At 31.1% G+C, this 144179-nt stretch overlaps 8 protein-coding genes and 1 pseudogene across 8 annotated transcripts; 7 read left to right on the top strand and 2 right to left on the bottom strand.

The window, feature by feature from the left end:
• Window positions 1–2519: 2519 nt before the first annotated feature.
• Window positions 2520–2888, bottom strand: LOC129286335 (uncharacterized). Its single transcript, XM_054922320.1, has one exon. It carries the CDS (start codon window positions 2886–2888, stop codon window positions 2520–2522), a length of 369 nt encoding a protein of 122 aa, XP_054778295.1.
• Window positions 2889–52496: 49608 nt separating this feature from the next.
• Window positions 52497–53612, top strand: LOC129286888 (germin-like protein subfamily 1 member 7). The gene is made up of 2 exons (XM_054922976.1): window positions 52497–52664; window positions 52825–53612. The coding sequence occupies exons 1-2, from the start codon at window positions 52541–52543 to the stop codon at window positions 53370–53372; spliced, it is 672 nt and encodes a 223-aa protein (XP_054778951.1). The 5' UTR covers window positions 52497–52540; the 3' UTR covers window positions 53373–53612.
• A 4435-nt stretch (window positions 53613–58047) lies between these two features.
• Window positions 58048–59227, top strand: LOC129286778 (germin-like protein subfamily 1 member 7). The gene is made up of 2 exons (XM_054922811.1): window positions 58048–58213; window positions 58510–59227. The coding sequence occupies exons 1-2, from the start codon at window positions 58090–58092 to the stop codon at window positions 59055–59057; spliced, it is 672 nt and encodes a 223-aa protein (XP_054778786.1). The 5' UTR covers window positions 58048–58089; the 3' UTR covers window positions 59058–59227.
• Window positions 59228–66360: 7133 nt separating this feature from the next.
• LOC129286831 (germin-like protein subfamily 1 member 18) lies at window positions 66361–67477 on the top strand. Its single transcript, XM_054922899.1, has 2 exons — window positions 66361–66526; window positions 66689–67477. The coding sequence occupies exons 1-2, from the start codon at window positions 66403–66405 to the stop codon at window positions 67234–67236; spliced, it is 672 nt and encodes a 223-aa protein (XP_054778874.1). The 5' UTR covers window positions 66361–66402; the 3' UTR covers window positions 67237–67477.
• Window positions 67478–71283: 3806 nt separating this feature from the next.
• Window positions 71284–72449, top strand: LOC129286768 (germin-like protein subfamily 1 member 7). Its single transcript, XM_054922790.1, has 2 exons — window positions 71284–71445; window positions 71732–72449. The coding sequence occupies exons 1-2, from the start codon at window positions 71322–71324 to the stop codon at window positions 72277–72279; spliced, it is 672 nt and encodes a 223-aa protein (XP_054778765.1). The 5' UTR covers window positions 71284–71321; the 3' UTR covers window positions 72280–72449.
• A 16871-nt stretch (window positions 72450–89320) lies between these two features.
• LOC129287092 (germin-like protein subfamily 1 member 16) lies at window positions 89321–90346 on the top strand (annotated as a pseudogene).
• A 903-nt stretch (window positions 90347–91249) lies between these two features.
• Window positions 91250–98232, bottom strand: LOC129286334 (L-type lectin-domain containing receptor kinase IX.1-like). Its single transcript, XM_054922319.1, has 4 exons — window positions 98002–98232; window positions 92906–93296; window positions 92458–92557; window positions 91250–92397 (listed from the first exon to the last, which is right to left on the bottom strand). The coding sequence occupies exons 1-4, from the start codon at window positions 98230–98232 to the stop codon at window positions 91419–91421; spliced, it is 1701 nt and encodes a 566-aa protein (XP_054778294.1). The 3' UTR covers window positions 91250–91418.
• A 5519-nt stretch (window positions 98233–103751) lies between these two features.
• LOC129286814 (germin-like protein subfamily 1 member 13) lies at window positions 103752–105528 on the top strand. Its single transcript, XM_054922874.1, has 2 exons — window positions 103752–103919; window positions 104885–105528. Exons 1-2 carry the CDS (start codon window positions 103796–103798, stop codon window positions 105430–105432), a joined length of 672 nt encoding a protein of 223 aa, XP_054778849.1. The 5' UTR covers window positions 103752–103795; the 3' UTR covers window positions 105433–105528.
• Window positions 105529–138493: 32965 nt separating this feature from the next.
• Window positions 138494–139992, top strand: LOC129286706 (germin-like protein subfamily 1 member 13). The gene is made up of 2 exons (XM_054922706.1): window positions 138494–138667; window positions 139294–139992. Exons 1-2 carry the CDS (start codon window positions 138544–138546, stop codon window positions 139839–139841), a joined length of 672 nt encoding a protein of 223 aa, XP_054778681.1. The 5' UTR covers window positions 138494–138543; the 3' UTR covers window positions 139842–139992.
• The last annotated feature ends 4187 nt before the right edge of the window (window positions 139993–144179 follow it).

Raw genomic sequence — 144179 nt, 5'->3', positions numbered from 1 at the left:
TTCCTCCATATAGAATGGCACCATCTAAGCTAAAAGAATTAAAGAGTCAGCTACAAAAGTTATTAGATAAGGGATTTATTTTCCCTAATACTTCCCTTTGGGCAGCATCAATTTTATTTGTTAAAAAGAAGGATAGGTCATTAAGAATTTGCATTAATTTTTGGCAGCATAACAAGGTAACTATAAAGAATAAATAACCATCGCCTCTCATTGACGATCTCTTTGACCAGTTGGTAGGGGCTCAATGTTTCTCAAAAATTGACTTACATTCAGGTTATTATCAATTCAAAATTTAGAAAGAAGACATTCAAAAAACAACATTTACAACTCAGTATGGTCAATATGAATTTTTGATAATGTTATTCAGATTGACAAATACATCGATTGCATTATGGACTTGATGAAATGAGTATTTAGATTATTCCTGGACAAGTTTGTAATTATTTTCATTGATGATATATTGGTGTATTCAAAGAGTCTAGAGGAACATGAAGAATACTTGCGACTAGTTTTACAAAAGTTGAGAAAGCAACAACTTTATGTCAAGTTCTTCAAATGTGAATTGTGGCTTGATCAAGTTATCTTCTTGGGTCATGTTATGTCCAAAGATGATATATAGGTTGAAGCAATTCAGAATTGGCCACGACCTACTGTAGTTACAGATTCAAAGGCTTGGCTAGTTATTATCATCATTTCATTTAGTATTTTTCAAGGGTAGTTGCACCATTGACAAGATTGACTCAGAAAAATGTGATGTTTGTTTAGAGTGATAAGTGTGAGGAAAGCTTCCAGAAGTTGAAGACTGTTTAATGTCTGCGTCAGTTTTAAGCCTGCTATTAGGGACTGGGGGACATGCAATTTATTGTGATATTGCTTAGGTTGGTCTTGGTCATGTCCTAATGCAAAATGGGAGAATTATGCTTATGATTCCAAGAAACTTAAGAAACATGAGCAAAATTACCAGACTCACGACATGGAAATGGAAGCAACCATTTTTGCTTTGAAGATCTAGCGACATTATTTGTATGGTGAGACTTGTGGAATTTCCATTGATCACAAGATTCTTAGATCATCTTCAAGCAGAAAGATCTTAATCTTAAGAAAATAATTGATGGATCAATTTAAAGCTACTCAGAATTTAGATCCAAAACTTTGCACACTATTGGAGTTGTTCGAGAAGGGGGACGACATTGAGTTCACCATTGATCAAGAGGGTATTTTAAGACTGGATAATAGGATTTGTGTACCATGAGTCAAAGACTTGAGAAGGTGTATTTTAGATGAAGCTCACCATTCCACATATACCACCTAGGGTCTACAAAGGTATATCAAACTTGAGGCAACTATATGGCAGGAGGTATGAAGAGGGATGTAGCGGACTTTGTTTCATGGTGTTTAGTATGCCAACAAGTTAACACCAGAAGCCAGTAGGGCCACTTCAATGACTAGAAATCCGTGAATGAAAATGGAAAAATATCACAATGGACTTCATTACAGGTTAGCCTCAAATCACTAAGAAGTATGATTTTATTTTGTTGAGAGATTGACCAAGTCCACACATTTCATTCTAGTCAAGATGACATATAATGCCATGTGAGCATTTTTTTCCCATTAACTGCCATGTATTCTTTTATTAAATTAAATAATCATTATTTATTTAATTAGTCAAATTTGGTTTTGCTAGCCCATCAAAGTGCAGGGCAAAAAAAAAAAAGGCTAGTTATAAGAAATCTAAATTTCAATATTGCGGCCAAGTGATGAAAATTGAATGGCATCGGTTGGTGGAATGGAAAACCAACAAACCGGCCTAAAAATGAATGCTCATTTTGATCCTTATTTAAGGTTATTAATTGTTTTTCCAATTTTACCCCTTATTTATTTATTATGGTTTAAATTCCTAGATGGCAATCTAATATGATAATTTACTGTAAAATGGGAAAAATTAGAAAGTTACATATTTTTTAACAATTTGAAGTACATAACTACTATTTTTAATAAGTGTGAAGCTGTTAAGGTTGCCTTATAGTAAGGACTAGATACAGTATGTCAAAAACCTGTCCAAATATAAAAGGAAAAGATAAAGGAAAAAAAGTTGACAAGGTTGCCTTATATTAATTTGAAGTTGTTAAGGTTGCCTTATAAGAATGGAGAAGAAAAGCAACAAAGACAGAAAAAATTAACAAACATAAAAGAAGAGGGGAAAAGAAAGTGATATGACTTATTTATTGCTTGCCTGCTCACCGTTTTATTTTAAACTTCTATGGCCTCCTGCAGATTGAGTTCCAAAGCTAGTCGAGAGTGAAACAATTATACTTCGATGGCCTTCTGCGAGAAGAGAGGACGAAGGAGGAAAGAAATACCAGAAGTTAAGAATTGAATTCAACAAACAAAACGAAAGGTAATTGTGAAACCTGCAAATAATAAGTGCTTCTCAAGGGATCGGGGGTCTCTCCTAGCTTAATCCAAAATGAACCATCATCTGGAACAGAACCCTCAGGGGGGCCAACCATCAAAGGATATCATCCATGCTCACGAATTTTAACACTGACATTGGGAGATGTAGCGCATATAGGAGGATTAGCGAATGAAATAGTCACGGCATTATCTGTGGTTATATTTTCACCAGTCTCTTCTGAACCAGCAACTGCAAAATACACAAACTTGGGATCAATGCCCAACACCAAGGAAACTGGGCAGCAGTAATTCGCGTCAATTTGATCGAGTTCAACTCCGGACGATGTGTTGGCGGCGGACAGGATGTGATATAACTTCACAGAGACCACAGGATTGCCCGTGATGTCAAGCACGTCTTCAGCTAGGTTCAGGGTTTGGTGTTGTGTGGAGAAGACAAAGAGAAGGAAAAACAGAGCAGGCAAGGCAATCTTCATTGCAATAAGTCGAGTAGTGAGAGGACTGAAATGTGATAGAAAGAGAGAGGGTTCGGTGTGGAAATGATAGCTTGCATGGGTTCTATTTATAGATACAATTGGTGAGTGTAGATGACCAAGTTTACACGATGCAAGCATCGCGCGTGATAAGATGAGTGGAGAGGTATTGATAAAATGTAACCTAAGGACCTTCGTGTGGTTTCCATTCAATTGACCACTACAATTTTCTAGAATACTAATTATGTTATGTTTGAATTAATGGTAATTGGATTTGAATTTGATTTAAATTCTCAACTTAAATACATACAATTTTATGTATTTGGATCTTGGATTCGATCCAAATCAAAATTCATTTATTATTATAATTTTAAATTCTTACTTTAATCTAATTATTTGAAATTTTAATTACTCCAACCCTCTTTTTTTTTTTCAAGTCGGTGCCTCTATTACTCTCACTTTTCTTTCATTTCTTTGTTCTTGCTTTTGCCATCAGAAGAATGGATTAGATAAGTTTGTCATTGTCAGTTTTCAGTTTATGCTTCAAATCGTAGCTCTCCTCTTCACTGAAAATCTTTTACACTATCTAAACAAAGGAGAGTAACCACGTCGTAGCAACTATGTTGGTTGCCTACTCAGAAGTCTAGAGTTTGAATCACACTGAACAAAATATTAGTTTTATTTTGTTTCAATTATGGGAAAATTACCAAAAATACTATTTCTTGTAATTTTTGCTTTGTTGTATTAGGATTAATGGGGATTTGAATTTGATCTGAATTCCCAATATGTACACTTAAAAAATTATGGATTTAGATCTTGGATTTAATCCATATCCAATTCCATTTATTATTTTATTTTCCTTACAATTTTAAATTCACCCCGTTGCTCTTTTTACCTTGCTAATAATTAAGGTGATGCATACTGGCTTAAGGTTTGACTTCCACTGCAGGATTTTATTTATTTATTTTTCCCCTGAATCTCCTATAGGCATATTCTTAGCTAACATCCCACTTGATAGCACAATCCCTAAGCTATAGCTTTGACAGGAAAATGGGTATATTGGTCTCTTGAACAAAACCATTGACCCATTGTAAGGTTCAAGTAGTCACACAACTCAAGTCGAGGCTCAGTCTGCTATCACTTTTCTAACTTACATCAAATATTAATCAACTAGAAACATGAAGCTAGCAGTTGAATTAACTTGTATAGTTAACATGAATCACATGAGAAGAAATTGAACAAGCTGTACTTTATACAAAAGTCCATAATAATCCTATGTACAAAATATCGTTAATTACTTATTACACAATATACTCTTACCCATTGATTTAAACCTTCAAAGGAAAAAGCTTTTTCAATGTTGCTACTTCCAGTCAAAAAATTGGGATACTAACGTATGGAAGAACATCTAAGCTTAAGGTTACATTTTGAATGAGAGGAGAATGAAGACGGTAAAACTTGTGTTTTCAACATAAATTTAAAGGGAGAGATCATCCAAAGAAAACTAGCATGCTGTATAAGAGAGCTCCTAGCACTTGTAAACCATACTTATGAGGCTTCCTATATATGACTCATAACAATGCCACCCCATTCAAGAGCGGCTCCACTTCACAACAATTTACATGGCCTTTTGCTAGTTCGAAGCCTTCATAAGTAGCCATTTACGTGACTTTAGTTTCCAAATGAAAAGCTGAATGGGACGAGCTCAAGTTTAAAGGGAGAGCACATTGCCAAATACTAGCCTATGGGGTATGAGAACTCCTCACTTATAAATCTCCTTCACTCGTGAGACTCCCCGACATGGGTCTCATAATAGTTTTCCCCTAAGTTTGAATCTAAAGTAAATTCTTTCCCTTCCCTTCTACATTCTCAGTCCAAGCATAACAAAGAGATGTTCTTGTGGAGGGATAATGGAGCGCAAAGGAGGAGAAAAGAGGGATATATTCATACATTTTATTTTGCTTGTGAAGAGTGAAGGATAATTGATAAAAGTTTTTAATTGACATAATTCCAAAATCATTCAAATCTCCATCCCTGTATTCTTAAGCTCATTTAATTTGGTGGAGTGAAACTATCATTTAATTACCCTTTTTGATTTTTCATAAAATCCCAATGCATGCAAGCAATGAAAAAAATAAGAGGGACATGTATTAATAAATTGAAGGAGCACTCCTTCTCGGTTAACCATTTATTGAAAGGGTTAAAATTAAAACAAACGAACAATAAATTCTCAATGCCCCCCCCCTCGAAAAACAAAACAAAAAGAAACACTATTGTTATGCTGGGGACCGTTCTCTTTGTGACCAATCAATCAAAACAAAATCAAATATTTGTTACAGTTTTAACAAGTCGCTTGATATTATTGCAGAATAATTTATTGAAGCTATAAAATATGCATTGTTCCATTATTGAGTTAACAAGAAACATTATTCAAATAAAAAGTCAAGTTATAGTTTTAACAAATGCGCTTCATGTTGTAACAAGTCAATAAAAGATTTAATATGCAACATGTGTTGTTAACAATTACTTTGGTTTAGCTTGGAGGAGGATATACCTATACTCTACTGCCTCTCCTCCGCCCACCATTTAACGTCTTTGCATGATATAATAGTTTGTTTCTTTTATAATGTATCGATCACCAAACACGAGTATATATTTCGCTAGAGATTTAAATTCGGGTGTTTCTTCCATAGAAAATAAAAAATTTGAAACTAATAATAACTCATAAATAATGAAACGGAAATGACGCAAGCCCTAGCTTGGATTAGCCTCCACGTTGCGTTCCGCATTTCATTTGGGAATCATTGGGCGAGATTATCTAAAATCTCATTTGGCGGGCATACCTAAGAATGACAGAAGGCGTGATGTAAATAGAAGCGGCTGCATGCAATTCAGATTCAGGCATGTGTACCAACTAATCGGGGCACGTTTTTCTCAGGGAACATTGGCAACGGACATGTGCTAAAGGTGCCGGTTTAATTATCTCTTGATGAGTTACTACTAACCCAACTTAACAAGATAAGCATGGCAAAGTCATAGTATAAAAGAAACGATTCACCGAACCTGAACACATCGTTTTGGGAACCTGAATATTTATTTTAATAAAAACAGAGTTTTATTAATAATAATTTGCCCAATTATTGAGTTCGTGGGGCCGTCTTGCGCATCTCTCGACTCTGTTTTTAACGTTAGGGAAATTATTAATAATATTCTATATTATATTCAAATTTATTTTTATTAAAATAAATATTATAATATTATATTATAATTTAGTTTTGCAAGACGGCCCCACGAACTCAATAATTTCCCTAACGTTAAAAACAGAGTGGAGAGATGCGCAAGACGGCCCCACGAACTCAATAATTGGGCAAATTATTAACGTTAGGGAAATTATTAATAATAAAAGGTACGATTCACCGAACCTGAATTTATTAAAATAAATTATCTTAATTATATGTCTGCAATAATATCAAGCGACTTGTTAAAACTGTAACAAATATTTGATTTTGTTTTGATTGATTGGTCACAAAGAGAACGGTCCCCAGCATAACAATAGTGTTTCTTTTTGTTTTGTTTTTCGAGGGGGGGGGCATTGAGAATTTATTGTTCGTTTGTTTTAATTTTAACCCTTTCAATAAATGGTTAACCGAGAAGGAGTGCTCCTTCAATTTATTAATACATGTCCCTCTTATTTTTTTCATTGCTTGCATGCATTGGGATTTTATGAAAAATCAAGAAGGGTAATTAAATGATAGTTTCACTCCACCAAATTAAATGAACTTAAGAATACAGGGATGGAGATTTGAATGATTTTGAAATTATGTCAATTAAAAACTTTTATCAATTATCCTTCACTCTTCACAAGCAAAATAAAATGTATGAATATATCCCTCTTTTCTCCTCCTTTGCGCTCCATTATCCCTCCACAAGAACATCTCTTTGTTATGCTTGGACTGAGAATGTAGAAGGGAAGGGAAAGAATTTACTTTAGATTCAAACTTAGGGGAAAACTATTATGAGACCCATGTTGGGGAGTCTCACCAGTGAAGGAGATTTATAAGTGAGGAGTTCTCATACGCCATAGGCAAGTATTTGGCGATATACTCTCCCTTTAAACTTGAGCTCGTCCCATTCAGCTTTTCATTTGGAAACTGAAGTCACGTAAATGGCTACTTATGAAGGCTTCGAACTAGCAAAAGGCCATGTAAATTGTTGTGAAGTGGAGCCGCTCTTGAATGGGGTGGCATTATTATGAGTCATATATGGGAAGCCTCATAAGTATGGTTTACAAGTGCTATGAGCTCTCTTATCCAGCATGCTAGTTTTCTTTGGATGATCTCTCGCTTTAAATTTATGTTGAAAGCACAAGTTTTACCGTCTTCATTCTCCTCTCATTCAAAATGTAACCTTAAGCTTAGATGTTCTTCCATACGTTAGTATCCCAATTTTTAGGCTGGAAATAGCAACATTGAAAAAGCTTTTTCCTTTGAAGGTTTAAATCAATGGGTAAGAGTATATTGTGTAATAAGTAATTAACTATATTTTGTACATAGGATTATTATGGACTTTTGTATAAAGTACAGCTTGTTCAATTTCTTCTCATGTGATTCATGTTAACTATACAAGTTAATTCAACTGCTAGCTTCATGTTTCTAGTTGATTAATATTTGATGTAAGTTAGAAAAGTGATAGCGGACTGAGCCTCGACTTGAGTTGTGTGACTACTTGAACCTTACAATGGGTCAATGGTTTTGTTCAAGAGACCAATACACCCATTTTCCTGTCAAAGCTATAGCTTAGGGATTGTGCTATCAAGTGGGATGTTAGCTAAGAATATGCCTATAGGAGATTCAGGTGAAAAATAAATAAATAAAATCCTGCAGTGGAAGTCAAACCTTAAGCCAGTATGCATCACCTTAATTATTAGCAAGGTAAAAAGAGCAACGGGGTGAATTTAAAATTGTAAAGAAAATAAAATAATAAATGGAATTGGATATGGATTAAATCCAAGATCCAAATCCATAATTTTTTAAGTGTACATATTGGGAATTCAGATCAAATTCAAATCCCCATTAATCCTAATACAACAAAGCAAAAATTACAAGAAATAGTATTTTTGGTAATTTTCCCATAATTGAAACAAAATAAAACTAATATTTTGTTCAGTGTGATTCAAACTCTAGACTTCTGAGTAGGCAACCAACATAGTTGCTACGACATACTTGCAATGGGCATCTCCCTTTCCCTTACTCTCCATTCCTTTCATTTTTCTTTCATCATCATTGAATCAAAACTTTTAAAAGTTCTTAATTAATATTTAATAAAATTATTATTATTTTAAATAAAAATATATAAATAAATTTGAATTATTAAAATTTGATCTAAACAATTTAAAACTATAATGTTTTATTTATATATTTTTCTGTAAATGATAAAAAATGTATCAAAATTTAAATCATTTAACTATTGAAATCCTTTGTTCTAACAGTGATACAAAAAATAAAAGAAAAGGAGAGACCCCCTATCCCTTGAGAAGCACTTATTATTTGCAGGTTTCACAATCACGTTGCTTTTTGTTTGTTGAATTCAATTCTTAACTTCCGGTATTTCTTTCTTCCTTCGTCCTCTCTTCTCGCAGGAGGCCATAGAAGTATAATTGTTTCACTCTCAGCTAGCTTTGGAACTCAAAGTGCAGGAGGCCATATAAGTTTAAAATAAAACAGTGAGCAGGCAAGCAATAAATAAGTCATATAACTTTTTTCCCCCCTCTTCTTCTATGTTTGTTAATTTTTTCTATCTTTCTTGCTTTTCTTCTCCATTCAAACCATCTTCATTCTTATAAGGCAACCTTAACGACTTCAAATTAATATAAGGCAACCTTGTCAACTTTTTTTTATTTTTTCTTTTCCTTTTATGTTTGGACAGGTTTTTGACATACTCCATCCAGTCCTTAATATGACGTAACCTTAACAACTTCACACTTATTAAAATAGTAGTTATATACTTCAAATTGTTAAGAAATATGTAACTTTCTAATTTTGCCCTTTTTACAATTAATAATCATCTTAGATTGCCTTCTAGGAATTTAAACCATTACAAGTAAATAAGGGGTAAAATAGGAAAAAAACAATTAATAACCTTAAATTTGTCTTATATTAAGTATTAAATTTTTTTTAAAATTTACCTTAAATTAAGGATCAAAATGAGTATTCATTTTTAGGCCGGTTTATTGGTTTTCCGTTCCACCAACCGATGCCATTCAATTTTCATCATTTGGCCACGATATTGAAATTTAGATTTCTTATAACTAGCCTTTTTCCCCCTATACTTTAATGGGCTAGCAAAATCAAATTTGACTAATCAAATAAATAATGATTATTCAATTTAATAAAAGAATACATGTAAGTTAATAAGCAAAAAACAAATGCTCATTAAATAGTAATCTTGCATAAATGTTCTTTTCTTTTTTGCTTAAATAATATTGCTATTTCATTGGCTATATGGAAATTAACCTCTAACTTTGAAATCATTAAGCCCAAGGCCCCAGACTCAACCATCAGCAAAAATACCTACGTAGATAATTACACACATAAAATAAACACCATGAACCATCCGTCCAAATATATATGCCATTTTTAATGTCCCAATTTATAACTAATGATTTTTTTGAAAAATACCCTTAACATATCAATCAATCAATCCTTCACCTTTAAATGAGACTCAAATGAAAAAAGACAAATCTTGTTATCCGATCTAAAAATTCCTGAGTTATTACAGGTATGGTGTAATTTTTATTAGACAAAGCATCGATATTATAATGCACTAGGTACATGTAAGAATCTATCTACAAGGGGAGGTTGGAGTAGAGCAAGTATGCAGTTTAACTTCATTAGCACTTTCAATTCAATGGAGATATAGATGTTGATAAAATCAAGGACCACTGCTTGCGGTTTCCATTGAATTGGGCCATTGATATTTGCTAAAGGTACGATTATGAATAAATGATTTTTGGATGCTCCCCAAAATAAATAAACAGTATTTGAATTGTTTGGTTGAAGGAGTCCATTGAACTGGACCAGTGAAATTTGGCCATCATTTGTAAAATTAACAAAATAAGTATGTGTATATATAGATGAAATTTAAGAATAAAAATGCAATGACCCTAAATTTAAAATTAAATAAATTTATCTCCCAATTAATATTTTATTTAATTGTTTTAATTCTATAGTAAGTAAAGAGCAGTAATTTATTGAAACTTACACTGGTAATGTTTTAATTTTTAATTTTAATTCTTTTTTTAAAGGTTCATAGTTTGAATTCTAATGAACAAAAGTTTAGTTTTTATTTAATTTCAAATTATAGGAAAATTTTGTGCTCCTTTATGTAATTTTTCCTATTCCCCTTCTTATAATTTGGCCCAATTATTCTTATATTGATATTTTATTCTCTGCTTCGTGCGAAAAACAGAACAATTGGATTTCTCTTTGTTTTTTTTTTCACCGACATATCTCTTCTCCTCCACTGTCGCATGCTCCAGAAGTAGTGAGAAAGAGAACACTTTGATCAATCCTCCTCTTCTCTTCGTGTCCGTGTTGAAGCGGCAGATCCTTCTTCCTCTTCGTATGTCTTGTTTCGCGTCACTAGTTCTCTCTTCTCCCCTGTTTTGTGTTGCAGACCCTCCTCCTTTCTATTCCGTGGCTGTACTTATGATGGAGGCAGCTTAGAACCCATCTCTTCGTTCCTCTTTGCTTCATTGTTGGTCGCCGGCTTGGGTGTCCAGTTCGTCGGAAGTTTGCTGCCACAAGGAAGACGTTTAAAGTTGGTCCACTCACTCCTTGTTCATGCTTCACCGTCGATCCCTTCTTCTCTCTTCCTCATTGGTGTCGTCTAGCTGTTGGCAAGTGGAACTCGTCCTTCTTCTTCCTTCTCCTTCGTGCAACAGCATCTTCTCCTTCCTCTATCACTGCGTTATTGCCGGCCACTGTGCTTCCTTTTCTGTTCGTATTCACTGCAAGGTGCTGCCGTCGATCTCCTTTTTCATTGTCTTCCCCTGATGCAAGTGCTGAAGTTGCTCTCCCAACTTTGTCCTTGCTAGGGTACGGAGTGTATTAGACCTCCTTCTTCTTCCTTCAAGTTCGTGCAATTGTCACTCTCTCTTTCTTTTGCTTCTGCCATCGTTAACTCAGGGTGTTTGGAGGGAGGGAAGCTCGATTGGAGATGTTAGAAGTGAATTTGGAACCTTAAAATATTACTGATAAGTGAATAGTATTCCAATTAATTTATTAATTAATTTTTTTTAAAATTTTATATTTTTATATAAATATTTTAATAATAATTATATTAATAAGTAGACACTTTGTTAATTAAATTTTTTCATTTTTTAAGTTATAAGACGGTGGTAAAAAACATTTACTTCATGGCATATGAATGTTTTGCCTCTTATGAGATATATTTTCAAGATTGATAAAAATCATTTTTCACTAGCGTTGGCAATTTTTTATTATTCAATAATGCAAGCATGAGTATTGAATATAAAATTTTATTCTAACAAGTTTTGATGCCTAAAACCTATTCATGCAAGTTTGATTTCAAGAATATAAATTATATTTTAATAATGATGGTTTTCTCACATGTTTGAAAATGGATTTGAAGGGAATTTTATACAGAACACTGATTGTTAATCGTAGTCTTATTAGCTCTTAGCATGCCATGATTAATGACTAGCTAGTTTAATTTTTGTGAACTCTTTTATGATGTTTATTATTCATGGGTCTCATACTCGTGTTTGTTTTCATGGCTTCAAGTCACGTTTGGTTAGTATTACCCTCATGGGCTGTGTGCCACATTTGTTTCATAGCTTAGGCTGTGTTTGGTTATTTACTCTTGTGGACTGTGTGTCCACATTTATCTTTATGGCACAAGCCATGTTTAGTTATTCACTCTCGTAGACTATATGTTCACGTTCGTGAATTGTTCTAATAAATACCAGAAATATGAATTTTTAATTAATTGATGATTTCATATTTGATGGTTTTAAATTAGTAAATATTGTTATTCTTATTTATTATTTAATCATTTTGAATTGTCAAGATCAAATGATAAAGCTGCTTTGTCTTTATAGATTTTAATGTTCTTGTTATTGAAGTTATATGGAACTTTTATCCAAGATTACAAATTTGTTTACATTGAATTGCTTCCTCATTTAATTTATATAATTAATATATTTTATTCATTTTGATTTTACAAAAATATTATGGTTGGGATGTTATTCACAAAAAAATTATTTTGGTACTAGATAGTGTAGCTAACATTGTACGTCTTGCTTACCATCGATGAATTTTTGCTAAGCTAAGTGGAGATTTGTTCCATAAATATTTTCTTATTGATGTAAATATAAAATTTATGTATTATGTTATAAAAAAATATGATTAAGTACTCCACATAGACTATTATTAGAGTTCTTATTTTGTTATAAAATTTGTTTGTTGACTAGAAGGAGTAGAGCTTCTAGTGATTTTCTATTTGAGAATTTTATTGTAGAGTTTTGCAAGTCTTATTTATTGGAGAGGTTCTACCAAATTTCAACAAAATATTACAACTTTTGTTTCAAGGAAGAAAAAACATTAAGAATGTCCTAAACCTAATACAGATATAATTATGATTTATCAAAAAGAAAATTTTATTGACTTAAGGCTTACGGGATGTGTGTTTATACACATATTCTGTGCTGGTCACTCTCATATTTTGGAACATGACAAAAAATTAGTAGGATGTAGTTAAGGAATTAATAATCCTAGACATTATCAATAAATATCATATATAGTCAACTCTAAAAAGATCAGATATTTGGATAAGAATAATTAATTCTAACCCCAAAAATATTATATCTAGAGTCATTTAAAACAACTTTTATTTTCTTAATTCTTATTAATATTCAATTCCATATATATTTTGGAGTGCAGATATTTTTATTTTATTATTTTATTAGTTGGTTATAAAAAATATTAATAGTGAATTCTTTCAAATTAATTTTGTCATTTGGTAAAAAAAATCTTTAAATGTTATAAAAATGCTGAAGAAATATATGAATAATATAATAGAAGCAATAAGTTCAATCAGTTTTGATTAGGGGATAAATTAATGAATATCGAATAGGAGTTTAAAAAATGAGAAAGGTTAAATTTAGAGCAAGAGGGATATGAAGAGGCAAAAAATTTTTTAGCATTCTATAAATCTTCAGCATAAATATCTTTGAACACCAATATAATACTTATTGAGTTCACTTTGAGTGTAAAGCTCACTGAATTAGAATTAAGCAATTTCTACTTCCTTCTAAATTATTTTACATCATAATATCCCTGAAACATGTGTCGAAGCTATTGATAGTCCAAAATTAAAAACTAAAAAATAGAATTATGTTTTTAGTTTGAATTACACATGTATTTAGAGATAGAAATCAGTCCATCTCTAACATATCTATTTCTGTTCTTATTGCTCATAGAAAAGCTCCTATTAGAGAAAAATCGTATTCGAGGCACGATCAAACACAAAATATGATCATCTGGCCAATATAGCCAGGATTCAACATATATATTTCAACCGTCTCTAATTCTAGCTATCTCTGATTTAATAAAATAAAATTTTTATAGCTTTTTTATAAAAACAGCAGAGAGGAAATTAGGGAGGTCTATATTTATGTCTCTAAATTTATAAGAAAAATGTCTCAAATTTAGTCTCAGAATAAGAAAAAGTTTGAAATTGGTATTCAACACGGATTTTGAGATGGTTATTTTAGAGATAGAATTTATTCATCTCCAAACGTGTCTAGCTAGGTTTAACTTTTTTATTTTTTTAATTCAACTTTCAATATATATAGTGACAAAATTCGAGATGGATATGGAGACAGTTTTCTAAAGGAAGAATTACAATTAGATCCCATATAAAAAAATTAATTACTACAAAGTCTATTGACAACTGAACTAAACTGCATTGACAACCAGTTGTGTTATCAATGAAGTTTAGTTCAGTTGTTAATAGACCTTACAATAATTAATTTTTTTATGTGGGACCTCAGTGTAATTCTTCCTCTCCTGAATCATCTCGAAATCCGTATCTATGGTTTAAAATATTTTTCTAAATAAAATCAATTTCTAAATTTATAATTAGTCCGTCTCTAATTGTGATCTTAATTTTATTTTTTATTTTTTTGCAGTTACTCTCATGAAATGTATTTCTTATGATTATTATATATCTTCCTTGGGCAAAAAATATTTTGTACTCCAAAAATATATAACTCTTTTATTTTATAAAAGAAACAAATTAGATAGTTAGAGAGCCATGGCTCCCCCATCAGTGATTCCCCTATCTCCCCCACTTATGAATAATCTAAATTTAGTTTTATTATCCAATTTTGATAAAAATATTTAAATGGGTAAATAAATAAATTACCTTCTAAACTTTAAGTCTAACAGCACCATAAACCTTGAATTTGTTTATTATTCAAATTATTCTTTTAACTTTTAAAAATAATGTAATCTGAACTTGCCATTAATAAAAGCTAATTTTGACTATTAGTTGACCATAAAATGACAAAAAATAAGCAAAAAATATTTTTTTGTAATTTTTGGGGTCCTTGTCTATAATTTTTGGGTACACTATTATAATTTTTTGGTCCTTTTCTGTAATTTTTGAAGTCTTTTTTTTTTATCATTTCATGGTCAACTAAGAATCAAAGATAACTTTTGTTAATAGCAGGAGCCAAATTGTACCAGTTTCAAAAGTTGAAAGAACAATTTGCATAATAAATAAGTTTAGGGGTTATAGTGCTATTGGATCAAAAGTTTAAGAGTAATTTGCTCATTTATCCAATTTTAATTTAACTTCATTCATGTGTATTAATTACCATAATTTCATAATTGAAGTTAAAATTCGAGTTACATTATGGACTTCTTTCATTAATTGGACTACATCATACTCCGTCTTATCAATCATCATAACATAATGGGAAGTATTAGAATTATAACGACAATGGTAAAACTTGATTTCACTCTCACGAAGCCACAAGGGAAGAAAGCTCGGAAACAATAGTTAGAAGTGGTTCTTTAAAGTCTACTTTCACCGTCAAAATAATTTGCTTCCCAACGTAATTAACACTTCTTAAATATTGATAGATTTTAGTATTTTAGCTTTTAAATTATAGCACTCACACAATGTAAACCCTAAAATATCACTCGCGTAATATGCATGACAATATGAACATCTATGCATTTAACAACGTAACCTCCACGTACGCATTGTCCTTAACATACACAACATTCCTTTGGGGCACGTAAACGTTTGAATTTATATGTGAAGCTCTTTTCACTATTGAAAAAAAAGGTTTATGAGAGCATCCATTTTGGAGTAAACACTCCGAAAATCTATTAAATTTAATATTTTTTGGAAGCACTGTTCAAGCTTATCTAGTTTTAAAAGTAATTTCTTATTATTGATATATTTATTATTTAATTCACAAAATGTTCTTTATTTTTTGATATAATATAATTAGTAATTATATAATTAAAAATAACATATCAAATTTAAAATTACTAATCAGCTTTGATAATCTAATGTATTCTCTCTCCAATTTTAAAGAATATTATGGTTATATTTTCAAAACATAAATTATATTAAAATTAATAAAAAAATAAATTATATTAATTGATTTATATCCTGTTATATTAAATTACAACCTCTTGTTTTTTTTTGCCAATAAATTTCCTAATTTATCAAATTTTTATCCATATGCGTCTTAAATATTATTTTTGTCAACTAATATATTTAAAATTTAAAAAGTTACTATATAAATAAGTGTACATAAATGACTTTTATACTTATATATACTATATAAATAAGTTTATTTATATTTAATAGTATTTTTGTCAACTTATATATCATAATTATTATTTAAAAACTTAAATCACTGTTGAACAATATTAGTGCAAAATGTATGATTTAACGATTAATTAATTGTTGGATGAATGGAAATTGAATCTTTAAAAACGAGGGGAGTTATGTGTTGTGTAAATTTTTATTAAAAGGGAGGTTTATATAGGTTTTAAAAATAAAAGGGAAGTTTCTATAATTAAGGTAAAATAGAGGGGAAGTTGGCATATTTTAATCTTAATTTAATGACATGGCCTTGAATATTTTGAAATTCAAATTAAATATTTACTCTAAAACTAGTAAGTATGAATTAATGTATGGAAGTAATTTTTTAGTATAAGTTATAAATAAATAATTATTATTAACTTGTGAAATGATAAAATACATTTTATTTAATATATTTTAAGAATTAGTTAAAAGGCCTCAATCTTAGATCATAAACGCGTGGAAAGTGAAGTTATGTAGCTTAACCCCTTCTTAGAATCGTGTAACTACCATCCAAATTAATTTTTAATTTTCAAAAATAAGAAGACGACGATTGGAAGTTAAGAAAATAAGAGAGTGGGAGGGATAATAGATGAGGAACGGGGAATTGGAGGAATTAAGACTAAAAAAAAAAAGATGTAAGTTCTATATAATATCAAAGAAAAGATAACTTATTGGAGACCATAGAATGAAATTAAAATATAAAAAAAATATTTTATCAATCATGACCACACATACATAAAGGATCATATATTATAAAAAATTTAACATTTTGCTTTGTCAAATAATACAGTTGTTCCAACTAAGAACTAAGAATTGTTTTCAACCGAAGTGTCCATGCTACAAAAACTTTGAAAAAAAAAAAAGACAAAGGAGTGATAACCACAGTAATCCAAAAGCAAGTTGAATTAGCACACCAAAATTTTGTAAAGAAAATTTGCAAATAAATTTGTTTGCCAACAAATGTGATAATGATCACAAATTAAAACAAGACAATTCATATATCATGCATATGATATATAAATCAATGTATAAATTGGAGAAAAAGAATAAGCGAAGGGTATGACTAAGAGATGTTGAAAATTGATGGAATGATTTTTAATATAATGCGCATGTCTTCGTAAAAGAATTGCATTATTGATCAAGAAGTGGAATTTATGGGCATCTAGACCTCTTTCTACCATAAGAGCACATCTTCCTTTAATATATAGATAAGAAGGCAAATAAATTCTTAATGCTCAAAAAGCAAAGATTTATAACTAGAATGGATAATATTAAAACCTTATGTGTGCAAATTGGGAATTTAGATCAAATTCAATTCCAAATACCCATTAATTCGAACACAACATAATTACAGCCTCTCATCCAATAGTTAATTACAAGGCAAATCAAAGACATAAATATTCGAAGTGAGTTCAACCATAATACCTTAAACAAGTCTGACATCAAAGCCTAATCCACCTCGTGCGAATTATATTAAAAGATTTTGTTTTGATTGATTGGTCCCAAAGAGAATGGTCCCCCAACATAGTTACGTGTGATTCCAACCTTCCATTTGTTATGAATACGAGTATACAACCATTATGTGCGTGCATGTGGAAAAGACAAGCGCTTATCGTTCATTGCGTTAATTTTTAACCGTTTCAGCAAATTCCAGATGCCTTTAGAAAATTTAAAAAACATGGAGAAGTGGTTCTTCAATTTCTCAGTATCCCTTTTATTTTATCATTGCATGCATAGGGTGATTATCAAATGGAGAATTTCCGACAAATGTGAGTATTTTCAGATCAGGTTGAAAACAATATGAAATTTTAATACAGGATGTTGGGTTTGAATTGAAATAATTTTCTTAAAAAAAATGACCAAAATATCTTTCTTTCATGATGTAACATGACAACTAACATAAGGAAATTTATAAGTAAAGTAAAGCTTTAAAAAAGTAATGTAATTTATTAACCATAGAAGTCCATGTGAGTTAACTCCATTACCTCTTAAGCTGTTATTATAACTTGTAAAATCGACTACTTTACTAGTTAAAAATTTTACTTTACTTGCTAATTTTGTTGTGCTACTTGTTACATCAAATAACCTATTTACAAATTTTTAAGAAGACTTGTCAATTCTTTAACTTTATTTGTTTTTCTTTTCCTTACACTACTTGCTAACTTCATAGCTTCACTTGTGACGTCCATGTAGCGAGTTAAATCATTTATTTGCTGAGCTGTTATCAAAACTTGTAAAATCAACTACACTACTTGTTAAAATCCTTATTTTCTTGTTAATTTCCATGTGTTACTTGTTACATTGAAACATGCTAAAAGAATGATATTTTGGTCATTTTATTTCAATTTAAGCCCAGCATCTTGCAACGAAATTTCAAATTGTGTTGGGTCTAATTCAAAATTATGTCATAGTTGTAGTTTTGACAATTACTTTAGTTTAACTTGGAGGAGGATATACCTATACTCCAGTGCCTCTCATCCGCCCACCGTTAACGTCTTTCCACGATATAATAGTTTGTTTCTTTTATTATGTATCGAGTACCAAACACGAGTATATATTCCGGTAGAGATTTAAATTTGGGTGTCTCTTCCATAAAAAATAACAAATTTAAAACTAACAATAACTCATAAATAATGAAACCGAGATGACGCAAGCCCTAGCTAGGATTGGCCTCCGATCCACGTTGCGTTCCGCATTTCATTTGGGAATTATTGGGCGAGATTATCTAAAATTTCATTTGGTGGGCATGCCTAGGGATGATAGAAGGCGTGATGTAAATAGAAGTGGCTGCATGCAATTCAGATTCAGGCATGTGTATCAACACTGAATAGTTGGTTCTAATCGGGGCACGTTTTTCTCAGGGAATATTGGTAAAGGACATGTTCTAAAGGTGCTGGTTTAATTATCTCTTGATGATTTACTACTAAGCCAACTTAAGAAGATAAGCATGGGAGGCTCATGACTAACTCCAACCTCAATAATTTCCCTGACGTTAAAAATATTTTTAACGTTAGGGAAATTATTGAGGTTGGAGTTAGTCATTATCTTACGGCGCCGCCGGGTTGAGGTTGTTCAGGTTCGGTGAATCGTATCTTTTATACTTTGACTCTCACATGCTTATCTTGTTAAGTTGGCTTAGTAGTAAATCATCAAGAGATAATTAAACCGGCACCTTTAGAACATGTCCTTTACCAATATTCCCTGAGAAAAACGTGCCCCGATTAGAACCAACTATTCAGTGTTGATACACATGCCTGAATCTGAATTGCATGCAGCCACTTCTATTTACATCACGCCTTCTGTCATCCCTAGGTATGCCCACCAAATGAGATTTTAGATAATCTCGCCCAATGATTCCCAAATGAAATGCGGAACGCAACCTGGAGGCTAATCCTAGCTAGGGCTTGCGTCATTTCCGTTTCATTATTTATGACTTATTGTTAGTTTCAAATTTTTTATTTTTTATGGAAGAAACACCCAAATTTAAATCTCTAACGGAATATACACACTTGTGTTCGGTACTCGATACATAATAAAAGAAACAAACTATTACATCGTGGAAAGACGTTAATGTTGGGCGGAGGAGAGGCAATAGAGTATAGGTATATCCTCGTCCAAGCTAAACGAAAGTAATTGTTAACAACACATGTTGCATATTAAATCTTATCGACTTGTTACAACATGAAGCGCATTTGTTAAAACTATAACTTGACTTGTTATTTGAATAATGTTTCTCGTCAACTCAATAAAGGAACGATACATGATTTACAGGTTCAATAATTATTCTGCAATAATATCAAATGACTTGTTAAAACTGTAACAAAAATATGATTTTGTTTTGATTGATTGGTCCCAAAGAGAACGTTCCCCAGCATAACAATAGTGTTTCTTTTTGTTTTGTTTTTTGAGGGTGGGACATTGAGAATTTATTGTTCGTTTGTTTTAATTTTAATTCTTTCAATAAATGGTTAACCAAGGAGGGGTGGTCTTTCAATTTATTAATACATATCCCTCTTATTTTTTTTCATTGCTTGCATGCATTGGGATTTTATGAAAAATCAAAAAGGGTAATTAAATGATAGTTTCACTCCTTCAAAAATCCCTCCAAATTAAAGAACATAAGAATTTAAGGATGGAGATTTGAATGATTTTGGAATTAGGTCAATCAAAAATTTTTATTAATTATCCTTCACTTCACAAACAAAATAAAATTTATCAATATATCCCTCTTTTCTCCTCCTTGGCCCTCCATTATCCCTCCATAAGAACATCTCTTTGTTATGCTTGGCTGAGATGTAGAAGGGAACGGAAAGAATTTAATTTAGATTCAAACTTAGGGGAAAACAATTATGAGACTCAGGTTGGGGATAATAGAGGCACCGACTTTAAAAAAAAACACGAGGGTTGGAGTAATTAAAATTTCAAATAATTAGATTAAATTAAGAATTTAAAATTATAATAATAAATGAAATTTGATTTGGATCAAATGCAAGATCCAAATCCATAAAATTGTATGTATGTAAGTTGAGAATTTAAATCAAATTCAAATCCAATTACCATTAATTCAAACATAACATAATTAGTATTCTAGAAAATTTTACTGGTCAATTGAATGGAAACAACACGAAGGTCCTTAGGTTACATTTTATCAATGCCTCTCCACTCATCTTATCGCGCGCGATGCTTGCATCGTGTGAACTTGGTCATCAACACTCACCAATTGTATCTATAAATAGAACCCATGCAAGCTATCATTTCCACACCAAACCCTCTCTCTTTCTATCACATTTCAGTCCTCTCGCTACTCGACTTAGCGCAATGAAGATTGCCTTGCCTGCTCTGTTTTTCCTTCTCTTTGTCTTCTCCACACAACACCAAACCCTGACCCTAGCTGAAGACGTGCTTGACATCACGGGCAATCCTGTGGTCTCTGGGAAGTTATATCACATCCTGTCCGCCGCCAACACATCGTCCGGAGTTGAACTCGATCAAATTGACGTGAATTACTGCTGCCCAGTTTCCTTGGTGTTGGGCATTGATCCCAAGTTTGTGTATTTTGCAGTTGCTGGTTCAGAAGAGACTGGTGAAAATATAACCACAGATAATGCCGTGACTATTTCATTCGCTAATCCTCCTATATGCGCTACATCTCCTAATGTCAGTGTTATAATTCATGAGCATGGATACTATCCTTTGATGGTTGGCCCCCCTAAGGATTCTGTTCCAGATGATGGTTCATTTTGGATTAAGCTAGCTTCTGGTGAAACCAATGTGTACAATCTTGCCTTCAGAATCAAAAACATAGACGAGCATCTCGTGTCGGCTGAAACTTGGTTGGGTTACGAGGACGTTTTGCTTGTGGAGCTGACCTCTAATGAAGGACTCAACATCGTGTTCAGTCCGGCTGAGACGTCTGATTCAACACAAATCGACTCTACCAAAGCCAGATCTAGGCGATCCTCTACATATGTGCCTCTGATCCGAAAGATGATCGGCTGAGAGGAACGACGACCTGTGCACTTTATTAATGCTGATATAATAATTTATCGAGCTCCCTTATATTGCTCTAAATAAGTCAGCATATCCAATGTTTCGTTTTGATTATGTGTTATGGTTGAATAAATGTTGTTTGCTTTTGTTACTTGCATTCTTAAATAGCATACATCTTGCACCACCGGTGATTCAACCGATCGTGAGCTATCGGTTTATGGCTGAATGCATAATTGACTAGTTCAAAATTGAAATTATATGTTTATAATATTAGACTAATTATTTTAAATAATCAAAATTAGAAATAGTAACAATTTATAAAAATGAAATATAAATTTAAAAATAGAAATTTTGATATAAATAAATGTCTTGCTAGCATAAAATAATAATAGGGAGTATAGTATCTATACATATAAATTTATATTTTATAATATATATATATATATATATATACATATATTAAATATAATAATAAAATCCTTGCGTCTGTGCTTACAATACAACAATAGATAGAAAATCTTAAAAGTAAAGGCATGACATACTTGCGATGGGCATCTCCCTTTCCCTTACTCTCCATTCCTTTCATTTTTCTTTCATCATCATTGAATCAAAACTTTTAAAAGTTCTTAATTAGTATTTAATAAAATTATTATTATTTTAAATAAAAATATATAAATAAATTTGAATTATTAAAATTTGATCTAAACAATTTAAAACTATAATATTTTATTTATATATTTTTCCGTAAATAATAAAAAATGTATCAAAATTTAAATCATTTAACTATTGAAAACCTTTGTTCTAACAATGATAAAAAGAAAAGGAGAGACCCCCGATCGAAGCACTTATTATTTGCAGGTTTCACAATCACGTATCTTTTTGTTTGTTGAATTCAATTCTTAACTTTTGGTATTTATTTCTTCCTTCGTCCTCTGTTCTCGCAGGAGGCCATAGAAGTATAATTGTTTCAATCTCAGCTAGCTTTGGAACTCAAAGTGCAGGAGGCCATATAAGTTTAAACTAAAATAGCGAGCAGGCAAGCAATAAATACGTCATATAACGTTTTTTCCCCCCCTCTTCTTCTATGTTTGTTAATTTTTTCTATCTTTCTTGCTTTTCTTCTCCATTCAAACCTTCTTCATTCTTATAAGGCAGCCTTAACGACTTCAAATTAATATAAGGCAACCTTGTCAACTTTTTTTCGTTTTTCTTTTCCTTTTATGTTTGGACAGGTTTTTGACATACTCCATCCAGTCCTTAATATGAGGCAACCTTAACAACTTCACACTTATTAAAATAGTAGTTATATACTTCAAATTGTTAAGAAATATGTAACTTTCTAATTTTGCCCTTTTTACAATTAATAATCATATTAGATTGCCGTCTAGGAATTTAAACCATTACAAGTAAATAAGGGGTAAAATAGGAAAAAAACAATTAATAACCTTAAATTTGTCTTATATTAAGTATTAAATTTTTTTTAAAATTTACCTTAAATTAAGGATCAAAATGAGTATTCATTTTTAGGCCGGTTTATTGGTTTTCCGTTCCACCAACCGATGCCATTCAATTTTCATCATTTGGCCACAATATTGAAATTTAGATTTCTTATTACTAGCCTTTTTTCCCCTATACTTTAATGGGCTAGCAAAATCAAATTTGACTAATCAAATAAATAGTGATTATTCAGTTTAATAAAAGAATACATGTTAGTTAATAGGCAAAAAAAAATGCTCATTAAATAGTAATCATGCATAAATGTTCTTTTCTTTGTTGCTTAAATAATACTGCTATTTCATTGGCTATATGCAAATTAACCTCTAACTTTGAAATCATTAAGCCCAAGGCCCCAGACTCAACCATCAGCAAAAAGACCTACGTAGATAATTACACACATAAAATAACACCATGAACCATCCGTCCAAATATATATGGCATTTTACTGTCCCAATTTATAACTAATGATTTTTTTGAAAAATACCCTTAACATATCAATCAATCAATCCTTCACCTTTAAATGAGACACTCAACTAAAAAAAGACAAACATGTAAAGATGATATATGTTCATAGATAATTAACTAACTTATTGAGAATTTGATTCGGTTAAAAATGTTTCATATTTTTTAACAGAGGGAGTAAAGAAAAATTGCACTTAATTACATCTAAAAAGATTAAATTAATGATAATTGAATCATAAAAATTTTATTAAAAGATATTCTCTTGTTTTTTTTACTATAGAAGAAACTACCATATGCTTCTTTAGATTGTTTTTTATAAGAAAAACTACAAATTTCAAAAAGCATTTATTACATTTTTTTATATCATTAAATCAAAATTTATTTTTACTAATCAATCTTATTTCAGATATAATTATGATACTTAATTAACAGTCTTTCTTAAATTATGTGAGTTGGCTAAAATTTACTTACATTAATTAAAAACGGAGAGAGTGGGTTACAAAAATGCCTATTTAAGTGACTTGCAAATAAGCCATTTTTAGTTTTATATGCCACTTCTAATGGTTAGTACTTAGTTACTATGTGAATTGATATTTATAACTCATCTTTTAATAAAACTTAATTATTTGAAACCTAGCTAACAGCTATTAAATTGAACTTTTAAGACCCAAATGTCATTTCCCAAAACAAATACACTTATGCACCACTAAATAAATTATTAAAATTTCTTTCCATCATTTGTTTCAATGCTTGTTTTAAACCACAGTATAATTTGATGATTTCACAAATTTTATTTTTCTTGCAGATATTATAGCCTGCATTTAAATTTTCATCTATATCGCCTTTTCTAAAAAATAATTTGACATTTATAAAATTCTGGGAAAAAATTAGATTATATCTTTAAAGGAAAATATTGGGAAAAATAAGGCTTACGACAATTATACATATAGTAAGTTGTTAATTGTTAAAATTTTTTAAATATGGAAACACATACGATTAGCCTTTAAATAGTCAGGGGGAAAAGTAATTGAAAAGTTCTCTCAACTCATGACTTCGTTTCACTATTAGGAATTTTGCATTAGTTTAAATTTAAAAATTATTGATCCAATTAGGTATAACATGATTTTTTTTTTCAATCCATAAAATTCAAATCCTTGACATGGTTTAAGTGTACTTACTATCTTGAATTTTTGAAAAAGAAAAAAACTATAAGCGAACACTACAGTCAAAATTAGAAGAAACTATGTTACACGCAATAACATAAAATATGGCTAAAGAACCCTAAAATGGGACTGCACTAGTGTTGACAAAACTGGACCAAACTGGCTAGTCTGGTCTGTCTAATCAAGAACCTACCTATGGCTTGATTCGAAAAACCCCATTATCGATGAAAAATGAATTGATCAAATCAGCCAGAATTGTTAAAACTAATGGAAAACTAGTTAGAATCAGTCAAAAACCATTTTCAATTGCTCCATTGAAAAATCTCAATAATAAAAAATTATGTTATTTTGTATTTTTATTTGTCTTGTGGTTAGTTTTTCTTTAATGTTACACACACACACACATGATTTATTAATGATTTTAGTTAACAATAATTAGACAATTGTCATGGCATACTTGATAATTCTGATTATTTGTAATTGATCATAAATAGTTTTATTATAATGTAGGTGCAATTAACTATAAATTTGGTATTTATGATAAGTAGTGCTAAGGTCCAGTTGAGTTCATAAAGCTTCCTGAAATGATTTCCAAATCCATTATGTGAATTGTGGTCCTCTATCAAAAATTATAGATGCCAGAACCCCATGCAATCACACATTTTGATTAGTATATAAATCCAAGCATAATTACTGGCATTATATGTCATCTTGACTGGAATGAAATATGCAAACTTGGTCAATCTCTCAACAAAATAAAATCATACTTCTTAGTGATTTAAGGCTAACCTGTAATGAAGTTCATTGTGATGTTTTCCTATTTCTACTCTTAGATTTATAGTCATTGAACTAGTCCTACTAGCTTCTAGTGTTCTGCTTTAACTTGTTGACATACTAAACACCATGACCAAAGTCTGCTACATCCCTCTTCATAACTCCCACCAATATAGTTTCCTCAAGTTTTGATACACTTTTGTAGACCCTAAGTGGATTGTATATGTGGAATGGCAAGCTTCCTCTAAAATACACCTTCTCAAGTCTTTGACTTATGGTATGCAAATCTTGTTATCCGATCTAAAAATACCCTGTTGATCAATGGTGAACTCGATCTTGTCCCCCTTCTTAGCCCACTCCAATAGTGTGAAAAGTTTTAGATCTAAATTCTAAATAGCTTTAAATTGATCAATCAATTCTTTTCTTAAGATTAAGATCTTTCTGCTCGAAGATGTATCTAAGAATCTTGTGATCAGTGAAAATTTCACAATCTCACCATACAAATAATGTCGCTAGATCTTTAAAGCAAAAATGACTGTTGCCATTTTCAAGGCATGAGTTAGGTAATTTTGCTCATGTTTCTTAAGTTTCTTGGAATCATAAGCAATCATTCTCTCATTTTGCATTAGGACACAACAAAGACCGACCTAAGCAGCATCACAATAAATTGCATATCCCCTAGTCCTTGATAGTAGGCTTAAAACTAACGCAGACATTAAATAGTCTCCCAACTTTTGGAAGCTTTCCTCACACTTATCACTCTAGACAAACTTCACATTTTTCTGACTCAATTTAGTCAATGGTGTGGCTATCCTTGAAAAATCTTTAACGAAACGATGATAATAACTAGCTAGGCCTTTGAATCTCTGTAACTATAGTAGGTCGTGGCCAATTCTAAATTGATTCAACCTATATATCTTCTTTGGACATAACATGACCTAAGAAGATAACTTGATGACGTCAAAATCCACATTTGAAGAACTTGACATAAAGTCGTTGCTCTGTTAACTTCTATAAAACTAGTCACAAGTATTCTTCATGTTCCTCTAGACTCTTTGAATACACCAAAATATCATTAATGAAATAATTACAAACTTGTCCAGGAACAATCTAAATACTCAGTTTATCAGGTCCATGAATGCAACTAGAGTAATTGTCAATCTGAAGGACATTACCAAAAATTCATATTGACCATACCAAGTTGTAAATGTTGTTTTTAGAATGTCTTCTTTCTTAATTTTTAATTGATGATAACTATCACACCCCAAAAATTCAAGGCGTGATCGGTACGGAATATGTGTGTAAAACCCATATCCCTTAAGCCTTGAACAAATATACTTTCATCCATGTAAAACTATAGGCATATTTTTTTTCATTATAAAATTTTTAATGGAACTTTCACTTAAATAAGACTTCCTAAAATGAATGACAAAGAATGATAATAATCAAATAAAAAGATCTTGCTCCCTACTAACATATATACAATCTTTAAAGAAAGACGAGAATCCTACCTACATTATACATGGAGTAGTTAGGACTAGTCCATGAAAGTAATACAGGGTTCAAATTTTCATCAAGCAAAACTTGTTTGAAATAATTCTTCCACTCCACTTTAGCAATAGAATGCCTCAAGTAACACCTTGATATACAAATTCAACTTATACTACCTGAGGCCAAAAATATATTTTCCAGTGAATAACATCCCAACAATAAATAATAGAACATAAATAAAATGAAAAATTCAAAATAGATATGTAAGTTAAAGAAACAAAAATTTTCGTAAAAATTCAATAAACTTCATAATAAACTGTCTCTATAAAAATTCAAAGAAAATCTCAAATCATTGAACTATCATAGCAAATGATAATATCACTTGATTTCAAGAAAGCACATAAATGAAATAAATATTTATAAACAAATCACTGAATAAAATTAATGGAATACAAAATTATCAAATAATTGAATTCATAATTATAGGGACTTATCATAACAATTAACAAACATGGACACGCAGTTCACTTAGGTAAATAACCAAACACGGCCGAAGCCACAAAACAAACGTGGACACACAATCTATGAGAGTAAGTAATCAAACGCAGTTGAAGCCACAAAACAAACGTGAATACACAGTCCACGAGGGTAATGCTAATCAAACGTGGCTTGAAGCCACAAAGAAAACGTGAGTACGATACTCACGAATAGCCATCCCTTCGTTCCACGTGCATTGGCCATCGCACGGGACTAGCACCTCCTACAAATACCCTGCTAGCTAGATGTACCATGGTGCGCCAAAGGCTAATGCAACTGCCTTTAGCAACCAGTGTTCTGTATAAAGTCCCTTGAAATTTATTTTCAAACATGCAAGAAAATCAATACTTTCAAAATAAACTTTTCTCTTCTCAATATCAAACTCGCATGAACTATTTAAAATATCAATCCTTTAAAATATAAAAATTCACAACTAACGTTCTATAAATTTCTTCACCCATTTCCATGATTGTCTTTATTGAATAAAAGAGTTCAAGAATTTATAAAAGTGTTTATCCTAATCTTATAAGTATAAATCATAATAACTTCAAGAGCTAAAGAAACTTAATCAACAACATTAATCAATGCTAAAGTGACATATATTAATGACTGTAAATTATTGAAAATAATAGTTGATAAAAGGAAATTTTTAAATATATAACTTGATTGGAATATTATCCACTTACCTGTGATATTCTCAAAAGTTAAAAGTCACCCTTTATAGCTTTAAACGAATATTCTTTTCCACTTCAACAATAATTTCCCTTCTCCAAATCTCCTATTTAACATATAATAGGGTCTTAATGGACTCTCAACAAACCTAATAAAATTTTCTTTCATATTAACAAAAGAAAAATATAACTATAATAAATTTGAAACTCTTAAATCAAGATCTATATATAGTGATTTCTCCCTAGTCATTAAATTCTTAAATCAATCCAATTTATACTTTAAATCCTTCGATAGTTATAGTACTTTATGTGTATATATATATATACACACTTTCCCATCCGAGACTTTGTTTACATTATAATTATCCATCTAATTCACCTCAGGCACAAACAGCTAAATTTTAATCAAGGCATATGCATGTATGCACACCCAAATTTTTATCATCCTAATATTTTGAAAATACTACAATTCTCCATTTAATCGAACCTCTTATGGCATCCCAAAATGAGTCATAAAAGTAACATCATGATTTATAAATCATCAACAATACAACTCCATGAATTTCATTTGTCCCACAATAATTTCATAATAAATCTTTACTTGCAAATTTTCAAGTTAAATTCAACCACACAGCAACCCAAAACAATCATACTTCTCATTATTCAACCACACAGCACCTGGCAGCACCTACAGTGACCCACCGACAGAGAAGGAATAAGAAAGAAGTTTTTCTTTTTTTCCCCATCACCCACAGCCTCAGGCTACTCAATTCCTCACACATACTAACGGCAAAGAGACGACGTAGGAGACAGAGCAATGACGAAGAGGATGATGGTGATGCGTGGGAATGGAAGAACCTGACACGCTACCCTATAACAGCACATACAAGAAGGGAGATAAGTTTTCAGCCGCACAAATCAAAGAAAAAGGGAACACGCAGCAGTATGGACCAACAGACCATGTCAGCAAGGAATAACAAAGAAGGTGATAATTTCTTTTCTGGCGCATCTACATCACTAGCGATGATAGTAAGCGGCAGAAGAAATAGAGGAAAGTCGAGACGGGAAGGTCTAAGCTCGCTCTTACTCTCTCTCTCTCTTTCTCTCTGTCTCTCACGGCTGGTCTGAAAATTTCCAAAAACAGAGGTGAAGAGGAAGCCTGATTTATATCTGCCATTTTCATTTTTTTCTCTTTTTTTTAGGGGCAAAATGGTAATTTCAAGCAACAAAGGAAAAATAAAAATAGAAATAAAAATAAAAATCTCAAGTGCAAAACTTTAATGATAAGAACCAACAAAAATTCCACTAAACCACCAATGCATGTTGTTATTATTATTATTATTTTTCTAACAATTTTTAAAAATACAGTAAAATCATCTTATTATTTGATCTAGTTTTATTATTATAATATGGGTTATTACAATAACCTGAATGTAAGTCAATCTTTGAGAAACATTGATCCCCTACTAACTGGTCAAAGAGATCGTCAATGCGAGGTGATGGTTATTTATTCTTTATAGTTACTTTGTTAAGCTATCGAAAATTAATACAAATTCTTAACGACTCAATCCTTCTTTTTTAAAAAATAGAACTGATGCTACCTAAAGGGAAGTATTGGGAAAATAAATTCCTTATCTAATAACCCTTGCAACTAACTCTTTAATTCTTTCAGTTCAAATGGTGCCATTCTATATGGAGGAATTGAAATTGGCTAAGTACCTAAAATCACATCAATAAGAAACTCGATCTCCATATCTAGGAGTAACCTAGGAAATTCATCTAGAAAAACATCAAAAAATTCTCTAACTATAGGAATTTGTTCCAATCTAGAAACTAATTCCTCAATGTCCTTCACTGAAGCCAAGTACGCTTAGAAACCCTTCATCAAAAGTTGTTGGGCTTTTAGGGCTAAGATTAAACCTATTGGTCTTTCCATTTAGCTTCCTTGCAAAACAAAACGAGTTTTTCTAAGAGACTAACCAATCCATACCTAGAATTACATCAAATGAAATCAATCATATCTAATATCATCAAATCAACTAGGGTTTTTCTACTCTCAAGAGACACTTTACAAGATTTGTATCCTTACATAACAAAGAAAGGTTCTCTTATTGGAGTAACAACCATAAAAGGATCATCAAGTTTGATTGGTTCCTTACCCAATCTCTTAGAAAAGTACATAGAAACATGAGAATGTGTTGAACTAAGATCAAAAAATGCATATGCACTTTTAAAACATACAATAATGATACTTGTGACCACATCATTTGAAACTCGAGCATCCTGTTGGGTCATAGCATGAACAGGTGCTTTTACGTGCCCTAAAGATTGTCCTCTCTTTCTAATTACTTTCTCAGGCATACCATTACCAATAGAAATAGGAGGTGCTCTTATAGAAGAAGTCAACCGAGGAGGAGGTTTAACAGATTATTGGCTAAACATAGATTGAACAAGAAGACAATTTCTTCTCAAATGACTAACCAAGCCACACTCATAACAAGCACCAGATGCCTTATGACAATGTTTAGAATGAAAATCCCCTCAAGTGGCATAAGGAGCCCTAACATAACTTGGCTGATTCAAAGTTGGCTGAGACTACAATCTAGAATTCCCAAACCAAGTCCAAGAACTAGGACACTAATAGAAGGAGAGACATAAAATTTGGACATCTATTGCTTTCTATGGGAGTAAAATTACCCATGGAACTTATCATTTCTAGAAGAAGAACCTTGGAATCTCACTTCAACTTCCCTCTTACACTTCGTAGAAACCGCCTTATTTTCTTGATGCCTCAACTCAATTCTTAGAGCCATGTCCACAGCCTGTGAATAGTTAGTAAAGAGCTCCATCATAACAAATTCTAGATCATGTATGTAATGACTTAAAAATTTAGGAATTTTAAAATAGACAATAAACATTTAATTGATAAAGTAATTCAATAATTGTGATGGAAATGGGCCAACAATAAAATAAATAAATAAAATAGTAATGTAATAACCCATAAAAATTTTAAGAAAATTAATATTTATGATAAAATATTTTGAATGTATTTTTATAAATTGAGGTTGAACTGTCAAGATGTACTAGTGGGTCAGTGAACTTACCTTCTGTCTCCATTTTGAATCTTTATAGTGCGGTAGGAGGGATTTTATTTTTTTTATTATTATAATTATTTTTGCATAAGCTTTTGGAAAATTACTAAACCCTCTTTAAAAAAACCATAAAACCATCCTATTTTCTATTGTTTCCATTCATTCCCTTCACCATCATCTATCATCCAAGAGAGAGAAGCGTGAACCTAAAAAAATCTCTCCATCATTCATTCTCTTCTCCCTTGTTAGTGAATTTAAAAATCTCTCCACTATTCATTCTCCTCTCCATTGTTGGTGTGAGTAGTGAGTAGGGAGTTTTTTAGATGCTCTTAGAAATTTGAAATCACTTTTGGAAATTTGGCGGTGCTGCTCAGTGCTTCAAATCTTTTTTTTCTTTGCCTGATTTGAGTTGAGTCCCTCTTCTCCTTCTTGACTTCTATTGATGTCTTTGTGTGGGTGTTTGTGTGGGTGAGCAAAGCTTCTGTTCTTCATGCTTCACATCGCAATCTGGCCACTGCTACTTGTTGCTATTCAGTTTGCAAGTTCTTCTCCCCTACTTTGGTGCTGTTGTTTTGGTGACGGGAGCTTTGACTCCTCCTTATCATTCCTCTTTGCTTCATTGATGAGGCAAGTTCTATCCTTTCTCCCCCCATCATCAAATCTATGTGTGTATTGTGATTGGGTTTGAAGTTTAGTCCATGATTAAATCTTTTCTACCTTCTATGTGTTTGTATACAATGAACTAGAATTGCTTTGCTTTATTACTACCGGACATTGAATAAAAGAAAAATTGGGGTTTTCTTTTCACTAGTTTTGATGAATATATAAGAATTTTGCTGATGCGGTTTGAATGTTAATGCACTTAAGTTGTTCGTGAAAATGTGTAGAAGAGTTGCAAAGGAGTAATTAAGTATATTCAATATTTAAAGACTAATATTGTGAATTTAGGTTTTGTTTTATGAATTTAATTTATTCTTGATAAAGAAGTGTGTTTAGGAAGCATAGAGAATTTGTTTATATGTTTGAATTTTTAGGTAAGAGATTTAAAAAGTAAGATTCTTATTGCATGTTTAATTATTGAATGCACAAAAGGTGTTTGACACAATGTGTGATAGATGGTTGTTGGTGTATGGTTGTGAATAAGTGTGATAAGTGGGTTATTGTTGATCAAATTATCACTAAAGGTAATTACTTTTCTATAATGGAGAGATGAAAATGAAATTTAGAGAATTTTGGAAAAGGTACTTGTTGATACTTCAAAGACCAAGTTTGTTGGTTCCTATATATGTTAACTTTTGTGTGCTTGTGAAGTGTCGATGAAATGTTTGATGAAGCAAATTTATGAAAATTAGATATACATGAGATAGATGATGTTGATTAAATCACATTAGTGGTTTATTTTCTATTTGTGAATTTGTTTGGATTCAAGATTTTGGATTTATAAAGTATATAAAAGAAATAACAATATGTCCCTATGGGCATTAAGGGATTAAGGTGTAGACAATCTTACAAAAATGGCTAATTAGAAGTAAGTTATATGTTTGGGAATGTCTCAGGTATGTGAATAGTGTCTCAGTGATTTATTAGCAAATTCATTTTTTTATAGTGATTGAACCTATTTATAGGCTACCTTATCTATTTATATAAAGCTTATAAATCCCTCAAGACAAATGATAGAGTATTTTTATCAATTCTTCCTTAATGATTTATGATTTTCATTTTTATCACTGGCTATTGTACTTAGAAAAGTCGTCATTATAATATATTTTATAGAAAAAGTTGGACCTATAATTTTTCAAATGAATATTTGAAAGAAGTTGCTATATTTGATAATGTTTGATTTATATACAAGGGATGATTAACTATTATGATTTATGCATGAGATTTATATACAGATGCATTCATTTATGTTACATCCCAAAAATCATGTGTGATCGGCACAGGATATGGGCACAAAACTCATATCCCTTAAGCCTTGATCAGACAAACTCTAAAATTAATATATTAAACATACTAATAGAATAATTAAAAATTGTTACAATATTAAATCAGATATTCAATTTTAAAAGAAATGTAAGGATTGTACCTGTAGTATATGTGGAGCACCTAAGGCCAGACACCAATGTAGTTATAAAGTTCAAATTTTTCATCAAATTAGGATTTGACTAAAATAATTCTTCTGTTTCAATTCAGCAATAAAACTCCTCAGCGAATATCTCGAGTCACGAGTTCAATTATACCATCTAAGACCAAAATATCTTTTCCAGTGAATAACGTCCCAACAATGAATAATAGAACATAAATAAAATGAAAAGTTTGAAATAATTATGTAAGTTAGATGGACAAAATTTTTGTAAAAAATTTATAAACTTCATAATAAAATGGCTCTATAAATTTTCAGTAAAATCTCAAATCATTGAACTATCATAGAAAATGATAATATTACTTGATTTCAAGAAAGCACATAAATGAGATAAATATTTATAAACAAATTACTAAATAAAAACTAATAGAATATGAAATCTTCAAATGATTGGATTCATAAATATAGGGACTTATCAGAACAATTAATAAACGTAGATACACAATCCACGAGGGTAACTAACCAAACATGGCTTATGCCACGAAAACAAACATGGACACACAGTCCACAAGGGTCATGCTAACCAAACGCGGCTTGAAGCCACGAAACAAACATGAGTATGATGCTCACGAATAATCATCCCTCCATTCCATGTGCGTTGGCCATCGCAGGGGGCTAGCACCTCCTATAAACACCCTGCTAGCTAGGTGTACCACGGTGCGCCAAGGTCTAACGGAACTGCCGTTAGCAACCAGTGTTCTATATAAAGTCCCTTTTTAAAACCATTTTCAAACATGCGAGAAAATCATCACTTTTCAAATACAGTTCTTATTCTCAAAATCAAACTCACATGAATACTTTTAGGAATTAAAACTTGTCAGAATCAAATTTCATATCATATGCTCACGCTTGCATTTAAAAAAAAAATTCAACGTCAAACTCACATGAATCATTCTCTGTATCAATTCAATATTTGATAAAATTAAAATCTCATAATCAAAGTTCAAATTTGACTTAATTGATCAAATAACATTTCAAATTTGGTAAAGCTAATTTCTCAATCATAAAAAAATATTAATCAACAAATATCCAATAATCACATTAATGCTATTAAAATGATTTTCAAAAAAAACGTAATATTTTAGTATTTTGAAAAAAAAAATCAGTTAGGATGCTATCCACTTACCTACAATGTTCTCAAATTTCAAAGGTTTTCTCCTTTCAACTCCTATCAAGATTCCCCCTTTTTTTCGCACATCCTATAACAATATTAATAATTGAAACTTTAATTAATTCCCTATAATCTATAAAAACTTCTTTTCACTTCAAACACAATCCCAATCAACTTCAACCGTTTCAAAATTCCAAATACCAAAATTCATCTCTTAAAATATATCCAATTATCGTCATTTACATCTATAATTTCTTCAATATTGCTCAAGCCAAACCAATCTATTTACTTAAAATATGATTATCTCTTAGGCTTGCCTCAATAACCTTAGGTGCATTACTATCAATTATTCAATTAAAAACTTCTAATCTTAAATCTCTTGTTCAGTAATTTATTAACAACTATACCATTCCCAAGAATTCAACTTACATATTAACTTCGTAATCAAATTTCTTTGCAAGGTTCAAGTTCATGGATCAATAACATTCAAACTAGACATACTTCTCTTAAGAGTCAATAAAATTTTAGAAAATACATATTCAAGCAATCTTCTCCTAACAAGCATTTTATCGAACACTTATAATGTATTAGTTCTCAAACTCATACCAAGCCTCTTCCCTTATCCTCTCATCTCCCACAAATTACAATATTGAAATTAATCAACCAACCCAATTCCAATCCTTTAACTGAAAAAAATCAGTTACTCTTTAAAAAAATTAAATCTAATTCCTCCTTCTTCCAATTCTAGCATGAATGGATTTATCAACTAAAAAAATCAGATTCATAAACTCAAGCTGTTGATCGATCAAAGTTTCCCCCTCATAACTCGCACAGCAGCAATAAAATAAATAAGAAATCACAATCAAACCAAGTAGCACAGAAAGAACAACGAAGAAGTGAAGGATTAGAATCTCCCCACCTCATATTAACCACGGCAGAACAAAGAAGGAAGAAGGACGAATCTATCACGCTGCACAGGGGAAGAGGAAAGGAACCTTGTACACTGAACCACAGCAGCTCAGATAGGAGAGGAGAACTATTTTTGACAGCACAAAGCAAGGAAGAAGAAGAATGAATAGTGACGCACACAGACAGAAAACAACGACAACCAGAGGAAGAAAAACTCACGGTGAAATTTTCCAGCGGCGGTGCACAGAGCGGTCGCACCTGTTGACATCGACAAGCTGCCTGGCAGAGGAGGAAGAATAACTGACAGCAACTAACTCAAACACAAGTGCAGGGGACGAACTGAATGATGACAGAACAGGGAAGAGGAGAAACTTATGGCAGCAATGATGAACGGCGCTCTCTAATAAACCCACGCCGGTGCCTTTGAAGATTGAAGAGGAAGGATGGAGAACATTGTAGACAAGCTGAGATCGAAGAAGAGCAGAGGCGGTGGTTCTGGATTCTTCGAAAATGTGAAGGAGGAGAAGGAAAGAAAATGACGCGTTTTTCTCTGCATTTGATCGGGTGAGGAAGATATAAATATAAACTTTAGAAAATTGCTAAAATTACAAGAGAAAGCCCAATATTCCTTCTAATAACATAAAAAAACATGGACACTTTGGTAATTTTTCTACGATCTTAAACTAAATGAAATTAATCTTTTTTTTAAAAAAAATTAAATGTTAGACCTTCAAGTAAGCTATTAGCATAAGTTTCACTAACTCACCCATCTCCATTTGCTATAATATTAATTTAAATAAAATATAAATTAGGAGGATTTTTTTTAAGGTCATTACAATTTATATTGAGTTTGATGAGTAATTTTGAAAAGGGATAATATAATGATTTTAGACCCATAAATGCTTGATTTGATATGTGGGACTAAATCAAAATGCTAGTTGCTAATAATAGACCAATTAGCCTTTGGCGTGCCATAGTACACCTAGCTAGCAGGGTGTTTATAAGAGGTGCTAGCCCCATGTGAGGGCTAACGCATGTAGAATGGAGAGATAATAATTTGTGAGCATTGTACTCATGCTTGTTTTCATAGGCTTATCACCTGAGCTTGTTTTGTGGCTTTTAACCATACTTGATTATTTACTCTCGTGGACTGTATGTCTATGCTTGTTAGTTATTTGCCCTCATAGATTGTGTGTCTATATTTGTTAATCATTCTGATCAAGTCCTACTAAAGAGTGAAATTTGAAACTTAAGTTTTCCTAAAATTTGATCTTTTAAAGAAAACTATTATTTTTACCATATTTGGATTTTATATTAAGATGAATAATTTCCAAAGTGTTTAAACATATGTTGATGTGTAAAATGGAACTTGAATTTCTAATAAATTGCAATTAAATTCATGCAATCATGCGTTTTCCATTTACATAAATGTCCATATATATATATATATGAGGTATGTGCTTTTATTATTTTCATGTGATTATTTCATTAATTTTATGAAAGACTTATTGATGTACTTTTCATTATGTTCATTAACTATAATTGGGATGTTATTCACAAAAAAATTATTTTGGCCTCAGATATTGTAATTGAAGCTGAACCTCCTACTAATGATTGATGGGATTTTTTTGATGGAAAGTGGAGAAGCTATGGATTAAGCTTTCTTTCAATGTAAAATTTCAATTTATGAAATTATATTTTGTAAATTTAATTCTAGGTGCTCTATGTAGACTATTGTTAGGATTCTCATTTTGCTATATACTTTATTTGCTGGTTGAAAGGAGTTGATCTCCTAATTATAATGATATTTTGCCTAAAAACTTTGTGTTGTAAAATTTTTGGGAGGTCCTAGTTATAAGGGAGATCTTGTCAAAATTTTTACAAAAATATTAAAACTTTTGTTTGGATTAAAATTATTAAGAATGTCATAATTCTAATATAAATATAAATGAAAAAATTTCTCCATTTAAGGCTTTAGAGATGTAAGTTTTGATGTATATCCCATGCTAGTCAAACCTGATTTTTAGGATGTGATAATGTATCTATAATGGAAATGTGATAACCCAAGAATTTAAAAAAAAATTAAATTTTATATACATATATATAAGTTTGTGTTTTGATGGTAATTATATAAGTTCTTGTAATAAATATGATGAGGAAGAAAGCTAGTGCAATGGTAGCAGAATATGTATTTTCTCATTAGGTCGCGTGTTCGAATCTGATGACGACCAGGAAAATATTTCTCTGCTCTCTGTTTATAAAATTATGAAATTACCTTTTTCCAAATATGATAAAAGCTTCCTTCTCTTCGGCCATTGTTAAAAAACAGAGAGAGAGAGAGAGAGCATGAGAATCTGACCGACTCAATATTTTCTCTGCACCTCTGACCCTTTTCTCGTTCCAGTGATCGCCGACTCATCTCCCCTTCATGTTCGGGTCGTGGCTGGTGAGGTTGAAGCTGTAGTTGTTCTGGTTCGTTTCCTCTGTGTTTCCTGTCTCTGTTCTTTCTCTTTGTTTTCTGCTCCATCTCTGTCTGTCTTCATCGAGTCGGGTTGCTGCTAGTTCGTTTCTTTTCATTTTTCCCGAGTCGTGTTCAGTGGATCCCCCTTGTTCAACTGTACGTTTCGTTTCCTCCTTCTTGGTGTGTGCGCTGTCGGCTTTTCTGAGGTGAGGAGTTTGAACTCTTTCATTTGTTGGTTATGTTGTGCATGTGAATGGATGGAATAAGGGAGTTGAATGTTGAAAGAAAATTTGTTCTTTTCTATGCTGCTGTCGCTACTCTGTGTATAGTTACAGATCTCTCTTTTTTTTTTTTTTTTCTGCTGCTGTGTGTGCGCATGAGACTGCAGAGGGTCAGCGTGTTTTGTTGTGGCTGTGCGTGAGGAAGCTTCATGTTTAGGTTTTTCTTGCTATGTATATATGTGAACTGGTGATTAATGTGGCAAAACTTGGCTCCCCTGTCGCTGTCCATGACTGTATGTGGGTGATTGGAGTTAAGAAATATTTAAATTTTTGCATGCTTTCTATTGCTGTTGTGCCGTGCTATTGTAGGAGGGAGAGGACTCAAATTTAAGTTGGAAGTCCATTCTAAAGTTTGATAATATATATATGTGTGTGTGTGTGGGTCATAATTTTTAGAGCTAAATAAATTTAATTTGGATTGAATATAGTTAAAGAAACTATTAAAGAAAGATGGGAAGAGAGTAGCTTGGATATATAACTTAAATAATTAGAATTTATGCACCTAAAGTAATTGGTGCCAAACCTATAAAAAAATTTTTACCTCAAGAATGGAGAAGGTTATAAGTATAAAAGATAATGTTTGGTAGGAGAAGTATGTTAGTATATATTTAATATTATTAAATAAAGGGTATTTTTAAAAGTTTATATTTTTATTTTAAAAATATAAAATTAGTAAGTATATTTAATAAAGTTTATTAATAATAAAATTTTATTTAAAAATATCTTATAATTTAAAATGAAAAAAATATAATAAAGCATGAGCGTCGTCAATGAAAGCAGAAAAGTTAAAATAACAAAATTTTATAAACTATGCATTGAATGGTAGTAGAAAGAAAGGGTCATGGGGTCATGCGTGCGTTTGAGAGATAAAGGAGAGAGACAGAGACAGTGACGTGAAGAAACCAGTTGAGATGATAATAATGGCAGCAGGTGAAGAAGAAGACTGTGACTTTACCAAATCTTAACTTGTTTCCTCCAAGGAATAAATCAATTACTACTCCGGTCAAATTGCTGAGACATTTTTTTAGCTAGACTTGGTCTTTATAGGGCATTTAGTACATGTTTGACACATGCAAAAAAAATGTTTTTTTAGAATAGAAATAGAAAATATATTTAAAAAGAAAATAAAATAGGTGCATCGATCGTTTCTTTTTTTTAAAAAAAAAAACTTTTCCACCTACCAAACAATCACTAAACACTTTTTCTCACTAGTCTTCATAATAAGAGGATTAATTAAGAGTAAGAAAAGTAAGACATGTTATGATGGACCCCATGGCACGGGTGACATAGTATTAATGGCAGCGAAGCTTGAGGATGGTAATCATAAGCATGGTGACATAGAAGGAGTCCAATACTTCCAATCCAACGTACCTAAAGACCCATTACAACATATTGGAGGTCCAATGACAAGAGCCCAAACCAAAGCCATGAGGCAAGCCTTGTTCAGTCTTGTGCAAGAAGTTCAAGAGCTTGGAGAGCATTGGGGCACTGCTCTCAAGCCCAAAGGAGAGCATCTATACGTGTATAATGTATTTAAGATCCAAACTCATGAAGAGTCAAGCCCAAGAGATGCAGACCTTAGCCCAATGCAAGGAAGACTACAAGTTGAGCCTCTTGCAAGTAAGGAGGCATGAAACCCTAGTAAAGCAATCAAGGGTGGCGTGATTTTAAATCCTTTATGATCCCTTGATTGTCTCCTAAATTATTTCATATTTTAATGGTCCTTTGATTTGATTTTCTATTTTGAGTCTAGTCAAAGGTTAGAATTAATTATAATATTAAATTTTGTAATCCCATAATTTTAGGATCACATCTCCTAAATTATGTGGCTGAATATTTTATCATTATTTTATATTATTTCTCCTTTTAGTATTAGGAAATTATGGTTTTAATTTTAGGAAATATTTTTCTATGAGCCTATATAAATTAGGCATGCTCCCTATTGTAAAGAACACAGAAGTTGAATGAAATTATTCATTTTAGAGTTTATAACTCTTGTGAGCCTTAGTGCTTTGTGGTGGTATCCCGTGTGAGAAACAGACGTGATCAAGAGCGTGATCAACTTTTGTGGTGTCTTCGAAGGTTGAGGTTCCTAGAGGCAGGTGCTCTAGAGGATCTTTTCCTTGATCATTATCCTATTGTTTATTTCATACCTTTCTTTATTTCCGTCATAAATTTCGTCCCTTTCTTTTTGTTCTTGTGTTTTTATTGTTTCAGGGTTCTGTCTCTAAACTAGCACGATTCTTCTTCCGCATCCCTATCAGATTGGCATCAGAGCTTTAGTTGCTAGTTTTGGTTTAAATTCTTGTCCTTCCTTCTTCTTTTTCATCTTGAGTTATTTCTTTTTGTGATCATCTCTTATCTACCCCATCTACTTCTATCTTTTGGTTTTTCTCTTCTTTATCTTTGTGACTTTTTATCTTATGTGAGTTTTCATTTTATTAGCCTTCTCAAAAAAAAAGAAAAAAAAGACCTAGAAATTCGTGCAAAAAAAGGCAAAAAAAAAGTGTTAGTGTGTTGAGAAAAAAAAAGAGAAAAAAAATCCGAAAATTCAAAAAAAATTACAAAAAAATATATTGCTGTGAGTTATAACTGTAGAAAAAGGCTATTCTTAAACTCCAAGTCACCAAGAGGTTGCCTAAAGAGAAAAGTCAACTTGGATATAAGAAAGTCTTATACGTTGATCACTTTCTTATTTTTAATTTTTGGTAGCACTTTTCAAATTCTCTACTCTCTTATTTGCTATTTGTGCTACTCTCTTATTTTATTTAGTTTTTTATTTTTTTCTTTGAGTATTTGACTCTTTGACTTTTATTTCTTTCTTTCTTATTTTGTTGTCACGTGTGGTTTTTCCTTTAACAAGCTTAATTTTATTTAAAAATTTTGCTTTCCTATTTGTTTCAAAATTGCAAAAAAAAAAAAAAATCCTCTTTTCACCTTGTGCTTGTTTTCTAGTTTCCTTAAATTAGAAGATATTCACTTGATTGTTCCTTAGTTTCTTGATTTGTGTTGGTTTCACCATTGGATTCTATCCACAAGCTTAGTGAGTGGTAAAAGGCAAGTGTGTTTTTCATCATTAAAAAAAAAGCCATTACTTTTTTTTTGTGAAACACGAGTGACTTTATCTTGAGAGTAAACACATGAGTTTGTATGTGTGAGGACCTATTTTTATCTTATATGGTTTCTAGTGCTTCTGTGAACATGAATAACAAGGATGAATCCCCTAGTATTGATATGAACTCTGTTTTAGAACTTATCAAAACACAGTTGCAGTAGTTTCGCTTGGAACTTGATCATAGGTTCCATAAAGAGGATAAAGATGAGCCGGAGACTTCCTCTTCTAAAGGAAAGAAGCATAAGATCCCCAGCGATGATGAGGAGTATGAAGAACCCCCTTCTCCTAAGGGAAAGAAATCCTCAAAGCGTGGTGTTGACTTACCGGACCAAAAAGTAAAGTATCCTTCATTCAAGGGTAGCAACAATCCAGAAAAATACCTTGATTGGGAAATGAAGATGGACCAAAACTTCATGACTCTTGATTTGTCTGAGTCAAGGAAGGTAAAAACTGCTTCTTTGAATTTCATTGACTATGCTGTTTATTGGTGGCAAGATTTACAGTACAAAAGAAGCCAACTTAGGAAAAAGCCCATTAAAACGTGGGAGAAGCTTAAAAGGTACTTGAGAAAGGCTTATGTCCCCAGCTACTACTATACAGAGCTGAATAGAAAATTGAAAATGTTTTCTCAAGGATCTATGACAGTGGAGGAGTATGTGCACGAGTTGAATATCTTGAAGTTTCGTGCAAACATTCAAGAAAATGAACGTGAAGCAATGTCAAGAATTATGGATGGCTTGAGGCTAGAGTTGAGAGATAAGCCTGACTTGTACACTTTTGTGGACAAGGAAGAGCTCATACACAAGGCTATAAAGTTGGAGCAAAGAAATAAGAACAAACGTTCCAAGTCCTCTTGGAAAGACTCTAAGACAACTTCCAAATGGAAGGATTCCAAAGCCAAAGATACATCTCAGGCCAAGGAAGAAATAAAGACCAAGTATGAGGGTAAAACTTCTAACCCTAAACCTTCTTCTTATTCATCTAACACTTCTCCTATTAAGTGTTTCAAATGTCATGGTGTGGGCCACATGGCGAGAGATTGTAGCAATAAAAGGGTTATGATCTTGCGAGATGATGGTGGCTATGATAGTGTGCATGAAAGTGATAAAGATGATGCTGATAATGTTGATGATGATTCTACCTCTCATGAATCAAATGATGAGCTTGAATGCAATGGTGTAGTTGACTCTATCTTGGTGGCAAGAAGAGCTCTCAATATTCAACCAAAGGAGGATGATGAACATGAGCAACGCGAGCATATTTTTCACACTAGATGCTTCATCAAAGAGAAAGTGTGTAGCATGGTAATTGATGGTGGTAGTTGCACTAACGTCGCTAGCACTTTACTTGTAGATAAATTATCTTTACCTTTAATTCCATACCCTAAGCCCTACAAATTGCAATGGTTGAATGATTCTGCTGAAATTAGAGTTTCTAAGCAAGTGTTGATTACTTTCTCTGTTGGAGTTTATACTTGTGATGTATTATGTGATGTAGCCCCTATGTTTGCTGGACACTTGTTATTAGGTAAGCCTTAGTAGTTTGATAGTAAGGCTACTCATGATGGTTTTAGAAATTGTTACAAGGTGCCTTTTAAAGGTAAGATTGTTGTATTAAATCCTCTTAGGCCCATCCAAGCCTATGAAGATCAACTAAAGATTACTCAAGATTACAAGCAAAGGAGAGATCTCCTTGATTGTGGCATGAGTGAGAGAGAAAAGAAAGAGAGTATTACTTTACTTGAAAATCAATCAAAAGAGAGGAAAAAGAGTGGTGAGAAGGTGAGAAAAGAAAAAAATAGAATGGTAGGAGTGAAGGAAAATAGTGAAAAAAAATATTATTGTGTGGGAAAAGTAAGATTCAAGAGGCTTTGATGAGTGAGCAAGCTCTTATTGTAATTCCCAAGAATATTTATTTTTCTACTAATACTTTTGACCCCACTTTGCCTTCTAGTGTTGTCTCTTTGTTGCAGGATTATAGAGATCTATTCCCTGATGAAATTCCCGATGGACTTCCTCCCTTAAGAGGAATTGAGCATAGGATAGATTTCTTGCCTGGAGCTGCTATTCCAAACAAGCCTGCTTATAGGGCTAACCCTGAAGAGACTAAGGAGATCCAGCGCCAAGTAGAGGAATTGATGATGAAAGGCTTTGTACGTGAGAGCCTTAGCCCTTGTGCTGTCCCTATTATCTTGGTGCCAAAAAAAGACGGATCTTGGAGGATGTGTGTTGATTGTAGAGCAATTAACAAAATCACTGTAAAGTATCATTACCCTATCCCTAGACTTGATGATATGCTTGATGAATTGCATGGTGCTTCTATCTTTTCTAAAATTGATCTTAGAAGTGGTTATCATCAAATTCGTATGAAAGAGGGTGATGAATGAAAAACTGCCTTTAAAACTAAATTTGGATTATACGAATGGTTAGTTATGCCTTTTGGTGTGACTAATGCTCCTAGCACTTTTATGGCATTAATGAATCATGTTTTTAGAAAGTTTATAGGCAAGTTTGTTGTGGTTTACTTTGATGATATTTTGATTTATAGTAAATCTTTGACTGATCATATGAATCATCTTAAAAATGTGTTTGACATCTTGAGGGAATATAAGTTATATGCTAATTTTCAAAAGTGTTTCTTTTGCATGGACTCTGTTATCTTTTTGGGATTTATTGTTGGATCACAGGGAATTCGTGTAGATGAGGAGAAAGTTAAGGCTATTCGTGAATGGCCAACCCCTAAGAATGCAAGTGAAGTGAGAAGCTTCCATGGCTTAGCAAGCTTCTATAGGAGATTTGTTAGGGATTTCTCTAGCATTGCTGCCCCTCTTAATGAACTTGTTAAGAAGAATGCGACCTTTAAATGGGGTAAAACACAAGAAAGGGCCTTCCAAACCCTAAAGGATAAATTGACTAATGCCCATTTACTTGTTTTGCCTAATTTCTCTAAAGCATTTGAAATTCAATGTGATGCTTCTGGTATTGGTATAGGTGCTGTTTTAATGCAGGATTCTAAGCCCATAGCTTACTTCAGTGAAAAGCTTCACGGCGCAGCTTTGAATTATTCCACCTATGACAAAGAGCTTTATGCTCTAAAGAGGGCTTAGAAACATGGCAACATTATTTGTGGCCCAAGGAATTCATCATTCATTCTGATCATGAAAGTTTAAAGTTTCTCAAGTCTCAAGGTAAGTTAAACAAGAGACATGCTCGCTGGATGGAATTTATTCAAACCTTTCCTTATGTGATTAAGCATAAGCAAGGTAAAGAAAATATCGTTGCTGATGCCTTATCTCGAAGGTATACATTACTTTCCTATTTGCATGCTCAATTACTTGGTTTTGAGATTCTAAAAGATCTTTATAAAACTGATCCTGATTTTGAAAATATTTGAAAATCTTGTGAAAATCATGGATCTGGTGATTTCTTTAAATTTGATGGATTTCTTTTTAAGAAAAATAAATTATGCATTCCTATTTGTTCTATGCGTGAGTTGCTTACTAAGGAAGCACATAGTGGTGGTTTGATGGGACACTTTGGAGTAGATAAAACTTTGGCTATTTTGTCTGATCATTTCTTTTGGCTTCACATGTGGAAAGATGTCATATCTGTTTGTGATAAATGCATTAAATGTAGACAGGCAAAATCTAAGATCCAACCTCATGGACTTTACTCTCCTTTACCCATCCCCTCTCACCCTTAGGAACATATCTCTATGGATTTTGTAATTGGATTGCCTAAATCTTCTGTAGGCAAAGATTCCATATTTGTTGTTATTGATAGGTTCTCTAAGATGGCACACTTTATTGCTTGTGCTAAGACTAATGATGCTGTTAACATTGCTGACTTATTCTTTAAAGAGATTGTTCGTTTGCATGGTTTACCTAAGACTATTGTGAGTGACAGAGATGTGAAGTTTCTTAGTCATTTCTGGCGTATCCTATAGCATAAATTAGGGACTAAGTTACTTTTTTCCACTACTGCCCATCCACAAACTGATGGTCAAACTGAGGTAGTTAACAGAACTATGACTATACTATTACGAGCAATAATTTAGAAGAATTTGAAGAATTGGGTGAATTGTTTACCTCATATTGAATTTGCTTACAACAGGGCTGTTCATTCTTCTACTTCTTATTCTCCATTTGAAATTGTTTATGGTTTCAATCCATTATCTCCTATTGATATTTTACCTTTGCTTTTCTCTGAGCATGCTAACGCTGATGGCAAGAAAAAAGCTAAGTTTGTGCAGGACTTACATGCTAAGGTTAAAGCAAACATAGAGCGAAAGAATGAGCAATATGCCAAGCAAGCTAATAAAGGCAGGAGACGTGTGATCTTTGAGCCTGGAGATTGGGTTTGGTTACATTTAAGGAAAGAGAGATTTCCTAATCAAAGGAAGTTCAAACTTCAAGCTCGAGGAGATGGACCTTTCCAAGTTTTGGAAAGAATTAATGATAATGCTTACAAGATTGATTTGCCTAGCTCTTATGGCAATGCTAGTGCCACATTTAATGTTTTTGATTTATCTTTATATGATTCTGCAGATTCGAGGACGAATCCTTTCCAACTGGGAGGGAATGATGGACCCCATGGCACGGGTGACATAGCATTAATGGCAACGAAGCTTGAGGATGGTAATCATGAGCATGGTGATATAGAAGGAGTCCAATACTTCCAATCCAACGTACCTAAAGACCCATTACAACATATTGGAGGTCCAATGACAAGAGCCCGAACCAAAGCCATGAGGCAAGCCTTGTTCAGTCTTGTGCAAGAAGTTCAAGAGCTTGGAGAGCATTGGGGCACTGCTCTCAAGCCCAAAGGAGAGCATCTATACGTGTATAATGTATTTAAGATCCAAACTCATGAAGAGTCAAGCCCAAGAGATGCAGACCTTAACCCAATGCAAGGAAGACTACAAGTTGAGCCTCTTGCAAGTAAGGAGGCATGAAACCCTAGTAAAGCAGTCAAGGGTGGCGTGATTTTAAATCCTTTATGATCCCTTGATTGTCTCCTAAATTATTTTATATTTTAATGGTCCTTTGATTTGATTTTCTATTTTGAGTCTAGTCAAAGGTTAGAATTAATTATAATATTAAATTTTGTAATCCTATAATTTTAGGATCACATCTCCTAAATTATGTGGCTGAATATTTTATCATTATTTTATATTATTTCTCCTTTTAGTATTAGGAAATTATGGTTTTAATTTTAGGAAATATTTTTCTATGAGCCTATATAAATTAGGCATGCTCCCTATTGTAAAGAACACAGAAGTTGAATGAAATTATTCATTTTAGAGTTTATAACTCTTGTGAGCCTTAGTGCTTTGTGGTGGTATCCCGTGTGAGAAACAAACGTGATCAAGAGCGTGATCAACTTTTGTGGTGTCTTCGAAGGTTGAGGTTCCTAGAGGCAGGTGCTTCAGAGGATCTTCTCCTTGATCATTATCCTATTGTTTACTTCATACCTTTCTTTATTTTCATCATAAATTTCGTCCCTTTCTTTTTGTTCTTGTGTTTTTGTTGTTTCAGGGTTCTGTCCCTAAACTAGCACGATTCTGCTTCCGCGTCCCTATCATGTTATTTTTTCATGGAAGTAATGAAACAGCCACTTTTATAAGTATGTGAAATATAATTTATTTGTATCCGAGAAAGTATATAATAAGCACACACCACACAATCCTTTCTAACTTTATTTTATTAGTAGTAAATAATAATAAGAGGATTTGGACGCCGCCTGCTCCAGTTCATAGCAGAAAAAAAATAATGGCGGTGAGAGACTATCATGCACAGATACGAAATATGGATCAGATGCGATGCATATTTGATATATCAATATTTTTATTTTAAAAAAAATATAGAGTATGATAAATCTAGGACACTTGTATATATCTATAGAAAAAACATAAAGCACACTAAAAATATATTTTTGAATATAATCCTTTTGTTTTAAATATTACTGCTCCCATATCATAGAAGATATTTAGATAAAAAAGTTAAATTTACAAACTAATTTATAACCTAAAATTATGGAAATACTTAAAATTAAATACTAAATATATTAGCAAATAGATGAAAAGTTTAGTTTTGGGACTATAAGAGACCTATTTTCCAAGAAATGTTAATATTTGATTTTAAAAAATTTTTAAGAAGATATTATAAACAAAAATATATAATAATATTTAACAAAATTTAATTTCTTAAAAAAATGCATTGAAGTATCAACTTTGATGTTTTGACTCGCAGTTTCAAAGCATTGATATGTATCAAAAGTTAAAAATATTTTTTAATTAACAATAATATTTTGATACATTAAAGATATATGTTGAAGAAGTATCATTACGTACCAGTATCGGGTACAATATTGACATGAATATGTGAAGCAATTTGAGGTGTCCATACTTCATAACTAATAAATAATCAATTTATTTTGTGCTGGATAAAAATTTAGAAAAATTATAAACAGGTTTTAGATAAAAAAATTAATTATTTCCTTAGTCTCATTTACATATGAATCTTTTGTATTTAGAAAGTGAAAAACATTTGGGTGTATATTTAGAAGTGAAAAACATTTGGGTAATTAATCTTTTCATTTCGGACTTACTCCTTCTCTGTTTTCGGACTTAGTATTTTCGTTCCTTCCTCTGTTTTTTCTTCTCTTTGTCGTTGCACTAGCTTCACCCTTGCCATTGGTATGTGTGTCTCCTTCTCGCTGGAAACTCGTTCAATCCCTCCCCCTCTGCTGTTCGTCTGTTTATGTTATGTGCCGCAGCTGAGCCTCTCCTCTGTTTCTTCACTGTTGAGTGCTGACAGAAGTGTGCAGGTGTTCATGTCTTTTCTTTTCTTTTCTTTTTCTCCATCTCAGTTGCTGGACGTCCATGTGTGTGCTCTTAGTAAGCTCAAATCCATCCTCTTTTTGGTTTGTAATTTCAGCTTTATCTCCTTCTCGTGGGTCAGACAAGCTAAAGCTCTTCTCCTCTTCTCTATGTAGTCCGTGAGGTATGGTGTTGCAGCTATTACTGTGCTTTGGTTGAGGTAAGGTGTTGATTCTTTCTTCTTACGTGAGTATGATTTTAATAGCAGTGTGAATCATGCTTCTTCTTCCTTGAACCGAGTGCATCCCTGTTTCTCTAGTTGCTGTCACGATTTTTTTGAAATTAAGTGGTAATTTCGGTTGATGCTGTGCCTGATTTTAGTTGGTGCTAAGCTGAATGTTGATGATAAAGTTTATGTGGGAAGTTGATTAAATGGCTACATAATTGTTGTCACCTGAAATTGGATGCTTTCAAGGTGTTTATAGAAATGCTTGAAAGAAGAGTTTGTAGAAAATAGTATTATTAAATTGGCACAATTTAGCTTGGCTAAATAAATATTTCTACACGCGAGTTATAATGTTAAGGTACTGGTCATACTCGTGTAACACCTAAAGGGAAATAATTTGATTAAATGATAATCAAGATTTTGCTAAGTTTAAAATAAGAAATGTGTTAATAGCTAGGGTTGAATATTGTTTGGTATTGTTGAATACTTGATAGAGGTTGTTCAAGGACTTATTGAGAATTTAAGAGGTAATGAGAAATTTAAAGAATATTTGAAGAATTTAAATATTAATTTCACTTATATTAAGAAGGAAAAGTAATAATGATATAAGAGCTGCTAGTTTAAATGCTAGATTAATTTGGTGTATCACTGGAGTAAGCGTGAAATTGAGGAAATTTAATTATAAGATTATTGAAAACTCTCAAGTGAATGGGTGACGTTTCGAATCAATTTCTAATAGAATGTTTATAAAATACCTTTATTTAAATTTGACTATTATTTCTTTATAAATTATAAAAATATTCTTGTTAATTTTTTTTTCTAATAATTATTTTATTTATGAACACATGTTAATTTTACTAAAGATTTATATTGTTGGTAAACAATGATTAAAACAGATATATGACAAATGGTATAATTTCTTAGAAGTAGTTTAATTATTTAATTATACGTGACAAAATTTTTATTGCAATGATTCATGTATGGAAGAAATAATAATTAATTTGGATAATTAAAAATGATAGTTGGATAGCATTTGCAAGTGAAAATTTTGAAACTATTTTTCTTACTCCATACACACTTGATTTTAATGAGGGGATTAAGTCCAGAAAGCTTTATGCTAATAGCAGTTCTGTTAGCCCTTAGCGTGCCATGATACACCTAGCTAGCAGGATGCTTGCAGGAGATACTAGCCTCATGTGAAAGCCAATGCATATGGATCGGAGGGATGGTAATTCGTGAGTATTATATTCACGCTTGTTTTCGTGGTCCTCATGCCTGTGTTTGATTCATGTCTTTTAGCTGTGCTTGATTGGTTATTTGCTCTTGTGAACTGTGTGTTCATGCTTGATTGATTATTTGCTTTCTTGAACTATGTGTCCTTGTTTGTTATTCATTCTGATAAAGCCCTCCTAAAATTTAAATTTAAATTTATCATTTATCTATTAATCTTCTAAAAGTATTTTATTGAACTGCACTATTATTAAAAATGTTTATACTTTATGAGTTGTATCTAATTTTAAACACTTACATGATTCTAATAGCAGTTGGTTAATGTCATTGTTATGTTATTGAGAAAAGTCATTATTTATTGCTAGCTCATGTATATGTTTCATTAGTTTATTAAGTCATTTTGAATTAAGTTTATTAGTCACCATCTTCATAATTTCTTTAAAATTTATATTTTTGACTAGAATGCTTCTCATCAAAAATTTTTTTGATCTCAAATATCATACTTGATTCTATACTTCCTATGGATCATTGAGAGACCCTATTACTTTTTGAAAAAAGGAAGCACATGGTGATTATTCTTTTTGGTGAAACTTTGTACTATATTTGTAAATTGTAAGTTAGTGCTTCATGTACAGTATAGTTGGGTATTAGTCTTATTTTATTATTTTGTAAATTGCTGGAATGGAGCTAGTCTTCTTGCTAGTTAGGATGACATGTTTTGTTGTCATGGAAATTTTGGGAGGTTCAAATTATAGAGGAGACTCTGTTAAAATTTTTACAAAATATTTAAAACTTTACAAATTTTATTATTATATATAACTTACATGTATCAATGTTTTAGCTTGATTTCTAATTAATAAAGGCCTATAAAATATAAGTTCACCTCATATTTCATGCTGATTATACCTTTAGTATCGGGGTGTAACAAATATATCAAGAACTTTGAAGATTGAGGCTTCATAACTTAGAGAGAATAAACTTATTTTGTGGGAAATAAAAATTTGGAAAAATTATAACTAAATAGGTCATAGATAAAAAAAAAATAAATATTTCCTTAGAGATCTCAATTACTTATCAAACTTTTGTATTCAAAAGTGGATAACCTTTGGGTAATCGATCTTTTTATTTGGGACCTATATGTAACTATCCCTTAAAATTTCCATCCACGTCCATCCAACTATATATAAATAGGATCAAGACTACCTGTGTCCTTGGCCAGTTTAGGATCAGGCAAGAGATTTCCATGGGAGTCTAATTATTACAAATGGAAGTAGAATTGGAAATACATGTGCACAAAAGTGAGTTTTAAAAATATATTTGGTATAACTGTAAAAAACTAGATACAATTTCATATTTTGTTGCACCAAAGTTTTTTAAATTAATTATGTTATTTTATTATTTTGAGTCGTAAAGTTGTGAAGAAGTCCGATGAAAAAAATCAACTCAAATGTCAAACTTAAAATCCTGAATATATTCGATTGATCTCCCTTAATTCCTCTAGTTGGTTACCAATTAATTATAAATTATACATTCAAGCAAACAAGGAATGAGAAACAAAAGCCAAAAAAAAAAAACTGAGAACAAAAATAGTAAGTGACTAAGCGATACTTTTATTATGTGTAACAAAGGTCAAAGAGACGTCCATCGACGAAAGCAGAAAAGTTAAAGAAGTCATATATTCAAAACTCTGCATTGAATGCTAGAAAGAAAGGTTCATGGGCCATAAAAAAAAAAAAAAGGTCATGGGAGCATGCGTGTGTTTGAGAGGCTGAGGAGAGAGCCGAGAGATTGACAGAGACGTGAAGAAATTAAACCAATTGAGATGATAATTTTGGCCGCAGGTGAAGACTGGATGACTTTACCAAGTCTTAACTTATTAATCCATTCTTACTTAAATTATTTGTATTAATTGTAAATAATAATATGAGAGAGAGAGAGAGTTGAAAAGACCAAGTAGGTTTATCCATCCAATGATGAAAGATGGACTTGGAACCTTTCCATTTCTTTATCATGTAACTTTTATCCCTAGAGTTGTCAAAAAGAACACCAATGAAAAGGTTCAATTATATTGACAATGAACGGGTCCACCCATTGAATGAAAATAATATTGATAAATTATTCAATTAATCCATTAATTCCTTTTATTGCAATCCAATTCATTATTAATTATATATGCACATAAAAAAAGAGCAAGTATAGGAAGTTGGAGCATGTGTTTCGTGAAAAGTCTACTGCGACATTGATAAAAATTTAAAATTTTATAACTTTTGGGGAGATGTAGAGGATTGGGATTCCACCTGCTCTGGTGATATCTAAAACGAGATAATAGTAAGAAACAATCAACTTATTCCATGGTCAATAAAAATTTGAAAAAATTATAAATAATCTCAAATGAAAAATTAATTATTTTCTTAGTCTCATTTACATATCAAACTTTTGTATTTACAAGTGGACAACCTATGGACAATTAATCTTCTTATTTCTCAACCAACAATGTTATGGGTGTAACTTTAGGCTTAGAGTTGTGAAGAAGACTGATGAAAAGGTCAACTCTAATCAACTCCTTGTTTTTATTATAAGTCACATATACTAACTCATAGAAATCAAGAAAAAATAGTTACCCGAATGAAATGGTCTAAAAATTGCATTGATTTCTATTTTTACACCTAATAATTATTTTAAAAAACAAACATTGTTTATCTACTTATTGAAAATTGAGAATAATGACATATTTGAAATAAAGGAATTAATGCTACACAAATTCTTGCAAAGTGATTTATACTTAGTATCACAAAATTAGTCTAGAAATCAATTATATATATAAGACCGGAGGAAGTATATTAATGAATGGCTCAGTTCATAGGCTAGAAATAATTTTAATTAATTCAACTAATCCATTAATTCCTTTTCTTGAAATCTCATTAATTTTTTGTTATATATGAACAAAAAAAAAAGAGGAAGGATGGAAGTTGGACCATGTGTCCAATGAAAAGTCAACTGCGAGGTTGGTAATCAAAATAAATAATTAATGAACCTGGGGAGGTGTAGTTGTTAGCAAAGAACGGCTCAGACTAAACTTATTAAGGGGGATCAATGCCAATTCAAAAAGGAATTGATATATTTGTTTTGATTAAGTCGAAACTAATTAAAAGTGAATACCAATTCAATGGTGGCAGCTCCTCCCTCCAACTATAAAAAGATCACAACAACAAATGCATTTTGCCACAACAAACACACAATTCAAAGAAACTAAGGGTTTGAGAATCCAAAGATGAAAGGTTCATTAGTGATCTCTCTCTTTGCCCTCTTGGCTTTGGCTTCCTCATTTGCTTCTGCCTATGACCCCAGCCCTCTCCAAGACTTCTGTGTCGCTCTCAATGATACCAAACTCGGAGGTAAACACACACACAAAATCTAATACCGTGCATATTGTATCTCTGGGATCTCCAAAAGTGACATATTGCTAAGAATGGAGCGTACTATTTTCTCTCTATATATCTCTCTTCACTTCAAAGATTGCTAATTGATTGTTCATGTGTTTGTGCTTTTGTGCAGTAATTGTGAATGGGGAATTCTGCAAAGATCCCAAGCTTGCCAAAGCAGAAGACTTCTTCTACCACGTAATGCCAGGGAACACATCCAACCCATTGGGCTCCAAAGTGACTCCAGTGACTGTGAAAGAAATTCCAGGGCTCAACACTCTTGGTATCTCCCTTGCTCGTGTCGATTTTGCACCGTACGGTTTGAATCCTCCCCACACTCACCCTCGTGGCACTGAGTTGTTGATCGTCATCGAAGGAACTCTCTTGGTAGGATTTGTGGCTTCCAATCAAAATGATAACCGCCTCTTCACCAAAGTCCTCAGCAAAGGAGATGTGTTTGTGTTCCCCATTGGTCAGATTCACTTTCAACTCAATGTTGGGCACGACAATGCTGTAGCCATTGCTGGTCTAAGCAGCCAAAATCCAGGAGTGATTACCATTGCTAATGCTCTATTTAAATCCAATCCTCTCATCTCTCCAGTGGTTCTCACTAAATCCTTCCAAGTTGACAAGAGCATAATTGCTTATCTTCAGAAGCAATCTTGGTACGACAATAACTAAACAGACCATCCAGTTCCCATCCGTAATTCTACTTCATCTTGATTTTTGCTTCATGCAACTCCAATTATAACTTTTTTTAGTGTCCAACTCCAATAAGATCTTTTAATAAATATAATTAATACACCCGCAGGCTTACGTTGTACCTTGTTCTCTGTAATTTCATTCATTTGGTTTCCTGCACGTGCATGTCCCTTCCGTGCGTGTACCCACTTCAATAAAACTTCAGTTTTGTGAAACAAATTTGTACGTTTCATGTGTGCTTAGTATTATTTTCTTTTCCCTTCCTCTAGGCAAACAAATACATCCCACTCGTACTTGGGGAAAAAAAAAAGAATCTTGTATTAATTCTCTGTTTTTTTTTTCCTGCCAGAATGCCAGCAAGATATATATATATATATATATATATAATATTATTGTTGATGATAAGTATTAATGTTCAATCATCATTAATTAACCAGTACGAGTGGAATATTGAAAAGGATTTGAACTAAGTAATATATACCAAAAAGTAATGTCAGCCAGAAAAAAATTGAGGGATCAGAACTTTTGCTATGGTCAATAACGTGTCTGAATTTATTCCATTTTTTTATCACCTTTTTATTTGTTCATTTGATGAAAATATTACACACACACACGCATGAAACTTTCTTCAAGTAAATAAAAATAAAGTTAGTTGTTGCTTGATGGTAAATAAATAAATAAATTCTGTAACTTTAGGTGGAGTGCGCGCGTGCACATACATGTGTGAACAAAATAAAAATTGAAGTGTTAAAACTTCAACATAAAATTACGTACAAATGGGATTTAAAATGAGAATCCGTAGCATTAAGATTGTAAATTATTTAAATTTTCAAAGAAGGGAAGAAGACTTTTTTAAAAGAGGAGAAATTATACGAAAATAATGAACACACACATAGCAAGCAAATGAGCATTATTTTATTTCATTTTATTTGTTTCATGAAAGGAATAAAAGCTGTCAGTATCGTCAATGAAAGAAGAAAAGTTGAAATAATCATATACTCAAAATTAAATAGAATAATGTGTGTGGTAAAACTTAAGGTCACGTTTGATTACTAAAAAGGAATTGAAGGGAATTGACTGAAAAAATTAACACAAAAATGAACTAAATTATCCTTCTTCCTCATAGTAAGCATGATAAAATTCATTAATATATACTACAAATATGAAAATCATCATATCTCCAAAAATTTTATGAATCATAATTCTTAACCCTATGAATTAAATTACTCCCTTCCTTTGTGAATGTGGTTCACCATTCCTCTTAATCATATCAATTTTACCTTTATTTTTTTAATTCATTTCATTCCATTTCTTTTTAATAACCAAACGTAACCCAAGAAATCTTGTCCCACATAACATTCTACTGGGCACTTATTTGATAAAAGATGACACATGTGGCCTGCAAGTTTCAAGTGGCAATTGGAAGTAAACAAAAAGGAGGTCCAATAATGACTAAATTAAAGGAGGACGCGAAGAATTAAGTGCTTAAGGACAATGTCTCATGATTAGTTAGTTTTTTATTGCTCTATTTTTGTATTTTATTTGTTTAATTAGGATTTTCAGGTTTGGAATATTTTAGATTATCTATTAAGAGTCATTATCTTGTAAAATTTATTGGTTTTATTATTTTAAATATATAGAATGCCAAATACTAATATCTTTTTTATTACATTTACATACGTACGTAAATACATACATATATCATTAAACTAACTTTTGTATATTACATCTTATCTCATTATCTTAGAATATATATATTTTTCTTCAGAGTCATTTAGGAAACTTTGTCTATTTAAAGATCAAGATGTATTTAGTTAATTTCCATATATGAAAAATATTGAATTTATTGCAAATTTTGCACTTTGTGATTTTGTATGTTTGAATGAATACTCATAGATTACGAGAGTTTGATCAATTCTTATTGTACCTTTTCATAGCTAGGGATCTAGAAACGAGTTTATCTTGGCCCTAGGGCTTTACATAACCAGGGCTGTTGTTTTCTACTTTACAAAAAAACTTTCTGTTTTTAAAAAAACATAAAAAAATTCATTTGGTTAAGTATTTAGAATTTAAATATTTTGAAAAATTTTTCCATTTTTTGTTTTTAAAAAAATTAAAAGAAAACAACTTAATTAGAGTTATTTTTTTCTTTTTTATTTTTAAAGTACATTATATTTAATAGTTGTATCATCATTGACCATTGTTAACACCATTATTGGTCTTTTTTTAACTCTAAAATTATTTTCAAATTAATATAATCAAATGAATTTTCATTTTAATTTTTAAAAAATTAAAAATTGGTTTTATAAAACATGTTTTTTAAAAAATAGAACAAAACTAAACAAGCTCTCATATTTTTGTGTTTTTAAGTCTTCTACGCTCTAAGTTCTAACATAATGTTTTTGTATTCCCTCGGTTCTCTGAAAAAAAAGTTATGACGGATCCATTCCTTATCACTTCATCCGGGTCTTACCTTGATCATTAAAAAGAAGCGTTGACAAAGTCAAAGAGTTGATCATTTCCATAAACATATGTATGAATGTGATTTATTCATATATTTAAATCCAACTTTCTACTTTGGTCAACTGTTACAGCTTGATAAATTAAAAACATGATGGTAGCAACCAACATTTAATTTCTTTTAATGATGTCTAATCAACAATGAAATATGTATTCAAGCAATTTGTTTGGCTCGACCTTTTCTTCTTTAGGTATGCAAAAAGTTTAGGTAATGTTGAGCTCGAGAAGTCCCATAGCATTCTTTTGGACTCAGAGAGTTCTTACAGATATATTTATGGATCACCTACTAGCAAGATTATCATAATTGTAGTGAGATTTGATGAATTCAGCCATGATTTTATAATTATATAAATCAAGTCCTCACCAGCTATACTAATATTTACTAACTTGAATTTTTCTACATCAGGAAAACAGGAAGAAGTAGGACCCTCTTCATATTAAAATCTAAATTCTTACAAAAAAAAATCTTAATTTGATTCTAACAATAAATTAAACGATTGAAATAGCGAAACTGATGCTGGTAAAACTTGTTACTTAAGCGACAAGTTAGTTCTAGAATGTCGAGCCATGCTCAAGCAATAATATTAACACCATGAAACCAAAATCTTGTCCATTTATATATTCAGTATTCAAAATAAAAATAAATAAAATAATTTTGAGATTAAAAATTACTTTCACACTTATCTTTTATCATAAAAAAAGATACACACACATTAAAAACATAAGGGGGATGATATTTTTTTGAACAAACAAAAGCTGATATTTTTTTTGGACAAACAAAAGTTTGAGACAAAATGATGACTTTTCAATACAATTGTGAAACCAATTGATTCTAAAATTCTAAAAAAGGACTAAAGGTTAAGTAGAGTGGCACTGAGAACACCGTCTATTGCCTAAGACATACTCCCTCACATCCCTATTATACCGTATCTTCTAAAAGAATTATTTGGCCCTTCATATAAGTCACAAATAGAAGGTTAATAATTAACATTAATTTCCAATTTTATCCTAAGTAAATTACTTAAAAGGAGAATTCAATTTTAATTTAATGCTTATATTCGGCTCTAATTTGAATGTTGTGTTTCTCTCTTTCTCTTTAATGGAAGAAAATTTGAAATAGTTTTTTTTAATTTTAAGACATTTAATATTTTAAACACCATTTATTGATTCTGATAAGATTGTTGAAAGTGACTTATAATTGGGATAGGAAGGAGTACCTCTCATAAGTTTGTTGATTAATTTCTACAATTTCATAAACATCTCGCCCAGATTACTTCAAGTGGAATTTATTTCTCATATATTTTCTTCCACTTAATCATCTCGAACCTATTTTCCTTATTCTTTATATCAGGATATTCAAGTATGAGTAAACTTGAGTAAATGTGGCAAAACCGACATAAGATAAATTTAAGCTAATCAATGAGTAATATATATATATATATATATTAAAAAACCTATGAATTTAAGTTTTGAAATTTTGAATTAAGAGAATGGAATCCCATTTCAACTTAGGTACAAACCAATTGTGTCGGTTGTGCCATATATCACAAACCAATGCAACTGTATCGAATCTTATGATGGCTTGGATCCTCCGAATCTACATATATGCTTGCTTCAACCATGCAAATTATAAAGACCACATGCATGATACGCATTATCAAGAACAGATATAAAGTCCAGATGAGAACTTGAATTAAATTGTTTATATATAAATCAAAATAATGCTACGGCTGTAAATTGGCCCAGGCCTAGCGTTGTGAAGAAGGCCGATGGCATGAACTAAATCTCAAACCTCTTGTGGGAACACAGCTAATTAAACAAAAGAGAAAGTGGGAATACGTGTTTGGCGAAATATCTACAGCGACGGTGATAATTAAAAAAATGAATCCGGCCGGAGAGATTAGGTAGCTGTTAAAGAACGCACGGCTTAGACTAAACTAAGAATGATCAATACCAATTCCAAAAATAATTGATTTGCTTTGACTAAGTCGAAACTGAAAGCGAACACCGATTCTTTGGTTCCGTCTTAACAAAAAAACAAAAAAAAAAAAACAAAAAGTGGATACCAATTCAAAAATGGTAGCTCCTCCCTCCAGCTATAAATACATCACAACAACAAATGCGTTTTGCCACAACAAACACAAATCAAAGAAATTAAGAATTTGAGAATTCAAAGATGAAAGGTTCATTAGTGACTTCTCTCGTTGCCCTCTTGGCTTTGGCTTCCTCCGTTGCTTCAGCCTATGACCCCAGCCCTCTCCAAGATTTTTGTGTCGCTCTCAAAGATAACAAACTTGGAGGTACACACACAACACACAAACACACACGCGCGCGCGCGCGCGCGCGATAACATGCATATTTTATCTCTGGGATCTCCAAAAGTGACAATTTACATGATATGTTGAGAGATATATCTAAAGAGGTCAATCGTTATGAGAGACAGAGATTGTTAAAAGTAGGCTCGGCCTGCTATTTTGTCGCTCTATATCCCTCTTCACTCACATAAAGTCATTTTTTGGGATCCAATAAGTTAGCATGCATACGAGGCTATTGACTATACTTATTAATCGGGCGTTTTCATGTGAATTTTGTGCAGTATTCGTGAATGGGGAATTTTGCAAAGACCCCAAGCTTGTCAAAGCAGAAGACTTCTTCTACCACGTAACGCCGGGGAACACATCCAACCCATTGGGCTCCCAAGTGACTCCAGTGGCTGTGACAGAAATTCCAGGACTCAACACTCTTGGCATCTCCCTTGCTCGTGTCGATTTTGCGCCATACGGTTTGAATCCTCCTCACATTCACCCTCGAGGCACTGAGTTATTGATCGTCATCGAAGGAACTCTCTTGGTTGGATTTGTGGCTTCCAATCAAAATAATAACACCCTCTTCACCAAAGTCCTCAACAAAGGAGATGTGTTTGTTTTCCCCATTGGTCAGATTCACTTTCAACTCAATGTTGGGCATGACAATGCTGTAGCCATTGCCGGTCTTAGCAGTCAGAATCCAGGAGTGATTACCATTGCGAATGCTCTATTTAAATCCAATCCTCTCATCTCTCCTGATGTTCTCGCTAAGGCATTCCAGGTTGACAAGAAAATAATTGACTCTCTTCAAAAGCAATCTTGGTACGACAATAACTAAACAGACCATCCACTACCGATTCGTAATTATATTCTACTTTAAATAACTATGCATGACGCATGCAGGTTGATGTTGTAACCTCGATTATATAATGCATGCAAAAGCAATTATATTTCCTCATGAAACTTCCATTATATATTGCTTAAATAAATACGATGAATTCTGGTTTACATTGTACCTTTTTCTTTGTTTGAATTTGATTTGGTTTAATTTCTTGCAGAATTCGTAGTGTTTACCTCATAAAAATTACATACAGTTGTGTGAACTCAAGGTTAGAGACGTGTTACTATTACATACGAGCCCGATATTATTCTCTGCTTTCCAAAACTATTAACCCTGGGCCTATTTATGAGAAACGAATGACAGCTAATAAACAAATGATTGTTGAACTTCATTTGTTTTCCTGCATAAGTCTTAGTGTTCGCCTCAATAAAACTACTTACAATTCCGTGTACCCAGCTGGTAAAAAAAAAAAAAAAAAAGCAATTATGTGTACCCAAGGTTGGGGGTGTTACTGTTATGTTACCTATTATTTACTTTCTGTTTTCTCCAAACAAATTAAATTTATAAGAAATAAATGATTGTTAAATTTTTACTATCATTCGTTTCCTGTAAGTTTAATTATTTTTTGTTTCATATAAATAGGCAATGGCTTAGTACATTCACTAGTAAAAAAAAAATAAAATTTCATCATCAGATCAATATTGTTTTCTCTGTTCTTTTCCGTGCCCCAATGCAAATAAATCCGCGCATCATCCGACGACGAGTAAGTCAAGGAGAAAACTAATCAATGACTATGCATATTGTGATTAACATTTAAAAGTTAATCATGTTTAATGATTTTTTTTTTCCTCTTCTCTTTAATTTCTTCTGTGTCCTACGGTGCTAATTGGGGTCTTTAACTTCAAATTTCACCATAACTAGATAGACTCGTTTTGGAAATGATGATAGTGTTTAATCCTAATTAACCACTAAAAATAATTCATATTCTATAATAATGAAAATGATGAAATCCTTATACGCACTTCTTATTACTTGAGTGAAAACATTTTAATGATCGATGTCATAAATAACAAACGAAAACATTTTAACAATCCTGTAATAAGTTCAACAAAACTTTCCATGTCTCAGATAATTCACATGTCCTTCAGTAAATCTTGATCCTTTTATGTTTTTATCACATAAACATTTTTATAGCAACTCTATGCAATGACAGCGAGAAAATATTGATGGATGTGAAGTTTTGTTTAGGTCAATATTGTGCCGAAACTTAATCCATTCCTTTTTCCACTTTCTCTTTTCTTTTCTTCTTTTCTTTTTTTTTGTGTAAAATAAACCTTCTCAAGTGTGTGTAAATGGAGTTAGTTATGACTTTATGTGTGTGTATTCACATACATGTGCACAAAATGAAAATTAAAGAATCGTAAAGTCAACATAAAATTACGTGCAATTTGCATTTAAAATTAACATTGGTAGCCTTACGATTGTAAATTTATATTTTAAAAGAAGGGAAGAAAAATCTTTTAGACTTTTCTAAACAAGGAATGAGAGAGAGAAATCAATAAAAAATTGTAAACATAAATAGTAAGAAACTTAGCAATATTATTAGTATTAATATTTTGCACAATAAAGCACTGAGTGACGTCAACGAAAGAAGAAAAGTTAACATAATCAAATATTCAAAACTATTCATAGAATAATGGAAAGAAAGGATCATGGGGGAACATGCGTTTATGTTTGAGTCACTTTTAGGCATCGCACTAAATAATTATTGTAGAAAATAATATAAAAAAGATATTTCAATGAGAGAGTTGAGTGGAAGTGTCTCGATTTTTTTTAACCAAGGTCAAGAATTCGAACATGGTTAATTGAAAAAAATGATATTAAAAGAGCCACTCAATAATACTTGAATAAATATAACCTGTAGTACTAAATTCTAGATACATGCATGATAAAGTAGAAATACAACATGTGGTCATGTAAATAATAATTCTGAGTGGGAAATAATCCTGTGAGGTTCAATTGGATATAATTAAAATTTACCCCAATTTAGACTAAGTCATCCACTTCTTAATCAGTGCATGACCTTGAACACTGGTTATTTTATACGGAACAAATTTTACATACTAAACAAATGGCTTATGCGGTGTAAAATTGACAAGATGATCCTCTTCCTGATCACTTCAAAATAATTTAACTGTCGTCTGTGGCACAAATACTAAAATAATATACGACGGACAAACTGAGCAGAGCTTTCGACAACAAAATGATGTTGTGCTGATTTCAGTATCTGGTCCCCATCTCCTTCCTCAATATTCTTTGAAAATGGCAGATCTGGCTCTGCTAAGAAGAACGGAAATCCATCTAGAATGATTCTTATTTGTTAATAAGGCAACAGAGAACTTTGTTTGGAAGTCGAAGTCACAGTTTTCTTGAGGTCTTATCCCAGAGTTGCATCCTTTGTGTGCCTGTGACTTGTCCGACATTGTAAATATCATGTCGATCCAATCCACCTGCACTCAAATTGTTCCTTGAAGGTGAATAAATCAAGACATCTCCTTCCAGCTTCAGATCATCTTCCTTAAAGTGGGGTAAGCAAAAGACAAGGAACATGCAATTGCTGTACTAGTGGTGATGATGAAGAAAACAACTCTTATTGTGTGAAAGTAAAGAGCACCAACATGGCCAGCATCCATCTTGTGCTGAAGCCTTCCAGGCATCATTCTATCTCTATTGCTCAAAATAGAAGCTAGACAAAAGCCCACATGCATGCATGTAAATTGTCATTATCTAGTTACTTAACATCTGAAGTACTTTTATTCCTTTTCTTCTTGTGCCTGTCTTTAGGATATTGTTGCAGTCTTCAATCTTGGAAGTGCAAAAATAGATATGAAGAGAAAAAACTCTTAGGATTCTGGTACAATCATTAGCATTTGGTACTACATTGTATAGGTGCACCCAGAATATTGATAATTGACTGAAAGGCTTGAGTGTGAACAGTGCACAATGTAACTATTAGTTCAATATGCGCTGGCTTATTTATTTTAGTATGCTAATTATTGATGATGATTTGTATTTTCTTAATTACGAAGTGTAAACATGGTTGGACATTACTTGTAGACAGTTCTTCCTGAGAGGATTTGAATCTTGATTTGTATTATTGTGAGGAACCGGCTCTTTTCATTAAACTTAACTCTTATTAATGATTATGAAATATTTGTAATATACTATAAAACTAGACTTTTATGGTTGTCCTAACAAAATATTAACATTGTATTGCATAGCATTCATGAACTTTTCATTTTCTTCCTAATTCTTAGTTATCCGAATTCCATTGTCATTCATGGCTCAAAAAAAAAAAATCACTATTTTATTCATCTTCTATCATGGATTTTAATATTTTCATTCCTTTCACTATGCATATAATTATCTATGCATCTTCAGGAGAAATGTTTGCAAGGACCACTCATCTAATCTAATAAAATCTTATGTGTCATTTTTTTTATTTTTACAATACAATGGCTATTTATTTTTTTTTTTTGCCTTTTTCTCTCTCTACCATCATTAATGGCAAAATCAATTTATATTTATAGCAATATGAATGACATGTTTTTATTGGATGGAGTATGGATAGCGTCATATATTGGGTTGTGCCATGATTTTAACTGTGAGTCCTAATTACTTGTTTAAATGTTTTACTTTATTATTGTTAACTATACTGTACTTGAGTGAGATTATAATTTCTCTTTCATTGCTGTTAGAGAAAAAAAAATTAACGATTGGTGCCTACAAAACCAAAACCAAAATTAATGTTTATTTTTCTTTTGATCATCCTTGCTGGTAGATTCGCCAATGTTCCATCTTTAGTCTTTACATCATTTTCTTCATATTTCATACAAGTAATATTTATTAAAAACAGGTGTGTGAGTATTTAATTTCATATTATATGTAATTAATTATTTAGCCCAGGCCAAAAAATTATTGATTTGATAATGCAATTACATTAATTTTGTGTACAACAAAGAAATTGCATTAATTATAAGCTCAATACGTATTTAACTTTAAAGAGGTTTGATTATTTTTGGGGATTTAGTCGATGTGGGCTGTCTAACAAAATGCAGGGCATGTTGTGCATGTAACTTGAGGCCTAGATCGAGTTGCGAAGTTGAGTAAGAAAAAAATCACGAGAGAGTGACAGATAAATATCTTTGAAATAGAAAATTGATAATTTGATCCGGTGAAATGAAATGATGACAGTAATGCCTTAAGGGACTTTTTTAATATTATATTTTTGTATGAAATTACTTTATTAGCCCCTGCAATTTAGAAAGTTATGATTTTATAAATTGTTTTGGTCATTAGTAGATCCAAACTTGTGAATATTTACATCAAACTTGTAATGATATAAAATTAGTTGGACATTATTGATAGAAAATTGTGATAGAAGACCGATTCAAAAATCAACTCAAATGTCAAACTTAAAATTATGGAATTATTCAATTGATCTACCTATTAATTCCTCTCGTTTGTTACCAATTATCTACCTTTTAAATTATACATAAAAATAAACAAGGAATGACAAATAAGTAAGGACCCTTGAAAAATACCAATGATCTTTTTTACAATTCTAATTTCAAGAATTTATAAGTGAAAGTCTTTATTTTATATTAAATTTTTTACAAAGTGTTCAATTGCCGTTCCCTGTAAATAACAAGCAACTTAGCAATATTATTAGGGTAAGACAACATATTAGCCCATAAACTATAAGTTCAAAAGTGTTTGAGACCCTAAACTTTTTTTTTATACATTGTTCTCCCTTAACTTTTGAAAACAGTGCAATCTAGCTCCTACAATTAATAACGTTAATTTTTACTATTAGTTGACCAGAAAATGCCTAAAAAATTATAATAAAAAAGACCAAAAAATTACAAACAAGGATTTAAAAAATTACATAGAAGGACCAAGAAAATATTAGCGGTCCTTTCTATAATTTTTGAAGTTTTTTTATCTTTTTTTGATTAGCCAATGATTAAAGTTAATTTTTATCAATAATAAGATTCAGATTGTACTATTTTTTAAATTTGAGGTCCACATTACTATAAAAAAATAAGTTTAAGACGCATTGTCTTTTATCTATAAACTATGCATTGAATAGTAAAAAGAAAGGGTCATGGGGACATGGAAGTGTTTGAGAGATAGAGGAGAGATACAGGGAGACAGACGTGAAGAAACCGATTGAGATGATAATGATGGCACGTAGCAGGTGAACAATAAGACTGAAAGACTTTACCAAATCTTAACTTGCTTCCTCCAAGGAATAAATCAATTACTACTCCGGTCAAATTGCTGAGACATTTTTTTTTTTAACTAAACTTGGTCGGTATAGGTTTGACCAAAAAAAAACAAAAAAAGAAAAAGCTTGGTCTGTACTGAACATTTAGTGCATGTTTGACACATGGAAAATTCTTTTTGGAACCATAAGAGACATTTTTTAAGAAATTTTAATATTTGATTTTATAAGCAAATTATAAAAAGATAGTAGGAATGAAAAAAATAATATGATAATCTTTAACAAAATTTAATATCTTGAAAAAAGTGCCTTTAAGTATCTACTTTGATGTTTCGACTAGCAATTTCAAAGTATCCATACGTATCAAAAGTTAAAAATATTTTTTAATTAACAATAATATTTTGATACATTAAAGATACATGTTGAAGAAATATCAGCACATATTAGTATCAGATACAATATTGATATGAATATGTCAAGCAATTTGAAGTATCGATACTTCATAACTAATAAACAATCAATTTATTTTGTGGTAGATAAAAATTTAGAAAAATTATAAACAGGTCTTAGACAAAAAAAATTAATTATTTCCTCAGTCTCATTTACTTATGAATCTTTTGTATTTAGAAGTGAATAACATTTGGGCAATTAATCTTTTCATTTGGGACTTAGATGTAATTTTCCTTTTTAAAATTTCCATCGTGGCCTCCAACTAAAAATTTAGAAAAAAGTATAAACAGGCCTTAGATAAAAATATATTTGGTATAACTGTAAAAACTAGAAACAATTTAATATTTTGTTGCATCAAAGTTTTGTAAATTAATTATGTTATATTATTATTTTGAGTCGTAGAGTTGCGAAGAACTCCGATGAAAAAATTCAACTCAAATGTCAAACTTAAAATCCTGAATATATTCGATTGATCTCCCTTAATTCCTCTAGTTGGTTACCAGTTAATTATAAATTATATATTCAAGTAAACAAGGAATGAGAAACAAAAGCACAAAAAAAAAAGAGAACAAAAATAGTAAGCAACTCAGCGATACTTTTCTTATGTGTAACAAAACTTAAAGAGACGTCCATCAACGAAAGCAGAAAAGTTCAAGAAGTCAAATATTAAAAACTATGCACTGAATACTAGAAAGAAAGGGTCATGGGCCATATAAAAAAAGAAAAGGTCATGGGAACATGCGTGTGTTTGAGAGACAGAGGAAAGAGCAGAGAGAGTGACAGAGACGTGAAGAAATTAAACCAATTGAGATGCCAATTTTGGCCGCAGATGAAGACTGGATGACTTTACCAAGTCTTAACTTATTAATCTATTCTTACTTAAATTATTTGTATTAACTAATTAATTGCTTTGAAATGGTCTAAATATGGTCCAAAAATTGTTACCTAATTGAAATGGTCTAAAAATTGCTTTGATGTCTATTTTTACCCCTAATAATTATTTTAAAAAAGAAATATTGTTTATCTACTTATTGAAAATTGAGAATAATGACATAGTTGAAATAAAGCAATTAATGCTGCGCAAATTCTTGCAAAGTGAATTATACTTAGTATCACAAAATTAGTCTAGAAATCAATTATATATATAAGACCGGAGGGAGTATATTAATGAACGGCTCAATTCATCGACTATAAATAATTTTAATTAATTCAATTAATCCATTAATTCCTTTTGTTGAAATCTCATTAATTATTGATTATATATGAACAAAAAAAAAACAAACAGAGAGAGCAAGGATGGAAGTTGGCCCATGTGTCTCATGGAAAGTCAACTGCGAGGTTGGTAATTAAAATAAATAATTAATAAACCTGGGGAGGTGTACTTGTTAGTAAAGAAGGGCTCAGACTAAACTCATTAAGAGGGATGAATACCAATTCAAACAGGAATTGATATATTTGTTTTGATTAAGTCGAAACTAATTAAAAGTGAATACCAATTCAATGGTGGCAGCTCCTGCCTCCAACTATAAATAGATCACAACAACAAATGCATTTTGCCACAACAAACACACAATTCAAAGAAATTAAGGATTTGAGAATTCAAAGATGAAAGGTTCATTAGTGATCTCCCTCTTTGCCCTCTTGGCTTTGGCTTCCTCCTTTGCTTCTGCCTATGACCCCAGCCCTCTCCAAGACTTCTGTGTCGCCCTCAATGATACCAAACTCGGAGGTAAACACATGCACACATAATATAATGCCATGCATATTGTATCTCTGGGATCTTCAAAAGTGACATAGTGCTAAAAATGGAGCCTACTATTTTCTCTCTATACATCTCTCTTCACTTCAAAGATTACTAATTGATTGTTCATGTGTCTGTGCTTTTGTGCAGTATTTGTGAATGGGGAATTCTGCAAAGATCCCAAGCTTGCCAAAGCAGAAGACTTCTTCTACCACGTAATGCCAGGGAACACATCCAACCCATTGGGCTCCAAAGTGACTCCAGTGACTGTGACAGAAATTCCAGGACTCAACACTCTTGGCATCTCCCTTGCTCGTGTTGATTTTGCACCATACGGTTTGAATCCTCCTCACACTCACCCTCGTGGCACTGAGATCTTAATCGTCATTGAAGGAACTCTCTTGGTTGGATTTGTGGCTTCCAATCAAAATAATAACACCCTCTTCACCAAAGTCCTCAACAAAGGAGATGTGTTTGTGTTCCCCATTGGCCAGATTCACTTTCAACTCAATGTTGGGCATGACAAAGCTGTAGCCATTGCCGGTCTTAGCAGCCAAAATCCAGGAGTCATTACCATTGCTAATGCTCTGTTTAAATCCAATCCTCTCATCTCTCCTGCGGTTCTCACTAAAGCCTTCCAAGTTGACAAGAGCATAATTGCTTATCTTCAGAAGCAATCTTGGTATGACAATAACTAAACAGAACATCCAGTGCCTATCCGTAATTCTATTTCATGTTGATTTCTGTTTCATACAACTCCAATTATAGCTTTTTCATTGTCCAACTCCAATTAGATCTTTTAGTAAATAATTAATACACCCGCAGGCTTACGTTGTACCTTGTTCTCTGTTTGTAATTTCATTCATTTGGTTTCCTGTACGTGCATGTCTCTTGAGCGCGTGTACCCACTTTAATAAAACTACAGTTCTGCGAGACAAAGTTGTACGTTTCATGTGTGCTTAGTATTATTTTCTTTTCCCTTCCTCCAGGCAAACAAATACATCCCACTCGCACTTGGAAAAAAAAAAAAGAATCTTGTATTAATTCTCTTTTTTTTTTCCCTGCCAGAATGCCGACAAGATATATATAATATTATTGTTGATGATAAGTATTAATGTTCAATCATCATTAAATAACCAGTGATGCTAGTTTTTATTATGCAATATTGAAAAGGATTTGAACTGAGTAATATATACCAAAAAGTAATGTCAGCCAGAAAAAAGTTGAGGGATCAGAACTTTTATCATGGTCAATAATGTGTCTGAACTTATTCCATTCTTTTATCACCTTTTTATTTATTTATTTGATGAAAATATCACACACACACACACACACACACACACACACACATCTATATATGAAACTTTCTTCAAGTAAATACAAATAAAGTTAGTTGTAGCTTGATGGTAAAAAAATAAATAAATTTTGTAACTTTAGGTGGAGTGCGAGCGTGCAGATACATGTGTGAAACAAAATGAAAATTGAAGTGTTAATCTTCAACATAAAATTACGTACAAATGGGATTTAAAATGAGATTGTAAATTATTTAAATTTTTAAAGAAGGGAAGAAGACTTCTCTAAAAGGGGAGAAATTATACGAAAATACTGAACACACACATTGTAAGCAAATGAACTTTATTTTATTTTAATTTTTTTTTCGTTTCATGAATGGAATAAAAGCTCTTAGTATCGTCAATGAAAGAAGAAAAGCTGAAATAATCATATATGTAAAATTTAATAGAATAGAGAGAGAGAGAGAGAGAGAGAGTGTGTGTGTGTGTGTGTGTGTGTGTGTTATAAAGCTCAAGAGATCCTATCCCACATAACATTCTACAGGGCACTTGTGTGATAAAAGATGACACATGTGGCCTGCAAATTTCAGATGGCAATTGGAAGTAAACAAATAGGAGGTCCAATGATGACTAAATTAAAGGAGGCCGCGAAGAATTAAGATGCTTGATGACTATGTCTCATGGTTAGTTAGGTTTTTATTACTCTATTTTTGTATTTTATTTGTTTAATTAGGATTTTTCAGATTTGGAATATTTTAGATTATCTATTAAGTGTCATTATCTTGTAAAATTTATTGGTTTTATTATTTTTTTCGATGAAAATTGGTTTTATTATGTTAAATATATCGAATGCCAAATACTAATATCTTTTTTATTGCATACATACATGCATACCATTAAACGAACTTTTGTAGATTGCATCTTATCCCCTTATTTTAGAATATATTTTTTTCTTCAGAGTCATTTGGGAAACTTTGTCTATTTAAAGATCAAGATGTAATTAGTTATTTTCAATATATGAATAATATTGAATTTATTGCAAATTTTACACTTTCTGCTTTTGTATGTTTGAATGAATACTCATAGATTACAAGAGTTTGATCAATTCTTATCGTGCTTGTTCATAGCTAGGGATCTATAAACGAGTTTATCTAGGCCCTAGGACTTTAGATAACCAGGGCTGTTGTTTTCTATGTTACAAAAAAAAAAAATTTTTTTTTCAAAAAAAAATATTCATTTGGTTAAGTATTTTGAATTTAAATATTTTTAAAAATTGTTCTAATTTTTTGTTTTTAAAAACCAATAAAAAGAAAGCAACTTAATTAGAGTTATTTTTGTTTTCTTTTTTTATTTTTAAAGTACATCACATTTAATAATTGTAAACTACCTTAAGTTATGACCAACCATTATCATAAGTTATCATCATCAACCATTTTTAACCACCATTATTGGTCTTTTTTAAACTCTAAAATTATTTTCAAATTAATACAATCAAATGGATTTTCATTTTTTTAAAATTCAAAATTGGTTTTACAAAATATTTCTTTATATAAAAAAATAGAACAAAAATAAACAAGCTCTTACACTTTTGTGCCTTCAAGTCTTCTATATTCTAAGTTCTAACATAATATTTTTTTATGCCCCGGGTTTTCCAAAAAAATTTTATATATGACGGATCCATTCCACATCACTTCATCCTGGTCTTACTTGATTATGCAAAAGAAGCGTTGACAAATTCAAAGAGTTGATCATTTCCATAAACAGATATATGAATGTAATTTAGTCATATATTTAAATCGAACTTTCTACTTTGGTCAATTGTTACAGCTTGATAAATTAAAATGAGGATGGTGCCAACCAACGTTTAATTTCTACTAATGATGTATAATCAACTATGAAATAAGTGTGTACAAGCAATTTTTTTTTTACTTGACCTTGTCTTTTTTAGTTATACAAAAATTTTAGGTGATGTTGAGTTTCAAGAAGTCCCATAGCATTCTTTTGGACTTGGAGAATTCTTACAAATATATTTACGGATCACCTACTAGCAAGATTATCACAATTGTAGTGAGATTTAAATTCAGCCATGATTTTATAAATTATATAAATCAAGTCCTCACCAACTATACTAATATTTACTAACTTGAATTTTTCTACATCAGGAAGATAGGAAGAAGTCGCTCTAGAGGGACCCTCTTCACATTAAAATCTTAATTTGATTCTAATAATATATTAAATGATTGAAATAGCAAAACTGATGCTGATAAAACTTGTTACTTAAGCGTCAAGCTAATTCTAGAAAGTCACGCCATGCTCAAGCCATAGTATTAACATAATGAAGCCAAAATCTTGTCCATTTATATATTCGGTATTCGAAATAAAAATGAATAAAATAATTTTGAGATTAAAATTACTTTCACAGTTATCTTTTATTATAAAAAGGATACACACAAGTATTAAAAAAAAAATAGAGGCGATGATATATGGTTTAATTTGAGACAAAATGGTGAATTACAATTGTGGAACCAAGTGATTCTAAAATTCTAAAAAAGGATTAAAGGTTAAGCAGTGGGGCTATGATATTACAAAAGATGGTATTTTTTTTTTTTTTGGATAAACAAAAGCTGATATTGATATCATGTAATATATAAAAGTAATAATATTACAAAATTAAATTTTACAGATATTTCAAACTTTTTTTTTTTGGGTTAAATCTTGAAATATAAATGTCAAATAATTTAAGAAACCTTGGTCCTTTACTGAAATTTCATATCCTTTTGGGTAATGAATTTATTTCAAATTCATGTTTAGGAAAATCATAACCAATGACCATTGAACAACATTTATTATTTGGTTCCTTGGTCCTGCAGGACAATATCAGAATTATTTGGTCTTGCAAAGCAATAAATGTTGCTCAGTAATATTTGATTGTGATTTTCCCTTCGTAGTTTGGTTTCAAATTGTTATTCATCTCCAAGAAATGAACTAATTTCATATTGGGAAAATCACAATTAAGGACCACTAAAGAACATTTATTACTCCGCTAACTAAACATAATAATGCTATGGCTGTAAACTGGAGGCCTAGCGTTGTGAAAAAGGCCGATGGAATCAAGTAAATCTGAAACCTCTTGTGGGAACACAGCTAATTAAACAAAAGAGAAAGTGGCAATACGTGTTTGGTGAAACATCTACAGCGACGTTGATTATTGAAAAATGAACCCGGGGAGGTTAAGTAGTTGTTAAAGAACGCACGGCTTAGACTAAACTAAGAATGATCAATACCAATTCCAAAAATAATTGATTTACGCATTTGCTTTGATTAAGTCGAAACTGAAAGCGAACACCAATTCTTTGGTCTTATCAAAAAAAAAAATGTGGATACCAGTTCAAAAATGGTAGCTCCTCCCTCCAGCTATAAATACGTCACAACAAATGCGTTTTGCCACAACAAACACAAATCAAAGAAATTAAGGATTTGAGAATTCAAAGATGAAAAGTTCATTTGTGATTTCTCTCGTTGCCCTCTTGGCTTTGGCTTCCTCCGTTGCTTCAGCCTATGACCCCAGCCCTCTCCAAGATTTTTGTGTCGCTCTCAAAGATAACAAACTTGGAGGTACACACAAGTCACACACACACACACACACACACGATAACATGCATATTTTATCTCTGGGATAACCAAAAGTGACAATTTACGTGATATGTTGAGGGATATATCTAAAGAGGTCAATCCTTATGAGAGACAGAGATTGTTAAAAGTAGGCTTGGCCTGCTATTTTGTCGCTCTATATCCCTCTACACTCACATAAAGTCCTTTTTTGGGATCCAATAAGTTAGCATGCATACAAGGCTATTGGCTATACTTATTAATTGGGCATCTGCACGTGAATTTTGTGCAGTATTCGTGAATGGGGAATTTTGCAAAGACCCCAAGCTCGTCAAAGCAGAAGACTTCTTCTACCACGTAACGCCGGGGAACACATCCAACCCATTAGGCTCCCAAGTGACTCCAGTGGCTGTGACAGAAATTCCAGGACTCAACACTCTTGGCATCTCCCTTGCTCGTGTCGATTTTGCGCCATACGGTTTGAATCCTCCTCACATTCACCCTCGAGGCACTGAGTTATTGATCGTCATCGAAGGAACTCTCTTGGTTGGATTTGTGGCTTCCAATCAAAATAATAACACCCTCTTCACCAAAGTCCTCAACAAAGGAGATGTGTTTGTGTTCCCCATTGGTCAGATTCACTTTCAACTCAATGTTGGGCATGACAATGCTGTAGCCATTGCCGGTCTTAGCAGCCAAAATCCAGGAGTCATTACCATTGCTAATGCTCTGTTTAAATCCAATCCTCTCATCTCTCCTGATGTTCTCGCTAAGGCATTCCAGGTTGACAAGAAAATAATTGACTCTCTTCAAAAGCAATCTTGGTACGACAATAACTAAACAGACCATCCACTACCGATCCGTAATTATATTCTACTTTAAATAAATATGCATGATGCATGCAGGTTGATGTTGTAACCTCAATTATATAATGCATGCAAAAGCAATTATATTTCCTCATGTAACTTCAATTATATATTGCTTAAATAAATATGATGAATTCTGGTTTACATTGTACCTTTTTCTTTGTTTGAATTTGATTTGGTTTAATTTCTTGCAGAATTCGTAGTGTTTACCTCAAAAAAATTATATACAGTTGTGTGAACTCAAGGTTAGAGACGTGTTACTATTACATACGAGCCCGATATTATTCTCTGCTTTCCAAAACTATTAACCCTGGGCCTATTTATGAGAAACGAATGATAGCTAATAAACAAATGATTGTTGAACAAATTAAATTTATAAGAAATAAACAAATTATAAGAAATAAATGATAGTTAAATTTTTACTATCTTTCGTTTCTTGAAAGTTTAATTATTTTGTTTCATATAAATAGGCAATGGCTTAGTACATTCACTAGTTAAAAAAAAAAATTCATCATCAGATCAATATTGTTTTCTCTGTTCTTTTCCGTGCCCCAATGCAAATAAATCCGCGCATCATCCGACGACGAGTAAGTCAAGGAGAAAACTAATCAATGACTATGCATATTGTGATTAACATTTAAAAGTTAATCATGTTTAATGATTTTTTTTTTCCTCTTCTCTTTAATTTATTCTATGTCCCACGGTGCTAATTGTGGTCTTCAACTTCAAATTTCACCATAACTAGATATGCTCGTGTTGGAAATGATGATAGTGTTTAATCCTAATTACCCACTAAAAATAATTCATATTCTATAATAATGAAAATGATGAAATCCTCATACGTACTTCTTATTACTTGAGTGAAAACATTTTAATGACCGATGTCATAAATAACAAACGAAAACATTTTAACAATCCCGTAACAAGTTCAACAAAAATTTCCATGTCTCAGATAATTCACATGTCCTTTAGTAAATCTTGATCCTTTTATGTTTTTATCACATAAACATTTTTATAGCAACTCTATGTAATGACAGCGAGAAAATATTGATGGATGTGAACTTTTGTTTAGGTCAATATTGTACCGAAACTTAATCCATTCCTCTATCCACTTTCTCTTTTCTTTTCTTCTTGTTTTTTTTTGGGTGTAAAATAAACCTTCTCAAGTATGTGCAGATAGAGTTAGTTATGACTTTACGTGTGTGTATACACATACATGTGCAAAAATGAAAATTAAAGAATTGTACATCAACAGAAAATTACGTGCAATTTGCATTTAAAATTAACATTGGTAGCCTAACGATTATAAATTTATATTTTAAAAGAAGGGAAGAAAAGTCTCGTAGACTTTTCTAAACAAGGAATGAGAGAGAGAGAATTTAATAAAAAAATTGTGAACATAAATAGTAAGAAACTTAGCAATATTATTAGTATATTATTATTTTGCACAATAAAGCACTGAGCGACGTCAACGAAAGAAGAAAAGTTAACATAATCAAATATTCAAAACTATTCATAGAATAGTGGAAAGAAAGGATCATGGGGGAACATGCGTGTGTGTTTGAGTCATTTTTAGGCATCACACTAAATAATTATTGGAGAGAACAGTATAAAAAAAATATGTTAATGAGAGAGTTGAGTGGAAGCGTCTCGCTTTTTTTTAACCAAGGTCAAGAATTCGAACATTGTTAATTGAAAAAAAAAATTGATATTAGAAGAGCCACTCAATAATACTTGAATAAATATAACCTGCAGTACTAAATTCTAAATACATGCATTATAAAGTAGAAATACAACATGTGGTCATGTAAATAATAATTCTGACTGGGAAATAATCCTATGAGGTTCAATCGGATGTAATTAAACTTTACCCCAATTTAGACTAATTCATCCACTGCTTAATCAGGGCATGACCTAGAACACTGGCATTTTATACGGAACAAATATTACATAATAAACAAATGGCTTATGTGGTGCAAAATTGACAAGATGATCCTCTTCCTGATCACTTCAAAATAATTTAACTGTCGTCTGTGGCACAAATGCTAAAATAATATATGACGGACAATCTGAGCAGAGCTTTCGACAACAAAATGATGTGCTGATTTCAGTATCTGGTCACCATCTCCTTCCTCAATATCCATTGAAATGGCTCTGCTAAGAAGAACGGAAATCCATCTAGAATGATTCGCATTTGTTAATAAGGCAACAGAGAACTTTGCCTGGAAGTCGAAGTCACAGTTTTCCTGAGGTCTTATCCCAGAGTTGCATCCTTTGTGTGCCAGTGACTCGTCCAACATGGTAAATATCATCTCGATCCAATCCACCTGCACTCAAATTGTTCCATGAAGGTGAATAAATCAAGACATTCCAGCTTCAGATCATCTTCCTTAAAAGTGGGGTAAGCAAAAGACAAGGAATATGCAATTGCTGTACAAGTGGTGAGGACCAAGAAAACAACTCTTATTGTGTGAGAGTAAAGAGCACCAACATGACGAGCTTCCATATTGTGGTGAAGCCTACCAGGCATCGTTCTATCTCTATTGACCAAAATAGAAGCTAGACAAAAGCCTACATGCATGCATGTAAATTGTCATTATCTAGTTACTTAACATCTGAAGTACTTTTATTCCTTTTCTTCTTGTGCCTGTCTTTAGGATATTATTGCAGTCTTCAATCTTGGAAGTGCAAAAATAGATATGAAGAGACAAAACTCTTAGGATTCTGGTACAATCATTAGCATTTGGTACTACATTGTATAGGTGCACCCAGAATATTGATAATTGATCGAAAGGCTTGAATGTGAACAGTCCACAATGTAACTATAAGTTCAATATTCGCTGGCTTATTTATTTTAGTATGCTAATTATTGATGATGATTTGTATTTTCTTAATTATGAAGTGTAAACATGGTTGGACATTACTTGTAGACAGTTCTTCCTGAGAGGATTCGAATCTTGATTTGTATTATTGTGAGGAACCAGCTCTTTTCATGAAACTTAACTCTTATTAATGATTATGAAATATTTGTAATAGACTATAAAACTAGACTTTTATGGTTGTCCTAACAAAATATTAACATTGTATTGCATAGCATTCATGAACTTTTCATTTTCTTCCTAATTCTTGGTTATCCGAATTCCATTGTCATTCATGGCTCAAAAAACAAAAAAAATTAAAAAAATTCCTATTTTATTCATCTTCTATCATGGACCTTAATATTTTCATTCCTTTCACTATGCATATAATTATCTATTCATCTTCAGGAGAAATTTTTGCAAGGACCACTCATCTAATCTAATAATATGTGTCATTATTTTTTTATTTTTACAATAGAAAGGCTATTTATTTTTTTTTTGCCTTTTTCTCTCTCTACCATCATTAATGGCAAAATCAATTTATATTTTTAGCAATATGAATGACATGTTTTTATTAGGTGGAGTATGGATAACGTCATATATTGGGTTGTGCCATGATTTTAACTGCGAGTCCTAATTACTTATTAAAATGTTTTACTTTGTTATTGTTAACTATACCGTGCTTGAGTGAGATTATAATTTCTCGTTCATTGCTGTTAGAGGAAAAAAAACAATGACGACTGGTGCCTACAAAACCAAATTTGATCAATTCAAGACAGGAAATGAACTTCCAGAAGAGGAAGGGAAGAAAGTAATATTTAAATTATATATATAAAGTCCACCTTTTTAATTTTTTTATTTTTTCTTCTGATCATCCTTGCTGGTAGAATCGCCAATGTTTCCCTCTTTAGTCTTTACATCATTTTCTTCATATTTCATACAAGTAATATTTATTAAAAACAGGTGTGTGAGTCTTTAATTTCATATTATATGTAATTAATTATTTAGCCCAGGCCAAAAAATTATTGATTTGATAATGTAATTGCATTAATTTTGTGTACAAAAAAGAAATTGCATTAATCATAAGCTCAATACGTATTTAACTTTAAAGAGGTTCGATTATTTTTGGGGATTTAGTCGATGTGGGCAGTCTAACAAAATGCAGGGCATGTTGTGCGTGTAACTTGAGGCCTAGAGTTGCGAAGTTGACCAATGAAAAAAATCACGAGAGAATGACAGATAAATATCTTTGAAATAGAAAATTGATAATTTGATCCGGTGAAATGTAATAATGACATGTCTTAAGAGACTTTTTTAATATTATATTTTTGAATGAAATTACTTTATTTGCCCCTGCAATTTAGAAAGTTATGATTTTATAAATTGTTTTAGTCATTAATAGATCTAAACTTGTAAATATTTATACCAAACTTATAACGATATAAAATTAGTTAGACATTATTGATAGAAAGTTGTGATAGAAGACCGATTAAAAAATCAACTCAAATGTCAAACTTCAAATTCTGAATATATTCAATTGATCTCCCTTAATAATTCCTCTCGTTTGTTACCAATTATCTACCTTTTAAATTTTACATAAAAATAAACAAGGAATGACAAATAAGTAAGGACCCTTGAAAAATACCAATGATCTTTTTTACAATTCAAATTTCAAGAATTTAAAAGTCAAAGTCTTTATTTTATATTAAATTTTTTACAAAGTGTTCAATTGCCGTTCCCTGTAAATAGCAAGCAACTTAGCAATATTATTAGGGTAAGACAACATATTAGCCCATAAACTATAAGTTCAAAAGTGTTTGAGACTCTAAACTTATTTTTTATACATTGTTCTCCCTCAACTTTTCAAAACAATACAATCTAACACCTACAATTAATAACGTTAATTTTCACTATTAGTTGACCAGAAAATGCCTAAAAAATTATAATAAAAAAGATCAAAAAATTACAGACAAGGATTCAAAAAATTACATAGAAGGACCAAGAAAATATTATCGGTCCTTTCTATAATTTTTGAAGTTTTTTTATCTTTTTCTGATTAACCAATAATTAAAGTTAACTTTTATTAATAATAGGGTTCAGATTGTACTATTTTTTAAATTTAAGAGCCACATTACTAATAAGTTTAAGACGTATTGTCTTTTATCTATAAACTATGCATTGAATAGTAAAAAGAAAGGGTCATGGGGACATGGAAGTGTTTGAGAGATAGAGGAGAGATACAGGGGGACAGACGTGAAGAAAACGATTGAGATGATAATGATGGCACGTAGCGGGTGAACAATAAGACTGAAAGACTTTACCAAATCTTAACTTGCTTCCTCCAAGGAATAAATCAATTACTACTCCGGTCAATTGCTGAGACATTTTTTTTTTTAACTAAACTTGGTCGGTATAGGTTTGACCAAAAAAAAAAAGAAAAAGCTTGGTCTGTACTGAACATTTAGTGCATGTTTGACACATGGAAAATTCTTTTTGGAACCATAAGAGACATTTTTTAAGAAATTTTAATATTTGATTTTATAAGCAAATTATAAAAAGATAGTAGGAATGGAAAAAATAATATGATAATCTTTAACAAAATTTAATATCTTGAAAAAAGTGCCTTTAAGTATCTACTTTGATGTTTCGACTATCAATTTCAAAGTATCCATACGTATCAAAAGTTAAAAATATTTTTTAATTAACAATAATCTTTTGATACATTAAAGATACATGTTGAAGAAATGTCAGCATATATTAGTATCAGATATAATATTGACACGAATATGTCAAGCAATTAGAAGTATTGATACTTCATAACTAATAAACAATCAATTTATTTTGTGGTAGATAAAAATTTAAAAAAATTATAACAGCTCTTATATAAAAAAATTAATTATTTCCTCAGTCTCATTTACTTATGAATCTTTTGTATTTAGAAGTGAATAACATTTGGGTAATTAATCTTTTCATTTGGGACTTTGATGTAATTATCCTTTTTAAAATTTCCATCGTGGCCTCCAACAAAAAATTTAGAAAAATTATAAACAGGTCTTAGATAAAAATATATTTGGTATAACTGTAAAAACTAGAAACAATTTAATATTTTGTTGCATCAAAGTTTTGTAAATAAATTATGTTATATTATTATTGAGTCGTAGAGTTGCGAAGAAGTCCGATGAAAAAATTCAACTCAAATGTCAAACTTAAAATCCTGAATATATTCGATTGATCTCCCTTAATTCATCTAGTTGGTTACCAATTAATTATAAATTATATATTCAAGCAAACAAGGAATGAGAAACAAAAGCACCAAAAAAAAAACTGAACAAAAACAGTAAGCAACTCAGCAATACTTTTCTTATGTGTAACAAAGCTCAAAGAGACGTCTATCAACGAAAGCAGAAAAGTTCGAGAAGTCAAATATTCAAAACTATGCATTAATTATTGATTATATATGAACAAAAATAACAGGCAGCAAGGATGGAAGTTGGAGCATGTGCCTCATGACAAGTCAACTGGGAAGGTGGTAAATTCTGTTTTCTGGAATGAACGAGATAAATTCTGATCTAAAGAAGTATTGGCAAAAATTGCAAGAAAGAGCATGAGAAATCACAAGAAAGGGAACAACAAAATTACAAAAAAGGACACAAATTTTTTCTATAATTTAAAACCAAACTTTTACTCAAAAAATTTGAACTTTGGATCCTTAAGAAAATTTCTAGTATAAATTTTTCTAAACTATCACTTTCTACATGCTATAAAACTTATGTAAATAAAATAAAAAAAATTTGCTTAATTTAAAATTTAAGGTCACTACAAATGATCTACAGCCACTCATCCCTATTTGAAATAACAAATCTGACATATATTTCCTCTGGTTCATGACAAATATTTTAATAGACCAAGATCTTTTATTTTAAATTTACCATACAAAAAATCTTTAGTTTGTTCAATACTAGTTTTAGAACTCCAAGTAATTAATAGGTCATCCACATACACAAGGATTATTACAATGCCATCATCAAAGTGCTTAACAAACAATGAATAATCATGCATGCTTTGACTATAAGCTCCCAATTTTAGTGCTTAAGTAAGTTTATGGTTCCATTGATAGGATGCTTGCTTTAATTCATACAAGGACTTATAGAGTCTATATACTTTAGTCTCTCCCTTACCAAGAAGACCTTGTGGGATAGTCATATATACTTTCTCATCAAGATCACCTTGTAAGAAAGCATTGAAATCATCCATTTGATTTAGAGACTAATTATGTTAAGCAGCCAAAGCGAGAACAGTTCTAATGGTAATCATTTTTACCACATGTGAAAAAGTCTCTTGGTAGTCTATCCCCTCCCTTTGGCTATTCCCTTTTGCTACCAATCTAGCTTTATATCTCTCTACACTTCCATTAGCCTTATGTTTGATCTTATATACCCACTTAGAGCCTATAGGTATTCTACCTTTAGGTAAATCCACTATAGTCCAGGTTTTGTTTTCTTCTAAGGCTTTAATTTCAGCATCCATAGCTTCCACCCATTTCTTATTTTTAATAGCTTCTTCATAATTTCTAGGTTCAATGTCAACATCAAGAGACGAGAGGAAACATTTATGAGATGGAGAGACATAATCATAAGATACATATGATTCAATAAGGAATTTGACTTTAGAAGTACAAGCTAAACAAACATAGTCTTTGGTCCATATAGGGATTTTTCTCTCCCTAATAGGCCATATTCTATGTTGTTCTAAAGTGTGAGGTTCAATAAAATTATCATCAAAAATAGGATGTGGTTCTCCTAACTCATTCATATCTAAAGAATTTTCTGCATCAGGCTCAATAATCAAAGAATTACCATTCAATTTTTGTGAATGTAATTAATCAAGGTCATACCAAAACACTTTATCAAAGGATTATTTTGCCTTATTGTGAACAATATTTCTAGCATCTTTAAAAGGAAATTTACTTTTAACAAACCTAACATGCCTGGAAATAAAGATGTGATTACTCCTTAAAGTCAACAAAATTATGATAACCCTGATAAAATAAATTAATGTATATATGATAATTTGTTTTTAGTGTGTTTATATTAAATCTTGAGACAATGATGCCAATAGGGGAAGCTTATGCAGTAGTAGCTATGCTGGTATACTTTCACTTAGTCCCAAGTTCGAATCTGAGCAAGCCCATGAGGAATTCATTTTTTTTCCTTTGCGGATTTACATTGTAAAATTACCAAACTACCTTTATTACAATCAGATATTTTTTAAACTCTTCCTTCGTTCTTTGGCAATCATTCTGGAGTAGAGAGAGAGAGTTGCGAAACTTGCACCGAACCTTTGCCCTATCACCCATCAAATCACTGTCTTCTTCTTTCTTAACTAAGAGTTGCCATCGTTCATGCCAGTCACCACCGCTAAAGCACTACCGCTATGTCCTTTGCTACTGTCGTGAGTTTCTCCCTGTTTTGCTGTACTTTTCTTCTCTGCTCGTCTTCATGGATGCACGCTAAAATGCTTCTTGTTCATCTTACTCTTGATGTGGCAATCTAAGTCTGTCTATGGGAAGAGAAACATGCAAAACTGGGCTTGCTGGTTGAGGGTCAGTCACCGAGCTTCACCTCCTCTGTTCGGCGTTCAAGATTTTCTTTTCTTCCCTCTGGTCGTTTGCCACTGCATAACTTAACTGGGTTGAGGTAAGGAGCTTCAATCCTTTTATTATTGACTTAGCTATGCTTGTGAGTGTAGGTTTCTACTGCTGCTCTGTGTGTGTGAGATTTCAGAAGGTTAGCATGTTCTGGTTTTGTCACTGCCATGCTGTGTGATGAGAAAATGAATAAATTAAGTTAAATGATCTAGAAACCGATTTGAACTTGGTAATGATATATGTATATATGTGATTTGAGAATTGAAGTAGTGTAAATTTAGTTTCCCTGTGCCTCTCTGTGGCTGTATGAGCATGCATATCAAGGAGGAATTTAATTTAAAGGGGAATGGTAGTTGTATAAGAGAGAAAGATGAGGTTGCAGATTGAGGTTCTGGTTGAAAACGATTGCCTTAGTGATATTGTAAGGTTTAGAGAAGCTAAAATTTATGAGGAAAATATTAATATTAGCTTGGTAAATTATGCCTATATGGTGTTTGATAAAATGCCTAATAGAAAATTTTACCCCAAAGAATTGGAATGACATGATTAAAGCTTTATGGAGGAAGTCATAAGGACGAATGATAATGCCTGGGCCAATTTTAAATCATAAATTTGGCTTTGAATTTTAGATGGGGATGCTTAATTTGGAGTTGTGTTTAAGATTATATTTATCTATATTCTTATAGGGCGGGCAAAAGAACAAAACCCTGACAAGAATTAAAGGAAGAAAATCTTTGGAAATTTGGAACTCCGACAAGTAAGTGAATAACATTCCATTTAATTTATTTTTAATAGTCTTTTACTGAAATATTTTATTTTTATGAATTACATTAATTTTGAAAATTATGAAATATTAATGAAGGACAAATGAGTTATGATATGTGCATTTATTTATTTTTAAAAGTGTATTTCTAAGATTGATGAAAGCATTCTTGTATGGTTGTTGAGCTTTGAAATGTATTAGCTACTCAATTATTGAAAGTTTGGTATATTAGCTATAAAGTATGATTTTTGCAAATTTTGAGATTTGAAACAATTCATGCGAGTTTGGCATTGAGAATGGTAATTTTATTACAGCAATAATTATTTTTCTTGCCTATTTAAAATGTGATTTTTAAGAGGATTCTAAATAGAACACTACCGCTAACGGTAGTTCCATTAGCCCGTAGCATGCTATGGTTAAACACTAGTTAGTATTTCTCGTGAGCTTTGTTCTCACATTTGATATTCGCGGGCTTTGTACCTGCATTTGATTTCGTGGCTTGAGCCACGTTTGGTTACTTACCCTCGTGAATTGTGTGTCCACGTTTATTTCATAGTTTCGGCTGCATTTGGTTACTTACCCTCATGGACTGTGTGTCCACATTTGTTGTCGTGGCATAAGCTGCATTTCGTTATTATCTTCGTGGACTATGTGTCTATGTTTGTTACTTATTTTATTGAGTTCTCAAAATTTTAAATGTCGACTAATATGTATTTTCAAAATTTACATGATTTTGGCTAGCAATTATATTACTCTGATTTATGTGTGAATAACTAGTTTTCTTTAAGCATGATAAAAAATGAATTGCTTTCAAATTACTCTCATTTTACCATTATGGTTATGACTTATAGATTTACAAATTTATTTTGTTCAATTATTTTTAATTATTTACACCATCATTTGAGTTTGTTAATTTAAAATTTTAAATTCTATTTTAGGAATGCTATTGACTGAAAAACTTATTTTGATCTCAAATTTGTTGGCTGAAGCTAATCTTACCATCAACTTCTGAAAGGCGATATAGCTACATTGACTGGAAATTTTGATTGGTACTATTACTTTTGATGTAAATATATTAGTTGTATGTATGTTTGATGTAAAAGAAAGATTAGTGCTCCACATAGATTGTTGTTAGTGTTTTATTTTGATCTATATATACTATAGCTAGCTGGAAGGAGCTAAGCTCCTAATTGATATTGTATTTTGTGAAAAATTTTGTTGTAGAATTTCCAGGAGATCCTATTTATAGGAGAGGTTTGGCCAAAAATTTTACAAAAATGTTAAAGTCTTCTTATGACAGTTAATAGTAAAAGTGTTATAATTTCTATATAATATGATTTTTTTTTAGAAAGCAGATTAATTTTTCATGTTAAGGCTTACGGGAATGCGTAATGTAGTTTGCACCTGTGCTGGTCACCCTCTGTTTTTGGGGCATGACAAAAATAAATCTCTTTTGTCCTTTTGGATATCCTAAAAAAACACAAGGATCAAATCTAGGTTGGAATTTATTACTAATAGTTAAATTTGTGGCAAATGCAAGTGAACTAAAAATTTTTAGGTTCCTAAAATCAAGTGTTCTACCATAAACAATTTCATAAGGAGTTTTAAACTATAAAATTCTAGATGGAATTCTATTTATCAAACATGCAACCATCTAAACATTCCCCCTAATATTGAATAGGTAAAGCACACTATGAAATAAGACACCTAGAAACTTGTAAAATGCTCCTATGTTTTCTTTTCACTACCCTATTTTGTTCAGGTGTATAAGGACAGATGGTTTCATGTAAAATTCCTTTACTTTCAAGAAACATTCTAAGTTTATGATTGATAAACTCCTTTCCATCATTAGTCCTATTTCTCTTTACACGTATAGTGAATTGATTCAAGACATGCCACAAAATTTTTAATGCAACCAACAGTCTCATATTTATGATTTAACAAGAACAACCACATTGCTCTAGAAAAATCATCCACTATCATAAGGAAATATTGGTGTCCTTGATGTGTGGGCTCCTTATAAGGTCCCCATACATCCACGTGCAATAATTCAAATAGAAAGAAGTTTTAATGGAACTAGAATGAAAAGGGAACTTAGTTTGTTTAGATTGAACACAAGTCTCACAAACTTTATTATTCAAGCGAGTATCGTCTCTTAATAGATGCAAATATCTCATAACAGGAAATAAAAGGTGGCCTAATCTATAGTTCTATAGCCATTCATCACTCAAGCCATTGTTTACAACATTTTCAGCAGCACTAGCAACATGATTATTAATGTTTAGAAAATATAAACCCTCTATCAGTTTGCCAGTTGCTTTCATCCTACCACCTTGAAGGTCCTACACCAAACAAGGTTTAGGAAAGAAAGCAACTAGACATTTTTCTTCCGTTGTTAGTCTAGGAATAGAAATTAAGTTAAAACACAATTCAGGTGCATACAGGACATCTCTTAATGTTATTCCTTCTATAGTAACATTTCCTATATGATTTATTGGGACTCTTTGACCATTAGCTATTTTAATGTTTTTCACACATCTAGACTATTCTTTATAGAAGTCTAAAAGTCCTAAATCACTCACCATGTAAGTGTTCAACATGTTCTAGGCCTAAAAAGAAGAATTATGCAAACTTGTACAAGTAAGGACATGCACATTAGGCTCTAAATCTTTCTTTAGTAATTGAAGAATCTGCTTGTACTACTCTTGAGTTAATGTGGGTGCTATTGTTTGTTCCCCATCATCAGCTCCTTTAGCTGCCTCACCCTTCACTTGGGTTGATTTGTTTTCTTAAGGATGTTTGCTTTTATTTCCTCTAAAATTCTCCAGATATCCTATAATTTCATAGTAGTTTTCCTCGATAGGTCCTCATTTGTGGCAATATGTACACTCTAAAGAAGAATTCCCATGTCCACATCCTCAATTAGCATGTCCTTAACCCGTTCCCACAGCCATGGCATTGCCTTCCATTAGTGTAGGTTTATTTAATCTGGCAATATTCTTTTGTGCTTCATCTTCCATAATCATGCTGTAGGCCTAATTTACCATGGGCAGAGGGGTCATTAACTGGATCTAAGATTGAGCCTGACTGTAGGGATCACTAAGGCCCATAAGAAATTGCAACAATCACTGTTGATGCATCACCTCTACGTACACATTTAATGCATCACATTTATAGGTAGGAATTATTACCAGGGCCGACTGTTCCTCCCAAAGCTCCTTAAGCTTTGTGAAATAGCTAGAGATTAAGAGCGAACCTTGAGTGAGTAAGTTAATTTCCTGATGAATTGAGAAGATGCGTGATCCTGTGACTTTGTCAAATCATTCCTTTAAGTCTGTTAACATCTAAAAGTTCATGTTATTTCATTACATTTTCCTTAGATACTAATCCATTTTGGTTCAATTGTATATGTTTTTATTGCTCAAATTAGGAAAATGTGCAATTTGTTTTGGGCTTGTATTCTTGGCTTTAATTTGATATTTTTAGCCTAATTTCATGTCATTTTGATTGAAGTTTTGATTAGAAGCATTTTTAGAGCTTTTGTGGATGTTTATGGAAGGCTTTTGGATGAAGAAATCAAGAGCAAAATGATTGATTTTCGTTAGCTATAAAAACAGTGCAAAACTACCAAAGTCGTCCCAAAGTCATGACTTTCGTTTGCGACTTTCGCTGCTGTCAAAAAAATGCTGCATTTCATTTATCAGAAATTAGTTGGCTAGGACACATATAAGCTGTGAGCTCGACCCAGAACGCATTCTTGAGACTTTTAGACACTTTTAGAGCTTGGTTGTACTAGGGTTTAGGCATTGAAAGAGTTGGGATCGAGAGATTGAAGCTTTGAAGACATTTAGAGCTCATTTTCTTTGGTTTTTCTATTCCTTTTCCCTTTCCTCTCTTGTAATCTGAAATGGGTCCACTTATTTGGTATATTTGTAGCTTGTGGATAATTATAAGTAGCTAAACCCTTTGTTCTAGGATTATTTGGAACCCTTGTATGGATTAACACTATGTTTCTCCTCTCTTTTTGTGATTAATGATATATATGTGTTTGTTTTACTCTTTCCTTAATGCTTCTACTTGATTGGCCACCATTTAGATGTTGGGTTCACTTAATTGATGCTTGAGAGGGTTAGGTTGAGTGTAGAACTTGGGTAAAATTGTGTAAGAACTTAATATTTGCATGTTGAATGGATGGTTTTGCTAGTAAGATAGAGATATACTTGCTAGCCTTACATAGCCACATTAGGATTGGTGTTTAAAATTAAGTTTTATTAATTGTAACAAGAGATTGAGCAATTAATTTAACTAAACACTTATTCATGACTTGAGAGAGCTTGTCCAAATATTTTTAAAACCCTAAGTTAGCACTTATTTTCATTAAAAGCATCTACGAGAGAAGGTAATTTTTGTATTATAAAATGCAAGGGGGATAGATAATCCTAGGTCCTAAATTGTGTTGGAAGTTTGTGAATCACTCACTTTTCTTCATTTTTTAGTGTTAGTTTCATTTGCAAAATTATTTCACCTAACTTTGTTTAGCTCAACTTGATCAAATTTACTTAGTCTTTTGCTTGATTATAGTTTTCTAAACAAATCCTCGAGGGAACGATACTCTACTCATTTTATATTACTTACTATGACTCGTACACTTGCGGTGAGCAACAAAGTCGATCCAAACCAAGTGTGCACTTTGGGAAAATGCAATTCCACTCGCAATCTCTTTTGAGACCGAACTTAGAAGCCAAGATAATACCATGGCATTACAATGCTCCCATTGATTATGTAGGGAAGGATTTTGCGAGTCTTTGGTGCAAGATCTATCAACGATGCCTAGTTTATGTTTCCCCAGCAAGGAGATGCGATCCCACGACTCAAAACAAGGTACTTTTCCTGTCTGATGAGCACATGTGGTACCAGTGCTGCTGCTTGAGTATCTAAGGGATGCAAATAGAGTGGATGAGTAAAATTGATCGGCGCCACAGCTGATGATTCCTTCTTCTCGTCGCTCCAGGTCATCTTAGGGTTTCTTGTTCACGAATGGTTGAGAGAAAAGAAAAGATTAGGGCTCGAGTGATGCAATTTTGCGTTTTTGAAATTTTTAACAGTCTTGGTCTTGATCTTCAACAAATGAAACGATGCACATAATGTGTTGGTCTTGAAATTCAGCCAAGGAAACAGTGCGTATTACATATTAGACCAGTGGGCCCTCTAGCTCTCCCTTATTTCTTGAGTTCACGGCCAGCTTCCTTGAAAGGTGGCCCATTCACCTTAATCTGAATCATGACCCAACAAATAAGATTGAACGCAGGTCCAAAAACCTCTTGCTCTAGATACTATGTTGAGAATAGTGTATCTATAGATAACACTGTAAAATCATGAATGCAATATTCTGAATGAATAATACTACCTTGCACTAACCCAAATAATTACAAATAACCAATATATATACAGACTAAATGGAGACTAAATACAACAATACCCCAAATAACAAATGACAATATAAAACAACAAATAATATGAAAAACATTACATATCTTCAACATCCCGTAATAAGCTCAGCTAAAATTGCCATGTCTCAAATAATTCACATATCCTTCAGTAAATCTTGATCCTTTTATGTTTTTATCACATAAACATTTTTATAGCAACTCTAAGTAATGACCGTGAGAAAATATTGATGAATGTGAAGTTTTGTTTAGGTCAATATTGTACCGAAACGTAATCCATTCCTTTATCCACTTTCTCTTTTGTCTTTTCTTTTCTTTTTTCTGTTTTTTGGTAAAATAAACCTTCTCAAGTGTGCGCAAATAAAGTTAGTTATGACTCTATGTGTGTGTATACACATACACATGCACAAAATGAAAATTAAAGAATTGTAAAGTCATCATAAAATTACGTGCAATTTGTATTTAAAATTAACGTTGGTAGCTATACGATTGTAAATTTAAATTTTAGAAGAAGGGAAGAAAAGTCTTCTTGTAGACTTTTCTGAACAAAAAATGAGAGAGATAAATTAATTAAAAAAATGTCTGTAAACATAAATAGTAAGAAATTTAATTAGCAATCTTATTAGTATTATTATTTTGTATAATAAAGCACTGAGAAACGTCAACGAAAGAAGAAAAGTTAACATAATCAAATATTCAAAATTATTCATAGAATTGTGGAAAGAAAGGGTCATGGGCGAACATGCATGTGTGTTTCAGAGTCATTTTCAGGCATTGCACTAAATAATTATTGTAGAAAATAATATAAAAAACATATTTCAATGATAGAGATGAGTGGTGACGTCTCGATTTTTTTTTTTTTAAGCAAGGCCAAAAATTGAACATTGTTAATTGAAAAAATTGACATTAGAGGAGCCACTCAATAATACTTGAATAAATATAACTTGTAGCACTAAATACTGGATATTTGCATAACAAAGTAGAATACAACATGTGGTCATGTAAATAATGATTCTGTCTGGGAAATAATCCTGCAAGATTTTTCAGATGCCGAAGACCTTTTCTTTAGTCTTAGGTCGCCGGACTTGTCTTTTCATTGGAGGTGTGGACCTATGACATTTATGTTATGTCATTATTAGTCGTTTATGCATATGTGCAAGAAAATCATAACCAAAATCCTACGACAGTGTTGCTTTGAATTAATCTTCTGTGTGTTTAAAAGGAGCTGATCGTAATGTACTATATGTATTTAAATTTTAACATACCTTATAATAATTTTTTATGAAAATAATATGTTTTTTTTTTTGCATTGAAAGAATGCACTATATAATCGCCATTTATATATATTTTTGTTGAATCAGTACTTAAATCACATTAGCAACAAAAGACTACAAGCCTAGCTTGTAAGGGGTTTAGGGAATGATTAAAGATACAAAAGATATTATCAAAGCTATAAGAGTTCCTAGCTAGATAATCAGCATATACAAAAGGGAAAATATCATTCAATGATTGCTGAGGCAACTTAAAATTATTATAATCTTTTCTCATCTAAAATTATCTTCAAATTAGTCCCCTGATCTTGCAGTAATATTTTAAAATTTTTTTGTCCTTGTTTGATACTAAATACTCTCGATGGTCCTTAAATGATATTTTTCCTTATACAATATTTTCCTCGTGCAAATGATGAACTTCCAGGGTCAAATCTCTGTGGAAAAGAAGCTGCGCATCTACTATGATGTCTCTGAAAGAATGACTTTCATTACACCCTCAAGTAACAAGATTTACAGCATCTATGCAATCTCAATATAATTTGACTTTCATGTATCCATTATCCCAGCACAGGCTCAAATCATGGATAATAGCGATAATCGCCATATATTTTTAACAGAATGGTTTACAAAAATCTTCAATATCCTTCTTTAGTTAATAATTTCTATTAAAAAATTTGTGGCTGTTGCATGTTTGCAGCTTGTCAATATATTCAACTAATGCATTAATTCCTCTTCTTGGAACCCAATCAATTATTAACTATATACACATAAACAAAAGAGCAAGTTGGAATAGGTGTTTGGTAAAACATCTACAGCGCGTTGACATTTAAAAGATGAACCTGGGGAGGTGTAGTTAAAGAATGCTCAGACTAAACTAAGAGTGATTACCGATTCAAAAAATAATTGATATATTTGTTTTGATTAGGTCGAAACTAGAAGTGAATACCAATTCAATAATGGCGGCTCTTCTCCGTCCTGCTATAAATAGATCACACCAACGAATGCATTTTGCCACAACAAACACACAATTAAAAGATTAAGGATTTGAGAATTCAAACATGAAAGGTTCAGCAGTGTTATCACTCTTTGCCCTCTTGGCTTTGGCTACCCCAATTGCTTCTGCCTATGACCCTAGCCCGCTCCAAGATTTTTGCATCGCTCTCAATGAAGCCAATCCTCAAGGTACGTAACAAAATGGGATGCGCACACACGCGCACTCACACTCACTTCGTGCGAGTGAGCGCACGGACTAGGATATTGACTACTTGCCAAAGCAGAAGACTTCTTCTACCACGTAACGCCAGGGAACACATCCAACCCGTTGGGTTCCAAAGTGACTCCAGTGGCTGTGAAGGAAATACCAGGACTCAACACTCTTGGCATCTCCCTTGCTCGTGTTGATTTTGCACCATACGGTTTGAATCCTCCTACACTCACCCTCGTGGCACTGAATTGCTGATCGTCATTGAAGGAACTCTCTTGGTTGGATTTGTGGCATCCAATCAAAATGATAACCGCCTCTTCACCAAAGTCCTCAATAAAGGAGATGTGTTTGCATTCCCAATCGGACAGATTCACTTTCAACTCAATGTGGGGCATGACAATGCTATAGCAATTGCTGGTCTAAGCAGTCAAAATCCAGGAGTAATTACCATTGCTAATGCTTTGTTTAACTCCACTCCTCCCATTTCTCCCGAGGTTCTCACTAAAGCCTTCCAAGTTGACAAGAACATAATTGCTTATCTTCAAAAGCAATCTTGGTACGACAATAACTAAAAACACACTATCCACCACCCATCATCCGTGATTCTACTTCATGTTTATTTCTGTTAATTTTCTTATGCAACTCAAGTTATATCTTTGTTTTTAGTATGCAGCTCCTGTTAGATCTTTTAATAAATAAATAATTAAGATGCATGCAGGCTTACGTTGTACCTTGCTCTCTGTAATTTCATTTGGTCTCTGGTCATGCAATTAGTCAATGCTAATTTTAGCTAGCCTATCCACACAGATAGTTCAGGAAGTGCATGAGATTATTTTTTTCCTGAATGGAAAATTTATCATTAATCCTAAAAGGGATACAACTCATCAAAGTCTCTCACAAATAGCTAGCATCCCTTCATTATCTATCTCTTTTCTACAACCTGCAGCTTTCATAGGCCCCTTAAAAAATAGCCCATTGGAGGTCTCTCCCATATCACTCTCTTATTTAATCAATACATATATATTAATTTTCCTTTTTCGACTAAAAAAATTAATTTTCCTCTTAAAGCATCAATCTTAAATGGAATTTAAATTTTTACAATAAACTCCTCTGGGTCATTCCGACGCTGAAATTCTTCCTAGAATATTTGTACCTTCCTCCAAGTCCGTAAATTCCAACATGCACCACCAAAATCCATCCTCAATTTGAAAACGTTTCTCGCTGGATCATATTTTCAGAGAAACAAATAATTGTACGAACTGGCTTACTTACCAAACACGTCAAAATAGTTTAGATATTAGCATTCTTAACGATCAATCTTTAAGATATAGGGACCTTATATATTCTCTAATCTGACTTGGTTCTGTTTTTCTTGCACGATTTTTTTTACCGTGACTATGCTATTCAAAAAAAAATAAAAAAGAGGAAGAAAAAAAGAAAAAGAATCATGCTTTGCTGCTCAAATTAAAAACCAATTGGAAATTTTCCCTCAAAATGTTTGGTGTATTTATCTCAGTGAAACAGCCATTCTAAACTAATTGAGCGGAGGCACATAATTGCCTTTTCTAGTCACCTTGAAACCAATTGAATGATATCTGTGGAATTGAAGAAGTCAATGTCTGGAATTGTTAATTTAAAGCCAAAATAAGTTTCAAACAATGTATATATGTTGTTCTCTTGTCCCCAAACATTAGGCATCATGATTATTTCATATAGATGTCTTCGACATTTACCTTAAGAAAAGAATTTCTTATTAACAAAGTTAAATCCTATTAACAATGCTTCACATGTTCAATTCCTGCCGTATGTAGATACGGGAATCTTTACAAGTGATTTTAAAACATCTCCAACATTAACTATGATAAAGGAAAAAGTTCACACTATTTTATTCAGAAAATATTGTTCACTTCCTTGCGTATCTTTCTAATTTACACCTAGATCATTATAGTTTGAAATCTCAAGACAAGTATTTATTATTGTTGGAGGATGGTAAGTTGGCACAGGCATTTCTCTAGGGAGAGATGGTAAAGGAGCTTCCAATTTGAGAACTTGGATCACTTGCGTTATAGAGGAGGGCCTGCAAGACTGATCTGGATGAGCACACCACATGCCAACAACCACTAAACGTTCCATTTGATACTCATCAAATGTTCCACTTAGCTTTAGATCAGCTACTTCAAGCATCTTTCCCAGTCCGTTCAGTTGCCAAACCCAATCAACTATGGTTGTTTCAGCCTCGTTGCTTAGGTCAATGAGTTTTCTTCCACTTGCAATCTCCAACAGAACCACCCCAAAGCTATATATATCAGTTTGCTTAGTAGCCTTGCTTGTAATGAAATACTCCGGAGCGATGTAGCCCCTCGTTCCGGCTATAACCGTGGTTTGTGACCCCTTTTTGTGATCCACTAGCCTCGCTAACCCGAAATCACCAAGTTTGGCATTGAAGTTTGAGTCTAACATAATGTTGCTGGCTTTAAAGTCTCTGTGAAGGACACACTGATCCCATTCTTCATGCAGGTAGAGTAAAGCCCAAGCCAAGGCTAGAGAAATGTCATACGTCATCTTCCAAGTCAAGAAGCTGTTTCTATGGTGTAGATGTGAATCTAAGCTACCATTTGGCATGAACTTGTATATAAGGAGAAGATCTTTCTTCTCGTGGCACCAACCAATTAGCGGTACTAGATTCCTGTGTCTCAGTTGGCTAATGATCTTCACTTCTGCTGTATATTCCTTTATCCCATGTCTAGAACTTCTTGATATCCTCTTTATAGCAACATCAGAGTCCAAGTCTTTCAAGAAACCCTTATAAACATCACCAGAAGCACCATGCCCAAGTTTCTGTGCCTTTGCAAAGTTGTTTGTTGCCGTCACCAATTCATCATGGCAAAAATTCTTTGGACCACTTGGGATATCACAATCGGGAAGAAGATCGTAAACTGATTCTTCTTCTTCTGCTATTCACTTTGGGCTTTCTTGCCCTTCAATATTGAGAAGTAGTACAGCCGCCATAACCGCAGCTATACCAACACCCATCCCTACGAAGAGTCCAATCTTTCCTTTCCCTGCATGTGAATGTGAAAAAAAAAAAAAAAAAAACAGACCATGACTGTAGGCAAACTGATGAAATGCCACCTTTTGTTGCTGCTGAGAAGCCAACAATAACACACTCTGGTAAGTATTCTCTCAAATCGACTTCATATGAGATTCTGATTGGAGCTCTACTATAAATATTAGTGGGATAGGTGCATAGTATTTTAGTGACTGAACTGTAGTCAATGGCAAAATCAACTAATTGGAAGAAGAGAGCTACACCTACGAAGAATGGCCTAGTTATACTAGAGTTCGTGGAGTTTAAATTAACACCTATATGAATACCTTTTGGGTCCCATCGATTTTGGTAAGTATCAAACTCCACTGCAACAAAGGATGTTGAGTTGACTTCAGTATTTGGTTCCCATCCACAAGACCCAGACCACCTCCTTCCTCAATGTTCTCTGAAAATGGAAGATCTGGATCTGCTAGGAAGAATGCAAATCCATCTGTAGGAACCCTCATAAAGGAAAAAGAAAACTTTGCGTGGAAGTCAAAAAGTTTTCTTGAGGTCTTGTCCCAGAGTTGCTTCATTCGGTTACTTGTGACTCGTCCAGGACTGTAAATATTCTTTTTAACCTGACCCCATCTCGTTCCACCTAAATGGATAAATGAATGTGGATTATTGTTTGAAACATCTCCTTCCAGCTTAAGACCATCTCCCTTGATGCAGGGGTAATCAAAAAATAAGGCATCTGAATCTTGAAGTTGCTGGAGAAGTTGTTAAAAGGATGAAGAAAATATGTGTTATTGTGTGAAAGAAAAGAACGCCAACATGAACTACCATGTTGAGCATGCCTACAAGCATTGTATCTCTGTTATTAATTATAATAGAAAGTCAGAAACTACAAAAGCTCATGCATATTTTAAAATTGTCCTTAGTTACGATAACCCGGAAAATATTTTCATTCTTTTTCTAGTTTTGGTGCTTGGCTTTAGGATATCATTGCAATCTTAATTCTCGGAAGTTCCTCCGGAGTTCAACCTTTTGTGAAGCGACAGAACTCGGCGAATATATCAACGGATTTTTCGTTATCTTTTAGCTTTCATTTGTTTTTTTTTTAAAAAAAAAAAAAAACCAGCGGATTATGAATTTGTTAACGCTGACGATGCTCCTCAGTCCTCAACATTACAGCTCTTAGCTTTCGTATATGGTCTTAATGTCTCCCCCGAGGAAACATACCTGTATGTAGCACACTAGAGGTAGACCACACGGGAATGAGTTACCGTGTGAACTCGACTTGGGTTAACATCAAATGCACGCAGAGAAAAGAAAGAAATGAAAGGAAGTTTTCATTGTCAGAATGTGCTGAGATGGATCTGGTTTCATGCATTCATATCATATGTATGTAACTCCAACTCACATGGAATAGTTTTTCAATTCCCCCCATGACTTTGGAGTCTTCGGGGAATACTAATAGCCCAGTTATGTTGAACATGATGACCTAGACTTTTCCATATGCTGAAAAAGCCCAATTATATCTGAAAAAGCCCAATTCTATAATTGGGCTTGGGCATGGGCTTAATCCATTAAGATAGATAATCCAACAAAAACAAAGTAGAGTTTTGCATAAATTAGACGAAAGATATATATAACAGTAAGACAACCTCTTGATTGTAAACAGTCCATCCAAATTTGGCTAAATTAAAAAATAGTGTCTTGCATCATGAAGTATTGTATTATGTTCACAATATTTGTCTTAGGGAAAATTAATTTATAGGCATTTATAGCTTCTCGAACTCAATTTTAAATTAAGTCTCTTTAATTTATTTTATTTTAATCGAACTCTTATAGTTTGATCTATTAGATTTATTAATTATTGAAAGTTTAAATCCTTTTTTTTGTTAAAAAATGGAATTAAAAAATTCTAAATTTTTATTCAAAGATTATATAACTTTATAATTAATTACATAATTTTTATAATTTAAAATTTATATTATTAGCTTAATGTGTAAACATTGTATTAAATCAAATTTCCTTTTTTTTGTCAAGTGTTAAAATAAAATTTTATATAAACTTCAAAAGTGTTGTTATTTTGGAAAAATTAATCATTCATCAATAATTTTAACTTTATAGGATTAACATATCTCATTGATCAAACTAGAAGGACTTGATTAAAAAAAATAAATTACTGGAATTTAATTCAAAATTTAGAAAAACTATAAGGAAATGTGAATTAATTTTCCCTTCATCCTGTTAAGTAGAATTATTTGTCTTAACAATATTAGGCTGAAATACATATAACCTCCTAAACTTTAGCTTCATTGATTAAAACCTTCGTTGACTTTAAAAGTTTAAAATAGACACCCAAAACTTTTAAACATTGATTACTAACATCAGAATAAGTTTAACGGAAAAAGTCAAAGTCAATGTATGAGTTTAACATCAGAATAAATTAATAAAATATAAAAAATATTACATGTCACTTGCCAAGTAATCTTAATTAATATGATGGCATATATCTTGTTAGATTTAACAGTGATTTTAACAGTAGGGAGCTAATGATCAAAATATAAAAGATAAGGTTATGGTTTTTAAAATTTTGAAGATGAGGGAGGTTATATATCACTAAGCTAAAATTGAGGGGTATGGTGTGTATTTTTACCACAATATAATGTTAATATGGGTGTAACTTGAGACTATATGTTGTGGCGATATGAAGACGGATGTAAAAATCAACTCAAATCTCAAGCTTGTCATCCTGAAGAATATATTCAATTAATGTCCCTTAATTCCTCTCGTTGGTTCCAATTAATTATAAATTATAGGGTAAATTATTCTCAAGAACCAACTTTATAAGTTTTTAATCCTTAAGCATCCCTAATGGTAAATACTCATAATTCTACGTGCAATTAAGTTGGTGCTGTTTGGGTGATAAATCTATTGTTTGACTTGTAAATTTGTATTACTATAATTGTCACATCCTAATACTAAGGGTAAGAGTGGCAAGGAATATGAGATAAACTCATGTTTCATAAGCCTTAATTATCCAAATATTAAGCTATCATAGTGATAGATAATTTATATTGATCAATAAGTCTATGGAATATATATTTATATATAATTATAAAGTTCATAAAGTAATTAACATTCTGTAGAAATTTTGATAAAGTCTTCCCAATAATTACGACCTCCTGAAATTTCTACCGTCAATAAATCTATCAACCAATCAAGAAAAGGAGCTTAGCTCCACACTAGCAAATTACATAATAACAAAATAGGATTAGAACATAACTACGGTATACATGGAGTACTAACCACGTACCATTGTATAATATAATGAATATTTATATCAAAATAAATAAATAAAGCGTGCTTCCACTGTCCAAAAAGCATAGAACCCCTTAATGATCAGCAGGAGGTACAGGGTCAGTTACAATATCTGAGATCAAAGAAATTTTTCAATGAGCAATGTTACAATTAAAATTGTAGGAAAAAAAAAAGAACAATAATAGATAAGAATATTAGATAAAGAAAATCAATAAGATTTCAAACACATATCTATAATTAACTGACAAACTTACTCAATAATAAATCATTGAATCAATTACTAAAGCTGGAATAGAATAAATTTAATCAAAAACCATATTAGTCTTAAAGTGTCTATATATATATATATAAGGGAAATAAATCCAAACAATGCCTTTAAAAGAATCGAAAGAAAACAATAAGTTTTGAAAACCAGTCTAGGAAATCTTTTTCAGAATGAATAACAAGCGTAGCTCGAAGTCACGAAAACAAACATAGATATGAGAAGATATGAGACCATGAAATAAGCTCAAGTACAAGGCTCAGGAAAATAAACGTGAGCATAATACTTAAAAATAACCGCCCCTCCGTTACATCGGCGTGGCTTGTGCACGGGCTAGCACTCTCTACAAGTACCTTGCTAGTTAAGTATACCATGAAATATTAAGGGCTAACAGAATTCCATTAGTGTCCAGCATTATGACACAGTTTCCTCTAATCAAAAGCAAGCATGCACGGACTGAAACATAAGTTTTTAAAATCATTTCTTTGAAATTATTTTATTCATCTAGCAACTTCTCTTTCCATTTTCTTCATGCACAAATCATTATTTTAACAATTCTCACAATTATAAAATTAAGTAATGAAAATTTTTTTTAATAAAATGAGTAATGTATCACATATCAGATTATCAAAAGTTCCTTTACTAAGGCTATGTCTAAAATATATATAAATAGAATAAGACAATTTCAATATTATAATAGTTCTGATAGAAGTAGGGTAGGAAATGAAGATTTCATAAATTATAGAGAATTAACAGCAAAGATTTAAATAAAGGAATTTATAAAAAACAAACTTTTAATAACTACTTAATTGAAACGCTACTTCACTCAATTGAAGAGTTTTCAAAATTTCTATAGCTTGCTTCTGTTTAATTTTTCACTTTAATTTCAATGTTGCCATTAATTTCCTATCAATTAAACATCATTCTAAAACCACGTATTTATTCTCTTCTTAATGTAAATAAGTAAGTATTTAACAAGATAATCATCAACAACTAATAAGATTTTCTCTACCCCAATAAGTTCTCACTACACATTTCAATTTCACTTGGCAGGAAATTTCCCAAACACTTGGTTGCATTCAAATTAATTCCAAACAATATCACAACCAACCAGTTCATTATTATATTAATAACTTAACAATAACTGGGCAAGAGCAAATGAAAACCTTTCCATTCTTTTTATGCCTTCTTAGTGCTCAATGAATCACCACAAACCAAATTATAAGCAATTCCATGCTCTACAGTATATTAACAATTAAAATTTTAAGAAATAATTAATATAACATTATGTAAATTAAATTTAAGTTCCAAATATACTTAAGTCAATTAAATGATTTAACAATTCTTAATTCATTCTTATGCTTCCTTTAAACTTATTAAGATACTATACAAGAATATCATGTGATTCCTTTTCCTATTTTGGTATTTTCATATTCCAATCAATATTCAAATCACTTCTCACATATATTCCTTCAAGTTATATTATACCAATTTAACAATATTATTTTTACCAATTTCTTCTTTCAAACATTTCCACAAACATTTTGAGGGAATTTTCCATTAAATAAGTCATGAGACAACATCATAATAAAACAACTTCCTGCACTAACCGAAACAACACCTCAATCCTTCCTAAAAATATCACAACAACAACAATGAGGAACAGGGACTACATCAATTGGCCAGAGAATGAAGAGAATGATTTGGTGTTGCTGTTGAAATCAGCACATGGTCGACGCCGACGAAGGAAACGAGACGGAGGAAGACCAGAAATCGCCGGCCAGCAAAAAAAGCAATTGAGATTATCATACGCATACACAGGACGTTCAGCAGCTAAGGAGGAAAGGAAATTGAATACCACACACGCACATGCCAACACGAACCAGGGAAGGAGTAGAGGGCGATGACAGGGGAAGAAAATCCGGCGACCTACCCACTACAGCGGACAAACGAAGGCGAAGAGGAGGGTGGAAGCGAGGAACCACATAGACCGACGGCAAGGAACAAGGAACCGAGACCGAGAAGAAGAAGAAGAAGACTGCGATGATTTTCGGACGCTCCCTTACTCTTCCTCTGTTCTGGCGTTCATATGGGAGAGAGAAGAAAAATCTCATCAAAAGAATATTTGAAAAAATTATAAGAAAGGCACAAGAAAAATTATTAAAAACACATAAAATTTTTTATAATTTAAAATAAAATTAAATTAAATTTTTACTTAATAGAATTTGAACTTTAGACCTCTAGATAATTAACCAGCACAACTGTACAAGTTCCATTAGGCCATCCCTTTTCATTTATTATAGAATTAAAAAAATTAAATAAAATATTAAATGGGAGAAAATTTTATTTAATTTAAAATTTAAAGTTATTACAATAATAGTAATAAATTCGGGATTCTTGAGAATAAATAACTTATTAATTTGGCCATCAAGAATAATTGTCCCAAGTCTATATATATATATATATATATAAAGGAATGAGATAGAGAGAATTTAGAAAAAAAAAATTAACAACATAAGTATACTTAGGGCCTATTTGTTTTCTATTTTTAAAAATTTGTTTGGATAACTATTTTTTAATTTTTTATTTTCAAAATTATTTTCGTTTTTTGTTTTCAAAAAAAATTAATTTGTTTCATTTTATTTTTCCAATTTTTAAAATACACTACATTTAATTATTAAAAATTATAATTATATTGATCAATTTTCATTATTAATCATCATCATTAATTATATATAAACATCACTATTAATCTATTTTTTAAATTTTTAAAATATTTTTAAATTGACATAATTAAATAAATTGTTATTTTATTTTATTTTAAAAACAATTTTAAAAATGTATTATAAATAATTTTTAAAAATAAAAAATGAGAACACACACGAAACAGGGCCTTAGTAATTTTGTTGTTTCGCGTGATAAAGAGCTGAGCGACGTCGAAAGAAGAAAAGTTAAAATAATCAAATATTCAAAACTATGCATTGAATAGTTGAAAAAGAAAGGGCCATCGGATCATGCATGCGTGTGTTTGAGGGGGACGTCAAGTCCGACAGGATAATTATTTGGGGATGGCAGATGAAGAAAACTTGACTTTCCAAGTCTTAACATGCTTCGTCTTGGAATCAATCAATTATATAAATATATATTTATATATTCTTCTGATCATATTTATAAATTATTTTTAATATATTTTATTAAAATTTTCCAAAAAAATATCAAGTTTATCAAAAAATTTAATTTTATCTTACTAAATATATATATTTTAATAATATATTTTTTTCTTTTCTATATTTAATGGAAGATAAAGAAAAATTTTATATAATAAAAATTTAATAATATAATTTATAAATAGAATAAAAAATATTTTTACTGTCCTCTAAATATTATGGGAGAAAACAATGCGCGCAGAGAGAGAGAGAGAGAGAGAGAGAGAGAGAGAGAGAGAGAGAGAGAGATGTTAGGTTTATCCATATCCAACGGACAAAGATGCTGAGGGGAGTGAGACTGAAGATATCAAACGATGACGTAACCACTTTTATTTTTTAAGAATACCTTCTACAGAAACAATCAACTTAGTCAAATCTTAATATTTACATGACAACTTCTGTATTTACTAGTAGTTAATTAGGTAGGACTTAAGGGTAATTAATCTTCTCATTTGTGACTTGTATATATGTAATTGTCCTTAAAAATTTTGATTGATCCCTCCAACTAGGATAAATACTTATGTCTCGTTCAGTATCGTGGAAGTGTTTTTAATGGGAGTATAATTAGAAGTAGGTTTTAAAAATATGTTTTGCATGATTATGCAAACCTTATACAATTAATGTTTTGATGAATAAAAGTATTTATATTACTGAGAAAAGTATTCATAACTAAAAATTCAAACGCTAATATATATAAACTTTAATATATATATATATATATATATAGCAATTATAATGTGTTAAGAAAGTGACATTTTATTATAATTTTTTAACGAATATGGTTGAGGTTGCAATTAAAATAGGAAAAACATGTGATGCTTTCTGTGAAGAAAAGTACTAAATCCCCAATCTGTCACAAATTACACTTTACCACAAGAAAACATGTTAAAACAATATACTTGATGCATGGGATGCGGATTGTCTACAACAATCTCTTGATTGCAAAGAGTACAGTCATCCAAATTATTGGTAACTTGAAAAAAACAGTGTTTGGCGTCATGAAGCATTGTATTTGCTTGCGCTAGAAACAATGTTAGGCGTGCAACTTTAGGCCTAGAGATGTGAAGAAGACCGACAAAAAAGTCAACCCAAAACCTAATTATATCGATGGTGAACGGCTAAAGCAACTTTAATTAATTCAATTAATAATTGATACCGTAATATATGGATATATTTGTTTGGAATAAGTCGAAACTAAAAGTGAATACTAATTCAATAATTACAGCTCCTCCCTTCAGCTATAAATAGATCACAACAACAAATGCATTTTGCCACAACACACAAATCAAAGAAATTAAGATTCTATTTGGTTACTAAAAATGAATGGAATGAAAGTGATTGAAAAAAATTAAAGTAAAAATAAGATAATCAAAAGATATGGTAAACCACATTTATAAGAGAGAGGAGCAATTTAGTTTATAAGATTGAGAATCATGATTCATAAAATTTTTAGAAAGTATGATAATTCTCACATTTGTTGTTATATCAATGAATTTTATCATACTTACTGTAAGAAGGAAGGGTAATTTAGTTCATTTTTATACTAATTTTTTAATTCATTTCATTCATTTTTAATAATCAAATGAGATCTAAGGGTTTGAAAATTTCAAAGAAGAAAGGTTCAGTGGTGATCTCTCTCTTTGTCCTCTTGGCTTTGGCTTCCTCCAGAAACAAGTCAAGGAGAAAATTAATCAATTGGTATGCACATTGTGATTAACATTTAACAGTTAATTATTGCACTCATCGATGCAGAATTAATTAGATTTAATATTTGTATTTTATTAGAATCATTTTAGGATTTGATTTGAATAAATAGAATCTCTTACTAGGTTATCTTTTAAATTATTTTATAATATTTGCATTTAATTATTAGGATTTATAAAATATTCTGCTTTTAATGTTTTGATTTCTAGGATTAAGGTTAAGGTTTATAAATATCACGTTAACTCATTCACTCATGTTTAACGACTTTCCTCTACCCTCTATGTTCTAGGTCTTGCTGTGCTTTTCGTGTTTGACATCAAATATCGCCATAGCAAGATTGACTCGGAAATGAAATGATGATAATGTTGAATCCTAATTAACTGCTAAAACTAATTTATGTTCTATAAGAATGAAAATGCGAAGAAAATCCTTAAACATATACTCCCTCCGTTCTTATATATAAGAAGTTTTTTAGAACATTTTTTGTCCTTTTATAAGGGGTTGCTAACATATTTTTTAATGAATAGATCATTATATTCTTATTAAATTAAAAAGAGAAAAAGATAAGTATTCTCATTAATTTACTTTAAAAAAATTATTTTTTATTTACAATAATTAAGGACAAAATTGAAATGTTGATGTGCTTTTAATTATATAACTAACTTTTATTGGTTTGCATGATTCAGTTAAAAACATCTTACATATAAAGACGAAGGGAGTACTGCTTATTATTTGAGTGAAAACAATTTAATGATCGATTGTAGACTTTCTTTTTCTTTTTAAACAAGAAATGAGAGAGATACTTAGCAATATTATTGAGAGAAAATCACATCTAAAGACTATTTAAGGAAATTATTCATAAATAAGGATCAGTACGAACTAGATTGTTATTAAAATAAAAATGTGACTAGTATTTTCTTGAATGAGACTTATGATTAATCTTTATTTATGAATAAATTTTCTTGAGTGATACTTGAATATGATTCTCCCTACTATCATTATTATTATTTTGTGCGATAAAAGCTCTGATCGACGTCCGAAAGAAGAAAAGTTAAAATAATCAAACGTTCAAATCTATTCATAGAATAGCAGAAAGATAGGGTTATGGGAACATGTGTGTTTCACACACACACACACACACACACACACACACGTCAAGAAACCATCTAAGACAATAATTTTGGTAGCAGGTAATTAAAGAAGACTGAAGACTTTACCAACTCTTAACTGCTTCAGTCAAGGAATTAATCAATTATATATTGTACACACCAGATGATCCTTAGAACTATATTAATGTTATAGATAATCATCAGACACAGAGAGATCAGAGAGAATATTTGAAAAGATATACTGACGATAGCTGAGTTGAGTGGAAGAGACGCCATTAATTCCTTTTAAGCAAGGTTGAAAATCCAAAAAAACTTGTTGATTTATAAAATCATATTGGAAGAGACACTCAACAATACTTCATAGTAAATATTGGCCAAAAGGGAAAAAAAAAACAATGCTTAAGTAAATCTAACATGTAGTACTAGATACTAGGCTTCAGGCAAAAAAAAAAAAAAGTACTAGATACTAGGTAGTTGCATGATAAGCACATGAAAGCATGTCATCATGAAAGAATTTGGAGTTTGAATAACATACTAAACTTAAATAAATTAAGTCTGTTAGGTTTTTAATGTCGAAGACCTTTTTTTTAGTCTATGGTCCACCGACTTGTTCTTATCCTCCTTTTTAAAATTGGAGGTGGACGTATGACATTTATGTTATGTTATTATCAGCGTTTGTGCATGCATGTGAGAGGCAATTAAGAAATTATTTGATTAATGTATATTAATTAATTTTTTAATAATATTAATTAATTTTATGATACTATATATATCATCAATACCAAGAAACATAACTACTCCGCCTAGGATTCTACATTGTTTCCAAAATTCATGAGTTATATACATGCTGGCCATAAAAAAAATGCAGAAGTTATATGGAAGCGAACATGCAATCATAAAAACCATACCTATTTATGCACAAGACACAAAGTTATGGAAGGTACAGTTTCATAGTAGTAATTAATTTTAGTGAAGGGAAAATACTGAAACGTCAAACAATTTTAGGAGTTTAAATATATTAACTACCCCATCTATCTCAAATTAAGAGATAATTTGAAATAACATTACATATACTAATAAAACACAGTAATGACACTTTACAAACTTTCTTTTTCAATGCAAAACTATACACTTTGAAAAATGACCCCAACACACTTAATTATTACTTGACAATATCATTTTAATTCTTTCTCAACTTAAAGGGTAATATTAAAAATATATCAATAATGAAACTTTTTTTTTCAAATTGTTTTATATTATGGGACGGAAGGGTATGATTTCTTAAAAATCAAGAGATTGGCTAGCTTTGTCCTGTATAATTAAGAAAGGAGGGAGGATTCACATAAAAAAAAAAAAAAAAAAAGAGCAGATGGAGGAAGCTAGAATTGGGTGAAAAATCTACAGCGACGTTGATAATTAAAAAATGAACCTGGAGACGCGTGTAGTTGTTAACCAACGTACGGCTTAGACTAAATTAAGAGTGGATATCGATTAAAAAAATGATTGATATATTTGTTTTGATTAAGTCGACACGAAAAGTGAATACCAATTCAATAGTAGTAGCTCCTCCCTCCAGCTATAAATAGATCACGACAACAAATGCATGTTGCCACAACAAACATACAATTCAAAGAAATTAAGGATTTGAGAATTCAAAGATGAAAGGTTCTGTTGTGATCTCTCTCGTTGCCCTCTTGGCCTTGGCTTCCTCGGTGGCTTCTGCCTATGACCCCAGTCCTCTCCAAGATTTTTGTGTCGGTCTCAATGATACCAAACTTGGAGGTATACACACAAATTCATACCACACATATAGTATCCCTTCTCCTCACTCAATATGTCAGTTTGAACACTTGAAATGTGGGAGGATCATTATCCTCAACACCAACGTGATGGTCAAACATTAACTTGCATATACTGTCTCAAGGATCTCCATAAGTTACGGTTTAGGTGATATGATGAGAGATATGTCTAAATAGTAGTAGGTCATGTTAGAATTTTTATATTAAGTGTGCTTAAAGATAGTATACTTCATCAAAATAGCTTAAGTCTTTTGATTAGATACTTTCTAAGCTTATATATTCATGACTTGTCTTTTAATATTTAGATGTGAGACTTTCTTTATCTTCTAATATTCCCTCTATTGCTTTCTTTCTTTTTTCTTTCTCTTTTATTATTTTTTTCTTTCATTTTTCCTTGTTTTTTTTCATTTTTTATTCCCGATCAAATGGCTCATGATATCATGTTAGAATTCTTATATTAAGTGTGCTTAAAGATAATATACTCCACCAAAATAGCTTAAGCCTTTTGGTTAGAGGTCAGCCCTGCTTACAATAATATTGTTAAAAGTGGAGCCTACTATATTTTTCTCTCAGTATAACTCTCTTCACTTCACATATTTCTATGGTCGTATTTATAAGACAGAGATAAAGAAATTAAAGAAGTATTTCTTTTGGTCCTATTTGTAGGAATACTTCAATGATTTTTGTGTTCATATTTACCCTTTTGCTCATATTAATTACTAGAAAGATTTTTAAATACCATAGTATTTTATATTTCAAGTATGTATATTTAATAGGGGTAAAGTTAAAAACTTGTTAAATTTTCAACAAAAAAAGTAATAAAGGTTTTTTTTTATAATTACCTTACTGAAAATAACTTATAAATAGAATTTAAAAGAGTAGAGTCATTGTATAAGATAATCCAACATAATTCGCTTACTAATTAACTGCGCACGTGCTTTTGTGCAGTATTTGTGAATGGAAAATTCTGCAAAGACCCCAAGCTTGTCAAAGCGGACGACTTCTTCTTCCACATAATGCCAGGGAACACGTCCAATCCATTAGGCTCGCAAGTGACTCAAGTGTCTGTGAATGAATTCCCAGGACTCAACACTCTTGGTATCTCCCTTGCTCGTATTGACTATGCACAATACGGTTTGAATCCTCCTCACATTCATCCTCGTGCCACTGAGGTGTTGACCGTCCTTGAAGGAACTCTCATGGTTGGATTTGTGGCTTCCAACCAAAATGATAACCGCCTCTTCACCAAAGTCCTCAACAAAGGAGACGTGTTTGTGTTCCCGTTCAGTATGATTCACTTTCAACTCAACGTTGGGTATGGTGATGCTGTAGCACTCTCTAGTCTAAGCAGCCAAAATCCAGGAGTAATTACCATTGCTAACGCTGTGTTTGGATCCACTCCTCCAATCTCTCCTGAGGTTCTCACTAAAGCCTTCCAAGTTGACAAGAACATAATTGCGTATCTTCAAAGGCAAAATTGGTACGACAACAACTAGACAGACTATCCACTATGCCTATCCATAATCCTACTTCATGTAACTTCAATTATATATTGGAATAAATAAATATGATCCATTCCGGTTTGCGTCGTACCTTGTTCTCATGTTGAATTTCATTTGGTTTCCTGCACAAATCATTGTGTTTACTTCAATAAAACTAGCTACTTACAGTTCTGTGAACCCAAGGTTGGAGGTTTTACTCTGGTGCAGCCAGAATTATTTTGTGTTTCCCCAAAAAAAAAAAAAATACCTCTAGGCTTATTATAGAAGAAACAGATAAAGTGATAGTTAAATTTTAACTATCATTTATTTTTTATCGGATTTCCCCCAAAGGGACTATCATTTACTTTTTATAAATAGACTCGGATGTACATCTCACTTGGAGTAAAGGGGGAAAAAAATAACGACTTTCTTCTTGGCTCTTTATTCAAGTCATACCTGATGGCCTTTTGTGTAAGGGTGAGCATAAATCAGTACGGTCTGATTCGTTGCCGAAGAACATTGATTATTTGGACCACATCAAACCGACTCTGTTGATCAAACCAAATTTTAATGGTTCCGTTAAGTTAATTAATTTGGTTATTGGGCCTTTTACATTGGGCTACTTGGACTAATGTTGTATCTATTCTTTTGTTCATCATGCTTCTCTTTTGAAAAAAATGATACTACTGAGTGTAATATAATAGACATTTCAAGCCACACAAATACATATATACATATTATTACAATGGACTAGCAGAATGAGAATGACCCATTCTAATTTGTTACCCATGCATATATGTGTGTATAAAGAACTATTCAAAAGAAAGACATATAATAGCAAAAATTAATACAATTTGTGAAAATAATAACTTATCTTATTAATTCGAATGAGATATATGTATATTAAGAAAAAAATTTATCAAGATCCACAAGAGAATAAAATAAAGATTTATCGAGATCTATTAAAGAATAAAATAATAACATAAAATAAAATAGTTATATCCACTTCAACTATATAAAATTATATACAATTAAAAATATAATATTTTCCTATTTACCCCACATAAGTTGGAGAATATATATCACACATGTCTAACTTAAATAAGAGATCATTGAAGGGACTAGCTCCGAGAGGCTTAATGTAGATGTTAGCAATTAGATCCTTAGAATGAATAGGAAGCAAATGGATTGTAATAGCCTTGAAAAAAAATATATAAATATAATTATATTAACATTAATAATGACATTTTTTATGTATTTATTTAAAAATTTTGGAGTAGATGTAATAAGGAAAAATTATAGCCTAGTGATATGTGTGGCAGCCAATCATTTATTGGGTCCATGTAATGAGCCATAAATTTTTTTTAAAAAATGAAATATGTAATAGTACATTTTAAGATTATTTTTATTTGTTTTGTGGACTTATTTAGCAAGGAGAAGGTTCAGTCCAGTGGAGATTATGCAGTTACTCATCTAAGTGGTCCTGATTTCGTAATTTACAGAAATTAAGAGTAGAAATTTTTATTATTTTGTTTCAGCCACAAATTTCTGTTTTTGTCCTTCTGCAATAAAAAAAAAATGACTGAAGAAGAGGAGGTCACGAATTTCAGAACACGCACGCACCACAGCCAATTCCTTTCTTCTCCTCCTTCTGAAATTTCGAACATTCAAGAGCCAGGGAGATCGACCTTCTCTCCCTCCATTTTTCCGGCGTTCATCCCAACTTCCGCCGCCGGCGTGGTTCTTTGTTGCGGTCGTGGGAGAGCTGTACTGGTCGGGATCTCCCTTCTATGCATTTTTCTTCCTCGTCTCGGTTCTGTTTTCTCTGGTTAGTGTTGCCGTCGATCACTGCTGTGGAGGCCGCGGGTAGTCTGAAACTTCCTCCTTACTTCTCTTGCTGCGTAGTTTCTTCTTCCTCTTTTTTTCGTTGATTTCTCCTTCCTCTCCATTTTTATCGATGCTGCGGATTCATGGTTGGAGCTTCAAACTACTCTTTCAGTTAACTCCGCGTGTGTGAATATGTTGTGAGATTTGCCTTCACCGCTGTGTTTGCGCGCGCGCGCGTTTAAGTAGTGTAGATTGTGGTTTGTTTCTTTCCTGAAATTGCTACTGTGTGAAATGTGGAAGATGAGAATCTAAATTTTCTTGAGCTAGTATTGATTTATTCAAAGAAGAAAATGGAACTTAGGGAGCTGAATTATTTATTTATCCATATTAGAGAATTTTGAGAGATGCAACAAAGAGAAAGAAGTTTGCTTGGAGCTTGAAAAATTAGTGCATATAAAGTGTTTGACATAATGGCTATTAGGAGCTTTATTTTTGTACATTTAAAAAAATAAAACATAAAAAGAAATGCATTGATTCTTGTGAGGAATATATCTAAATTGAGTGTTATTGCTCTATGAATTTAATTTGAAAATTCCAAAGGTAATTTAAATATGAAAGTAGTATCAAATTAGTTGAATTCTAACGAAATAGATGGTTGTTGATAAATTATGTGATAATAGCTTTGAATGCTACAAAGCTCCTTTGAGTGAATTGAAAAATTAGCTATGTCAACAAAGAGATTTTCATATGCATTATGAATTCTAAAGTTTTAAATTTATAATTGTTATATATATATATATATATATATGTATATATGTGTGTTAATGTTGAAAGAGGGTTTTTAGCATTGTTAGAAGTATATTACGACCCTAATATACTCTATATTTTAGGGAGTTGGGGAGAAGAGAAAATTAATTAATGTGGTAAGAGGAGAACCTTGTACTTTAAGAACACTTTAGATAAGTGAATAGCGTCCCAATAACTTGTTATTAAATTTAAGTTCTTGGAAATTTTGTTTGAGTGTATTAACATTCCTCCTCTATTTTTATAAATCTTTTGGCTTCTCAAGAACAAATGATAACATGTTTTTAATTTAGTTTTAATGGTTTATGGGTTTAATTTTTTTATCGATTAATGTACTTGAAAATGTTTTCTTTAGAAATGAATTTTATACAAAGAGTTAGAGTTGTTTTTTTTTCTTCAAATGAATATCTGGAAGTAATTACTATATTTAATTTATATGTAAGAGATAATATGTTGATTTTAAACCCATCTATGTTTGATTTAAAACGTGAGATTAAATTAGAATGTTAGTTGCTAACGGTAGTTTCATTAACCCTTGGCACATCATGATACACCTAGTTAGTAGGGTGTTTAGAAGGTGCTAGTACCGTCCGATGGCCAACACACATGAAATGGAGGGATGGTTATTCGTGAGTATGATACTCACATTTGTTTTGATAGGCCTTGTACCTACACTTGATTTCGTGGTCATTATGCTCACACTTGCTTTCATAGCTTTAAGCTACGATTGTTAGTTAGTTATCCTCATGGACCGTGTGTCCACATTTGTTAGTTTTTTATCTACGTGAACTGTATGTCTACATTTGTTAATCATTTTGATCAAGTCCTACTAAAGAGTGAATTTTGAAACTTAAGTTTTCTTAAAATTTGATCTTTTAAAGCAAATTATTACTTTTAACATATTTGGATTTTATATTGAGCTGAATCATTCTCAACATGTTTAAACATGTGTTGATGTTTAAAAGGGAACATAAATTTTTAATAAATTGTAAGTTAATTCATGCATTCATAGTTTTTATGTTTACATAGCTGTTGATACACACACACACACACACACGAGGTGTATGCTTGTATTATTTTCAATTGATTATTTCATTAAGTTTATAAAAGACTCCTTGATGTATTTTTCATTATTTCCATCAACTATAATTGGGACATTATTCACTAAAATTTTTTTGTCTCATATAGTGCAGCTCATCTTGTATCTTCAGATGATCATTGAGAGGTTTACTACCAAGTTGGAGTTGGAGCATTATTCTAGTTAATCTTTATTTATTGTAAAGCTTGAATTTATATATTATATTTTGTAAACTCTATTTTATTTTAGGTGCCCTACATAAACTATAGTAAGAATCCTTATCTACTACTCATATTGTTAGCTGCTAGTAAGAACTAAACTCCCAATTGTCATTTTAGTTGTCAAAATGTTGTTGCAAAACTTTTAGAAAGTATTTTTTTTTTGGGTTCTATTGAGCTTTCTATAAAATTTATGACTTATGTTAGCATGCAAACTACATATATGTGTAATAATTTTAGCCTATATCAAAAATTCATTTATTTTTACAAATTAGAGTTTTTTGAATCAAGACTTAAAGGATGTGAATTTATATTCATGTCCTGTGCCAGTCACCCTTGAGCTTTGAGGCATAACAGAATGGTATCAAAGTTTAAATTTTCTATAGTTATGTGAAGCAATGATTCTTTATTGGGGTTTCAATTATCATTATGAATCCGGATAGGAGATAATTGAGGCATCATTGAAGGCCTTTAAGAGTTCTTGTTGTGTCTCTTTTTCTTTTCTAGTTATGTTCCTTGCATATAGGTCTTTGATTCTGAGTGCGACATAGAATGATAAGAAGTGGAAGAGTTTCCAAAAGAGCATGTACTCTACTTAGAGTCATGGTCTTATTTTGTTTTCTTAAAAGTATATGTTCTTTCATATGTTTTAAATTTTATGGAGCTCAATAATTTCTATGTCTTACTTTGAAGGTACCTCTAAGATCAAAATTACATAATTGGATGTCAATCAAAATGATGTCTTAGAGGTAGCAAAACTCTAAGATTTTTATGGAATTTCAATCTCATAGTGTAGAAGGAATTTTCCTCAATTTCTTGATTGAAGTATAACATCTGCTTCGAGAAGAAAATGCAAAAGGTTTGTGATGGAATTACTTTAATTTATATTTAAGAGAAGTTATGTAAACCCATCAATTTGTTCCTTATTTTATCATAGTGGGTGTGTAGATGATTAAACAAGACAAAATTAAATATTTCTCTGAGAAGTAGAGTAGAGATGTGAGGTTATAGGGTGGAAAAGTTCTTTTAAGGGTGTTATCAAACCAAAAGTTGATCTCACTGAGTATGGCCAAAATTTAGATTAGTGAAGTTATTCTTGACAAGTGATCTCACAGATATATTACACTCTAGATTATATAATGCAGCAATAGTAATAGTAGTTGTTGTTAGTAAGAATACACCTGTCATAAAGAAGAAGAAAAAGCTCCCTTGAAGTAGTTTGAGTTAGGGGTTAATTTGATCTCCTCCAAATTCTCTATCATTTTTGGCTTGATTTGAGGGAGTAATATCTAATTTACGAGTGAAGATATCTCATGCAAGAAATTTGAAAATCATGGAAAAATTTCATGTGTGGATGTTTAAATTGGCTCAATAAGAAATTTAATCATATAATACATGTAATGATCCTAAAATTTAAACTAAATAATTTCCCTTTCAAGTGATATTTAATTGATTAATTAATTTATTTTAATTTTATGACAAATGAAAAGTAGTGATGTAGTGAAATTTATACTAGTTATTTATATGGAGGTTTAGAGTTCAAATCTTACATTAGCCAAAAATTAGTTTTATTTTTATAAGTACTAAATGCCCTTGTTTCTTGTTACAGAAATATTATAATAATAATAAAAAATTCTAGTGGGGTCTTCTTCTGAAATTTTTCCAACAAACTTTGGGTCTTTTTTTTTTTTAAATTTTCCCAGTAAGCTTATTATTTCATTCTGTTCTCTTGGTTCTTAGTTGGTGTCGTGCGCAGAACTAAGGGAGAGAGGAAGATTCTAGATTTTCCATTGTGTGCTCTTTGACTCTGCCTTCCTCTCTACTATCCTACCCTTGCTGCCGGCTAAGTGGGAACTCATCACCCCCGTGCGATGCCTAGGTCCTCATTCATGCTCCCCATCTCTGTCTTCCTCTTTGACTCTACTTTGTTAGCATTATCCATGTCACGCTCTAAAGCTTAAGGGTGATTGGCTCAAGACATGAATATAAATTCACATCCTTTAAGTACCAATTCAAGAAAATTTTAATTTCTAAAAATAAATGCATTTATGATATAGGCAAAAATTATTACATATATCTATATTTTGTATGCTAACAAAAGTCATAAATTTTTAGAGAAAGTTCAATAGAACCAAAAACAAAACTGACTTTTTGATAGTTCTGCAATAACATTTTGACAACTAAAATGACAACAGGGAGTTTAGTTCTTACCAGCAAACTAACAATATGGGTAGTAGATGAGGATTCTTACTATAGTTTATGTAGAGCACCTCAAATAAAATAGAGTTTACAAAATATAATATATATATATATATATATATAAATTCAAGCTTTACAATAAATAGAGATTAACCAGCATAATGCTCCAACTTCAACTTGGTAGTAAACCCTTCAATGATCATCTCAAGATACAAGATTGGCTTCACTATTTGAGATAAAAATTTCAGTGAATAACACCCCAATTACAATTGATGGAAATAATGAAAAATACATCAAGAAGTCTTTTATAATATTAATGAAATAATTAATTGAAAATAATATAAGTATATACCTCGTGTGTACGCGTGCGTGCATGCATGTGTGTGCGTGTGCGTGTGAATTACAATTTATTAAATATTTGAGTTCCCTTTTAAACATCAACACATGTTTAAACACCTTGAGAATGATTCAGCTCAATATAAAATCCAAATATGTTAAAAGTAATACTTTGCTTTAAAAGATCAAATTTTAAGAAAACTTAAGTTTTAAAATTCACTCTTTAGTAGGACTTGATTAGAACAATTAACAAATGTGAACACATAATCCACATAGATAACTAACTAACAAGCATGGACATATAATTCATGAGGATAAATAACTAACAAAGCTCAAAGCTACAAAAACAAGTGTGAGCATAAAGCCCAAGAAATCAAGTGTAGGCACAAGGCCCACGAAAACAAGCGTGAGTACTATACTCATGAATAACCATCCCTCCATTCCATGTGCATTGGCTATCACACAGGGCTAGCACCTCCTGAGCATTTTGCTAGCTATGTATACCATGACACGTCAAGGGCTAATGAAACTATCATTAGCAACCAGCATTATGATTTGATCCCACATTTTAAATCAAACATACATGGGTCTAAAATCAACATAATATCTTTTACATATAAATTAAATGTAGTAATTACTTCCAAATATTCATTTGAAAAAAAAAACTCCAACTCTTTCTATAAAATTCATTTCTAAAAAAAAATTTCAAGTACATTAATTGACAATAAAATTAAACCCATAAACCATTAAAACTAAATTAAAAACAAGCTAGAATTTGTTCTTGAGAAGCCAAAAGATCTATAAAAAATAGAGAAAGAATATATCCTTTTGGATTAAGTTAATTATTAGTTATTAGTTTAATTAGTTTAGTCATTTGTTTAGTTTGGATTAGGCATAGTATTCAATGTATATTTTTTAAATTAGGTTAGCAATTAGTTTAATTAGTTAAAAGTTGATGACAAGATTAAAGACAAAAAATTTGATATGACAAGTGACTCATGGATTACCATTTTTCTTTTTGGATTGAAGATCCCTATCTTTCTTTAATTCCTCTGAATATCTATGAGTCACTAATCATATTTTCCTCTTAATCTTTGATATGGTAGATCAAAATTATGGATAGGAATGGTTGTCTGTTAATCATCTATCCAATGAATATTGGGATGGGGTAATACACTTTATTAAGTTTGCAATTACGCGTGTAGAAAACCCTGTAAAAATTGTTTGCTTGTATTTGAAGTGTGGCTTTGTGAAGCAAGTCAGTCCAAGTACTTGTGAAGAATACTTTGTGATTAATGGGATGGATCAAAGTTACAAGTGTTGGACAATGCATAATGAGACAAAGGATGATATTGGTTGTAGCCAGGAACATAGTAAAAGCTATGTATCATCTCCTAATGATTTTGACACATGTATATTTGAAGAAAATTGTCTTGAATAGATGGCCAAAGCAATTGAAGATAACCTCAAGGATTGTTTGAAAATGTTTGAAAAGTTAAAAAGTAATGCAAAGACGTTGGTACATGCTGGTTGTATTATATCAAAGTTATGAGCAGTGTTAAGATTGTACAACATAAAAGCAAAACATAGATGGAGTGATATGAGCTTCACTAAGTTACTTGGATATTTTAAAGTAGAATTACTTTTTAAGGAAAATGATCTTCTTTGCCGAACATATGATGCAAAATAAGTGTTGCGATCAATTGACATGAGTTATAAAAAAATACATGCATACCTTATGTCACGCCCCAAAATATGAGGGTGACTGACACGGGTGTGAACCACTCTCACATTCCCGTAAGCCTCTAAATGAATATTTATTCCAATTTACAAAAGAACAAAATAAAATTTAATCAAATCACATGAGAATCATAATAACTTCTTTAAATTTATTATCATAAGAAAGTGTCAACATTTTTGTAGAAATTTCAGCAGAACCTCCCCTATAACTAGGATCTCCCGAAAATTCTACAACAAAAAAATTTCTTTTTACAGATACAGTATAAGTCAGGAGCATAGCTCCTTCCAACCAGCAACCAATATACAGATCAAAAATAAGGTTTATTAACAACCTATGTGGAGCATCTATTCTTTCTTTCAAATCAAAAAGACATACAAATTATATATTTACATTAAAGTAATAATACCAATCAAAATGTCCACCCACTGTAGCTCGTTGCCCTTTTAGAGGTCGTTAGTGGAATCGGCATCAGCTAACCAATCTAAGGCCAAATAATTTTTTCAATAAATAGCATTCCCATAGTAAAATTCTTAAAATTTAAATTGACAGTCTCTAATAATGGTGTTAGATCATTGAAAATAATTCCACCAAAATTTATAAGCATGTAAGTCATAATCATGTTTATAAAATAAGAATAAGTTGAAAACAATTTATGTTATCATGCTTAAAGAAACAATCTGCTCTCATATAACTCAAAGTGATACAAATTACTAGTCAAAACTAGGTAAATTTGAAAAACACATATTAATCAACATTTAAAATTTTGAGAACTTAACAAAATAGGTTACAAACGTGAACACTTAGTCCACGAGGGTAAATAACTAAACGCAGCTTATGTCATGAGAACAAACGTGGACACACTAGTCCACAAGGGTAAGTAACCAAATGCAGCCGAAGCTACGAAACAAACATGGACACACAGTCTATGTGGGTATGTAACCAAATGTGGCTCAGGCCACGAAATCAAATACGGGTACGAAGCCCACGAATACCAAACGTGAGAATAAAACTCACGAAACAAACTAGCTAGTGTTTAACCATAGCGTGCTACGGGCTAACGGAACTGCCGTTAACAGCAGTTTTTGTATAGAGTTTTCTTAAAAATCCCGTTTCAAACATGAGAGAGAAATAATCATTTTTTTGAAGTCAAACTTTCATTCTCAAGATCAAACTCGCATGAATTATTTCAAATATATGAAACATGCCAAATCAACATATCATAACGAATGTACAAACTTGTACTAATCATGTAACCAAGAAATTTTTGAAATTCAATAAGCAAAGGTGCTTTCATCAATATTAGAAATATATTTCTTGAGAAAATACACAAATCATAATGTAACTATCCTTCATCGTTGTTTCAAAATTTCTAAAACTAATATAATTAAGCAAAATGAAATATTTCAATAAAAAAATTTTAGTAAATAATTATAAGGAAAGCTATTCACTTACTTGTTGAAGCTTTAAATTCTCAAAATTGTCCTTCTCTTTAATTCTGGTCAGAGTCCCGTTCTTCCTCGCACCCTATCAGAATATATATATATATATATAATGAAATTTTTAACATAATCCCAAATTAATCAGCATCATATTTAGAGTTGATCCCAGTGTTATCGTTAACATCACTAATCCCCACCAATTTGTTTTAGTCAGAACCACCCATTCATAATTCTGTAGCTTCCATACTAACATACTTCCCCCATCAAACATTATCCTTCATACGTACAACCTTTTCCATTCTTGAGGTAAAAATTTTTATAAGTTTTGCACCAATTTCTTTAGGTGCATGAATTCTAATTATTTAAATTATATATCCAAACTACTCTCTTCCCATTCTTCCTTAATAATTTCTTTAACCATATTCAATTCAAATTAGATTTATTTAGTTCCAAGGATTATAACTCTCATATATAATTCTCTTTCTTTTTTTTTTTATCAAATTTTTAGAATAAACTTCCAACTCAATTTGAATCTTATCCCTCCTAGAATATCATGGCATAACAGCACAGAAGGCATGCATAATATATGTATATATATATATATTTTTTCCAGCCACGTATAGCCATAAACAACTATAGGGAAGCCATTTTTTTTTCTTCTGCCCCTTAAATCACCAGTTCACACATATATACAGACTAAAAGAAGCCTAAACATGAAGCATTCTCACCTTGACTCACTATGACCAAAAACAAAGATGAAGGAATTGAAGCAGCCGGTGAAACAGGGGAGATATAATTCAAAGACTATCACGATGCACATCAATAAAAGGAGCTCGATTCCACAGCACCGATACAAGCTTACAGCAACAGCTCTACTCTAGTTTTAATGCTTTGTGATTTCTCAACTCAAAACACACGGATCGAACCACACACGAAAAGGACGCAGAAATAGGGAGCACATAACAGTAAAACAGAGCACAAGCTCACGGTTGAGCTGGGAAAGGAAAGACTCGTAAAAGAAAACCTTCTAGCCTTAACGATCTGTCTCTTTATTCCATCCACAACTTAAACATGAATGACACAGGGAAAGCAACAGATCGAGAAGGAGAAAAAAACAAAGTCCGCACGTATAAAAGAGCGTTTGAATGTCACTGAGTAGTGGGAGCCTTCTCCATCGCCAGTGATTGCCAGGAATAAAAAGGGAAGAGATAGTCGGTTATGGTAGAAGGTTAGAGAGTAATATGGGACACTCTTGAACTCTCTCTCTCTCTGTGTATGTGCACTGACTGGATAAGGAAGAAGTAAGAGAGAATTTATCAAATGATGAAGAGGGCATTATGGTAATTTCATATAGGCTAAAACCAATCAGAAATAAAATTCCTTATTAGTATTATATTTATTTATTTATTTATTTATCTATATATTATTATTATATATATATATATATATATTTGGGCTATAACATCTTAATAATTGCCTTTTATTTTATAATGAATATGCGTTGCTAGCTAACTGAGTGTCCAAAGTGTAATGCCTCATATGCAATGACCTTAGATTTTAAATTAAATTAATTAATTTTTATTTCAATTGATATTTTATTTAAATTAGTTCTATAGCAAATGGAGAGTCATAATCTAAATGGAACTTATACTAGTAACTTTCTTGAATGTTTAAAGTTTGAATTTTATTGAGCCAAATTTGGTTTTATATTGTTTTAAATTAGAGAAAAATATTGTGCCCTTTCTTGTAATTGTTCTTATGCCTTTCTTGTAATTTTCTCAAATTATTCTTAGTTCAGATTTTTTTCCCCCCTTCTTCACGCGCAAGTAACAGAGCACCGGTTTTCTTTCTTTCTTCTCTTCACCAACAGAATGCCTCTAATTTTGTTTCATTCCCCACCCATCTCCCTCTAGTCCCGTTGCCGTCTTTCTTTTTTTCTCCCCACCTCCGATAGCTCGTCCATCACCCTCCTCTCCGTCTTGGTTTGTCCGCTACAGCGGGTTGGTCGCCAAATCTTTCTCCCTATTATCGTCCTCTGTTTCTTCCTTTCTTTGGGTCGGTATGTGGTGCGTGGACTTCATCTTCCCTTACTCCTCATCTGCTAGCCATGAATGTGTGAGTGGTAAGTTCAGTTTTTTCTCTTGGCTAATGGACGTTGCTCCTCTTTTCTTGCTGTAAAAAAAAAAAGTCGTTGGAAATTGAGGTGGTGCTTTGAGTTAATACGGAGTGTTACTTTATTCTGAGGCTAAGTTGAATATTGACTCTTGAATTAAATATTTAAAGCTGTTAGAAGTCTTGAATGCTTTCCTCATGAGTTAGTCATAAAAATGCCCTCAAGATGTTCGAGAAACTGCTTGAAAGAGTTTTGTTAAATTGTCATAATATAGCTTGAAGAAATATGTGTCAATATTGACTTGAATTATTGATTGAAATCTTAAGATGCTAAAATTAAAAAAAAAGGATTAAATAGGATTATTGTTATAGTATTTTATTAAGTTTTAAAAAAGCCTAAGAAGAGTTTTTGTGGCCTATCATTATTGATGATTAATGGTAGGTTACAAGAAGGTATAAGAATGAATTGAGATTGGTTAAGTAGTTTAAATTGATTCAAGTGTGCGTGGAATATAATTAATTATAATATTATCTTTAATATTATTTAAAAAATTAAAATATATGGTAGTTTGTGACATTTTGTTAAGCATTAAGGGGGCATAATTGAATGAGAAGGTTTTGTTTTGCTCTTTTATGGTTATGGTTAAGTTACTAATTTAATAAGGAACTTGTGAGCTGTGTATGTGTTTAATTTTGATGTTGTTTGGGATTTAATTTGAAATGTTTAGTGTTCTTAATGAGACTTGTGTAATGTTAGAAGTTAGTGAGATCTATTAGATGATTGTTGTCAATTGAACCTTGATACATTCAAGGTGTTTGTTGAAATATTTGAAAAAGAAAGATGTAATGACTCTAAATTTTAAATTAAATTAAATTATTTTTCAATTAAAATTTTATTTAAAGTAGTTCTATAGCTGGTGAAGAGTGGTGGTTCACAAGAGATTATGCCAGTAATTTTCTTAAGGATCCAAAATTTGGATTTTACTAAACAAAAGCTTATTTTCTTTTTAATTATAGAAAAATTTTGTGCTATCTTTATAATTTTTCCTTAGGCCATTCTTGTAAGTTTCTCAAAAATCTTTCATCAGACTTATATTATTACACTGTGATGCTGAACTGAATTTGGGTGTGGAATTAACAATTAGAAAGCTGTGGAATTACATGATTACTTATCTCATAAATTGGTCAAGGATAAATGCATATCCTCAAGATATTTATAAAAATGTGTTAAAGGAGAATTTGGTGAAGAAAATGTTGTTAAACTTCCATGTTATAGCTTAAAGAATTATATGTAAGTTTTGGTTCAACTTATTTATGGAAAATTTCAAAATACCAAAGTGAAAAAAAAAGAAGAAAAAAGAATTATGTAGGATGCTTGTTTCACTCTTTTTTTGTCTAGAAGAAGCTTAAGAATGATCAATATGGTTTATTAAAATTTATGAATGAGTATGAGTTATAAGGAAGCTAGTATGAGGATAAATTGAGACTTGTCAAATGATTTGACTAACTCAAGTATACTCAAAATATAATTGATTATAATATTATTGTTGGTATCGATTGGATTGAATATTAATACCCATTAAGTGCTTGAAAGATTATTTGATAAATGATTTTAAAATTTTACTCATTTGTCAAGACATTAAGGGTATTATAAGAATAAAAGTCAAAAGTTAAGAGAAGCAAGCTCCAGAATTGTTGAAAAACTCTCAGGTAAGTGGGTGGCATTACGAATGAATTTTCAGCAAAGAATTATAAAAGTTTCTTTATTTAAATTTTATTTTTATTTTTATTATTGCCTTATAAATTGCATAAATATTGTTGTTAATATTATTTTCATAAATATTTGTCATACTTATGGCAAGGTCCTGAGCATTACTTATGATTTATGTTGTTGATAAGAAATTATTGGAATAGATATACGACAAATGATATTATTTTTCATAATCAATTTAATTATTTAATTCTACAATTATATAAAATCTTTATTGCAATGATTCATGTATGGAAAAAATGATAGTTCAACATTATTTGAAAGTAAAAATCTTGGAAATTACTTTTCTTAATCCATACTTGCTTTCTTTTAATGAAGAAGACTGAATTTAGAATACTGGATGTTAACGAAAGTTCCGTTAGCCCTTGGTGTGCTATAGTATACGTAGCTAGCAGGGTATTTGTAGGAAGTGCTAGCCCCATACGCATGCCAATGCACGTGAAACGGAGGGATGGATATTCGTGAATATTGTATTCATGCTTAATTCATGGCTGGTTTCGTGACTTTTAGCCGCACTTGATTGGTTATTTATCCTCATGAACTGTGCGTCTACACTTGATTGATTATTTATTTACCCTCATGGGCTACGTGTAACATCCTAATTTTTAGATAAAAAAAATGGAATTTAAGTTAATAATAGGAATTTATATTATTTGAGGTTATTTGAAAATAATAATATGGTTAAAAATTTAATTATAAATTAAAAATTTAGGTTTAAAATTACATAAGAAATGTTTAGTTAAGATAAAATTTTAAAATTTAGAATATATAAATATTTTTTTTTGGTGTGTGTGTGATAAAAAAAATGGTGAAAGAAAAAAAAAAAAAAAGAGATGGGAGTTAGTCCCACATCGGTTAGATGTGGGAAGAGGAAAAGTTTCCTCAACTATATAAAGGAAGCGAAGCCCGCGTTAGTGAAGCAAAAGAAACATTTATGCAATTTGTGAAAATTGCAACTAAGGGCCCGAGATGCAATTTGTAAAAATTGCAAGTAATGGCCTAAAGGTTTGAATAATTAAATTCAGACTTATAGTTTTTTTAATATAATTGTGGGACTTAAAATCCCATTTTTATATTATTTTTCTCTCTACCTCTCACGTTGCTCGGCATCTTCTCACAAGGGGGGATTATTTTCTTTTTCTTCAGGTATGTTCCAACTTTCCTATTTAGATTAGCATTTAAAAAATTATTTAAGTACAAAATTAATTTTATAGTTATTTTCTAAATAATATTAGCTTTCTAGTGATATGATTAATTTGTAGAATAGAGTAAATATTCTGATTAGGATTTTTCTATAGGATAGTTAATCTGATGATATGATGGATTAAAAATATAAGTTAAAGCTCTTAGGGATATAATAAATATTATAGAATATTTTTTTGAGGTTGAAACTCATGTTTAAGAATTTTTGAGTTAAACTCTAGATCTATATGGTTGAATTTATATTGAATCTGAGATGTAGGGATGAACCTCTAATTATTAAATATTTATTTAAGTATGAATAGGTATTTTTGAGGTTATAGAAAGGTGATTTGAGGTTTTAGGATAATTCTAAAATTTTTAATTTATTTTTGGACGAATTTTTAGAATATAGAAGGATGAAATTGTGATACTAAAAGTGATTTGAGGCTTAAAAATAGTTTATTAGGGTACGAGAATTTTAGAAAAGAATTTGGGAAGTTAAATGAGGCATAAATCTTAAATTAGTGTTAATATGGATTATAGATCTAAGACTTTCTAACTCTTTAAATTAGAGTTATTTATTTTAATGTAAAATTAATATATAGTATTGTGAAATAATTATGTAGATTATATTGACAAAGATAGTGGTGAAAAAGGAGTTGTGAAGGGAAATTTGTTATTCAAGACACAAGGTAACCATTATTAATGTGTTGTGATGGGTGTGTTTGTGAATGGTTATGTGTTGTTTTATTGTTTAGAAAAATTATAAATTATTGAACATAAATACTGTATATATTTGTTTGAAATTATTGTCAAGTGGGTTAAAAAATTTATTTTTGTTTATCATGATTAGATATTATTGTTCGAATATATTTCTGTTTGGATATTTGAATGATGCATGATTTGTCAGGGTATTTTAATGTATGGTGTTAATGGGAATTTCTGTTCGGTTAATTATTACCACGTGGTAAGCCCTCATTAGACCCAATGAGTGGCGTGTCGCTTGGTCCAACTCACCTTTGGCCGGGTGATTTAGCGTCCGAGCATGGCGAAAGGAGGATATAAGGTGCAGTCATGCAAATTAAATACTTGTTCGGTTTGTTTGAAAATATTGTTCAGTTAAATGTTTTGTGTGCCCACTTAACAATCGCATGATTAGTTACAACCACATGCATCATTACATGTTAATTTTTAGTTACTAGGACTTTTAAGTCTCATTCCCCGTGGTTAATATTTTTACAGGAGCGAGTCCGGCCGAGAAAGCACCAGAGGTGTAACTATGGTGTATGAGACACCATCTTTTACTTTACCTCTTATTTTAGATTATACAATGTATCTTGTGCCAACTTAGGACATATCTTCTTTGTGAAGCATGTAAACTCTAATCCTTTTTATTAAAAGTATTTATATGACTAAGAGGACTATGTCTGTCCCTCTTGATTTATGATCTGATTTGAATATCATGCCATGAGGATTATGTCTATCCCTCATGGTTTTAATTGCCTTTTTGGATATTTTAAGACTTGTGTTATGTCTTGAATGTATCATGGTAAAAAAATTTTCTACCATGATAATGGTTTTAATAATTTGCGAAAAATCAGTTTGTATTTTTAAGGGTGTTACACTACGTGTCCACACTTATTATTTGGTCTGATAAAGCCTTCCTAGATTTAAATTAAACTCTATCATTTTTATAAACTCTTTTGAAGGCATTTTATCTAATTGTACCATTATTTAATAAGGTTATATTCTATGAACAATATGACTCTTAATACTTTTGCATCATTAAATTTCACAATTATATTATTGAAAAGAACTGCTCTTATTTGTTAGTTTGAGTATATGTTTCATTATTTTTTTAAATTGTTTTAAACTAAATTTATTAGTTTTATATTCAAATTTTTTTAATGATAATTTTGATTAGAATGCTACTCACCAGTAATCTCTTTTGTCTCAGATATTATAATTGACCCTGCACCTCTAGTAGATTGTTGAGGGGCCCTTTTTCTTTTTGGAAAAGAGGAAGTGCATTTTGATTATTGTTTTGGTAAAACTATATATTGCATTTTTTAATCATAGTTTAGTGCTTCACATACACCATAGTTAGGTTCTAGTGTTATTTTCCTATTATGTAAATTGCCAAAATGGAGCTAGTCTCCTTGCTAGTTTGGTTGACAGGTTTTGTTATTGTGAAAATTCTGGGAAGTCTAAACTATAAGGGAAACTTTGTCAAAATTTCTACAAAACATTTAAAGTTTTATGAATTTTATTAATATATAACTTACATATATCGATAATTTAGCCTAATTTCTGGTTAATCAAGGCTTATGAAATATGAATTCACCTCATATTTCATGCCAGTCATATCTTTAATATTAGGGTTTGACAAAAGGATTAAAGGAATTTGTGGCTTGCAGCACATTACAAAGTTTTAAGAAAACACTTGGCTTATTATGTTTTATGTTAAAGGAAATCATAGAGATTGTATTTGCTGTTTGAGATTTCTATTCTATGCTAAAGTGATGAGTCATTTAAACTTGTTGATTTGACTTAGTTAATGCATGGATGATTTAATGTTATGTCTTAAACAATTAAGATCTTTTTAGATTCTATAATATCAACTGAGAATTGCGTAGCCAGTGAACTATTAGAATTATTGCTATTGGACATAAAGAATTTTGAAAGAAAGAATGGTTTGAGATAGTTGAATTAAGAACAAATAAGTTTTGGAAAGTCTTGTAGATCTTTAAATAAAGCATAATTAGATGAAGTTGTAGTACGAGAAGTTTAGTATTACTAGCTTGTTGGTTTGTTTGATTAAGTAATTAATGGCATTATCGAAGCTTAAAAGGAGAAAGCTACTATAGAAATATTCAAAAATGTATAAGGTGAGTGGGTAGTGTTCCAAATAATTTTTTGCAAAGTGTTTATAGAATTTCTTTATTTGAATTTTTAATTTTGATATTATTCTTTTATAAGTTGTATAAATATTCTTGTCAATTCTATTTTTATGATTTATGTTATGAATAAGAATTGATTGTAGTTGATATAGAATAAATGGTTCTAATTTTTAAAAGTAATTTAATTATTTAATTCTATCTTGATATAAAAACTTTTAATACAATAATTCGTGCAAGGAGAAAAGGAAAATGAGTTTAGAAATGGAAGATGGTAGTTTAATGGTATGCTTTGGAAATGAAAACATTGAGTTGTTTTTTTCAAACTCCTTGCACCCTTAATTATTTTTACTAGAGGGATTAAGTTCAAAACATTATATGCTAACGGCAATTTAGTTAGCCCTTAGCGTGTTATGATACACCTAGCTAGCAGGGTACTTATAGGATTTGCTAGCCTTGTGTGCAGGCCAATACATGTGGAATAAAGGGATAGTTATTTATGAACATTATACCCATGCTTATTTTCATTGGCTTCATGCCTGCGCTTACTTCGTGGCTTTAAGCTACATTTGTTAGTTACTTACCTTCATAGACTATGTATCTACGCTTGTTAGTTAGTTACTCTCATGAATTTTGTGTCAATACTTGTCAATTGTTTTGATTTAGTCCTGTGGTAAATATATATATATATATATTGAAATGAGTTTTGAAAACTACCGTTTATTCAAAAGAGTATTTGTTGAATAAGTTGTATTTTTTTTTTACATTTTAATTTTGAAAAAAGTTTTATATTTCTTAATTGTTTATAATATACCTTATGGTGCAAAAGTGAAATTCTAATGCTATGTCATTATTAATTAAATTCATATATATATATATATATATATATTTATATATTTACATAGAATCAAGTAGCTTAAAAGATTTAAAATTTCATTGATTTTCTAGAATTAATCTTTTTAATTATTATTTTTATTTTTTTTGCCCTCAAATTTCAATTGGGACACTACTCATCGAAAACTTTTTTTGGTATCAGATATTGAAGTTGACCCTACACCTTCCACTAAACTTTGAGGGGCACAATTGTTTTCTAAAATGTGGAAGTATACATTGACAATTTATTTTGATATAATTATGTATTATATTATACAACTGTAATTTAGTGCTTCATGTATACCATGGTTAGGTCTTAGTCTTATTTTATTATTGTGAAATATGCAAATGTGGAGTTAAGCTCCTTTCTAGTTTAGATGACAAGTTTTGTTACTATAGAAATTTTAGGAGGTCTTAATTACAAAGGAGACTCTGCTGAAATTTTTTTAAAATGGTTAAGACCCTACAAAACTTAAATTTAGACATAAATTATATATTGTTATCTTAAATTAATTTTTGATTAATTAAGGCTTATGGAATGTGAGTCTATCTCATATTTCATGCCGGTTACACTCAGTACTGAGGTGTGACATCACACTACAACCAGAATGGATCGAGTTTGATGAAGGCACTGTGGTATTTTCCAATCGTGCTTAGATTGAGATGCATGCATATTAATGCAAAAGTTGCAAAAAAGCTTAGCATGACATGTGGATGAAAGAATTAAAGATGGTATGCTTTGCCATCCTACTAATTTTCCACAATGAAGAAAGATTAATTATCAATACCCTAAATTCAGTAAAGAAAGTAGGAACTTATGCCTTACTTTATCTACTGATAGGATGAATCCACATGGGCTTTAAAGCAGTAACCATAGCCACAGCCAGTCATTTTTGTGATTTATAATCTTCCTCTGTGGCTTTGCACAAAGTGCAGGTATATGATGTTATTCATGTTAATTACGAGACCTAAGAAACCTACAAATGACATAGACATATATTTGGCTCTCTAATTGATAACTTAAAGATCATATGGGAATCAAGTGTAGAGGTATATGATAGGTATAAGGAATAAAAATTCAATTTAAGAGTTATGTTCTTCGGTACAATCAATGGTAATCTGTCAAGGTATAGCATTAAAGGACAACTGAGACGCCTTATTTGTAAAGAAGGAACACATTCTATAAGGCTACAATATGAGATGAAAAATGTTTACCTCAAGTATCATAGGTTTTTACACCAAGAACATCATTATCGATGGTTGAGAAAAGCCTTTAATAGAAATCTAGAAGGTAAGCAACTTGTTATTTCTTATTATTTTTAATTTTCATATATATATATATATATATATATTTATCACATTCATTCTGTACTTCATTCTTAAAGATGTGGTATTGTATCACACTGCAACCAACAAGAGTGTGTCTTTAGCAGTGACTTTCCGCTGCTAAAAGTCATGCTATAACAATCGTCGCTAATAGTTTTTACAGCGATAAATATTGTTGCCACTAAAAGTATACTTTTAGTTGCTGCCAAAAGTCTTTTTGCCACTAAAAATCTTTTTGGCAGCAATTAACTTTTTTTTTAAGAAATAATAATTTACTTTATACCACATCACTCTGCCACGTGTGTATTAAGTGATGCCACATCACCTGTCATGTAACACTTGCCCCGAGTGTTATCCAAAAATTACACAATTCAAATAAACTAAGTGTGGTTAAGGAGTTAATCCTAAAACTAATTTAGAAAACAAATCATTTAAATCAATAACAATTTATATAATAGAAAAACACACGTATAAAACCTCTTAGAAAAGTTTAAAGGATTAATATGTGACGCACAGAAGCAAATAAGGCAAACAGGGACAGTTAATTGATGTCATGACCCTCTCGGGCAAACTTTCGGGAGGTGCCGATTCTTCGTCTGGCCTCCAATTGAAGTAATTTTAAATCTCACACATCACATTCAAAGGGTACTATAAGCATACCAAATTTCAAAAAAATCTAACGATCGAATTAAAAATTAGACATGTTAAAAGTTTGGTCATTTTTGCTGTCACGACAACTAAAAAGCTGTCCTGACAGCACCTCCGGACTAACTTTCAGGGTGAACCATTTCATCATCCGACCTCTGATCGAAGCGATTCCAAAGCCCATATGTCAATTTTAAATAGTACTATCAGCATACCAAATTTTGAAAAGATCTAACAGACGGATTGAATTTCGTGCATGTTGCAACATCAACAAATATTGTTGTCATGACAGCACTTTTACTGTCATGACAACTCCTCCAGACCAAATTTCAGAGTGCACCGTTTCTTTGTCTGGTATCCGATCGATGTGATTCTAAAGCCTACACGAAGCTTAGAAAAGGTTTTATGTGTGACCCAAATTTTAGAGAAATCTAATGATCGGATTAAACTTTGGACACCCGGATACAAAAGTGCAGTTTTTTGGTAAAAACTATTTTCAAAATTTGTCCAAATCTCATCCTAATGGTTATAAACTTGTGGGAACACTTTAGACATATCAAAAAGGACTAAAAATACCTGATAGAACATTTAAATGATAGAAAAATCCTTTATACCAAAATTTGACCACCCGAGTGGCATTTTCCAAAATGGACCCTAAACCCCCAAAATGCACAAATCACACAAAAATAACCAAAAACTATTCCAAATATCATGTACACATATGAATACACACGCTAAATATTTTCACTTGGCTCAGAGATCTCTGTGGGGCCCACGCACCCACTCTCTCTATCCAAGGTATATGTTTGCCCATAGCACACCATTTGCAATGCAACCACTTTGCATTTGCTTGTGAAATTACATATATACCAAAATAAATATTTGCTTGTAGTGAAAACTTAGTCTACTAAATAAATCCATCAAAATCACACACCATAGCCAAGTTTCTTAGCCACAAGTCTACAAGCAAACAAAAATTCATACACAAGCCATACAATCCACACATACTCACGCACATATACATAATCATATCCTACTAGCACCCTAATCCTAAATACATTGCAATAGATTTGCTCAAAAGAAAGGGGTTGCAGTTCTTTATAATTCACAAACAACCCCTAGCTTTGCTTCTTTCCCCGTCCTCCACTGGTTCCTTCGCCTAGACTTGGAAATATTGAAAAGAAAGGAGTGAGACAACCACAGTCTCCATAACAGAGAAATCTATATTAATTATTACAAAGCAAGCCATAATCGAATAAAAGAATAATAAATTCAATATAGTATAATTTAGCCATTTAAAATACATAAATGTATGACCTAGGCCGATATGGCCTTTCATGACCAACAGAATGTCCCTTGGCTCTCTTTAACTCGCAGGTAAACCTTATACCTACTTGTACCTCCACAGGCACAAAACATAATCTAAGGCATGATCTAATCTACCAAACCACCTATGCCCCTTCAACGTGAATCCTAAGCAGTCAAAGCTAACTCCCTCCCAGAGCCAGCCCGACTTACTCTCCATGTGAGGGCTACCTTGACCTAAGCACTCAACCTCACACTTCATATGTCGGATTCCCTCCTCTACTGAGAGGTGTCGAACACTCAATATACTAACTACTTTAGTGCACTGAGCCCATAATACGTAAGGCAACACTGAGTACTGGCAGTGTGCCATAGAATATCAAAAGTCCACACCTTCTTATTGGTGAACTCCCACAGAGATCATGCCTTTTATTCGTGTCTATCTTTCCCGAGTATTGACCACTTCAACACTCTAAGGTAGTATAACATTCATAAATCTCCCTTAAATGGTTCCTTAGCCTATCTAAGGTACCTTACTTAGTTACACTTCTTTAAGTGCAACTTCTATTCTTTATGATTACAATACATGAAGACAAATTATGTTTCCATAAAAACATTGTTGTTAAACAATTAGAAAACATATTTGCACTATAATCAAAGTAGTAACCCATAACCCCTTATAAAGCACATTTAATCTTTTAAAACATGTAATGCATGATAGCTAGTAATATTTATTCAAAAATAACTAAAACAAAGTAATAAAAAATATAAATTCCCCTGTTATCTCAACCCTTTAGTACCAAAAGGGTTCCTCTTGTACAAAATAGGACTCAGCTTGTTCCTTAACTTCTGAACAAATTCTACCAACAACCCCTACAACACATAAGTGATCCACATCACTTATCATGATAAATAGCATTAATGAAAACTATAACTCATATCACACAACTTGGATCAATGAGTCATAATCCATCCTAATAGTCCATATATTAATCAACCATTCACATAACATCACTTAACCACCAAAACCATTTATTAGCCATCACTAGGCTAATTTTCAATTTATATAATTTTTAATCAATTTAAAACCTTCACTTAGTGTCACCAACTTTCACCATTAACCCTTATAATGAAAACCAAACCTTAATTTAAATCTTATTAGGTCCAAATGGCAAAATTATAACTAAATCAATAGACTTAAATCATTAAAGAGCAAAACCCAACCTCCTGGGGTTTGATTTGTGTCCAAAACACCTTTTTTCATTCAATTATCCACTCAAAACATTAGAAAATCATATAGAAACTTAAAACATCCTCCCTAGGATCCAAAGAAATAAAAGCTTACAAGAATAAAGCCTTTGGGATCAAAATCCAGAAATTTTCTCTTCTAAAAATTGAAGAAAATCAAGAGGAAGGGAAGAGGATTGAAGTAGGGAGTTTATCTATCGTGTAGCCGAGCTCACAACAATCGCAAAGCCTCCTAGATCCAAGCCTAACTCCCTCTCTTTCTCTTCTCTTCTTCCTCTCCCTCTCTTATGTGTTTGTTTCTTTCCTTTTCATTTTTGTTTCTGCGTCCAGTTTGCCTTTAAAATGCTGATATAAGACTTTGGGGAAAATTACAAGAAAGGGCCCAACATTTTTTACTATAACACAAAAGCCTGGGTCAACTTTGGTAATATTTCCTATAGTTAAAAATAAAATAAAACCCAACTTTTGCTTAGTAAAATTCAAACTCTGAATCTCTATTAAATTATTCTTAATTTTAATTTAATTATAGATATTTTATTTTATTTTTTTAAAATAAATTTGAGTCTTAAAAGTTCGAGATGTTATATGCCTTATATGCAATAGATGATGCCACGTCACTTGCCATCTTATGCCACGTCATAGTCCACGTGTTCAACAAATAATGCCATATCACCTAGCCATCTCATGCCATGTCACATGACATGTGTGCACTTCTTCAAGCCACCTCATGTGCCATGCCACCATCTCATGCCACGTCACCTGCCATGTGTGTGCCCCCTCAAGCTACTTCATGTGCCACGTCACCATCTCGTGCCACGTCACCTACCACATGTGTGCCCCCCTCAAGCTACCTCATGTGCCACGCCACCATATCGTGCCACATTACCTATCACGTGTGTGCCTCATATGCCACGCCACCATCTCATGCCACATCACCTGTCACGTGTGTGCCTTCTCAAACCATCTCACATGCCACGTCACTACGACGTGCCACGTCACATATTTGTTGCAAAATATGGCAAACTCAAGGTTTGAACCCTTGATCTTTCTCTTCTCCAAGCCTTAAACCTCCCTTCTTTGCCAGTTAAACTGAAATACACCTACAGTTATTATATGTGAAATTAAATATATATTATGTAACTGCATACACATATATTAAATAATATATGATTAAAAAGATATACATATATTTTATTTTTAATTATTAATATGACAAAATGATTTATATGAATATTTAAATTATAATTTTAATAAAATATTATTTTTTACCAATAAATATTATTTTTTTAGAAAAATGAACTTAAAATAAACAATTTTTAAATATTAAATAATATTCTTATATACATTGTAATAAATTTTTAAATTATATTTTTATTTTTTAAATGAAAATTATTGAGTATATAATTTATTTATAAATATGTATTATATTATTTTATGTTAAATGTCTTTTACCTTTTTCTTCTCCATATTTTTCTCAAAAATTGATAAACTAAATGATTAAATTTTTATCTTCTCTCAAAATAGCTAAATGTTTCCCCCTCTTTTAATAAAAATATATTTTATAGATAATTTTTCAATATCTTAAAAAATTATTTTAATAAAAAATTAATTTTAACCACATAAATTTTGTTAATAGTCATTTTGAATAATTTTGAAAATGAATACTAATAACTTTTACAATATATGATAATTACAAGAATTTCATATGTGATTAATCTAGTTAACATCTAATTATCTTCAATCTCATAGCAAGGTGGATTTGAGTAGTTATTCATATTATTCTTAGTAATAATTAGTTATAAAATGTTATTATAGCAATAAAAACCTAGGAGGAATTACAGGAAATCATATTCCAAAAGTCATTAGAGCTTAGTAGAAGAAGTAAATATCATATGTATATCAAGCTAAGTATAAAGTGCGCAATATGCTAAATAGTCTATAATATCATTTGCATCTCATGATGTTTGTACAATTTTAACTTCTCAATGCCATTTATGTATTTGATTGTAAGTAATAATTTATATATAACTTAACCTAATTATAATTGAAGTAATAACCCATTAAGATTTTAGCTTATCATATTAAAATACTAGCTTAATAACATAATTCTTTTAAAAAAATGAGCTATATATGTCTGAAAAATAATTATGAATAATATAAAATTAAAAAAAATTTAATAATTAAACTTAGCACACTTTGACTATTATATTTTTTGTTTCACATTCCTATATATAATTTATTTCTAATTCTATACATAAAATAATAAATTTAATTTCATAAATATATTTTGAATAATTTTATTTAATTTTAAATTTTTAAAAAATTCATAATTTTTTTAAAAACTAAATTATAATTATACAAATATTGCCATCAAAAGTAGATTATATAAATTATTTTTTAAAAATACTTTTGTTGTCGCCGCCAAACATAAATTATATTAATTATTTTTAATTTTTAAATTATTTTTTATAAAAATACTTTTGGCGGCAATAAAAGTAAATTATATTAATTATTTTTAATTTTTAATTTATTTTTTATAAAAATACTTTTGGCAGCAACAATTTGTCACCACCAAAAGTAAATTATATTAATTATTTTTAATTTTTAATTTATTTTTTGTAAAAATATTTTGGCGACAACATAATGAACTTTTAGTGGCAACAAATCACTTTTGGCAGTAACTTTGATTTGCCACCGCTAAAAATATAGTTTTGATGGCGACTTTTAGCAAAAGTCCACTTTTAGTGGCGACATTGATTTGTCATCGTTAAAAATCCACTTTTGGTGGTGACTTTTTTAGTCGCCGCTAAAAGTCATTGTTAAAAGTCATATTTTTTGTAGTGATGCAAGAGTGCTACTTTTATTCAAAAAATCATAAATACATGATGGTTATTTAGAGATGTGGAATACTTTTGTCCAAACGGAGGTAAAGGAGGAGAAAGAATGAAGAAGATTGCCATGACATGGACTTGTTTTTTTTTTTTTAATTTTAAAATATGCTACATGGCTACTAGCAATACATATAACGGTCAAAATTTTCAATTTAATAGTCAACTCAGTCAAACCTAAATGGCAGGATTGTGCTAAACTGAAAAATGTTGGGGCAAAATTGTGAAAAAAAAAAACTGAGCTGTACCTGCATGAAAATTTTGAGGATACATTTATATCTTAATCCCAATTAAAAGTTGGGAGTCCTTGCGCTTAAAAAATTGATCATTAAAAGATATTAAAAATATATAAAATTTTCAATCTAATCATTTTATTTTAAATATTAATTTATTTTTTGACCATAAGAAACCTATTTAAAGTAATTTTGATTTTGATTTTAAAAGTAAATTATAAAAATATATTAGGAATAAAAAATTAACATGGCAATCTTTAACAAAATTTAATTTCTGAAAAAAATGACCTGAATTATCGATTCAAAATGTCAAAGTATATATTGAATTTGTACCAAAAGTTAAAAATGTTTTTAATTACAAATAATATTTTTATACTTTACATATACATGTTAAAGAGGTATAAGTGCGTATCAATATCAAATATGATACTGACACTAATGTGTCAAGAAATTTGAAGATCGAGGCTTTATAATTGATAGAGAATCAACTTATTTTGTGGGAAACAAAAATTTGGAAAAACATTATATGCAGGTCATAGATAAAAAAAAATTCCTTAGTGATCTTATTTGCTTATCAAACTTTTGCATGTAGAAGTGGATAACCTTTGGGTAATTAATCTTTTTATTTGTGACCTATATGTAATTATCCCTTAAAATTTCCACACATCCACCCTCCAACTACATATATAGGATCAAGACCACTTGTGCCCATGGCCAGTTTGGCATCATGCAAGAGATTTCCATGGGAATAGAATTGTTACAAATGGAAGCAGAGTTGGAAATACATGTGCACAAAAGTGAGTTTTAAAAATATATTTGGTATAACTGTAAAAACCAGATACAATTTAATATTATGTTGCATCAAAGTTTTTTTAAAAAAAATTAATTAAGTTATATTATTATATTGAGGCCTAGAGTTGTAAGGAAGTCCGATGAAAAAATCAACTCAAATGTCACAAACTTCAAATTCTGAATATATTCAATTCATCTCCCTTAATTCCTCTAGTTGGTTACCAAATATTCAGAACTATGCATTGAATACTAGAAAGAAAGGGTCATGGGCCATATTAAAAAAAAAAAAAAAAGGTCATGGGAACATGCGTATGTTTGAAAGACAGAGGATGAGAGGAGAGAGCAGATAGAGTGACAGAGACGTGAAGAAATTAAACCAACGGAGATGAAAATTTTGGCAGCAGGCAAGTCTTAACTTGCTTCCTCCAAGGAATCAATCAATTAGGTTAATCCATTGATTCCATTCTAACTTTATTAGTATGAATTGTATATAATAATATGAGAGAGAGAGAGAGAGAGAGTTGAAAAAGACCAGGTAGGTTAATCCATTCAAAGGAGAAAGAAGGACTTGGAACCTTTCCATTTCTCGATCATGTAACTTTTAGCCCTAGCGTTGTGAAGAAGAAAACCAATGAAAATGTTCAATTATATTGACAATGAACGGGTCCAGCCATTGACTAAAAATAGTATTGATTAATTGTTCAATTAATCCATTAATTCCTCTTTGTGCAATCCAATTCATTATTAATTATACATGCGCATAAAAAAGAGCAGGTATAGGAAGTTGGAGCATGTGTTTTGGGAAAATTCTACTGCGACGTTGATCATAATTTAAAATTTTATAAATTTGGTTGAATCCTAATTAAGCACTAAAACTAATTTATATCCTATAAGAATGAAAACGCGATGAAATCCTTAAACATATACTGCTTATTACATGAGTGAAAAAAATTTAATGATCGATTGTAGACTTTTTTTTAACAAGAAATGAGAGAGAAACTAAGCAATATATTAATGTTATTATTTTGTGCGTAATATTATTATTTCGTGCGATAAAGCTCTGATCGACATCAACGAAAGAAGGAAAGTTAAAATAATCAAATGTTCAAATCTATTCATTGACTAGCAAAAAGAAAGGGTTATGGGAACATGTGTGTGTTTCAAATACAGAGAAGCAGAGAGAAACTGGAACGTCAAGAAACCATCTCAGACAATAGTTTTGGTAGCAGGTAAAGAAGACTGAAGACTTTACCAACTCTTAATTGCTTCTAGCAAGGCATTAATCAATTATATATTGTATACACTAGACAGAACAACTCCTCTGTATTTGTCACTCAAAATATAATCTGATTTATTTTATAAATTATTAATTAAAATTATTTTTTTTTAAATTGAAATCTCCAAACCACCCTTAAAAAATAAGAGAGAGAAAAATAAAAAATAATATTATATTATTTATTTACTTTTTTTTTAATTGAGAGTTATATTTGAAATTTTACTTACTTTTATTCCTTGTACTTTTTATTATATTGATATTGATGAGGTTGATAGAAATAATTTATAAATAAGACAAGAGGGAGTATATTAATGTTATTGACAATTATATCAGACTGAGAGAGATTTAAAAACAAAGACCAATTAAGCTTATCTATCATTCTGTGAGTCATTTTTAGCGGTAACGCTATATATATAATAAATTGAATAATATTTGGAAAGATATACTGATGATGGCTGAGTTGAGTGGAAGAGACTCCACTAATTCTTTTTAAGCAAGGTTGAAATTCAAATAAACTTATTGATTTATAAAATCATATCGGAAGAGTAAATCTAACATGTAGTAACAGATAATACTACAAAAATGAACTTTGATAACGTTTAAAATTTTAATTTCATGGTGTTTATAAAATGCTATGAGATTCAATATTATCTTAACTATTAGGTGGTACTTTGTTCATTAATGAAATGTCACAAGAACCTAGCAATTGCGGTTGCATTTCCTCATCTCTTTACTCACTTTTAAAAAATAAAAGGAGAAGGAAATGCCACCGATCTCTTTTTATTTAAAAAAATTTTAAAGCACCAATTTTTAATATATATATATATATATATATATGTATGTATGTATGTATAATCTCTCATATATCAATGTATATACATAATTTTTTTAGTAAATATACAATTAATTTATGTAATAAAATTTATTCATATAATTAACAAAAATAAATAATTAATTTCATACTATACAAAATTACGATAAATTTAGCTAGGTTACAAAAAATCAAAGATAAAAAAAATATAAATTATATATTAACTAAGATATATCATAAGGTTTATCAGCAATTTTTACAATATAATTGTAAAAAACAATACCTACAACAAAAACAAATAAACAATAAATTTAAAAAATTGATTAAATATAGAATAACTAAAATAATTTATACAAACTATGAAGAAAAAATGAGCTATCATCTAGCTACACAAGTTTTGGCTGTCCTTCAACACTAACCAGATGCATATCAGAAAAAGTGGGCAGATTCTAAATTAGAAACAAGTTTCTTCCTCAATGATTAATGGAGATTATCATCATTACATTCTTGAAAGTCTAAAACTTGACAAAACCAAGCTGTTTATCACTAAAAGCACGAAGATTGAAGATTGCACTATTTATTTTCCAAATCTTAATAAAGCTTTATACTCAGACTTGTTTCACCAACAGATACAACTGTTAACAAATTAAAAGGACAAACCATTCAAGAGTGGAAAGAAAAATTATTAGATGAAGAGAAACAAAAGCAAAATCATGAAAATCCATATATATATATATATATAGATAAAAGGTAAAAAAGAAAAAAAAAAGGAACCTATTGCTAGTGTACTTGTACAAGCAACTTTTGCAAGAGAAGACAAGAACAACTTTAGCAATCAGAGAATAGATCACTTGTGGGTTGTAAGAGAGAAGTGACAGTGGATAGATGGAGAGAACAACCAAGATGAGGAGATTAGGGTTTGAAAATTCTAAGTAGAGTTAAAAAATGTCTCCACTTTTTAAAAATAATTAAAAAATACAACAGTGGTCACCTCTCTAATTTTTTGAAAAATTAAACTAATTAATAAAAAGTTTAATTTTGAATAGAGAGGTGCTATTTCCATCACATGAAAATGCCACCTCTCTCATTTAAATAATTTTTTAATATTTAATAAATAATATTTAACAATCATATATTTTAAAAAAAATATTATTTAATAAAGAATTTAATTTATAAGAGAAAGGTTGTTTTTCTATCACTAAACGCCACCACTCATTTAAATAATTTTTTTGGTATTTAATATTTAATAAAAATATTTAAATATAAATATTTGTAAAATAATATTAATTAAAAAAATTAATCCACAAGAGAGAGGTGTCGTTTCCATCACCACCTCTCTCATTTAAATAAAATTTTTAATACTTAATATTTAATAAATAATATTTAATAATTATATATTTTAAAAATAAAATTAATTAATAAATAATTTAATTTATAAGAGAGAGGTGGCATTTTTGTTACCTGAAACGCCACCTCTTTCATTTAATTTTTTTTAATATTTAATATTTGAAAAAAATATTGCATATATATACACAATTTAAAAATAATATTGATTAATAAAAATTTAATTTACAAGAAAGAGATGGCATTTTCATCATCTTGAAACATCACCTCTCTCATTTACATAATATTGTTAATTTTTAATATTTAAAAAATAGTTTTTATAATTATATATTTTAAAAATAATATTAATTATTATATTAATTATGAAATAATTATTGAAAAATATATGTTATTAAATAAAATAAATGAAAACAATTAGCCACCTATGATTAATAACTAAAATATTTATTAAATATAATATTTACCATAAAATAGTTATTGAAAAATAAACCTTCAAATAGAATAAATAATTATCAAATAAAGATAAAATAATACACTTAGATGGCGTTTCCGCTTGCTATAAATGCCATCAAAGATTAATTAAATAAATTATTTTTTAAATATTATACTTATTGTGAAATAAATATTGAAACAAATATATTTGTAAATTTATATTTTTAGTTTTAAATTATTGTGATATATTAATAAAGATTATTAATTAACTACTTAATTTATATTATAATTGGTTCTAAAATGACTAATAATATTTTAATAATTATTATAGTTATAATAGAAGTAATTATTAATTAAATATAATTAAAATTTTTAGATTAATCAATACAAATAGTTATATCAATAATGAAAATAAGTAAAACAAAAATAAAAAATTTAATTATAACAATTGCGTTAATAAATATAGTAATTGTAATTATAAAAACCATAAAAAATAAAATTATTTTTTTAATATTTTCATAATTATGAAGTGGCATTTCTTTATGAAATGTCACAAAATGGTTCAGTAACAACAAATTGTGGCATTTCACGAAAGGAATGCGACCTCTTGTTATTTTAATAAAATTATAAATAAAAAATAATTGATAAACAGTGGCATTTTCTAATATACTTTAACTTCTATTTTTGTGGCATTTCATTTTTAATTGTCAAAAGATGCATAAGTGGCATTTCATTTTTAATTGTCATAAGATGCATAAGTGGCATTTCATTTTTAATTGTCATAAGATGCATACTATCAAATTCCATTTTTATAATAGTGAGATACTGGTTTCAGGCCAAATAAAAAAGTACTAGATACTAGTTAGTTGTATAATAAGCACATAAATGTAAAAATACAGCATGTCATCATGAAAGAATTTGGAGTTTGAATAACATACTAAACTTAAATAAACTAAGTCTGCAAGGTTTTTTAAGGCCAAAGACCTTCTCTTTAGTCTGTGGTCCACTGATTTGTTCTTATCTCCCCTTTTCAAAAATTGGAGGTGGACGGACGACATTTACGTTATGTTATTATTAGCGTTTGGGTATGCATGTGAGAAGCAATTAAGAAATTATTTATTTAATGTATATTACTTTGTTTTTATTTATAAAAGAAACTATCACTTTTTATTTATTTTTTTACATAAAAAAATTACATATTTCAATAAGTATTTACTACGCATTTCCTAAACATAGTTTACATTAATAAGAAATAATTAATGCATGCTTATGTTAATTAATATAGGGCATTTTAGTCTAATTTCTTTATTTTCAGATGCAATTATTATGGTTAACTAACTTTTTTAAACTATGTGATACAATTTTTTCCTCTTATATATAAAAACAGAGGAAGTATTAATTAATTTTTTAGAATAATATTAATATTAATTAATTTTATGATACTATATCATCAATACCAAGAAAAACAACTACTCCTAGGTTTCTATTTGTTTCCAAAATGCATGAGTTGTATGCTGGCCATAAAATATACATAATTTATATGGAAGCGAACATGTAATTAATCGTCAAAACTATACCTATTTATGCATAAGACACAGAGTTTGGGAGGTACAGTTTCATTGTAGTAATTAATTTTGGTGAAGGGAAAATATTAAAAAGTCAAACAATTTTAGGAGTTTAAAGATATTAACTACACCTTGTATTCCAAATTATAAAACAATTTAAAATAATATTATGCATACCAATGAAACACAATAATAATATTTTACAAATTTACTTTTTTAATACAAAACTATGCACTTTAAAAAAAGACCCTACACATTTAATCATTACCTGATAATATCATTTCAATTCTCTTTTAACTTGAAAGGTAATGTTGGAAAAGTATCAACAGTGAAACCTTGTTTTTTCAAAATTATTTTATATTTTGCAATAAAAATTTGTCCAAAATTATCTTATAAGTTGGGATGGAAGGGTATGATTTCTTACAAATCAAGAAATTGGCTAATTTTGCCCAATATAATTAAGAAAGGAGGGAGGATTCACACAAAAAAAAGAGCAGATGGATGAAGCCAGAATTGGATGAAAAATCTTCAGCGACGTTAATAATTAAAAAATGAACCTGGGGACGCGTAGTTGTTAAGGATCGCACGGCTCAGACTAAATTCAGAGTGAATATCGATTAAAATAATGATGAATATATTTGCTTTGATTAAGTCGAAACTAAAAATGAATACCAATTCAATAGTGGTAGCTCCTTCCCCCAGCTATAAATAGATCACAACAACAAATGCATTTGGCTGCAACAAACATACAATTCAAAGAAATTAAGGATTTGAGAATTCAAAGATGAAGGGTTCTGTTGTGATCTCTCTCTTTGCCCTCTTGGCTTTGGCTTCCTCGGTGGCTTCTGCTTATGACCCCAGTCCTCTCCAAGATTTTTGCGTCGGTCTCAATGATACCAAACTTGGAGGTATATACACAAATTCATACCATGCATATAGTATCTCTTCTTCTCTCTCAATATGTTGGTTCGAACACTTGACATGTGGGAGGATCATTATCCTCAAGATCAACATGCCGATCAAACATTGACATGCATATAGTGTCTCAGGGATCTCCATAAGTTACAATTTAGGTGATAGGATGAGAGATATATCTAAATAGTAGGAGGTCAGCCCTGCTGAAAATCATATTGTTAAAAGTGGAGCCTATTATATTTTTTTTTTCTCAATATATCTCTCTTCATTTCATATACTTCTCTAATCCTATTTATGAGACAAAGAAAGAGAGGAAGTATTTCTTTTGGTCCTGTGTACAAGATATTTTAATAATTTTTGTGTTCATATTTACCCTTTTGCTCATATTAATTATTGAAAAATGTTTTAAATACTAGCATATTTTATTTTTCAAGTATATATATTTAATAAGGGTAAAGTTAAAAACTTATGAAATGTTTAGAATGAAGCAATAAATGTTTTTTTAGTTTTTTTTAAATATAGTGGAAATGGCTTATAAATAAGATTGAAAGGAGTAGGGTCATTGTATAAGATAAACCAACATAATTCGCTTACTAATTTTGCATGTGCTTTTGTGCAGTATTTGTGAATGGGAAATTCTGCAAAGATCCCAAGCTTGTCAAAGCAGATGACTTCTTCTTCCACATAATGCCAGGGAACACGTCCAACCCATTGGGCTCCCAAGTGACTCAAGTGTCTGTGAATGAATTCCCAGGACTCAACACTCTTGGTATCTCCCTTGCTCGTATTGACTATGCTCAATACGGTTTGAATCCTCCTCACATTCATCCTCGTGCCACTGAGGTGTTGACTGTCCTTGAAGGAACTCTCATGGTTGGATTTGTGGCTTCCAACCAAAATGATAACCGCCTCTTCACCAAAGTCCTCAACAAAGGAGACGTGTTTGTGTTCCCATTTAGTATGATTCACTTTCAACTCAATGTTGGGTATGGTGATGCTGTAGCACTCTCTAGTTTAAGCAGCCAAAATCCAGGAGTAATTACCGTTGCTAAAGCTGTGTTTGGATCCACTCCTCCAATCTCTCCTGAGGTTCTCACTAAAGCCTTCCAAGTTGACAAGAACATAATTGCCTATCTTCAAAAGCAAGCTTGGTACGACAACAACTAGACAGACTATCCACTGTGCCTATCCATAATTCTGTACTCCATAAAATTGTTATAAATAAATATGCATACATGGCGTATGCAAAAGAAACTCTGTCTCTTCATGTAAATTCAATTATATATTGGAATAAATAAATATGATCCATTCTGGTTTACGTCGTACCTTGTTCTCATTTTGAATTTCATTTGGTTTCCTGCACAAGTCATAGTGTCTACTACAATAAAACTAGCTACGTACGGTTCTGTGAACCCAAGGTTGGAGGATTTACTCTGATGCAACCAGAATTATTGTGTTTCCCGAAAAAAAAAATGTAGGCTTATTTATAGAGAAGAAAAAAACGAAGCGATAGTTAAATTTTAACTATCATTTATTTTTTATAAATAGACTCGGATGTACATCTCACTTGGATTAAAGAAGGGAGGAAAACGTAATCAATATTGGTTTCTCTGTTTTTCTCCTATGCCGAGTCAAATAATTGAACGTACGCATCGTCCTGCAATGAGCAAGTCAAGGGGAAAAGTAGTCGATTGCTATGCATATTGTGATTAACATTTACAAGTTAATTATTAAACTCATGTTCAACGATTTTCTTCTTGGCTCTTTGTTCTAAGTCGTACCTAATGGCCTTTCGTGTAGGGGAGAGCATAATTCAGTCCGGCCCGATTCAGTGCCGGATCAACTGAATAACGTTGATTATTTGGACCATATCAAACTGATTTTGTTGATCAAACCAAGTTTTAATGGTTCAGTTCAGTTAATTAATTTGGTTATTGGGCCTTTTACATTGGGCTGCTTGGACTAATGTTGTATTTATTCTTTTGTTCATTATGCTTTTAAAAAAACAAATGATAAAGGCTTTATAATGAGTGTAATATAATGCACATTTCAAGCCGCACAGAAACATATATACATATTAAAATGGACTAGCAAAATGAGAATGACCCATTCTAATTTTGTTACCATGCATATAGATATGTGTATTTGTGTTAAAAATTCTGCAAATGAAGGACATATAATAGCAAAATCACCACAAACTGCCATAAAATAGAAGGGAAGCAAAATATAAGTCATTTACTTTTCATTTGGTAAAAAACAAAAGTCATTTACTTTTTAAAAAGTAAAAAAAAAATTACATAACTAATTCAGTCAATTCTGTTCATTTACTTTTGAAATTTGCATATTGAATTAAACTCAGTTCGATTCGGTTTGATTTTGTTCACTCTATTTTTGTGTTTCACTTTAAATTTGGCCATAACAAGACAGACTAGTTTCGGAAATGGTGATAATGTTCAAACCTAGTTAACCAATTCTATGAGAATGCAAACGATGACATCCTTGCTTATTGAGTGAAAACATTTGAATGATTGACGTCAAAAACATTTTAACAGTTCGGTAAAATCAACAAAAGCTGTAACATGACGTGTAATTGCCACGTTTCAAATAATTTACTCCTTCAGTAAATCTTGATCTTTTTATGTTTTTAATACAAACATTTTTATAGCAACTCTAAATAATGACAGTCGGAAAATATTGTGCCGAAACTTCTTAACCCATTCCTTGATCCCCTTTTCATTTGTTTTGTCTTATTCCTTCTTCTTCTTCTTCTTTTGTTAAAAAAAAAAAAGTTATACATAACAAACGTTATGACTTTATGTGTGTATAGACATCCATGTGTACAAAATGAAAATTAAAGAATTGAAAAGTCAACATAAAATTACGTGCATTATTTGTAGTTTAAAACTAACATCGGTAGCATTACGATTGTCAATGTAAATTATAAAAAGAAGCGAAGAAGACGACTTTTCTAAACAAGAAATGAGAGAGACTTGGCAATATTTTTAGTATTACTATTATTTTCTGTGATAAAGCCCTGAGCGACGTCAACGAAAAAAGAAAAGTTTAAATAATGAAATGTTCAAAAAATTTCATAGAATAGTAGTGCAAAGAAAGGGTCATGATTCATGGGAACATGCATGTGGTTGGCGGCAGACAATTATATATTATCCACAGCGGCAACATATATCACCATGAGAACAATATATTAGCTTTATTCGACAATATTCTTACGAACTATATTAGTATTATAGATTATAGATATAGATTTGAAAAAGGCCAACCAGACTTATATCCATCCTTCTGTGAGCCATTTTTAGCTATAACACTATATATATATATATATATATTGGAGAAAAATATACTAACTGTAGCTAGATGAGTTGAGTGAAAGAAATTACATTCTCTGTTCAAGTAAGGTTAAAAATTTGAACCTTGTTAATTGATAAAATATATTGAAAAAGCCACTCACAACAATACTTAAATAAATCTAACATGTAGTACAAGATACTATTAGATTTTTTATATTAAGCATGCTCTACCAAAATGGCTTAAGCCATTTAATTAGATATTTTCTAAAATTTTATATTTATGATCTATCTTCTAATCTTTAGATGTATAACTTATTTTATTTTCTAATATTCTCTTTACTATTTTTTCTCCTTTTCTAAATTTTCCTTTTTTTTCTTGTCTGAGCTTGAGTTTTAAAAGCCTCAAGTCTATTCAATTTCTCCTCCTTCTCCTCCTCCTTCTTCTCTCTTTCTTTATTTTTTTTAATATCTTGTTTTTTTCATCTTTCATTTTTCTTTTCTTTTCTTTCTATCTCTACTTTTTTACCATCTCCAATCGAGTGGCTCTAGATACCATATTAGATTTCTTATATTAAGTATACTTAAAGATAGTATATCCTATTAAGATAACTTAAGCTATTTGGTTAAATACTTCATAAACTTATATATTTACTACCTGTTTTTTAATATTTAGATGTAGGACTTGTTTTTTTTTTTTAATAACTGTCATAAAAGAATTCAAAGTTTGAATAACAAACTAGTCTTAAGTCACTTAATAAAAAACCTTGAATAACATAAATGTCTTCAAGGTTTTTTATTAATGCTGAAGACCTGAAAAAAATGGAGAGAAGCCACGTGTCTTTTCTTTAGTCTGTGGCCGCGGGACTTGTTCGTTTCCCCCCTTTTTAATTGGAGGTGGACGTATGACATTTATGTTATGTTATTGTTAGCGCTTGTTTATGGGAGAAGCAAGAAGTTATTTATTTAGTGTATATTAAATTATTAATTAATTGCATGACACTATCATCAATACCAAGAAACCCAATTATTTACATTTTTGTCTCTCAATTAATGGCTTAAGAGCATCTAATATCCTAAAATTAAATATAGTACAATTTTTTCTTTCAACATTTCAAAATAGCATACAGGATACCCTATAATTAAAAAGTTAAGTCTTACGGTTAATTGATTCAAAAACTTATAAAAAAAAGGCCTAAAATATTATAGAAAATGATTTAGAAAATTACAAAAAAAATAGCATATAAGAAAATATATCAATTAAATCCCCAAAATTATAGAAAATAATATAATATTTTTAAATTATTTATTGGTATTGTTTCTAGTATTTGTGATCCATTAATTACCCAGTATTCTTATATTTAAATGTAATTTAGAGAATTTAATTGATATTAATTTTTTTATAGGGAACTTATGTATAATTTTATAGATATTCTGTAAATTTTTAGATTATTTTTTGTAAATTTTTAGGTCAATTATAAGTCAAAATTAACTTTTTAACATGTCCAATGCACCATTTTTAAATGTTAATAATGGGATATTAGATACTAGATAATTAGGATATTAGATACTTTTAAGCGAATAATTGAAAGGTAAAATGTCCTTTAACACTTTTTAAAATGCATAAATTACTACTCTAATTCTATTTATAAGTTATTTAAAAAAGGTTTAATCCAAACTAATTAAGAAAACCTTAAAAATTCATTAACTTTGTCTAAAAATTAAAAAAGTTTTCAATTCTCCTCCTATTAAATATAAATACTTTAGTAACATTTTTCTCTCACCATCATTGAATGGAAAGTAAAAGGAGAAAATTTGGATAAAAATTTAATAACACGACATATAAATAAGATTAAAAAAAAATATCTCTCCTGCCTAATGAGTAAGATCAGCGGAGTATAGGGAAGCTGAAATGCAATCATCCAAATATTTCAGTTAATCAGTTAATTCCACTTGTTGGTACCCAATTAATTATTAACTATATATTCAGATGAACAAAAGAGCAAGTTGAGGAAGTTGTTGGAATATATGTCTAGTGAAACATCTACTGCGACGTTGATAATTAAAAAATAAACCTGTGTAGGTGTAGTTGTTGAAGACCGTACTGCTCAGGTCAAACTAAGAGTGAACCATCAATTAAAAAAAGAAAAAAAGAAAAAAAAAAGGAATAGACATATTTGTTTTAATTATGTCGAATCTG

This window comes from Prosopis cineraria, unplaced genomic scaffold (assembly GCF_029017545.1).
Source record: "Prosopis cineraria cultivar Desert tree isolate PC_DT_omini unplaced genomic scaffold, ASM2901754v1 PC11, whole genome shotgun sequence".
Taxonomy (NCBI): Eukaryota; Viridiplantae; Streptophyta; class Magnoliopsida; order Fabales; family Fabaceae; genus Prosopis; species Prosopis cineraria.
Note: the sequence above shows the minus strand (reverse complement) of the source record. Positions and strands in the feature narration are given on the sequence as shown.

What these genes read in the sequence shown, in the direction of transcription:
- LOC129286335 (XM_054922320.1), bottom strand. Translation starts at nt 2,888, where the DNA reads ATGAAGATTGCCTTGCCTGCTCTGTTTTTCCTTCTCTTTGTCTTCTCC.
- LOC129286814 (XM_054922874.1), top strand. Translation starts at nt 103,796, where the DNA reads ATGAAAGGTTCTGTTGTGATCTCTCTCGTTGCCCTCTTGGCCTTGGCT. An exon ending in CAATGATACCAAACTTGGAG is followed by an intron (nt 103,920 to 104,884) that starts GTATACACACAA and finishes GCTTTTGTGCAG; the next exon opens with TATTTGTGAATGGAAAATTC.
- LOC129286831 (XM_054922899.1), top strand. Translation starts at nt 66,403, where the DNA reads ATGAAAGGTTCATTAGTGATCTCCCTCTTTGCCCTCTTGGCTTTGGCT. An exon ending in CAATGATACCAAACTCGGAG is followed by an intron (nt 66,527 to 66,688) that starts GTAAACACATGC and finishes GCTTTTGTGCAG; the next exon opens with TATTTGTGAATGGGGAATTC.
- LOC129286888 (XM_054922976.1), top strand. Translation starts at nt 52,541, where the DNA reads ATGAAAGGTTCATTAGTGATCTCTCTCTTTGCCCTCTTGGCTTTGGCT. An exon ending in CAATGATACCAAACTCGGAG is followed by an intron (nt 52,665 to 52,824) that starts GTAAACACACAC and finishes GCTTTTGTGCAG; the next exon opens with TAATTGTGAATGGGGAATTC.
- LOC129286778 (XM_054922811.1), top strand. Translation starts at nt 58,090, where the DNA reads ATGAAAGGTTCATTAGTGACTTCTCTCGTTGCCCTCTTGGCTTTGGCT. An exon ending in CAAAGATAACAAACTTGGAG is followed by an intron (nt 58,214 to 58,509) that starts GTACACACACAA and finishes AATTTTGTGCAG; the next exon opens with TATTCGTGAATGGGGAATTT.
- LOC129286768 (XM_054922790.1), top strand. Translation starts at nt 71,322, where the DNA reads ATGAAAAGTTCATTTGTGATTTCTCTCGTTGCCCTCTTGGCTTTGGCT. An exon ending in CAAAGATAACAAACTTGGAG is followed by an intron (nt 71,446 to 71,731) that starts GTACACACAAGT and finishes AATTTTGTGCAG; the next exon opens with TATTCGTGAATGGGGAATTT.
- LOC129286334 (XM_054922319.1), bottom strand. Translation starts at nt 98,232, where the DNA reads ATGAGATTTTTCTTCTCTCTCCCATATGAACGCCAGAACAGAGGAAGA. An exon ending in CGCCCTCTACTCCTTCCCTG is followed by an intron (nt 93,297 to 98,001) that starts GTTCGTGTTGGC and finishes CAACTTCTCCAG; the next exon opens with CAACTTCAAGATTCAGATGC. An exon ending in ACATCCTTTGTTGCAGTGGA is followed by an intron (nt 92,558 to 92,905) that starts GTTTGATACTTA and finishes ATTCACATGCAG; the next exon opens with GGAAAGGAAAGATTGGACTC.
- LOC129286706 (XM_054922706.1), top strand. Translation starts at nt 138,544, where the DNA reads ATGAAGGGTTCTGTTGTGATCTCTCTCTTTGCCCTCTTGGCTTTGGCT. An exon ending in CAATGATACCAAACTTGGAG is followed by an intron (nt 138,668 to 139,293) that starts GTATATACACAA and finishes GCTTTTGTGCAG; the next exon opens with TATTTGTGAATGGGAAATTC.